Source organism: Alnus glutinosa, chromosome 8, assembly GCF_958979055.1.
Source record: "Alnus glutinosa chromosome 8, dhAlnGlut1.1, whole genome shotgun sequence".
Classification (NCBI taxonomy): domain Eukaryota; kingdom Viridiplantae; phylum Streptophyta; class Magnoliopsida; order Fagales; family Betulaceae; genus Alnus; species Alnus glutinosa.
The window spans coordinates 6,727,435-6,868,474 of record NC_084893.1 but is presented as its reverse complement, the minus strand read 5'-3'; the positions used below and the strand labels follow the sequence as shown (position 1 = coordinate 6,868,474).

General features: G+C 36.2%; 15 protein-coding genes, 2 long non-coding RNA genes and 1 pseudogene across 26 annotated transcripts; 13 read left to right on the top strand and 5 right to left on the bottom strand.

The window, feature by feature from the left end:
• Positions 1-3,228: 3,228 nt before the first annotated feature.
• Positions 3,229-5,247, top strand: LOC133875453 (phenylacetaldehyde oxime monooxygenase CYP71AN24-like). The gene is made up of 2 exons (XM_062313597.1): positions 3,229-4,420; positions 4,510-5,247. Exons 1-2 carry the CDS (start codon positions 3,491-3,493, stop codon positions 5,119-5,121), a joined length of 1,542 nt encoding a protein of 513 aa, XP_062169581.1. The 5' UTR covers positions 3,229-3,490; the 3' UTR covers positions 5,122-5,247.
• Positions 5,248-8,338: 3,091 nt separating this feature from the next.
• Positions 8,339-10,373, top strand: LOC133875655 (phenylacetaldehyde oxime monooxygenase CYP71AN24-like). Its single transcript, XM_062313855.1, has 2 exons — positions 8,339-9,544; positions 9,636-10,373. Exons 1-2 carry the CDS (start codon positions 8,615-8,617, stop codon positions 10,245-10,247), a joined length of 1,542 nt encoding a protein of 513 aa, XP_062169839.1. The 5' UTR covers positions 8,339-8,614; the 3' UTR covers positions 10,248-10,373.
• A 1,964-nt stretch (positions 10,374-12,337) lies between these two features.
• LOC133875671 (cytochrome P450 71A1-like) lies at positions 12,338-14,285 on the top strand (annotated as a pseudogene).
• Positions 14,286-15,344: 1,059 nt separating this feature from the next.
• LOC133874573 (cytochrome P450 71A1-like) lies at positions 15,345-17,167 on the top strand. The gene is made up of 2 exons (XM_062312426.1): positions 15,345-16,334; positions 16,416-17,167. The coding sequence occupies exons 1-2, from the start codon at positions 15,405-15,407 to the stop codon at positions 17,025-17,027; spliced, it is 1,542 nt and encodes a 513-aa protein (XP_062168410.1). The 5' UTR covers positions 15,345-15,404; the 3' UTR covers positions 17,028-17,167.
• Positions 17,168-23,651: 6,484 nt separating this feature from the next.
• Positions 23,652-30,716, top strand: LOC133875279 (quinolinate synthase, chloroplastic). The gene is made up of 7 exons (XM_062313358.1): positions 23,652-24,703; positions 27,139-27,423; positions 27,946-28,164; positions 28,300-28,479; positions 29,247-29,735; positions 30,100-30,261; positions 30,358-30,716. Exons 1-7 carry the CDS (start codon positions 23,924-23,926, stop codon positions 30,436-30,438), a joined length of 2,196 nt encoding a protein of 731 aa, XP_062169342.1. The 5' UTR covers positions 23,652-23,923; the 3' UTR covers positions 30,439-30,716.
• A 2,361-nt stretch (positions 30,717-33,077) lies between these two features.
• LOC133874532 (manganese-dependent ADP-ribose/CDP-alcohol diphosphatase) lies at positions 33,078-35,920 on the top strand. 5 transcript variants are annotated; one of them, XM_062312375.1, is made up of 3 exons: positions 33,078-33,336; positions 34,429-34,565; positions 34,683-35,920. In XM_062312375.1, the coding sequence occupies exon 3, from the start codon at positions 34,701-34,703 to the stop codon at positions 35,670-35,672; it is 972 nt and encodes a 323-aa protein (XP_062168359.1). In that variant the 5' UTR covers positions 33,078-33,336; positions 34,429-34,565; positions 34,683-34,700; the 3' UTR covers positions 35,673-35,920. The 5 variants fall into 5 exon arrangements, with proteins under 5 accessions (XP_062168359.1, XP_062168357.1, XP_062168362.1 ...); XM_062312373.1 differs by having other exon boundaries at positions 33,079-33,336; positions 34,429-34,570; XM_062312378.1 differs by having other exon boundaries at positions 33,079-33,362; positions 34,429-34,570.
• Positions 35,921-37,064: 1,144 nt separating this feature from the next.
• LOC133875487 (high-affinity nitrate transporter 3.1-like) lies at positions 37,065-38,383 on the bottom strand. The gene is made up of 2 exons (XM_062313635.1): positions 37,970-38,383; positions 37,065-37,723 (listed from the first exon to the last, which is right to left on the bottom strand). The coding sequence occupies exons 1-2, from the start codon at positions 38,100-38,102 to the stop codon at positions 37,239-37,241; spliced, it is 618 nt and encodes a 205-aa protein (XP_062169619.1). The 5' UTR covers positions 38,103-38,383; the 3' UTR covers positions 37,065-37,238.
• An 8,240-nt stretch (positions 38,384-46,623) lies between these two features.
• LOC133876019 (uncharacterized) lies at positions 46,624-52,819 on the top strand. Its single transcript, XM_062314322.1, has 9 exons — positions 46,624-47,223; positions 49,213-49,859; positions 50,030-50,223; positions 50,772-50,852; positions 50,984-51,070; positions 51,197-51,329; positions 51,432-51,503; positions 51,890-52,039; positions 52,218-52,819. The coding sequence occupies exons 1-9, from the start codon at positions 46,643-46,645 to the stop codon at positions 52,331-52,333; spliced, it is 2,061 nt and encodes a 686-aa protein (XP_062170306.1). The 5' UTR covers positions 46,624-46,642; the 3' UTR covers positions 52,334-52,819.
• Positions 52,820-55,507: 2,688 nt separating this feature from the next.
• Positions 55,508-56,440, bottom strand: LOC133876056 (uncharacterized). The gene has a single exon (XM_062314356.1). The coding sequence runs from the start codon at positions 56,438-56,440 to the stop codon at positions 55,508-55,510; it is 933 nt and encodes a 310-aa protein (XP_062170340.1).
• Positions 56,441-68,113: 11,673 nt separating this feature from the next.
• LOC133876055 (uncharacterized) lies at positions 68,114-69,406 on the bottom strand. The gene has a single exon (XM_062314354.1). The coding sequence runs from the start codon at positions 69,404-69,406 to the stop codon at positions 68,114-68,116; it is 1,293 nt and encodes a 430-aa protein (XP_062170338.1).
• A 3,141-nt stretch (positions 69,407-72,547) lies between these two features.
• Positions 72,548-76,892, top strand: LOC133874938 (probable serine/threonine-protein kinase WNK3). Of its 3 annotated transcripts, XM_062312884.1 has the most exons (8): positions 72,551-73,077; positions 73,270-73,307; positions 73,456-73,683; positions 73,780-74,003; positions 74,106-74,263; positions 74,952-75,135; positions 75,211-75,348; positions 75,464-76,892. In XM_062312884.1, the coding sequence occupies exons 1-8, from the start codon at positions 72,991-72,993 to the stop codon at positions 76,165-76,167; spliced, it is 1,761 nt and encodes a 586-aa protein (XP_062168868.1). In that variant the 5' UTR covers positions 72,551-72,990; the 3' UTR covers positions 76,168-76,892. The 3 variants fall into 3 exon arrangements, with proteins under 3 accessions (XP_062168865.1, XP_062168866.1, XP_062168868.1); XM_062312881.1 differs by having other exon boundaries at positions 72,548-73,077; positions 73,780-74,263; XM_062312882.1 differs by having other exon boundaries at positions 72,549-73,077; positions 74,952-75,348.
• Positions 76,893-78,905: 2,013 nt separating this feature from the next.
• Positions 78,906-80,706, top strand: LOC133874939 (elongation factor Tu, chloroplastic). The gene has a single exon (XM_062312885.1). The coding sequence runs from the start codon at positions 79,025-79,027 to the stop codon at positions 80,477-80,479; it is 1,455 nt and encodes a 484-aa protein (XP_062168869.1). The 5' UTR covers positions 78,906-79,024; the 3' UTR covers positions 80,480-80,706.
• A 2,491-nt stretch (positions 80,707-83,197) lies between these two features.
• Positions 83,198-87,584, bottom strand: LOC133874940 (protein DEHYDRATION-INDUCED 19 homolog 5-like). 2 transcript variants are annotated; one of them, XM_062312887.1, is made up of 5 exons: positions 87,337-87,584; positions 85,668-85,810; positions 85,318-85,395; positions 84,994-85,205; positions 83,198-83,630 (listed from the first exon to the last, which is right to left on the bottom strand). In XM_062312887.1, the coding sequence occupies exons 1-5, from the start codon at positions 87,416-87,418 to the stop codon at positions 83,528-83,530; spliced, it is 618 nt and encodes a 205-aa protein (XP_062168871.1). In that variant the 5' UTR covers positions 87,419-87,584; the 3' UTR covers positions 83,198-83,527. The 2 variants fall into 2 exon arrangements, with proteins under 2 accessions (XP_062168871.1, XP_062168870.1); XM_062312886.1 differs by lacking the exon at positions 87,337-87,584 and adding an exon at positions 86,286-86,708.
• A 14,570-nt stretch (positions 87,585-102,154) lies between these two features.
• On the top strand, positions 102,155-104,433 carry LOC133875486 (pentatricopeptide repeat-containing protein At3g48250, chloroplastic). Its single transcript, XM_062313633.1, has one exon. It carries the CDS (start codon positions 102,304-102,306, stop codon positions 104,182-104,184), a length of 1,881 nt encoding a protein of 626 aa, XP_062169617.1. The 5' UTR covers positions 102,155-102,303; the 3' UTR covers positions 104,185-104,433.
• Positions 104,434-104,909: 476 nt separating this feature from the next.
• Positions 104,910-118,340, bottom strand: LOC133875034 (pachytene checkpoint protein 2 homolog). Of its 3 annotated transcripts, none has more exons than XM_062313017.1 (14): positions 112,721-112,923; positions 112,533-112,596; positions 112,189-112,295; positions 111,847-111,914; positions 111,492-111,595; positions 111,312-111,416; positions 108,283-108,372; positions 108,086-108,161; positions 107,274-107,343; positions 107,117-107,187; positions 106,876-106,966; positions 105,870-105,997; positions 105,626-105,754; positions 104,910-105,543 (listed from the first exon to the last, which is right to left on the bottom strand). In XM_062313017.1, the coding sequence occupies exons 1-14, from the start codon at positions 112,860-112,862 to the stop codon at positions 105,403-105,405; spliced, it is 1,386 nt and encodes a 461-aa protein (XP_062169001.1). In that variant the 5' UTR covers positions 112,863-112,923; the 3' UTR covers positions 104,910-105,402. The 3 variants fall into 3 exon arrangements, with proteins under 3 accessions (XP_062169001.1, XP_062169002.1, XP_062169003.1); XM_062313018.1 differs by having other exon boundaries at positions 104,910-105,494; XM_062313019.1 differs by lacking the exons at positions 112,533-112,596; positions 112,721-112,923 and adding an exon at positions 118,207-118,340.
• Positions 114,198-114,884, top strand: LOC133875978 (uncharacterized). The gene has a single exon (XM_062314268.1). It carries the CDS (start codon positions 114,398-114,400, stop codon positions 114,836-114,838), a length of 441 nt encoding a protein of 146 aa, XP_062170252.1. The 5' UTR covers positions 114,198-114,397; the 3' UTR covers positions 114,839-114,884.
• Positions 118,341-119,107: 767 nt separating the features above from the next.
• Positions 119,108-122,545, top strand: LOC133875035 (uncharacterized). Its single transcript, XR_009901430.1, has 3 exons — positions 119,108-119,303; positions 120,836-120,920; positions 121,583-122,545. It is a non-coding gene; the product is annotated as an uncharacterized LOC133875035 (long non-coding RNA).
• Positions 122,546-133,550: 11,005 nt separating this feature from the next.
• LOC133874783 (uncharacterized) lies at positions 133,551-135,846 on the top strand. Its single transcript, XR_009901380.1, has 3 exons — positions 133,551-134,023; positions 134,997-135,108; positions 135,652-135,846. It is a non-coding gene; the product is annotated as an uncharacterized LOC133874783 (long non-coding RNA).
• Positions 135,847-141,040: the final 5,194 nt, after the last annotated feature.

The following is a 141,040-nucleotide window of genomic DNA, read 5'->3' as shown; positions in this document are numbered from 1 at the left end:
AAAAAAAACAACCAGCCCAATATTCATAAACAAAAAAAAAAAAAAAATTGCAGAAAAAAAATCTAACCTTCAAGAACAAAAATAAATCATCATATTTTAGCACCAATCCAAGGAAAACAATCTGTTGTTTCTAAAAAAAAAAAACAACCAGCCCAATATTCATAAACAAAAAAAAAAAAAAAAAATTGCAGAAAAAAAATCTAACCTTCAAGAACAAAAATAAATCACAAGCATCAATAACTTCAAAAACCCATGAATAATAAGTCAGAGAGAGACGGACCGTAGCGAGAAAGGGGAGAGAGACGGTGTCGGTTGGCCCGTTAGTGGGCGTCGCCGGATTTCGAGCTGGTGCCGTGGGTGGGCGTCGCCGGTGCGTTCGGTGAGGAAGTGGTTGGTGGTGGGCGGTGCTTTTTTGGACTGTGAGCGTGGCCTGTGTCAATGGGCGTCGCCGGATTGGAGGGGGAGACAAAGCAGCAGCAGCAGCAGCGTTGTTGAAAATTTTAGGGCATTTGGGGGAAGAAATGGGGGGAAAGGGGAAAGCTCACGCGTGCAGTGATTTTTTTTTCTGCATTTTTTTTTTAATATATAAATATATTATATATTATATATATTTTTATGCCACGTAGGACGAGAGTCGGACGAGCGTCTGACTCTCGTCCTACGGATAGACGAGCTCCTCTTAGAGAGTGAAAAGCATTACACCAAAAACGAACAATATAAACAAATAGAAAATTCCTTTAAACCCGTATGCTTAATTTTCAACCGTATGTAACAATAATCATAGGCAAACTTTGTTACAGAAAATCTACTGGATTCAACCCAAACGGAGAACCAACAAAAACTTAATGCTGAGTAAATTGGCATAAAGGCCGGCTTTGATAACCCATGTTAGCATAAACGTAATTATTATGCTAAACAAATACGCATCGGAAAGTAAAAGAAAAGATTTAGGGTTATCTCTAGTCATCTTTGTTCAAGCGTTTCAAAGAACTTCGGAAAACAAAATAATAAAAGGTATCCTTTGATCAATGCCTACTGAATATCGTACTGATGAAGTACACAAGCTCTTTATTTATAAGCTAGGTCAGAGACCTTCCAAATTGGTATACATCCTAATTGTTCCTCCCATCAAGGAATAATTTATTAATTAAATTGATATGATATCAATTCACAAATTAATGCCAATGACAATTAATTTGATTTGATTCCATTAGGCAATTTAACACAATTAAATTACCATACATTGTATATACAATTTATTATTAAATATAATAAATCATATTTACATGTGGCATATAGGCAATATATAGAAGATAAAATCTTACAAATAATGGATCCAATGATGATCTTGTGGCATAAATGGTGGCAAGAGCTACATATAAGCACTCTGTTAAATCTCCGATTCTCTCTCCTTCTCCTCTTGTCCCTACTGTATCTCCTTAAGCTCACTAGAGGTAATGGCAAACTCAACTTACCTCCATCTCCTCTGTTAGAATATATTGTTCATATTATGTTAGTTTATTTGCTTATAATAATATTTCTCATTTAAGTTTAATTTCTTTGTAGGGTTTATTCCCATTATGTTAGAATAATTATATTCTCTAAATTAGGTTTATCGATAATTACCTTATTTAAGTTTATGATTTCTTGCTCACTACTTATTATCTCTCTATAAATAGAAATGTAATAATGTTTAATATGTTTAATATAGTGTAATAATGTTAATAATATTTATCTTATCTTATCTCTCCCTTCCGCTCTCTTTTTCTTTCTCTTTCACATGATAATATTTTCTATCTTATATTTATTTATACATCCTTCTAAACTACCAATAATTGGCAACCTTTGCCAGCTGGGCACACGCCTCCGCCGATCTCTCCTTGCTCTCTCTGAGAAGTGAGAAGTACGGCCCCATAGGCCATAGTTCTCTTACACTTGGGCAATGCTTCATTACTAGTGGTTTCATCCTCTGAGATTGCTACAGTGATCATGAATAGCCATGACACAATTTTCTTAGCTAGCTAGGCCCCAAATAAGGGCAGCAAATATCCTCTTCCACTATTTCAAACAACACATAATTTGCAGATCCTCTCTCGGTCTGAAGTATGAAGGAGAAGAAGGCAGCATCACAGCATGAGTTTTGGACAATTGTCAAAGAAAGTAATGGAACTTCTAGGAGCATTTTGCTTTGAAGATCTCTTTCCACTGAAATCAATGGTCTTGGACTTGGATTTGGACATAACTACATAACGTTTTAAAACTCTCACACATAAACTACCAAATAGGCCGGCCCATCACCTCTAAATAAACTCATTCCAAATCATTTCATCGTTTTAATTTCAAAATCAAACCATTTAATGACCAAATCTTTATTCCTCAATTAATTAAATATTCACATTAACTACCAAAAAATATCCTTCGCCCAAATTAATCATTTTAGCACCTTTAAATTCCTTCTTAGCAAAATTAAAAGCCTAAAATAAAATCAAGCAGTACGTAATTGTTCCAATTATTTCAATGATTGAAATTGAAGCCTAAAACAAATTTTATATTTACCTAAATAACTGTAAAATATGTCTCTTCTCGAAAGATCACAAATCTAACTTATCATTAGTCCGACTTAACCCAAAAGTTTCGTAATTTAGAGAATAAATCATTAAAATTCACCGAAATTAGCGCTTTATTTTTAAAATTTCATAAATCCTTCTTTTGGGTTTAAAGGCAAATAAGATGTTAGTTTGAGGACCAAATGTAATTAACCCAGCAAACAAACAAAGAAAAAAACAAAGACAGCTGAGCAGTTTCCACCTTTTCTCCGTATAGAACCAAGGATCCCCTTGTCGCCTCCTGGCCTCTTCCTGTCTGCCACTCAAAGAAGACATTCTAAAAAGAAAGATGACAAGATTTCGTCGAAAATATATATTAGGCATGTGATCAAAAGATTCAGTCCCCTCAAGCCTCAAGATATTTTCCAATTTTCTTTACCCACACTCTTAAAACTCTTTGAAAATCAAATTTTTTTTCCCTCAATAATTATTATTTATTGTGCAAAAGGAAGAGATAAGAGCATCTTATGGGAATTATTGTCAGAAATCATGCATGAGACTACAAAGTCAAAATTTGATTTTATCCTCATGACTAGGACGGAAATTATTTGTACTAAATACTTACAAAAGAAAAATGTTACCCACCGTCACCTTGTCAGTATTCAGAAGGTCTTTAAGCCGTTTGCAAAGACAAGCTCCCAAAATCATTTGTCATCTTCATTGGATTCATTCTATCACAGTAAAGATCCCATACCGCCTCTACTTTTGCCTCTTGTGTTGCCTTCGTTGCTTCATTCTGCTTATGTTCAGGAGGAAAAATCTCACAAATATCTCACACAAAGGTGATATGATAAGATTTAGTAGCACACTTTTGAATTAGACATTGTTTTCTGAAGAGCTGGATTGTTAGTCACCTTGATCTAAAGACTTGAGAGATCTAGGAAATGGCTCTTCTACCATCGGTGCAACAATCATGGCAAGAGCTACACAAAATACCCTTCACTCCACTCCTCTCACTTGTTTTTCTCATCTCTTTTCTTTATGTTTTCAAGCGTATTAGAAGTGGCAAACCCAATTTACCTCCATCCCCACCAAAGCTACCGATCATCGGCAACCTACACCAGCTTGGTGCACTCCCACACCGCTCTCTTCAAGCCCTTTCTAAGAAGTATGGCTCTCTAATGTTCTTACACTTGGGCAATGCTCCAACCCTTGTTGTGTCGTCTGCAAATATGGCCAGAGAAATTATGAAAACACATGATGTCATTTTCTCAAACCGGCCCAAAACCACAGCTGCTAATATCATACTCTATGGGTGCCAAGACATAGCCTTCTCACCCTATGGCGAGTACTGGAGACAAGCTAGGAAAATTAGTGTCCTCGAACTTTTGAGCCTCAAAAGTGTGCAATCGTTCCAGTATGTAAGGGAAGAAGAAGTTGAAGAATTGATCAACAAGATACGTCGCTCGTGTCTCAAAGGGGTTTCTGTTAATTTGAGTGAGATGTTGATTGCAACCTCGAACAACATAGCCTCTAGATGTATGCTTGGACAGAAGTTTGAAGAAGAAAATGGTAAAAGCAGATTCGGACAACTATCAAGAAGAGTAATGGTGCTATTTGTAGCGTTTTGTTTTGGAGATTTTTTCCCTTCTTTGGGATGGATCGATGTTCTTACGGGATTGATTCCGAGTCTGAAAGCCACTTATAGAGAATTAGATGCTTTTTTTGATCAAGTGATTGAAGAACACGAGACAAAGAAAAGTGATGACCACCAGCCTAATAAGCTTGATTTCGTGAATATTCTCCTCCGACTTCAAAAGAATAGCATGCTCGACTTTGAGCTCACCAAAGACAACCTCAAAGCAATTCTAATGGTATCTCTCTCTCTCTCTCTCCCTCTCTCCCTCTCTCTAACACACACACACAAACCCATATCTAAAGTTTTGTGTTTCCACAATTTCAGGACATGTTTGTGGGAGGAACTGATACTACTTCAACAATTTTGGAATGGTCAATGGCGGAACTTGTAAAAAATCCAAGTATCATGAAGAGAGCACAAGAAGAGGTGAGAAGAGTGGTGAACAATAAGTCAAAGATAGACGTGAATGACATCAATAAAATGGATTACTTGAAGTGTATCTTCAAAGAAATTCTAAGACTACATCCACCACTTCCTCTTTCGATACCTCGGGAAACAATAACAAGTGTAAAAATTGGAGGTTATGATATTCCGGCAAAAACAAAAGTATTTGCTAATATATGGGCGATTCAAAGGGACCCTAAAGTATGGGAGAGGCCAGAAGAGTTCATTCCGGAGAGATTCGAAGACAGCCCGATTGACTACAAAGGCCAAGACTTTGAATTCATCCCATTTGGAGGTGGGAGAAGGGGATGCCCAGGAATGACATTTGGTGTTGCTTCATTTGAAAATGTGGTTGCAAATCTATTGTGTTGGTTTGATTGGAAGTTGAAGGGGGAGGACTTGGACATGACTGAAATTAACGCTCTCACTGCGTCGAAGAAAATTCCTCTTCATCTTGTACCAACACTGCACTCTCCTTCACCTATGCATTAAGAGATTCATGGTTTTTACTTCATTCTCTTGTTTTCTTTTAGAATCTGCTATTTTGCCTTTATGAAATTAGTGTAAGGTGATTTCAACGTTGATAATAAGAGAAGCTTCAATGCTAATTGAAACTTTTATGCTATTTGCACACAAATTATACACACACAATAATTTATGCGCGCGCACTGATAATATGCTATCAACATGATAGCTTAGAAGGAGCAAACATGGGAGAATTTGGATCGCGTAGAATCACATGTATGTCTTGAAATGACATGGGTGATGGGTTGACTACGTTGCGTATTTTGGAAATTTCAACAGAATTTATAGAAAAATCTTAATAGATGGGTGATATTAAAAGATTGATAAATGAAATTGAGAGTTTTTTTAAGTTTAAAAGGGTAATGGCAAGAACGACAATAATTCAGGGAGATCAAATGAAGTTATCTCTAATTTGAAAATAAACTATTCTTACCAAAATATAATAATTTTAAAGATGCTTTATAATCTATATAGCTGGTGAACCTTACCCGAAATATAATAATCTTAAAGATTTTTTATAATCTATACAGCTGGTGGAATTTGCATAAATTAAAAATAGATCATTCAACATTTACAAATGAGACCAGAGATGACACACATCTTCAAATATTAAATAAAGAAGATAATATGATATTAAATATTACAAGTATTTATCATCCATTGGTAAGCAAAATTTGACTTGCATTAGTTTAACCCTACATGCATGTGCATTTCATGAGCTTAATCCTAGTCATTATCATACATTATTTACAAAGATGCTAGCCACTTTAAAAATGGTCTATGAACAATTTTTTGTACACATGCGGACACTTTCTCAACTTAGTCATTGTCATATATTATTTACAAAGATGCTAGCCACTTTTGAAATGGCACATGAACAATTATTGGTACACATGCCGACACTTTCTCAAGACGGGACGAACCATAGCCTATCTTAACCTACAAAATAGCATAGGAGAAAACAATAAGTGAGTAGGAGTTAATAAACATAAATCTCATCTTCTTTAGCATCATATTCCTGGAAATTCAAACTCTTGTTGCCCCTTTCACTAAACCACCTATTTTTTTATTTTTTAAAGAACTTCATTTATAATCCTTAATCTTTCATCACTTTTGAAAACGGTACTCAAACTTTAAAAAGTGTCAATTTAGAGTATTCATATTTCAATTTTTTTTTTTAATTTCAACTGTCCGTTAGAATTTTTAATTAAATTCTGTCAAAATTCTCAAAATACCTTATCTTTTTCTTTTAGGAAAAAAAAGAAAAAAAATTGCTAGGATTTAGGTATTGGTAAGAATTTAACGGAATTTACAAAAATACCCATACCTGAATCTTTGAAAAATTTTATTAAAAGAAAAGAGTCACCCAACATCTCTCTCTCTCTCTTTTAGCCCCAAAAAAAAATGTATTGAACCCAGTACTTGCAAACTAAATCCTATCCAAATTATTACCCAAAAATAAAAAATAAAAATCCTATCCAAATATACTGCATATGAATATGCACATTTTTTAAAGAGGGAAGACTTTGATGCAGGGGTACGCTATCTATTCAGCCCAAGTTGATTATTTCATTATCTTCTTGGAAACAAAATCTCTAATTTAAATTTCAAATTTAGGATACCAGCAGATCCAAACATGGAGCAGCCAGCTAATATTTATACTTCAAGCTTGTTATATAGAATTTCTAGGATCGCATTGAGCCATTCGTGCATCTTCATATATATATATATATATATATATATAGTGAATAGTACATAACCTATTCAGAATTCACATGCCATATGCAGTACAGCATGGACTTGAAATTTGCAAAAACTTGTGTTCATCTTTAGGCTGAAACCTGCTGGATAATGCCAAATCGGTGGTATGGTCTAGACTCTTAATTAGTTCACAAGATTTTGGTGAGAAAAGAATGGATCCAATGATCTTGTTGCATAAATGGTGGCAAGAGCTGCATATAAGCACTGTGTTAAATCTCCTCCTGTTCTCTCTGCTTCTCCTCTTGTCCTTACTGTATCTCCTTAAGCTCACTAGAGGCAATGGCAAACTCAACTTACCTCCATCTCCTCCAAAACTACCTATAATTGGCAACCTTCACCAGCTAGGCACACGCCTCCACCGATCTCTCCATGCTCTTTCTGAGAAGTACAGCCCCATAGTTCTCTCTCGCTCTGGAGTATGAAGGAGAAGAAGGGAGCATCAGTTTTGGACAATTGTCAAAGAAAGTAATGGACCTTCTAGCTAGAAGCATTTTGCTTTGAAGAGATCTTTCCATTGAAATCAATTGTCGGACGACGCCTTATAAAGAGGAGTTCTTTAGTTCGGCTTTTTCTCCCCCTTTTGTACGGACATGTCCAAAAAAAAAAAAAAAATTGTCTTGGACTCGAATTTGGACATAACTATGCATCGTTGGGCTTCCATAAACTGTAAATGGGCTTTAGGTTTTAAAACTTTACTTTCTGCCCATTTCAAACTCTCTCACATAAAATACCAAATAGGCCCATCACCTCTAAATGAACTCATTCCAAATCATTTCATTCTTTTAATTTCAAAATCATTTAATGACCAAATCTTTATTCCTCAATTATTTCAAAATTCTTATGGGTGTCGAGGCAAATAAGAAGTTTGCTTGAGGACCAAATGTAACTAACCCAGCAATATATATATATAAATATAATAAACAAAGCAAAAAGATGCCAAAAAGAAAAAAGAAAAAAAAGGTTGTTTCCACCTTTTCTCCGTATAGAACCAAGATTCCTCGATCTTGTTGTCTCTCACTCAAAGAGAACAAAAAGACAAAATTTAACTCTTCTAATAAGAGAGACGTCAAGATTTCGTCTAAGGCATCTTACCAAAAGATTCAGTCCAATCAAGACTCAAGATATTTCCCCTTTTTTTTTTTAAGAATACTCTTATAATTCTTTGAAAATCAAATTTTTATTCCCATAATAATTATTTTTAATTATTATTATCTATTGTGCAAAAGGAAGAGATAAGAGCATGCATCTTATGGAATTAATGAATTATGGTCAGAAATAATGCATTTAGACTACAAGACAAAATAGATTTTATCATCATGACTGGGATGGAAATTATTTGTACTAAATATTTAAAAAGGAAAAATGCTACGCCCATCACCTTGTTAGTATTTAAAAGTTCTTTTAAGCCATTTACAAAGGCAAGCTCCCAAAATCATCTGTGGGGAGTTCAAATTCTTCTTTGTCACCATTGTCATCTTCATTGAATTCATTCTATCAAAGTATAGATTCCATACCTCTACTTTCATCTTGTGTTGCCTTTATTGCTTCTTTTTGCTTATATTTAGCAGGGAAAATCTCACAAATATCTCACACAAAGGTGATATGATAAGATTTAGTAGCACATTTTTGAATTAGACATTGTTTTATGAAGAGCTAGATTGTTAGTCCCCTTGTTCTAAAGATTTGAGAGATCTAGGAAATGGCTCTTCTACCATCGTTGACCCAATCATGGCAAGAGATACACAAAATACCCTTCACTCCACTCCTCTCACTTATTTTTCTCATATCTTTTCTTTATGTTTTCAAGCATATTAGAAGTGGCAAATCCAATTTACCTCCATCCCCACCAAAACTACCGATCATCGGCAACCTACACCAGCTTGGTGCACTCCCACACCGCTCTCTTCAAGTCCTTTCTAAGAAGTATGGCTCTCTAATGTTCTTACACTTGGGCAATGCCCCAACCCTTGTTGTCTCGTCTGCAGATATGGCCAGAGAAATTATGAAAACACATGATGTCATTTTCTCAAATCGGCCCAAAACCACAGCTGCTAATATCTTATTCTATGGGTGCCAAGACGTAGCATTCTCACCCTATGGTGAGTATTGGAGACAAGCTAAGAAAATTAGTGTCCTCGAACTTTTGAGCCTCAAAAGTGTGCAATCGTTCCAGTATGTAAGGGAAGAAGAAGTTGAAGCATTGATCAACAAGATACGTCGCTCATGTCTCAAAGGGGTTTCTGTTAATCTGAGTGAGATGTTGATTGCAACCTCGAACAACATAGCCTCTAGATGTCTACTTGGACAGAAGTTTGAAGAAGAAAATGGTAAAAGCAGATTCGGACAACTATCAAGAAGATTAATGGTGCTATTTGTAGCGTTCTGTTTTGGAGATTTTTTTCCTTCTTTGGGATGGATTGATGTTCTTACGGGATTAATTCCTAGTTTGAAAGCCACATTTAGAGAATTAGATACTTTTTTTGATCAAGTCATTGAAGAACATGAGACAAAGAAAAGTGATGACTACCGGCCTAATAAGCTTGATTTTGTGGATATTCTCCTTCGACTTCAAAAGAATAGCATGCTCGACTTTGAGCTCACCAAAGACAACCTCAAAGCAATTCTAATAGTATCTCTCTCTCTCCCTCTCTCTCCCTCTCTCTCTCTCTCACACACACACACAAACCAATATCTAAAGTTTTGTGTTTCCACAATTTCAGGATATGTTTGTAGGAGGAACTGATACTTCTTCAACAATTTTGGAATGGTCAATGGCAGAACTTGTAAAAAATCCAAGTATCATGAAGAGGGCTCAAGAAGAGGTGAGAAAAGTGGTGAACAAGAAGTCAAAAATAGACGTGAATGACATCAAGAAAATGGATTACTTGAAGTGTATCCTCAAAGAAACTCTAAGACTACATCCACCACTTCCTCTTTCGGTACCTCGGGAAACAATAACAAGTGTGAAAATTGGAGGTTATGATATTCCGGCAAAAACAAAAGTATTTGTTAATACATGGGCGATTCAAAGGGACCCTAAAGTATGGGAGAGGCCAGAAGAGTTCATTCCGGAGAGATTCGAAGATAGCCCGATGGACTACAAAGGCCAAGACTTTGAATTCATCCCATTTGGTGGTGGGAGAAGGGGATGCCCAGGAATGACATTTGGTGTTGCTGTAGTTGAAAATGTGGTTGCAAATCTATTGTGTTGGTATGATTGGAAGTTGCTGGGGGAGGACTTGGACATGACTGAAGTTAACGCTCTCACTACGTCGAAGAAAATTCCTCTTCATCTTGTTCCAACACTGCACTCTCCTTCACCTATGCATTAAGAGATTCATGGTTTTTACTTCATTCTCTTGTTTTCTTTTAGAATCTGCTATTTTGCCTTTATGAAATTAGTGTAAGGTGATTTCAACGTCGATAATAAGAGAAGCTTCAATGCTAATTGAAACTTTTATGCTATTTGCACACAAATTGTACGCACACAATAATTTATGCACGCGCACTGATAATATGCTATCAACATGATAGCTTAGAAGGAGCAAACATGGGAGAATTTGGATCACGTAGAATCACATGTATGTCTTGAAATGACATGGGTGATGGGTTGACTAAGTTGCGTATTTTGGAAATTACAACAGAATTTATAGAAAAATCTTAATAGATGGGTGAAATTAAAAGATTGATAAATGAAATTGAGAGTTTTTTTTAAGTTTATAAGGGTAATTGCAAGAACGACAATAATTCAGGGAGATTAAATGAAGTTATCTCTAATTTGAAAATAAACTGTTCTTACCAAAATATAATAATTTTAAAGATGCATTATAATCTATACAGCTGGTGAACCTTACCCGAAATATAATAATCTTAAAGATTTTTTATAATCTATACAGCTGGTGGAATTTGCATAAATTAAAAATAGATCATTCAACATTTACAAATGAGACCAGAGATGACACACATTTTCAAATATTAAATAAAGAAGATAATATGATATTAAATATTACAAGTATTTATCATCCATAGGTAAGCAAAATTTGACTTGCATTAGTTTATCCCTACATGCATGCGCATTTCATGAGCTTAATCCTAGTCATTATCATATATTATTTACAAAGATGCTAGCCACTTTAAAAATGGTCCATGAACAATTAATCAATTATTGGTACACATGCGGACACTTTCTCAAGACGGGACGAATCATAGCCTTTCTTAGCCTACTAAATAACACAGGAGCAAACAACCGGTGAGTAGGAATTAATAAGCATAAATCTCGTCCTGTTTAGTGTTGTATTCCTGGAAAGTCGAACTCATGTTTTCCCCTTCACTAAACCACTTAATTTTTTATTTATTTATTTTTTTTTAAGAACTTTACTTATAATCCTTAATCTTTCATCACTTTCGAAAAAATGTACCCAAACTTTAAAAAGTGTCAATTTAGGATATCTATTTTTCAAATTTTTTATTTTTTATTATTTTTTATTATTTTTTAATTTCAACCCTCCATTAGAATTTTCAGTTAAATCTTGTCAAAATTTTCAAAATATCCCTCACCTTTTTTTAGGAAAAAAAAAAAAAAAAAATCTAGGATTTGAGTGTTGGTCATAATTTAACAAAATTTGCAAAAAATACCCATACCTGAATCTTTGAAAAATTTTATTAAAAGAAAAGAGATCTGCTACTTCTCCAACTCCTATCCAATTCTCATCCAACATTTTTTCAAACCAACCATTAAATCTGTTTCTCCTCTTTTGGTTCGGCCATCTTAACAATCACCCAACAACAACTCCCTCTCTCTCTCTCTCTCTCTCTCTTCTTTTCTTTTCTTTTTAAGCCCAAAAAAAATGTATTGAACCCGGTACTTGCAAATAAAATCCTATCCAGATTATTCTCTTCAAAAAACAAAATCCTATCCAAATTATTAACACCCCCCCCCCCCCACACCAAAAAAAAAAAAAACAAAAAAAAAAAATCCTATCCAAATCTACTATGCACATTTATTTTAATTTTTTTTAAAGAGGGAAGACATTGTTGCGGAGGTACGCTATCTATTCAGCCTAAGCTGTCAGCACTAAGTCTACCATTTGATTATTTCATTATCTTCTTGGAAACTACATCTCTTCTTTAAATGTCAAAATTAGGATACCAGTTGATCCAAACATGGAGCAGCCAGCTAATATTTATACTTGAGGAGTGATTATTACACTCATGCTGCACAACTCTTTGTGTTTGGTGTGAGTACAGAAGTGCGTCATGAGTGTAACAATTATTTTTCTTTATACTTCTAGCTTGTTATATAGTATTTCTAGGATTGCATTGAGCTATTCGTGCATCTTCATAACTATATATATATATATATATATATATATATATATATATATATATATATCTATTAATATAGTGAATACTAAATAAACTATTCAGAATTCACATACCATATGCAGTAAAGCATGGACTTGAAATTTGCTAGAACTTTTGTTAATCTTTGGGCTGAAATCTGCTGGCCGATAATGACAAATCGGTGGTATGGTCTAGACTCTTAGTTCACAAGATTTTGGTGAGAAAAGAATGGATCCAATGATCTTGTTGCATAAATGGTGGCAAGAGCTGCATATAAGCACTCTGTTAAATCTCCTCCTGTTCTCTCTGCTTCTCCTCTTGTACTTGCTGTATCTCCTTAAGCTCACTAGAGGTAATGGCAAACTCAACTTACCTCCATCTCCTCCAAAACTACCAATAATTGGCAACCTTCACCAGCTAGGCACACGCCTCCACCGATCTCTCCATGCTCTCTCTGAGAAGTACGGCCCCATAGTTCTCTTACACTTGGGCAATGCTCCAGTACTAGTAGTTTCATCCTCTGAGATTGCTAGAGAGATCATGAATAGCCATGACACAGTTTTCTTAGCTAGGCCCCAAATAAGGGCAGCAAATATCCTCTTCCATGGATGCAGTGACATAGCATTTTGTCCCAATGGTGAGTATTGGAGACAAGTGAAGAAAATTTGTGTTAGGGAAATTTTAAGCCAAAGAAGGGTACAAGAATTTCAATTTGTGAGGGAAGATGAAGTTGCACAAATGGTCGAGAAAATACGACGTTCTTCTATGAATGGCGCAGCAATTGATCTAGGTGAGATGTTTGCTACTATTTCAAACAACATAATTTGCAGATCCTCTCTCGGTCTGAAGTATGAAGGAGAAGAAGGCAGCATGAGTTTTGGACAATTGTCAAAGAAAGTAATGGAACTTCTAGGAGCATTTTGTTTTGAAGATCTGTTTGGATGGATATTCTGACAGGATTTTCTGCAAAATTGAGAACGACTTCTAAAGCATTAGATGCAGTTCTTGATCAAATAATTGATGAACATATAAAGAGAGGTGATAGTGACCAATCTGATAAGAAAGACTTTTGTGGAAATTCTTCTTTGTCTTCAGAGGAGTGGCATGCTCGACATCAACCTCACTCAAGAAAACATCAAAGCACTCCTACTGCCGGCTACTGGTCTCTCTCTCTCTCACTCACTTACTCACACACACTTGACTAAAACTAAATCTTTATCTTTCCTTCTTACAGGACATGTTTGTGGGAGGAACTGACACCACTGCAACAACCATGGAATGGGCAATGGCAGAGCTTGTGAAAAATCCTAGTGTCATGAAGAATGCACAAGAAGAGGTAAGAAGAGTGGCAGGAGAAAAATCAAGGGTAGATGAAGCTGATATAGATCAAATGGACTACTTAAAGTGTATTGTCAAAGAAACTCTGAGATTACACGCTCCTGTTATGGTTACTCGAGGATCATCTGCATGTGCCAAACTGCAAGGCTATGACATTCCTCCCAGAACCATAATCTTGATTAATGCATGGGCAATTCAAAGGGATCCCAAATTATGGGACAGGGCAGATGAGTTTCTCCCGGAGAGATTTGTTGACAACCCGATTGATTTCAAAGGCCACCATGACCAATTCATTCCCTTTGGTATGGGGCGTAGGGGTTGCCCTGGGACATCATTTGCAATCACAGAAGCTGAATATGTGTTGGCCAACCTCTTGTACTGGTTTGACTGGGAGTTGCCTGATGGTGCAACAAGGGAGGACTTGGACATGAGTGAGGTTTATAGGTTAGTCATTCGTAAGAAAGCACCTCTTCGCCTTATACCACTACAGCATTCTCCTTGATAAGCAATCCATGGTCATCATCCTTATATTATGTTTTCTATATCTTCATCTGTCAATTGCAATAGAACTGTTTCCTTAATGTTAGCAAGAACCTTCCCTTTCTTGTTAATCTCCGATGTCATTTTTCATGCTAAATACTCACGCTAAAATGAAATGGACTACATTCTTGATGGGTGAGTAATACATGGGAGTGAGAGAATTTTATGTTATAACCATGTAAAGTGAGAGAATTCATCAATAAAGATTACATAAAATTTATTGCCACTTATCTGGCTGTCAAATAAAGAAAGACATTAAGGAAACAGTGATTTAGATTTATTGCCACTTCTTCCCAAAACAAAGAAAGACATTTGATTTAGATTTTAATGGAAATAAGCATGTAAAGTGAGAGAATTCATCAATAAAGAATACATAAAATTTATTGCCACTCATTTGGCTTTCAAAGATCTTGGTAATCTGCCATTTTTCTTGGGGATTCAAGCTGTACATGAGAGTCAAGGTTTACATTTAATACTCATTTTTATTTCCAAATAATCATCATTCCTGTGTAATAAAGGAACCTTAATTAGAGTGCAAAAACAGATGAATTTAGAGAGGGAGTTCATTATAGAAAGATCGAAATGTGAAGGTGGCTCAGGAAATAAGCAAAGATTAAAAACATCCGAGTTCTTGTTTGAATGAGTCTATAAAATGGCCACCGGCCTGGTTTAATTAAGTTTACTCGATCATCATAAAAACCAAACTATATATGGTAAAACGGCCACCTTTTGGCCTTCCATTGTCATTTGAGCTGTGAATTGGACTGCATATTTTGCACCCATTATAAAAGAATAAAAGTTCACAGTTCAGAGTTCAGGCCTTCAGGGACCATTTCTTTGGAAAACATATTCAATCAACCAAATCATTCAAGTTCGATCAAAGGAGATGGCTCGACTGCCCCCTACAATTTTTTAATGATTGTTTTTTTTAAGTGACCTGTGTCACATAATAAATTCTTAAAAACGTTTTTAAGAACTGCAATTACTCTATGGAGCGTTTAGTCAATTTTAAACAAGCAAAAAGTTCCCAAAAAAAAAAAAATGTAGGTTTCACCTTTTCTCCGTATAGAACCAAAGATTCCAAATAAGATGTCGCCGCCTCTTGCTGTCTCCCACTCAAAAATAACAAGCAAACAAAAAAAAAATATATCTTCTTCCAATATCTCATACAAAGGTGATGCGATAAGCTTTAGTATGTCTTCTTGTATTGTTTTCTGAAGAGCTGGATTGTTAGTCACCTTGATCTAAAGACTTGAGAGATCTAGGAAATGGCCCTTCTACCATTGTTGCAACAATCATGGCAAGAGCTACACAAAATACCCTTCACTACACTCCTCTCACTTGTTTTTCTCACCTCTTTTCTTTATGTTTTCAAGCGTATTAGAAGTGGCAAACCCAATTTACCTCCATCCCCACCAAAGCTACCGATCATCGGCAACCTACACCAGCTTGGTGCACTCCCACACCGCTCTCTTCAAGCCCTTTCTAAGAAGTATGGCGCTCTAATGTTCTTACACTTGGGCAATGCTCCAACCCTTGTTGTGTCGTCTGCAGATATGGCCAAAGAAATTATGAAAACACATGATGTCATTTTCTCAAATCGGCCAAAAACCACAGCTACTAATATCTTATTCTATGGGTGCCAAGACGTAGCCTTCTCACCCTATTGTGAGTATTGGAGACAAACTAGGAAAATTTGTGTCCTCGAACTTTTGAGCCTCAAAAGTGTGCAATCCTTCCAATATGTAAGGGAAGAAGAAGTTGAAGCATTGATCGACAAGATACGTCACTCGTGTCTCAAAGGGGTTTCTATTAATCTGAGTGAGATGTTGATTGCAACCTCAAACAACATAACCTCTAGATGTATACTTGGACAGAAGTTTGAAGAAGAAAATGGTGAGAGTAGGTTCGGACAACTATCAAGAAGAGTACTGGTGCTATTTGTAGCATTCTGTTTTGGAGATTTTTTCCCTTCTTTGGGATGGATTGATGTTCTTACGGGATTAATTCCAAGTTTAAAAGCCACTTCTAGAGAATTAGATGCTTTTTTTGATCAAGTGATTGAAGAACACGAGACAAAGAAAATTGATGACCACCAGCCTAATAAGCTTGATTTCGTGGATATTCTCCTCCGACTTCAAAAGAATAGCATGCTCGACTTTGAGCTCACCAAAGACAACCTCAAAGCAATTATACTAGTATCTCTCTCTCCCTTTCTCCCTCTTTCTCTCTCACACACACATATCCATATCTAATGTTTTGTGTTTCCACAATTTCAGGACATGTTTGTGGCAGGAACTGATACTACTTCAACAGTTTTGGAATGGTCAATGGCGGAACTTGTAAAAAATCCAAGTATCATGAAGAGAGCACAAGAAGAGGTGAGAAGAGTGGTGAACAAGAAGTCAAAGATAAACGTGAATGACATCAATAAAATGGATTACTTGAAGTGTATCCTCAAAGAAACTCTAAGACTACATCCACCACTTCCTCTTTCGGTACCTCGGGAAACAATAACAAGTGTGAAAATTGGAGGTTATGATATTCCGGCAAAAACAAAAGTATTTGCTAATACATGGGCGATTCAAAGGGACCCTAAAGTATGGGAGATGCCAGAAGAGTTCATTCCAGAGAGATTTGAAGACAGTCCGATTGACTACAAAGGTCAAGACTTTGAATTCATCCCATTTGGAGGTGGGAGAAGAGGATGCCCGGGAATAACATTTGGTGTTGCTTCAGTTGAAAATGTGGTTGCAAATCTCTTGTGTTGGTTTGATTGGAAGTTGCAGGGGGAGGACTTGGACATGACTGAAACTAACGCTCTCACTGCATGGAAGAAAATTCCTCTTCATCTTGTACAAATATTGCACTCTCCTTCATCTATACATTAAGAGATTCGTGGTTTTTTCTTCAATATTCTCTTCTTATGTTTTAGAATCTGTTGTTTTTCCTTTATGAAATTGTAAGTGTAAGGTGTTTCACGTTGACAATAAGAGAAGCTTCAATGCTAATTGAAACTTTCTTGCTTAAATCTTCTTGATTTGGTATATTAAAAGAATCAATCTCATTACCACATCATAGACCAATTAATTAATTCTTGGCGGTACTAAAAGTTCCTCCGGTAATTTTCCACTCATGCCCCTCAGTCGTTTCTCACTCTTTATCGACCCGGCCGGTGTAGCCTTTTTCTTTTGTACCTCCACTATCGGATATTAGTTGTTCTTGTTGGTTTATTTTAATTGACTATATTCTGTTGACAAAAACGCTGCCATATTAGGGACACTGTAATTTCAAAAGACTAGCATAAGATTTATTACAAAAATATTAATCAAGAATGGCATTAACCCCATCAACAAATACAAGCCATACACTTCCAAACAAAATATACACCACCAACGTGAGGGCTTCTTTTTTATCTTTCCGTTTTCAATTGCCATCATGGTGACTCATGAGCCATTTGGGATTGGGGCAATCACGCTGGCGATTTTTATCCAAGTTTAAATTTACAATTCAAAACAAGAAAACAATAAAGCATGGTGGTGGTGTTTGATAGGAGAATACACGTGACGGATATTAATTGTCTGTATTTGTTATCAGTAACTATTCATTATCTGTCATTTGCACATGCTGATACGGATGTGGATGGCTGTTTTAAAGTATATGAGTGCAGTTATTGTCCGCATTCGGAAACCATTTACATATAATATGTATTTTATATATTTTTATTTAATAAATTCACCAAAACCCATTTTGGTGTTTAATACTAAAATTATGTCGTTTTGAATTAAGTATAGGTTATGTTTAAAATGATTTGGTCGGTTGTGTTTTTTTCTATGTAATATTTAGGCAAAAAGGTTAAAGTAATGTGAAATCAATATATTTTTAAAAGATTAAGGCTTAAAAAAATAAAAACAAGCTCAAAACACTAAAAATCGGCCTAAATTATTTTTAAAATCGTCTAAAATAGACTCTAATATAGACACAAAGAATGCCTTAAAGACTAAAACAGGTCTAAAATGCTCATTATCTAAAACAGGTCCAAAATGATGTGGATGCAGATACAAATATCTAGAAGTGATATCTGCATCTTTCAAATGCAGTTGTAAATGTTGCAAATAACTGCACCAGTATGTACACCCCCTTAGACTGTTTGATAACTTTTAAGGTGGTACTGTTTTTCTAAAAAAAGAAAAAAAAAAAAAGGTTTATCAAAAAAGAAATGGTTAAATACATATTTACTCCCTGTACTTTACGACCTTTATTTTTTGCCCCCTCAGTTTCACTTTTTATCAATTTTGGTACCTGTGGTATATGAAAAGACGGAAATGGTACCTCCGTCTGATTTCTCGTCCAAAACTAACGTCCACCCACAGCATTTTTTGTCATGTTGTTGTCTGGATGTTGTTGGAAACGATGTGTAAAGAATTGGGTTATGGGCTTCAAATTTTTAGGTACCCAATGACGTGGGTGGACGTTAGTTTTGGACGGAAAAGTAGACGGAGGTACCATTTCCGTCTTTCCATATAACACAGGTATCAAATTTGATAAAAAGTGAAACTGAGAAGGTAAAAAATAAAGATCGTAAAGTACATGGGGCAAATATGTATTTAACCCAAAAAAAAAAACCTATATATATCTTGAAAGATTAATCCCATTTGTTTATTTTGACTAGAAACAAAGAAGCTGAGGTAACCAAATCAACCTTCGTATCTTCAATAATGACTTTCTGTCACTTAGTAAAAGTGGAAATTGGGTTACACACCCAACCGACCGACGGCTTTTCCAATGGAGAAATGATATATTAAAGTCTTTACTCGCTTTACTCACTGAAAGTGAAAATTATTATTAAATTTTAAATAGATTAATAATGATTTAATTATTACCGTCACATAAAAATATAAACACTCAAAAATACGTATATCATTTCTTTTTCCAATATGTTTTGCCAAATACAACAAAAAGTGCAAGAAAAAAAAAAATCATAAATGGGTACTAGGACGCAAGGGGCAGAGCTAGCCTAAAGCATGGAGGCTTGGGGATTTTTTCAAAAAAATTAAAATTAAAATTTAACTCCTAAAATTTTACTTTTTTTTTTTTTTTTAGTTTTACCTTCTTCTTCTTCTTCTTCTTCTTTTTTTCTTTTTTTCTTTTTTCTTTTTTTTTTTTTTTTTTTTTTTTTCAATTTTACTCCTAAATCTCAAATGTTGACTCCGCCACTGCTGGGACTTCTTTTGTGGATGATGAGATTGGGTGTCTTTCGGTAGTCTTCTGGTCAAAACAATGCAAATTCACTTCGAGAAAGAGGAAAAATGTCGGTGTATAAGATAAATAAAAAAGGAAAATGATACATGCACTTAAGGTGCACAACAAGTGCACTACTACAAGGCACAATAGAGTAAGTCTCATTGTATAAGGTCTACTCTATTATATTTTGTGATAGTACAATTGTTGTGCACCATGAGTATTTTGAACATTTTTTTTAAAAAAAAAAAAAAAAAAAAAAGGGAGGCACTGGGCACAAGTGGGCAATGTCCAACCAGAGCCTGCTACAAACTACCGACTTTGGACCCTTTTTACATCATAATTGAAGTCGAATAAAAATTATTAAAAAAATCAACATGATTTCTTATTTTTTAAAACTTAAATATTTTTCTTTTTTTTAAAAAAAAATCAAATATATGAGTGTATTTGGTAAGTAGTTGTGTTGTGAAATATTTGTTTGAATAGTAGTAAAAAGTGATTGATGTGATATAAAATTTAAAAATGTTTTATAGAAAAGTGAAAAAGTTTTGTTTTGTAGTGAATTTTTTTATTTGAATAATAAAAAAAAATGATTGATGCGATATAAAAAATGTAAAAAGGTTGGAATCTTTTTTATTTGATGGGTAAAAAGGCAATTATGGGTAATTGGCAATGACTTGCCAATCAGACCCTTTGAATCTGTGGGTAGCCGAGTCAGACTGACTACCCTATTGGAGTTGTCCGTCACCCACAGATTCAACGTGTCTCATAATTTCTTTTTCCTTTTTAAGTTTGAAAGAAAATAAAGAAAAATATGGTTTGTTTATTCCTTTAGAATTTCTTTGTAAGGAAATAATTATTCTTACGAGAACCCTTCTAAATAAAATAATAGTTATTTTAAAAAAGTAGTCATTTCATTTCAATAGTCTATTTGGTGAACCAAACGGACCCTAATAAGACTCAAAATAGCTGATACTAATTAAGTTTTGATATTTTCATTACGGAATATAAATCAATTATTTATGTATAGACTACATCTCTTTCGTCAAGATTGGAAGTTATAGATAAGTGGGTGTTGGAAGTCCAAGAAAGATCAGCCAAAGAAGCTCAGCACGAGAGGAAAGTGGTAGGTCGGTAGAAATGGAGGTAAAATCCCAAAACCTAACTTTTATTTTATTTTACTGATATAATAAGACTGTTAATTAGCTATTATATATATATATATATATTAAACAAAAGTTCATTCAAAGGTGAATTAATAATGTAACATCAACTTGCATTGTTGTAAAGTGAATAATTAAATCACAATATCTTCTTTAGTCTTAATAATTTATTTATTTTTGTAATTTTTTTTAGATGAGATTAAACGATAACATACAATCGGGTGTGCAGACTAACTAAAAAAATAGTACAAATTATCGAGAAACAAAAAGAATATAGAGTAAAATAATACTTCGTTTATTTTGACGTAAAATATTTTTTGTCGAAAAATATATTCAACGAAATCATTTTAAAAAAAAATGATTTTCATAAAAATATTTTTTGATATTTGACTCGTACAAAAAGTAACCAACAACAAAAAACGAGGGTGACAGGATTCCGATAGTGGCCAAAATTCGATGGCACTTGCTAAATTCTCCGAAATCAAGCAGGTGGATTCCGACCAGATCCTGGCAGATTCTGGCACACTGGCCAATCACTGGATTCCAGCAACAACTACCAAAATTAGGCACAATTACCAGATTTCAACAATACTAGCCGGAATTTGGCAATTGTGACATATTTCAACAAGTTTTGCCACTGGCCGGAATCTGGCCATAACAAATTCGTCGGGATCTGGCGACGATGCCATATGCCGACAACACTGTTCGGAATTTGGCTAGTGCTGTCGAATTCTGGTCAATGTCGCCCAAATTTATTTTATGCCCAAATAAATAGAGACTAAGAAAACGAAAAATAGAAACAGAAAAAAGAAAAAAAGCAAAAAAAAAAAAGTACACTATCCTCGACAATATTACAAAGCAGGTCCTATCCATAGCCACATGGGATCCTCGAGGTGGAGTAGGTGAGAAGGAATGTTGCCAGCAAAACTGGCTACAGCTGTTAAAGTGTCTCACATGGGCTACATTGCCAAGAATTATATGACATGAGCATTTTATAAGTTATAGACGCCCCTCCTCTCTCAATGCGTTTTTTGAAAGTGAGTAAGAGCCATAGACTTTTACAACAGCAGCCTTATAGGTGGAGTTGATGATGCGGCTGAAGGCACTCATATTAATTTCGATTCATAACCAGCTTTTGAAGAAGCCAAGGAGACTAAGAAAAATAGAACTAATAGAATAGGGCCCCCTAAAAGACTTGAAAGACAAAAATATAACAATAGCAATATATAGCATGGCCCGAATATGGATATGGATATGAATATGGCCCATATGGGGAAGCCTCCGAATGTCAAAAGGGTATTCCACATATAGAGACACTATCGTAAAGAAAGAAAAATAAAAAAATGTTATGAATGCATTTATGTATTTGGTGGAGGACTATTTAGTTTTATCTATTGGAATTCTATACATTCATGTTATCTTTTAGAATTTCATAACATTCATATAATACATTGATGTAGCATTTTAATTCATGTATTACTATTTCATATTCCTTAACCTCCCATTATGATTCCATGCCTATAAAAGAGAGTGTTGAGTTGTATGTAAAGATACACAATAATAGAGAATAATCATATATAGTTATTAAAAAACTTATTTTTCATATTATAATCTATTTATCTTGTCTTGTTATTTTCTTTAATTTTACAACAAAAAAGAGAAGAATGACGCATGTTTGGTGTCGTGTTTTAAACGATGTAAATAGTGAAAAGAATGACGTCAATCAGTTGATGTCCTTTTTTTCATTTCGTTTTTCATCGGTCGCAAATGTTGGGGTCGAGAAAAAATTTTAACGGCCTTTGTTACAAGAAACGACGGAAATTTTCTTCGTTTGTGTTCAAACGACATAAAATGGTTTACGTCATTTTGTTAAACGATATGATTTTTAACGTCGTTTGTACAAAAAACGACGTTAATTTTACGTCCTTTTAACACAACGGCATGAATTTTTAACGTTATTGTACAAAAGAAAGAAAGAAAAAAAAAAAAAGAAAATTTTTCATATTTTTCTTCCTCTCTCAGCAACCAAACAGAAAATCCAACACCAAAACTGACGAAATCAAACCAAAAAGTTCTGAACACCAACTGTACAATGGCACGAGATCTTGGATTTTCCCAAAATATTTCAAGACAGAAAAAAGCAAACCCTTGAAACGCCAAGGTAGTCAAGCATTGTCCAAAGCATCCAAAATTCAAAGAGAGTCTCAAGGAACAAGCTACGAAACACACGACTCAACAAGAATTCCCCAAGATTTAATCTCATTTCTAACACAAACGCACCTCCAAATCAACGAAATAGATCGAAAATTACCAGTCACCACAGGGTCATAGCAAGAACAAGAGTATCAAAAGTCAAAATTATTAAAAAAAAATCACCAGAAAGATCCTATAAGACTCACCGGTAGATCCCTCGTTGCTGCGCCAAAAGCCTTTTGAGATTGAGATTGAGGTCGAGGAGGAGTTTCTTCTAGCTGATGTCGGGGATTTCGAGCTCAAATACGAGGTTGGGCCCACATATCGAGGTCATGTCATGGCAATGTTTTTCAATGAGTAATATTTATTTTTTACAAGTGACAAATGAGGCCCATGGCAATAAGCCAGAAGCACTAATCTCATAAAGAAATTATACAAATCTACGTCCTACTTGTTTTTAAATTTATTATTGAATTTATGAGATTCAAAGTGAGTATTAAATTTCACAAATTCAATAATCAATTTAAAACTTGATTATATAGAAATGATAGAAAATGATTTGAAGATGAATACGTAACTTGTCTCAATCTCATAACCTTCAAAAGTCGAAAGGACCAATTTATCAGATTCTGAAATGTTTTGATACGCATGAAAACCCGGTGGACCATATTTTGCTTTTACAATTTTTTTTATTTTATTTTATTTTATTTTTTATTTTTTTATTTAAATTTTTGTTGACGTGATTAAAACTAAGTTCAATTTCCGTGTGAAAAATAAAAAGTGCATGGCCAGTATGCTTTTGCACTAAAAAGACAAAAAAAATAAAAATAAAATAAAAAAATAAATGGCGAGTGGTGCTCTTAAATGGAAAAGCAAAGTTGGACCAATGGCCATGAATGCAATCCACGATTCCACATCCCCCTTGGCCCTGAATCCGATCCTTTTCATTTTCAAGACGTCTCTCTTCTTCGCGCGTAGTTTCCTCCTGAGTCCTGCCCGCCTCTTCGGTCTTCTCCTCAGTTTTTTCCTCCTTTTTCTTTTAAAGGCTCTGCTTTTCTCTCCTCTCTTCCTCCATTCACTCCACACATCTCTGTTAGGCCCATACACCCTCTCTCTCTCCCCGACATAAACACAAACACAAACACAAACACAAACACAAACACGTAAAAGGGACAGACGAACGCAGAGCAATGGACTCCTCTGCAACCATGGCCATGAGATCCTCTTCTTCTTCCTTCTTCTCTACAAGCCCAAACCCTAACGCTAATTACAAATCTCTCCCTTTCAATTTACGCCTCCATTTCCACAGACCCCAATCTTCCTTGTTGTTCTACAAGTCCCTCAAATGCATTCAGTCTCCACCACCGGACTCGAACCCTGTGAAACCCAATCAACCACGAAACCCTAGCTCCCCGTTCGCCTGCTCCGCCGTTACCTTCTCTCCCTCGCAGACCTCCCACCTCGTCTCCTCGAAGCTCCGTTCCCTCGTCTCTGAGTTCCAGTCCCTCTCCGAGCCCATCGACCGCGTCAAGCGCTTGCTCCACTACGCGACAATCCTCCCTCCGATGGACGACGCGGCCCGGGTCGACTCCAACCGGGTCATGGGCTGCACGGCCCGGGTCTGGCTCCAGGCCCGATTGGACCAGAACGGGAAGGTACGGTTCGTCGCCGATAGTGATTCTGAGATCACAAAGGGGTTCTGCTCGTGCCTGGTTTGGGTTCTCGACGGTGCGGCCCCGGAGGAGGTGATGAAGGTGACGACCGAGGATTTGGCGGATTTGAATGTGGGAGTGCCCGGGAGAGAGAGGTCCAGAGTTAACACGTGGCACAATGTGCTGGTCACCATGCAGAAGAGGACCAGAGCGTTGGTGGCGGAGCGCGACGGAAAGGTTCCGCCTTTCGAGCCGTTCCCGTCGCTGGTGGTGACGGCGGACGGGGTAGAACCCAAGGGGAGCTATGCTGAGGCTCAGGTTTGTGGTAATTCGTGTCTGGTTTTATTTGCTTGCGGGTTTTTTGTGTGAAATGTGAATTATGTGATCGTAGAAAGTTGAATTTTGGTTGTGTTGTTCGGAATTATTTGTGGGTTATTGATAGACAATTGACTGATGACCGATGTTAGTTTCAAAAGGAATAGTATTGCTTTTTTTTTTTAATAGGATTGGGTTGTGATGGAAGTCAAGTGAAAAAAACGGGGCTTTTGCGACTAGAGTTTGCTAATAGCGTCCTTGATCTGCATAATTTCAGTTAGTTCATACTCATATATGCAGGGGCGGAGCTAAGAAATTTTGTTTTGGGGGGGTGGGGGGGGGGGAGGGGGGGTGGTCCGGATTTATGTATATATATTTCATTTATGTGTGTGCGTGTGCATTTATACAAAAATCAAATTAGCAAAAAAAAAAAAAAAAAAAAATCCTAAAATCAAAGAAACTATTCAAAAGCTTAATTTAACGGCATCACAAATACATAATAATATTAACTAATGGCTAAATAAATTAAGCACAATTAATAGGGTCTAAGAAAAATTGGTAAATTTTAGGGAATTAACATTATCTTGAGAGATTTCTTGAAAACAAACCAAACACAATCAGGTGTTAGTTGAATGCTACAAATAATAAAAACAAAAAATGAAATAGGAGAAGAAAAGGATAGAACACAATAAAAAAGAATTTATCTAATTTTATTTTATTTTCTAAAAGAAAAAATCAAGGTGTTGCATTTTAATTAGTACTTCGGTTGAAAAAGGTCTGCCTAGTTTTCTCCTTGCCAAATAAATTTTTGCACTACTACACTAATAAATTTCATCACACTAATTAACTTCAATATTATTATATAAATACTAAGTTTTTAAGTTTTAGTGTTACATACTAGTTTATAGAGAGTTCTATCATCTACGATTATATAGACCAACTTTCTACATAGTTCTTTTTGTTTTTTTTTTTTCTCAACTTGACTAGTTGACTGGAAGCTGGCCCTTTTTTGTTCGTTAGTTACTAGTTTCTTTATGAGTCTATGAAGAAGATAAAATGGTTCTAGTAGAGTAGTAATCTAGTTCCTTCCGATCTTCACGAATCTGGCCCTCACCTCACACCTCATGACTTCAACTTTTTACCTTCACACCCACTACCAGTCAAGTTTCAAGTCTTTCTCAGTTACTCTGACTCTCTTAGCCTCTCAATCTTTCTCTGCCCCTCTCACGAATCAGATCCTCTACGGCTCTGCCACATTTTCAAGTTTCAAGTTTCAAGCCTTCACACCATTTCATCTTGCCGGGGCCCTTATAAGGCCATAATATATATAGAAAAAAAATTTATAAGGCTTTCTAAAATCCTTGGGGTTGCCATGGACCCCCCAAGGTATGCTGTGGCTCCGCCCCGGCATATATGGTCTGTAGGTTATCTGGGACATCTTTTATATGCATAAAATCTATATTAGGTCAACAATTCTTACCTATTAAAAATATATATTACGTCAACAATTCTTAAAACCTGGGTAACATTTGGTGATGCTGGATCATAGTTTATTTTTATAATGAAACCTTTTTCTTTTGTTCTCTTTATTTCAATCATTTCCTGACAAAGTGATCAAAGTTGCCCCAGCATTTGGGTATCTGTTCATTCTATGGCCAGTTTTTTAATTACATAATCCCATTTCTTCGACCGCAATTATCTGGTTTTGTGTCCCCATGCACAATGCTGTTGAAGTTATTTTGTTTTATTTTATTGGCTATCAAGCTGAAGTATTTGTCTCAACTCAAATTAGAATGCAAAGATGCTTATCTGTCTGAAATGATGGGAACAGAGGACATTCTAGTTATCGCCTGCTATTTTGTGAGGATCTGATGTTCTCAGCTCAAATCTAAACCAAGACTTCTTAAAGAAGCTTGTAGTGTCACCATTTAGAAGTTCCAATGTCATGCCTAGCTGAGTTCCGTATTTGGTGATGCTAGACTCTTCCTTGGGATTTTAAGTAAGTGGAAAAAAAAAAATTAAAAAATTCATGTCATATGTGTCATCTGGGACTAGGAAATTAAAAAAAAAATCGTAATTTATATAATGAAGTATGTAACTTGCTTTTACTTATATATATAAAAGAAAGAATGTCTTACCTGATAAGGTTACCCCTTTATATGCATTGATGCACAAAATATCTCTCTCCTACCCCCCCCAATTTTTTTTTAGCTGATGGTCGTGGGAGACTGCTTATAGTCACGTCCACTTGCATGGCATAATGGTACCTTTCTTGTGATGAAGGAAGATCTTCATTTGAGCTTTATAATGCTGTGCTTGCCCTAAGAGGCAAAAGTAGAATCTTAATTGCTGATAGATATTTGTTTACTTACTTTGTGTTATATCTCATGATTCCTGGCAGTATTAAAGTTCTAAGTTCCTTTGTAGTTTAATTGCAGGCAAGATATTTGTTCCCTGATGAGTTTAGGGTTAAGGAACTTGTCAACATGCTAAAGGAGAAGAAAATTGGTGTTGTTGCACATTTTTACATGGATCCTGAAGTCCAAGGCATCTTGACTGCTGCTCAGAAACATTGGCCGCACATTCATATTTCTGATTCATTGGTAATGGCAGATGCGGCTGTCAAGATGGCAAAAGCTGGATGCCAATTCATTACAGTTTTGGGTGTAGATTTTATGTCAGAAAATGTGCGTGCAATCCTTGATCAGGCTGGCTTTGGAGATGTAAGTCTTTTTCCTCATTTCTTTTTATTTTGCAGTTTGTTATTTTTAGATAGGAAGTATGTAAGCAAAATATTTAATTGTTATGCATCTGGTTCCAATGATCGATCAGCATCATACTTATTAACTAGAATTTGGGATCAGACTCTAGGCTGTGCATGAGTTTGAGAGGTTTTGAGGCGTACTTGTGCATGGACAAGCCCAGGATTTTGACTATCAAAATGAGGGTGCTAATCATGCTATATGAATTGATGGCTTAATAGTGCTTAATTCATAAGCGATTTTGCTAATCTTTTTTATAGAACATTCTTCTTCTATACCTAGTCTGCTGCAAATCAAGGGCTCAAATATCTCTATATTTGATGATGAGCAGTTCTAATGGCAGAATGCTTGTTCCTTTTATGTCGTTACCTGTCAACTTTTGTGCCAGGATTAAATGAAGCATGTTTTAAACATAATAGATTTAGCTGTATTCTTGAAGAAGCAATTCATGATAATTTTTCGCTTTGTGGTATTTATGTGCAGGTTGGTGTATACAGGATGTCAAATGAACGCATTGGTTGTTCCTTGGCAGATGCAGCAGCTACCACTTCATATATGAATTATCTTGAGGCAGCCTCTAGGTCTCCGCCTGGTTTGCATGTCATCTACATTAATACTTCACTAGAGACAAAAGCATATGCTCATGAGCTTGTGCCAACAATTACCTGTACTTCTTCAAATGTTGTGCAAACCATTCTGCAGGTTGGTAGTAATACGAGTGTGTATTCATCCACCTCCCTGCATTTCTAATGCTTATACTAATGCATCAAGCGTCTCAAGGTTTCAACCCTTGTAGGAATCTAGTTCCTTTAATGCAAGTCACTTATATTTCTGCAGGCTTTCAATCAAGTGCCAGATTTAAATGTTTGGTATGGGCCTGATTCCTATATGGGTGCAAATATTAAAGAGTTGTTCCAGCAGATGAGCAAGATGACTGATGAAGAAATAGCTGAAATACATCCAGGACACTGTAGAGACTCTATTGCATCGTTATTACCTCGCCTGCACCATTATGAGGTAAATTTGTTTTTTGGGGAGTCAAGGTGGAATCGAGTTTATTTGCATTTATGGCATTATAACTTAGACATAGTAATACTTTGTATATTAACTGGGTGCTGACACTATTCCTCTGATGCATCCATGAAACCTGGATTTGCCTTTGTTTGGTTTCTTTTTTTATTCTTCTTCTTCGTCATAATCCCAAGGCTTTTGTATCTATTTTTTTAATACAGTATTTTTAACTTCCTAGTAATGCAAATTTATCCAATTCATGGCATGGTAACTATATAATGTTTGTTTGTTTGCCATTTCACTGTATAGAGATAGTACAATATAGGGGACGTAATATAATTGATGCATATAGAAAAAATGATTGGCCATCACATGAATATTTGTTAACAAAGGAATTTGTTCCCAGTTGATGATCTGCTTTGCTTTCTGGTGATTGAGCTTTAGTACATGGTAGTCTCTCTTGACCAACTTCACCTACATGAAGGAAAGCATACTGTGAATAAAAATAAATCTATAATTGCTAATAGCTAATAAGTACTATTGCCGGGCTCATAGTTTCAGAGCATAGGACTATTTCCAGTGATGTTACTCAATAATTGGTAAAACGTTGCTTCTAATTTGCCATCTCTGCTACTCTTTCATTGGCTAACATTTGTAAACATAGCTAGCAAAACAACAGTATATCATTATTCTTTGTTTAATCTTGCCTTTACAGATATGGACCCTAGGACTGCTTTTTTATTTTATATGCTGATTATATGTTCTCATATCAGGAAGGAACGTGCATTGTACATCACCTATTTGGACATGAAGTTGTAGAGAAGATAAATGAAATGTACTGTGATGCATTCCTTACTGCTCATTTTGAGGTCCCTGGAGAAATGTTTTCTTTGGCAATGGAAGCAAAGAGAAGAGGAATGGGCATTGTTGGTTCCACCCAAAGCATACTAGATTTTATAAAACAGAGGGTTCAGGAGGCTTTAGATAGAAATGTCAATGACCACCTCCAATTTGTATTAGGAACAGAAACCGGAATGGTGACTTCAATTGTTGCAGCAGTTCGCAATTTGTTAGGTTCTGGATCGCCCTCTGCAAAAATCAAGGTTGAAATAGTGTTTCCAGTTTCATCAGACTCAATGACAAGTACATCATCAAAATCGTCGGTTAAAATGGGTGACATTATCCTACCTGTTATACCTGGAGTGGCTAGTGGAGAGGGATGTTCTATCAATGGAGGCTGTGCATCCTGTCCATACATGAAGGTGAGCATGTAGTGCTTTTAACTGCATAGATTTCATTGTTTCTTTCTATTATCAGATTAGACTATCTGCTGCATGTCTCAATGTGCATGCAAGCATGTATATTGTTTGCCATTGCATTTTGGGCGGGCTGTACACCTCAAACTAGGCTATGCGGTTTACAATGATATACATTTTCTCAGAAAGACTAGGAATACGGGCAAAATGTTCTGTGCCTAAAACACAGTAACGCTTGGGGAAGGGCTTCAGGGTTTCTAGAATAAATGAGATTCAGAAGCCCACCCTTCAGCTCTTTCGTCTAATTATTTTCAAAGTGATGCTTGAAGTTTGGGCTTCTTCTCATCTTGTTTTAACTGTCATTTGCCAGATGAATTCTCTAAGCTCACTTCTAAAAGTTTGCCACCAACTACCCGACGAGAAAAATATTCTGACGGCATACGAAGCAGAGAGATTTAAATTCCAAACCCCTAATGGAAATTCAGTTGCAGATGTTGGGTGTGAACCGATCTTGCACATGAGACACTTCCAGGTACGTTATCATGAAATGAAGTCTTGTATCTTTATCATTATGTACAACGTACGTTCTGGGTTTTAGATTCACCTTCTTTGCATATTTTTTTTCTAGGCTACGAAGCAATTGCCGGAGACGCTTGTCCATCAGATCCATCATCCATATGGCAACGGGAAGTCAATGCCATTAAGTTGAGGAAAGCTGGCTTTCACAAGAACAAGAACAATAGCTAGTGCTTCCTTTTCACAGATGAGCCGTGAATGCAAGTTGGTTATAAATCTGCCCTTCCAGCGAAGTTTTCTTTGCCAGAATTTTGTTGTAAAAGATCTTAAATTGATCAAATTTATTTGTTCACAACATAGCTTAGTGTTTAGATTTTTATAGGAAGAATGAAATTGCAATTTTAATCTTTCCTATTCCAACTGTACAGCTGCCACAGTACGGTAACATGATTTATCTGCTCACTTCATTCTCCGCGTTCTTTCAGACCCACCATTTCAATTATGTTTTTACAGTTGTTTCAGATCAATCCATATAAATCTAAGTCTATATATGTGTGTAATCAATTTCAATTTAGGAGAGAGAGAGAGAGAGAGAGAGAGGGGTTATGCAATATAAAGGTGTGGATGTATTTTAGAATAAGAATCTCCTTTACTTGGCTATTTGAATAGCACGTCAATTCGAGGTGCAGGGCTCACTTATTTGGAATGGGTAGGAAATTCTGATCCTATTATCTTGAGGAAGCATCAAATAATCAATAAAGTTGACAGCAAGAGGGCCGGTTCTATGAAGGAGTGAACTGGCCTGTTGGACTACTAACATGGTAACAACGGATGGAATTGATTTAGGTGTTGTAAAACAATTATAATATTTAGGAAAAAATATTTATATTATCTCAAATTACTACTTAATTGTTAATGTTCTTTCTAAACTACTAATTATGTTAGTGTCTCACCTCAAACTACAAAAACATATCAATATTCTCTGTAAGATTAACAAAAAGATAAAAATGACAATGCATTTTTTCAATAAGACAAAAATGTCTATATAAATTAAAAAAAAAAAAAAAAAAAAAATTTGTATAATTTTTTGTTATTTTATATTTTTTTTAAATAATTTTTTAAAAAATAATAATTTTAAGAAGAGTATTTTTGTTATTAGGCGGACATTTTTCGATAGTTTATTTCTAAGTGTTCGTTGAAAAAGGGAAAAAACGACGCATGTGTTGTAATTCTTTTATAATTTCTTTTTTCAGCACCTAAGCTAAATTTTGATGCTCCTTATAGTCCTTGGGCTTGTTGCGTGCTGATTGGATCCCCAACAGAGGCCGTCATGGCCCCACGTCTCATCCTAGCATATCGTGCCGGCGAGTTCTTAGAATTGCGGCCTTCTTTGGTAAAATACCGTGTAAAACAAAATAATAGGTCTTTCATTTTGAAGTTAGTAAAAATAGTAAAAATTGATAAATGTGATATAAAGTAAATTTTTTTTTTTTTTTTTTTTTTTAATAGAAAAGTAAAAGTTTTTATATTGTAGTAGTTTTTTTTTATTTGAATAGTAATAAAAAATTATTGATATGATATAAATAGTAAAAAAAAGTCAAAATATTTTGATATTGATTGTTATTAAGAATTGAGAAATATACAACTAAAGTAAAATTTTTTTTTTTGTTGTTTGCCAAATAAGGCCGCAATCCAAAATAAAAGGAAAAATATATTTTACCCCTTAAAAAAAAAAAAACAGAAAAGGTTTTACCACTTTTTTTTATATTCTTTTTAATGTTTAAAAATTGACAATATACGGTATATACCTCAACCAAGTTTCTAAAATTTTTCAATAATTTTCAATGTAACCACTTCCGTAATTATTTGACTTCTCAAACTGGGTGTTCGTAAAACCCCCAATATTTTGTTTTTTTTTTTTTTTTTTTTTTTAAAAAAAATAGAGTTATTTTGAAAATTTAATGCGTACAGGTTACGCAATTTTGAAAAGTTTACATGAAAAAACACGTGTGGCGCACGTGAGTTATTTTTTGCCAAAAAAAGAAAAAAGAAAATAGTTAACAGATGTGTTGCATTGAGAATTTCCAAAACTTCGTTAGGATATATAGTCAATTTTTAAACATTTGAATTAAAAGTGAAAAAGGGGTAAAAAAAATGTAGGAATAATTGCACTATTGGTCCCTGTGGTATATGTGGTATACCATAATTATTTTTCACTCCCTATGGTTTAAAAAGTTCATGGGAGGTTCTCGTGATATGCAATAATTGCAAATCGATCCCTGTGTCAAATTCTATTAACTTTTTTAACAGATTTCGTCAAATGCCACGTCAGCGACACGTGTCGCCAATAAGATGGCGACACGTGTCTACCGTAATAAAAATATATAAATTTATTAAAAAATAAATAAAAATACTTATTTTTTTAAAATAAAAAATAAAAAAAATTCAAAAAAAAAAAACAAAACAAAAAAGACCGAAGGAGCCGGCCACCCCCTGCAGCCACTGGGGGTGGCCGGCCCCTTCAGTTTTTTTTTTTTGAATTTTTTTGAATTTTTTTTTAAAAAATAAGTATTTTTATTTTTTTAAAAAAATTTATATTTTTTTTATTACGGTGGACATATGTCGTCATCTTATTGACGACACGTGTCGCTGACGTGGCATTTGACGGAATCTGTTAAAAAATTTAACAGAATTTGACGCCGGGGATCGATTTGCAATTATTGCATATCACGAGGACCTCCCATGAACTTTTTAAACTATAAGGAATGAAAAATAATTATAGTATACCACAGGGACCAACGGTGCAATTATCCAAAAAAATGTATGGCAATTGAGTAATTGTGATTGGAAACAAAGAGTATTTGGGTAACTATGCCGACCGTAACCAACTACCTCACGCAGCTACCCCAACCAAAACGATGCCGACGGAATCCAGTTCGTACTTTTATCGGTACCGAAACGCAGTCTTGTGTATTCCGTGTTTCTCGAGGACTCTGAATTTTGATACGAAGAAAAACCCAAAACTACCTCTCTCTCTCTTCTCTCCAACAAACGCAGAAGACAGATCGGCGTTTCAGATCGTAGACGAACCGTACGTGCCTACAACTCTCTCTTCTGGTCAAACTTTTCTTTGCTACTTTTTCTCATCTGGGTCGTAGTTGCATTGTTTGGTTTCTGTCACCAATTTTGTTTTGTTATCTGCAAAGAGTGTGGGCTTTGTTTAGAACAAATTGTTGATGACCCATATGCATTTATGCTTATAAATTTATAATGATAGCTTGCTTGGATTTTACGGTTGGGAATTTATCTGTTGCTATGTTGGATAAAAGCTTAATTTGTTTGCTTATTTAAACCCAAAGAAAAAAGAAAGAATGTAATCGCTGGTTGTGGTTAGTCTTTGGCGGCGTGTGGTTTATGGGTGAGCAGAGTTGAACGCCGATTGGTTTCTTTGCCGATGAACAGTGGAAATATTGGGTTTGGCTGTGGGCACAATTGAAACAGAAAAAAGAACAAAAAAAAAAAAAGAAGAACTAATTCTCTTTGGTAAATCAGACTGGAATGGGATGGAAGAGTGGATTTGAAATTGGGTTACTTCAAGGGATGTGCTTAGAATAGTTAAAAGACTGAGGGATCCTAGTTAGAAACGGTCCTAAACACAGGGATGTATGGTATAATTTACCTTTATATAATCTGGGTTAGTAAGCAAGTTAATTTTTGTCTCTTTCCAATATAAACTTTGTGTTATGAAAGCAGATCATAAAAATGTAGTAAACTTTTTGTTATCATTTCTTAGCTTGATATGCGTTAAGTGTCCAGTTTCCTGCCATTTTATAAGCTTTTCGGATTAATTGGATATTCTTTCTTTTTTGAATTTTTTATATGTTTATTAGGTTTCTCATAGTTTCCAAGCTGGGTTTATAAGCGTGCTAATTATCAATCTTTCAAACCTCCCATTCATCTCTAATGTAATGTGTAAGCCATTCCCATCTCATTTAGTGTAAAGAATGAGGTAGCTTAGGTGAATCGCAGTTGCCTCTCATTTAATCCTGATTTTTTTTTCTTAATAGCCTAGCATATTATGCCAAAAAAAAGGCTGCCTTTTTCATTGATAAATAACATAATTAGCTCAATTCTAAACGTAGTTTTAGCAGAATCTGATTCTTCTTTTTCCCTTCTTCTATAGGTATGACCAGTGATTCTTTTTGAAGTGGCCAAGAATACCTCAAGCGCAAAATCTAGTTCTCTTATAACAATCCCTTCAACTTGGAACTCATTTGAATCACAACTAGCAGTTCATACTTTCTTTTTCTTTTCCTTCGGGTGAGGTTAGTGTGGAGGTGGTTCAATAATAACCAAAGCCTTCCTGAATGCTACATTGATCCTTACTTTTACACTAGATACATTTGCTAATAGCAATTCATTCACTTTGTTTGATAGGTTTCAAGTGCTAGCTCCATGGGTTCTGCAAACGGATTAGCAAGTGTACAAGAGAAGCAACCTCTCTTTTCTTTTGGGGTTATCTCTGACGTTCAGTATGCTGATATTCCTGATGGTCGCTCATTTATTGGGGTTCCTCGATATTATCGGCATAGTATTCTTGTTTTGCAGAGGGCAGTCCAGAACTGGAACCACCATCAGAAGCTTAAATTCACGATAAATTTTGGCGACATTGTTGATGGGTTTTGCCCCAAGGACCAATCTCTAGATTCCGTGAAGAAAGTTATTAATGAATTCAACAAATTCAATGGCCCTGTCTATCACATGATTGGTAATCACTGCCTCTACAATCTTCCGCGCAGCAAATTACTTCCCTTACTGAAGATTCCAAGTGTTGATGATAATGCCTATTTTGAGTTTTCACCAACTCCAGAATACAGATTCGTTGTACTGGATGGCTATGATATCAGTGCCATTGGCTGGCCTCAAGATCATCCAAAAACGTTAGAAGCGTTAAATTTTCTCCGTGAAAAGAACCCAAATTCTGAAAAGAACAGTCCGGCAGGACTAGTGGGCATGGAGAGAAGGTTCCTAATGTTCAATGGAGGAGTTGGGAAAGAACAATTGGAATGGTTAGATGGTGTGCTTCAGGAAGCATCGAAGCTAAATCAGAAAGTAGTGATTTGTTGCCATATTCCTCTAGATCCCGGTGCATCGTCAAAAGAAGCACTTCTTTGGAATTACAATGAAGTAATGGATGTGATACACAGATATGATTGTGTAAAGGTTTGCATAGCTGGACATGATCACAAAGGTGGGCACTCAATTGACTCCCATGGAGTGCACCACAGAGTCCTTGAAGCTGCCCTAGAATGCCCTCCAGGCACAGATGCATTTGGGTATGTGAATGTTTATGATGACAGGTTATCACTTGTTGGTACTGATAGAATGCAAAGCACTGACATTTGTTTCAACCCTCAAGCAGACTGATGAGAAAATAACAGCATTAAAGAACCCTGTTAGTCATTTGTTAATAATGATGTGTAGAGTATATTACCTCCAGAGAACCATATATGTAGATGCATTTAAAGGGTTCAAGATTTCACTGCATTCCCAGTCAGCAAGTACTTGGTGCTCCAGTTCTTTCTTCTGCTGTAGCATCTGCTTTCTGCTAGATTTACTTCAATTGTAAGATCCTTTGTACTCGTATGTGATACTAGTGTTCTTATCTCGATCAATCCTACCTGTGGAACACCAGCCATGAATATTGCTTTCAGCAATGCTAAAATAAATTTCATGCTCACAAAACCATGTTCTATTTTATTTTATATTTTTGGTCGTGCGGAAAGAGCCATGTGATGCAAGACGTGCTATAATAACATTGAATATCAGTAGACTCTGGCAAGTTGGTGAACACATTGTAGCTTAAGCAAAGGTAAGAAGTAACTTTTCTTTAGTTTCAATTTGTTTATTCTTAGAATACCATAAACGAACGTGCCATAATATGCCCCTTGAGTACTTTTTCCTCAAATCCGATTGAGCCATAATCTGACTTAGACATAGTTCCGTTACAATATTAGTGGAATTCAAGGCATCTAATATTAATCAGGTTTGGAGATTCTCATTGCTGGAGTCGAACCCTCGCCTTAATACTTGTCCAATCACTTGAAGATCACCTTGAGCCTTAAGGTCATTGAACCACTATCACTGATGGTGAGATATATCCTATTTATAATTAATACACTCCTGGCATGGTAGTGAAAGTCACTATTGGATTTCAAATGGAACACCATTCAATGGATTCAATAGTAATTTTCACTATCACGTAAGAAAGTATACACTTGAAAGTACACGTAGTATTTTTTTTTTTCTTTAGGCAGTTTACATACCATTTTAAGATTTTAAGTTTTGTGTTAAATACTGCATAGCAGACGATTGCTATCCATCTTTGAATTTAGAAAACAATAGAAATCGACCTTTTTATCAGTCTTTTGTCAATCACTTTCAGAGGAGAAATTGTACATTTGAGTTTTATCAACGAATTAATATAAGAAGCCATTCTCCTCTTCGTATCTCTCACACTATTCGTTATGTCAGAGAGAATGATGGAATACTATTATACGTACAGCCACTAACGGAAATCTTACAGTAACATGTCGATTTGACAAAGATGACTGAACATTCAGTATTTGCCTACCAATGATGTCATAACATCCACCACCACGATACCATCAATTTTTCAGCATTTGTGATTTTGTGATCATATGCTGACATGTATCATTAAGTTATGTAAGAGTTATTATAGGTTTATTAATTTTTCATCCAAATAAGCAAGACAGAACATGTTGTAGCCACCATGTTGGCCAAACATGTCCATATGAGTAGAAAAGCAAAGCCTTTTTCTTTCACATTTTTGACACTAAGCAAATAATGTTTGAAACTACGCAATTATTACAAACCACCACCCATAGTTTCATCATTTTTAAGGAAAACCCAAATACTACACCGTAGAAAGTAGAAACTAATGCTGTTTGTTTAATTTCTCTTTCAATTCTATTAAGACCGTTTTGCCCTTCTCTTCTCAGCGACAAAGAATCCAGCCAAGGACAGAACCGAGAAACCGCTGAAGCAAATCGCGGCAATATCGAGTGACATGTGGCGTCCAGTGATTGACTGGATCTCGAACAAGTTGGTGGTCTTGTGGGCGTTAGTTGTTTGCCCATAAGCCACCACAACGTCTTCAGAGTTGTAAGCATAGGCGCGTACGAAGTACGTGGCTGAGGGCACGTCACGCTCCACGGTCAACTCGAAGCTCTGGACCGTTTTGTTCGACGCATCGTACGGTTTAGCGACGATCTGGAACTGGCAGGTCTTGTCCTTGGCCATATTGTCCACCGTCTTCCTCCAAGCGCGGTCAACCTGGCTGATGGGCGCGTAGCACAGCTTCACTTTTATGGTCTTGTAGGCAGAGTCAGTCCCAGCTGCTAGGGTTTGGTTCACACCCCATGTTACAGTAATTTTATCTTCACCAGCTACCAGAACTGCAAATTTTTTCAATAAAATTCAATTCTACATCATCTACAGGGATACAGTTTTTTTTTTCATGAATGAAAGCGGCAAAATTTAGGAAACCCAGATGGAAAATTTGCAGGCTCTGTTTGGTTGAATAATCTTCTGGGAAAATCTTCATGTAGGTATCAGAGTTTTCAGCCAAAAATTAGCTAATAAGCACCAGATCGGTGTTATTCTTGAAATTAGAAGTGAAGAACAAGAAGAAAAATTTGTACCTTGTCCTTGATTGGGTGAAGCGGTGACCACGAGGGTTCTTGGCAGAGAAGAGAAGAGAACAATTCCATAACAAGTTCCTGCCAAGCAAAAGAAGAGAAGAAGTGAAGCTAAGAGAAACCCACGTTCTGCCATTTACACTTGGCTCTGAATTCTCTCCTACAATCAATCTGCAAAACCAAAGAATCTGAAGTACTTTGATGGTACTTTCGATACCCTTTTATACTAATAGAACAGCAGCAATCTTTAGTGTTTTTTTTCCTTTCTGAAATAAGCAGGAAAAATTCAAAGGCCCAAAGAATTTGATGGCTAGAATTGGCAGAAGAAAATGACCCCTGAGCATGTCCAAGGGCCAGGGTTCAGAAAGGGTTTTTTTGACATATAACTAGAGAAGGATTTGAGATGGATGCGTGTGTTGTTCATTTTCTGCATTGACTTTGTTTTATTTATTTGTTTTCAAAGGCGTGGAAATTTTTTTATGGATTAAATTAAAAGATCGATATGCATGATATCCCTAGTTTCATTCCTTGTTGCCTCTGTTCATATGGGTGTAAGCGATTTGAGAGCTAACCGTGAGCTTATTTAAAATGGGCTCGATTACATTCGACTCTATTTAAATTGATTATTAAATTAGTCGTTCGTAAATATAAAATTAAGTTCGATTATTAAACAATACAAATTAATATAAACTCAACTCGTGTGTGTCTATATATATATATATATATATATCATTTGATTGCGTCATTCAAGATTTAAGATTATACAAATTATTATATCCTATGTATAATCATATGAGATAAGTATTATCAGTAAATAGTTAGAAATCATGATAATTATAACTTATAATGATCATACTTATTATAGGTAATCTCATAAGTCATATGAATATAATTCATAATTTATAAAATATTATATATACACACACACAAAAATTAAACACGAGTATAAATTATAGCTATATAATGCCATATAAGTATAAAAATTTATATTAATACAATGATTAAGCTTCTAGATACTTAGATACAATTGAAAATATAACTACACCCCAAACAACACCTAAAATGAAGGTTAAATAAGTGCATGCCAATATAATGCAGAATTTGATTGCAGACGAGCGTCTCTGTGATTATTTACAAGTTTATCTCGTACGTATATACGCTCTTCTATCGAGGTTGCAGACGAGCTTCTCTTTTGATTGCTCGTTCGGACAAGCTGCAGACGAAGCAATTTGTCCTTCATAAAAACACTTAGTTCAAAAATCACAATTACACCAAGCAAATTCCTGAGGCACAAATTACACGCATAAATAAATTTATCATTGAATTAAGCCAATAAAAAACTAACAATAATTAGATATATAGATTGCATACATAACCATGAATTCACATTAATCATATAATATAATGAGAATTTCGAAACTTAATTATATTATTTATATACAATGATAATGTGATTCATATAATCTAAAATTAAGTTATTAGGATTATAATCACTAATGTGTTAATTATAATCACAAATTACATATTATCATTAGAATTTAGATCATATGATTATATGGGATCCGGCTTCGGTGCTGTACTTTAAAACGTTGACGTTTTTGCTTCAAAAAAATGAAACTGTGACGTTTTAAGCCAGAAGAAAATTAAACCAGACTTGCCGTTTAACTCTATCTAAGAAAAATCTTCTGCTCTCTCACGTCTCTCTCTCTCTCTCTCTCTCTCTCTCTCTCAATTTTTCTTCCTATGAGATTATGGGTTCTGACATGGATTGAGATTAAATTGATTATTTGTTGTTTTTGTTATACCCATTAGTTGGTTTAACAGAAATTTGGTAAATCCTAGAAATTGAAATTGATTGGTTGAAGTTTGCTGAAATTTTGGGTTGAAGGAAGTTTGATTGTAATTTCTGATTGGGTTATTGAAGTAGCCGATAGTGGTAAATTTAAGGTTGATTTTGTTGGTACGGTTCTCGGTTGGTTCGGCTGAGGATGCCAAATGGCCTGTTGGTCTGCTATGGCCGAATGGAAGAAGAGGGGATTTGAGAGTTTTGGTTTTGTTAATTTTCTGGTTTGGCTGATTGGGAATGCTATTCTTGCGGAGATGATTGTTGATAAATATTAAATATTGATTTACAGTAAAGCTCTGCATAAATTTGGTGGAACAGTTATTGCAGTAATCAAATCCAGAAGAAAACCAGAAAGTTCTTGCCTTTGACTGAGGTGAAGAAGATCAACGGAAGGGGATGATCCTGAAACAGCAAAATGGGTCCCACCTGCCATGGTTTACAGTAATCAAACCCAAAAGAAAAGCAGAAAGTTCTTGCCTTTGACTGAGGTGAAGAAGATCAACGGAAGGGGATGATCCTGAAACAGCAAAATGGGTCCCACCTGCCATGGTTTACAGTAATCAAACCCAGAAGAAAACCAAAAAGTTCTTGCCTTTGCTAAGGTGAAGGAAATCAACGGAAGGGGATGGTCCAGAAAGAGTGAAATGGGTCCCACCTGCAATGGTTGCCAAGGACGGAGCAGCAATGGGATTGGTGGCTTTGAGAGCCCCACCACCACCGGCTGGAGTAGTGGAGGTGGTGATGGGTGTGGGGATTTCCACCGCTTGCAGTACTTCTGGCCAGCCACTATGTCCCTCGAGCACCGCCATTTCTAGCCATCGGTCCTCCGGCAACGCCCGAGCTCCGGGTCCATGGCAGCATGTCCCCAGTACCCTAATTGCAACACTGATGCAGATTCAAGAGAGAGAGACGAAAGGGAGAGAGAAACGTGAGAGAGAAGAGTTAATTTTCTTAAATGGCGTCAAACAGTAAGTTTGGTTTAATTTTCTTCATGGCTTAAAACGTCACCGTTTTGTTTTTTTAAGTAAAAACGTCACCGTTTTAAAGTACAGCACTGAAGTCGGATCCGATTATATGTATTATCATTAGAATTTAGATCACATGATCCTATGATCTAACATTATGTCATATAATTGATAAATGCTTTACTTTCCAAATTTTTTCTCAAAATTGGTTCCTAAGTAAAATGATGACACATTTTTCAAAATAGTAGATTTCATCCATGATTGACACATCATTTGGGAATAAACTTTTGGAAGAAAAAAAAAAAATTGGTAAGTGTAGAATTTCTCTAGTCATTAGATCATGTGATCCAAGTATTAATTACCATTAGACTAAAAAAAAAAACTATTATTATTAAATACATAAGATGATATGACTATATAATAATTAATATTTTTAATGCTATTAACTTAAAATATGTTAATTAGTATTTATATTGACTATTGTTACAATAAGTATTAAAAACAAAACCTATATGTAACCAAAATTATGATTTTATGAGCACATCATGTCAACTATATGATGACAATATATTAATATCTATATATCTAATCTAATTTAAGTATAGTTGGTTTAGGAAAAAAAGATATGAATAATTTTTTTCTTATATGCTACAATGGTTTGTTTGGAATATCTAGTGATTAGTGAGTTCTTTTTTTATATATAAGTATGACTAGTGGGTTTTTAATACTTGTCATTTCACAAAAAAAAAAAAAAAAAAGAAAAAAAAAAGAGAGAGGAAGAAGAAGTTACTTCTTATTAAATTTGATGGAAGGTAGTATATAGCAATTTTATAACGTAACATATGACTTAAATGCCAGATGTGAGTGAAGGGAATTTTTTTTTCCAAAATTTATCACACATTCACGCTGCCATGAATGACAGCCCAACACTCACACTTACCGAGCATAAAAAAAAGGCGCTTAAAATTTAATCTAGGTTGTTTGATGATTTTACCATCAATCCTAACCGTTCCTTTTTTCATATTGGGATACAGCTGTAACGCATGACCTTTAATTAAAATTATATTGTGTTTTAAATTTACATGAGTACATTCTTATAGATATAATCAAATAATTTATATTAAATCGTGAATCAGTGATTAAAATTTGGAAATAACTTCTATTCGGTGGTGGCAAAATCCACCACCTTTTTGCCCACCAATAGCAAGCTGACAAATCAGCATGAAACAAAAAAAACACAAAAATGTAAGTGTAGGCAAAAACACCAGATCATCCTCCTTCCTTCCAAAAATCCTCCTCCCAGCCACTGCCCCACACGGCCAAGCCGGACCTCGAGCTCGGCGGCAACTCCACGGCCGGATTGGCAACTACACGGCGTCGGAACTCGAACGGATCGGCAACAAACGGATCGGCAACCTGGGGGTGGCCTGGCTGGTGTTCCGACCTCGAGCTCGGCGGCAACTCCACGGCCGGTTCGGCAACTCCATGGCGTCGGAACTCGAACGGACCGGCAACGAACGGAACTCGAACGGATAGGCAACCTGGGGGTGGCTTGGTTGGTGTTCCGACCCGGTGTTCCGACCTAGAGCTCGGCAGCAACGGCCGGATCGGCAACTCCACGGCGTCAGAACTCGAATGGATCGGCAACGAACGGATCGGAAACCTGGGGGTGACCTGGCTGGTTTTCCGACCCGGTCGGTGGCAGCGGGTCCATTACGGGCATTGGCGGCGTGGTCTGGCCTGGGCGGTGCAGCGGCGTCCGGCCTGGCTGTGGCGGAATGTCGGCTTGGGTAGGGGCGAAATCCTGTGTTTCAACAACAATTAAAATTTTTGAGTTTTTTTGGTTGAGATGACGTGTCGAAATGTAATTAGTGGGAAGAAAACAAGGGTTTTTTGCCTTGGCATGATAGAAGGGGCTCTCTTAAAATTTATGGTTAAGATCACAATGCACAACTGATTTTAGCTACAGACGAGCATATTATATAAAATTTCAAAAAAAAAAAAAAAATTCACAATTTTGAATGGCACATGGAACGATGCACTGAAAACAAAAAGAAGAAAACCTAATAAATAAAATGGTTTTTTAGAAGTGTTCTCAGCCAGGCGATGAAAAATTGTCTTCAATTGTAGCCGTTGATTTTTAATCTTGGTTATAGTTGTAATGCATTGCTTACACAAGAATTTATACGGTGTTTTTCACGTACGGTCTTACATCTCATTTAACGACTACGATTAAATCATCAAATATATATATATATATATATATATATATATATATATATATATATATATTTATTTATTTATTTATTTTATCTATGCTTGGAATCGATGCATCAGTGACGTTGAGCAAGTTTCACCAAAGACGCATGTATAGGGGATTGTTTTCCTTAAAACTTTTCGCTCTATCAGATTTAACCTCTCAACTTCTCTAACTTCTTCCCTTCTACATACTTCCATCAAACTTGCCTACCCTTCTTCTTCTTTAGTTATTCCTCTCATTGTCCCCTGCGCTTCAAGAAAGCTTAGACAAAAAATAAAAAATATTTACCCATTCCCTATATATGATACACTTAACAATAATCTTACCGTCTTGTACTTTTCGATCATGGAGATGGAGCTCCTAACCAAGTTTCCTCACATGCACATGGATCAGCGACCTGCGAAAAGGGCGCATCTAGGTTGGGACGTTCTTCCTCAGGTTCCAAAGGCCAAAGGCCAAAGGGATAATCTTTCCCCTACAATCCTTCAGATCTCTTAGAGGTTTTCTTATATTTGTTTAAATTTGATTTGTAAGTTTAGTTGATTATAATTGTATAAATTTCTTTTGTAATTTTTTTTTGAGAAATTATCCTAGGATGAGAACAAGAAACAGAAGGTAAGAAGAAGAGAACACTGATGCAAGTAAAGGACTACATTTCTGCAGATTTCATTACATTATTTTGGTTACAAAATACATCAATATATAGGCTAATAAAGGAGAGCACATCCACATAACATGGCATAAAATCTGGAGAGAATCAGGGAAAATATTAGAGAGGAAAACAAGGAAGAGTGGCTCTTATAGGGCTGCTGTGTCTTGGAGGATTTTCTGCATAATTTGAAGATTCTTTTCCTGAATATATTTTATCCTCTAACAATTTTTGCATGTATATTTTTCTTACCGCTCCCAAAATTCGCATACATGCATGTATATGATCATACGCGTAAGTATCCAGGTGATGAGAAAGGCAGGGCATAAGACATTAGACACACAATTAATATTGCCTTGTCTTTTCATCCCTCCATTGGGCAAATACTTAATGCATGCATCGCTAACAAGCATGCATGGTCCCGACAACCTAAAACTTCCCGGCCATGACTAGCAATAATCACCTCATAGATATAGCTAAGTGGGTGCCGTATTGGTTAGACACATGCATGCATGGCTCACAGCTTACTTTTTAAGCATTCAATTTGGCACGTACGTACTCTTAACATTAAAGAGGAAAAGGAAATAAGGAAAAAATAGTAGGGTCGATCTCTTTTAATTAGAACTTCCATTAATTAATATATAATATTAGACATGATGATTAATCCTTATTATTCAATCTTGTTTTACTAAATATATAGCAACTATGAATTTGTTTCTTTATCTTCCCCTTTTTTATTGCTATGCATCTTCTTTTTCTTTCTTTTCGTAAACTTGAAAGAAAAATGAAAGCGGAAATAAAATAAAATAGCTAGTGATACAAGAAATTTTAAATGGTTAGGTCGATATATGAACTACATCGATCTACAAGATAAAGCGCAAAGGGCTACATTGTTGCTTTTATTACTTGATAGAAGCTGTAAAATAAAATGACCTATTTATAATTAAATGAGGTAATTAACGAATACATCTAAATAATTACATGACTAATATGTAACGAATGAGGATTATAAGAGTAAATAATACATTAACACCTATGTCAATATTAGCAATTCAGTATAGACGGTTGACGGACCAAGAGTGATCAGGAGGTAATGTAATGGATTATGGTTGGTCCTGCTTTAGGTGGCAATGCTCGCTAGCTAGCTAGCTATGGCCTATGCCTATGCCTCTTCCTCTTCGACTACTCCTCCACTCTATAAAAAGGCTGCAGTGACTTGTGTTGAGGCCACAAACACCAAATATGGCGAAACAAAATGCTATATTGCTCCTTGTGATCCTTTTCGTCGGCGGCCAATTCACTACAGGTAGTAGTAGTAGAGCCGCATTAACAATTCCTCAAGTCTTATGTGCGGTAGCGGATGTGGCTCTAAACATCACGGCCTGTGCGCCTATTATCAAGACGAGTAATATCAGCGCCGGCTCAGTTCCTAAATGTTGTGGGGAACTCGGAGTCATCAAACTCATGGGGGCCATCCTCGGAAACCAATCAACGTCTAACTGCGTCCAGCAGGCGGCACTGTCTGCAAGTGTAAGCAGTACTTCAGTTCTTGAACGCCCCAACCATGCCGATGTTGACGTGGATATCTCTGCCCAACTCCAGTACATGTGCGGTGTCAACCTCGGCTTTAGCATTGATGTCGATGCCTAATATATCCGGCCACTAAGAATAACCGCCGTCTATATAGTATATCGGTGGTATTAATTGGCAGCAAAAATACAAGCTAGCTATATATATAATTATATATAGTTTTTTGAAGCACTATAAATAAATATTGGGTTTTGCCGCTCCAATAAAAGGATGCCCGTTGGAATATCCCTGCTACTATAAATAAGACTGTTGTAGCAATCGAATGGCCGTTTGTAGCTGCATCAACGAATTATATATAGTGAGCAACAATTAAGAAATAAAGTGCTTTTGGAAATCAATGACTGTTTTTTTCTTCAAGTAACCTATTTGAAGTACCTTATTAATATGAAAATGTCGTCCTTCTTAAAGCAAGTGTGTTTCTCTGTTTCGGTGTCTGTGTGAGTGTTTTGTCGGTGTCAGGGTATGTGTCTCAGTGTCTGTCTGTTTCTATGCGTGGTAGAGAGAGAGAGAGAGGACAGTGTGTTTGCAATGAAATAAACGGCACATACCCTCCCATCCACCTAAAGTTTCCCGATCAAAAACTAATCTTCATATGCCAAATGTAACGTTATGAATCACGCTACATAAGCTTTTGGGGGTGGAAGGTACAGGTGTACAAACCGGGCAGTCAGTAACTAGCTACTAACTGCAAATAATTTGAGTCTATTATTCGATTACGGTTAATTACCGGTTATAAAGATTAATCGACAAAATTGATTAATAACTGAATAATCGATAACTAGATTTATATATATATAAATCGACGTCTTTTTCCACAAAAACGTTTTGTAAGAAAATAGTTTTAACCAATCAATTTTAAACCATAGAAGCTCTCTCACATCTTCTGACCAAATTGTAAGTTAGTAATTCAGGCAATAAATTAAAATGATAGGGGTATCTATCCACTAAAAAAACACTTGGAAGAATAAAAGACATAGAAAAACCAAAAGACATAATTAAAGTATTATTCTACCAGCCGAGACACCCAACACTAAATTTGTCAAAACTGTTACAAAAATTTCAAATTGCAGCATTCGAAAATAGAGACAATGAAGTATACGAGAAATTAAAATGGGGTGCTGGCTATTTAGTTTATTCTAGAGTCATTGTAAAATTAATTTTTAAAATACCCTAAAAATATTGGTGATCGACTCACTATATGTTATTATGTGTACTTCACTAGCTATATATATATATTCATGTTCAGTTTTTGCTAAGTCATTTGATTGCTTATGGAACACTCAATGAGTTAATGTTAAGTTGCGTATATAGCCCAATTGCCATCCTTGTTATGTGGAGGCACACAAAAACACAAAAAAAGACACCAATGGAAATGCCGGCAAAATTATCACTCTCTCTCTCTCTCCACCTGATATTATCGATGTCCGAATCTCTCAACATATATACTTCAACTCTCTCTTGTGTTCTCAGCCAAAATCTCTCTCTCTCTCTCTCTCGATCTCTGTGCGTGTGTTGCGTGGTTGAGGGCTGTGCCATGGGCGACAGGATCAGATTCAGGAGAGACACTTCAAGAGAAAGCAAAGGGTCTGTAACCCTGCAAAAGAAACTGGTGGAGAGTACTCGGCGCAAAGCAGAACCTGCTCCGGACCTGACAGATTTCATGAACGACTTGTTCTTTGGGGCGGCGAATGCGGATAAAAAGGTCTATAACTTGACAGGCGATCAGGGTGTCCTGGACGAGGAGGATGAGGATTTTGATAGCAGCACTAGAAGCAATAGCAGCAGGATGACTCAACAATGGCTTGAAGAGGCCAGGCGCATGGTTGCTTCATCTCCAACACGCTGTGACTCCCCATCTAAGCTTATCGGCTCACCGAGATTCGCCGCCGCTCAAGGATCGCCGGCATTCCTGGATCGGAGAGATCCTGTCTCTAGGTCTGCCAGAAGGTAATAACCGATATGCATGCATGCATGATGAGGCTCTGGACCTTTCATTAACGCAATTATTTTCCTTTCATGTGTACCAAACATGTTACAAAACCCAAAACCCAAAAAAAAAAAAAAAAAAAAAAAAAGGCGGAAGATTCAATCCAGTTTTGAACATATTTAGAAGATAAACAAACATGAACACCAAACTGGGTTTGGCTGATTAATTGCCAAACAACTATCACCATATGATTTTAATTAAACACTCGTATTTACAGAACTTGTGTTGTTTCTCCAAACCATAATAAATGTGGAAAATGAATCTATCTTGAGGTACCCAATTTTTTTACAAATTGATTTGTATATGTTCTTAACATGTGAGAAGAACGGTCACTTTCACACTACTCCTACTTAATTTCATGTTGGAATTCGAGAAAACCCTAGCCGCCGGGTTTCTCTTCAGCTCTTGGTTGAGGGGGGCCGGGGGGCTTGCCCCCCAAACCCCTGCTTTGCTTTTTCGGATTTGTTATTTGTTTTTTGTCATTGTTTTGTTTCGGCCCGGCATTGAGCCGTGGGCTGCTGATTTTCTTCCCTCTCAATGGCTCTTTGTGAAACCAAAAGATGAAAGTGATTTTCTTTAATCCTTATGAGGATTTGGAGTTTGTGGGCTTCGATCTACTATTTGGTTGATCTAGGTAAGGTGCCAAGCTCGGTTTTCAAACCCTTTTTTGAAGCTAGATCTATGATTTTCCATCATTCTATACATGTCACGCGCCCCTCCAGGATGTTCGTCGTCGTCCTCTGCCTCTGCTGCAACCAGGCATGTTTTCCCCGACTGTCCGTACACCAGAGCGTGGTGAGCACGCACCAGCAAGTGCTCCTCCATCGCTGGCGCGTGTTGGCTTTTCATCTCCTCCAATTTACGGTCGATGGATCCTGAGAGATTTGGTGGTTCATCTGATAGTGAGGGGTTCTCTGGTGAGGGCGCGTAGTATACATGCGCCGTTAACAACGACTCCCAATACTGGGAGTCGACCAGTATTGTTTTAGTTTGTGTTTTTGGTTTTTTAATTTATGTTTTGTTGTTAACCTCTGCAACCTGCTATATATGATCGATCTTAAATCTAAACTGTAATAGTTGTTTTTAGATCAGATCTTGCTCTCTTATATCCTCACAGTAGAACTCATTGTACAGAGAGGTGTCATTATGTGTCCATATGCTATGGCAGTTGCCCTCCAAGTCAGAAATTAGTCATGTACTTTGTTTCTAGTAGTCTTTGTACCCCTAATTACAACTTTTGGCCTTTTGAGTCTCAGATTATAAAAAAAAAAAAAAAACAAGTGAAAATAACATACACAAGTACATGCTTTTTTAATAACTTAAAAGACACATCATTTTTAAAAACTGGTTTGGAGGAGTTTGTAGTTTCACAAAATCACAAGAAGTCTCCGAGTACTTTACATATATAAGCTTTTCTTGTTTTCATATTTGTCTATTTTTTATTCTATTATTAATTAGAATCTTCTTAACTTTTTGAAGATAATTCTACAATTCTTAAATCATAATTATTAAAAATAATAATTAGAATTTTTTGCGTTGAAATGACTAAATTTGAATCCCTTAATTAAAAATATGAAAGATATTATATACCACTTTTTTATCTCACCATACTAACATAAAAGGTCTAATTAATCTTTGATTTTGTATATATATATATATATAAGAATTGGTTCAAATTAAGGTTAATTGGGCCTACCATATCAGTATTGTGGATTAAAAATATAATTCTATACCATTAGTCAATTGAAAATAGAATTTTAAGACCCCCAACATTATCTTATATATTTTTATATATGAGAAAACCCTTTTTTTTAAAACAATATTTCCCTTCTTTTAATTCATTTTTTTTCCTCTTAATGAATTAAATCCCCCCCCCCCCCCCCCCCCCCCCCCCCCCCATCCCCAACCCCAACGCCACCAACTCAACGGCTATATTATTGTTGAAACAGGAACAGAGCAGTGGAGAGCTTCAGCGGAGAAATCCTCTCCAAATCAGCAAAACACAATCGCAAAAACTCAGAAACCACCCTCTCCACCACCACCACAACACCAGACTTATCCCCAGCTTCGGCGGTCCATAAATGGTTCTCCAACATCCTCAAGCCCACCAATCCCTCACACACCCCAGACCCCACTCCCGATCCAACGGCCCTTACTCTGCCACCTTCTCGCCAGCCCATCAACCGCAAGTCCCGCTTCCAGACCGACCCCTCTTCTCCTCACCCGCCGGGAATCCCAGTCCCCCCCTCTCGCCGAACCTTCAAGAGCTCAACGCCATTGCCAGATACCCATCTCCTCTCCCCGCCGAAAAGCCTCACCGAATCGACATGTTCTTTGCCGGAAAATCCGGTTCTGTCGCCGCCCAGGAAACTCGTGGAGTCCGCGCACCGAAGGTCGATATCTTCGTCGACGTGTTCAATGGACAAGATTGCGCCGAAGCACAACGCTAGGCATGGAGGGTTGAAGGAAGAGAAAGGAGCTTCTGGTGACAATAGTCTTAATGGGTTTTTGAAGCAGCAGAGGATCAAGCTTGAGAAAGTCTTAAATAGGGAGATTGAGGCCAAGACCAAAATTGTGCTCTCTAGGCCTTCAAACAGTTAAGTATAGAGAAAGTGATTTTTTTTTATTTTTTATTTTTTAAAGATTAATGGGAAAACTAATGGGTTTTATAGGTTTTTATATTGAAATGACAGTGATTACTTTTTGACGCAAGTTAACGGGTTTTAGTTTGGTTGCGTTTGAATGTGAGGTTTTGTGGGAATGCAGGTACCAGTTCAATGGTGGCGGCGATATGTTACACGTGGCTATTGGAGAATAGGATGAGTAAGAATAAGGGAGAGGGGTTTGTGGTGGTGCCTGTGATGAATGTGACTAGAGGGAGCATGTGGAAGCATAAACAGGCTGCTTGGCTGTTTCATCATGCTGATGTAGATGCAACCTCAATGCTTTTTTCTGATGAGGTAATTCTTTAGTGTTTGTTAGTTTAAAATCTTAATCAAAGATCATTGTTAGATGTTTTCCATTTAGATGCTAGAATGGTTGTTTAAACGTATACGCAATTTGTTAAACTCCGATCCGAGAAACAAAATAGGCAACACAGAATTTGGAGTTTGTGTATTTCTACATTGGTTAGATTGTGAGTCATGGGAAACTAGTCTTAAAAGCTTGTTTCTCCTTGGATCCATCCAAAAGCATATCTGGTTTTTTAAGTCGCCAATTTGCACTGAAAATGGAATAGTAAGTGGGTTCGGAAGATTTATCAAGTCATAATAACTTTATTGAGAGCAGTAACTGGTGAAGTTTATTGTGCAATGGGATTAAGTTCTGTTTTCTGCACTGTGGATTGTTAATATCCTTTTTTGAAGAATTCTTTCCTTTAACACTCATTCTTTTTGTAGCATTAGTTCAAGGCAATGAAAATTTCTCATGCTTGAGTATTATTGTTTAAATTAGTTGAGAGGATGTGATTTGAACAGTTTGCTGACTCGTTGTTGCAAATTGGTGTCAGGTGGACTTGGAGACTCTAATGATGGCTGAGAAATTAAGTATCCTTGTGGTTGGGCAAGATGTCCTCAGAACTAATGGCGAGGTTGGTACCATCTAGTTATAGATGGGTTTAAATTTAAGTATTTAAGCAAGTATGATCTGTACGGAAATGCACTATATAAGGCATAGATTGAATTTATCTATTAAACTTTCTGTATTTTGTTGTCTTTATAGGTTAGATCCCAGTGCACCATTCTTACAGATAATTACTGTGAAGATGCTTATGATCTGCTTCAAACACCTGCGCTGAAGAAACTTTTGGTAAATTACAGTAACCATCCTGCAGAACAATAAGCCTTTTTTCCTTAATTTTCTGCTCTGAAATGCTTATAACAGATTGGCTTGTTCTGGTTATAATTCTGATCACTGGCTTTTAATGTGCTTCAGCTTGCAGGTATCCTATTAGACACACAGAATTTGAATGCATCTGATAAATTATCTATGACAAGAGACTCAGAGGCAATTCAGTTGCTATTGGTTGGCTCAGCCCCCAATTACAGATATGCTCTTTTTGATCAACGTATGTTTTTATTTTATGCCTCTTCTAACTTGTTGATAAGAAAATGTGAAGCCATTTGTTTTGTCTTGATTCAAAGTAGCTGATTCTGTTGTTCCCTTTCAGTAATGCAAGATCAAAGAGATGCATCTTTTCTTGAAGCTCTGAGGCACAACTATGGGAAGCCTCCTACAGAGAGTAAGCGACCTATCCTCACATTTTCTATGTATCTAATTGTATGATTATGTTAATTATAGCCATTGAATCCCCTTGGTCAATCTTGTCTCTTTGGTTGTCTGGTCTGAGGACTCTGAATTTTATAAGTCACACATGAACTTCCAATGGTCAGAATAATTGTACTATAACTTTTTCCCTGCTTTGTCATTAAATCACTGCATAATTATACTGTAATTTTATTTTATGCATGAGATTTTAAGATTATTGTGTATCTGTTCAAACTTAACATGTTATTTTACCTAACTTCATTCCAGTACTTTTGACAATTGGCAGTCTTCTTTCTGCAGTACAAACAGACTTTGGGTTTCTTAGATTTTCTCTTTTTGCTAATTTCCTGGTCATTACAGGTGACTGTGATAGCATGGCACATGTGGAGCATAAGGTTATAGAGAGGAAGTCAACCTCAATATCTCAGCACAAAGACATCATACATAATCTGGACAAGAATCCTAGCAATGTGAGAAGTTCAAATACTAACAGGGCTTCACCAAAATCAGGTTAAATCTCATTCTACATACCTTTTATGCATTTGTTGTTTTCTAAACACTAGAGAATTTAAATATTCGTCTGTTAAACTGAATATTAGTAACTCTTTAGACCATATTCTTACTTATTCTCAAAAATAAAATCCATTCTTCAAACCCTGAAGCTGTTGACACCATTTCTCTGTTCCAGCCAAGCCTAGTTCATCACCTGCGCAACCTCCTCAAGCACAAACAGCATCTGAAGACTCTCGTGAAAAGCCTAAGTTCTTCCTGGCAAAGTGGTTTGGTTTTGGATCAAAAAAATGAAAAGAAATAGTATGCTCAACAAACTGATAAATTGGTCCCTCAAATTGTTACTTAATAATCTGAGTGCTTGGATGTCCTTTGGCTGCATTATATCCTGAGGAGGAGTGCCACAAAAAATGTCTCAAGAAGAATATTGTATAAAGTCCTCAAGCACAAACAGCATCTGAAGACTCTCGTGAAAAGCCTAAGTTCTTCCTGGCAAAGTGGTTTGGTTTTGGATCAAAAAAATGAAAAGAAATAGTATGCTCAACAAACTGATAAATTGGTCCCTCAAATTGTTACTTAATAATCTGAGTGCTTGGATGTCCTTTGGCTGCATTATATCCTGAGGAGGAGTGCCACAAAAAATGTCTCAAGAAGAATATTGTATAAAGTCTTAGTTGCTATGCCTATTCTATTATTGTTTTTGTATCAGACAATAATGCTCAAAAGCTGCCAACGGTTTTCCATTGGTAACATCAGCTCACGCTATTATATAACTCTGTTTTCTACACCATTCTTTGTTGTTGTTCATGTGGGTATTGATGATGTATATGTTTCTTGTCAGCCCATCCACAAGAAGTTAGTTTTGTTTCTAACCCTTGAAAATAGTCCAGGGATCAATTGATCCCAAGTATTCCATGAAACTAATTAAACAAGGCTTTTTGCCTGACACCTTAAACTTAAAGTCACTTGTAAATGAATCTTCTTTGCTGACATGGTGTATGAACTGAGATGGCCTCTAAATGTTCATGTTGGTCCAATTCAAGTTGAGATGTCTTTCTTAGAAGTCAATAATCTGTTTTAAATCAACTTTGATGGTGACCTTAAACCTTTTTGTGTGGGTGTCATATTTGGTTTATGGTTATATTCTAAACAATTAATCTTTTATATGCTTTGAAATGCGAATTTGGCTTCGGTGTTGTAAAAATAAAATTTTAAAAAAAAAAAAAAAAAAAAAAAAACCCGAAACGATGACATATTTTCTATAATTTTTTAAATGGTACGTTCAGATTTATAAAAGTTCTCAATGAGAAAGAGAGAAATTGTGAAATTCAATCTGAACGATTAAAAAAAATACATGAGATATGCTCTAGTTGTATTTATTTATTTCACTTGAAGCCAAATCATTAAAATGCAATAGAACAATAAGAATCTTTCCAATTTTTTCTTATTTTTTTAATACGTCATGGTTTCTATAAACTTTACAACACTTTCCTTTCTTCAATCTCTATTAATTAAATATAAGGATTAGTTGTAATTATCCATCATAAATTATGTTATTTAATTTGCAACATTCCCCTAAATTATAAACTTTTGCAGTCAACGCCTATTTCAAGATTAATTTGCAAGGTCTACCCATTATCCAAATCAATATTAAAATTAAAGGAAAAATGCAAATTCACCTGTAGTTTACCTGATTTGTAATTAGTTTCGTGTGGTATCAAAATCAATTCAGAGATTCCTAAAGTATGCCAAAAAAATAATTTACTTCCTACAGTTAAATACCGACCACTAACTTAACAGATTCTGTTAATTAGTTCATGTCACACTAATATAATTTGTTAAGTCAATGGATGGAATTTGACTGTAACGAGTAAATTATTTGTTTTCGCATACCTTAAAGATCTCTGAGTTCATTTTGATACCACAAAAAGCTAATTGTATATCAAATAAACCACATTGACAAATTTTACATTTTTCTCTAAAATGAACATATTGGAATGGACATTGCAAATTAATCTTTTTTTTCTAAATAAATGGGGATTGCAAATTAATCTTTGATTAGGGTATTAATCGCAAAAAAATTATAATTCATTAGACGTTATAAATAACCCCATTGTTTAGTGTACATAGTTAAATTCAAGAGCTCAATGTCATTTTGATAATTTTATATATAACTAATTGCCAACCAATATTAGAAGCTCACCTACAATATCGATCTTGCAATAAATCTTGATAATTTATAAGAGTATTTGAATATACAAGATTTATTAATGAAACCATAAACTAGCATGATTTCCAAGAACATCGTTCATCCCAAAACATTGAGTGACGGACCAATCGAGTTTAGAAGCTAAAATAAGAAAGAAAAGAAACAAAGAAGTGAAAGAAAAAGAGTAATATATTCATGTCAACAAAGCTTTTCTTCCCCTATCATTGAAAGTGTATCAAAGATTAATTGTCCATAAGAGATAGTTCAATCGGCTGAGGACCACGCCTCATGAAGCGAAGGTCACTAGTTCAAACGTTTGGCAAAATCACAGTTTAACCTTTAAATTGCAAGTTAGGCTTTAAAATTTTGCGTTTTTAAAAAAACACTCATTTACTTGCGATTTGAAATAGCAGATTTTCTGCGCTTTCAAATCAAATCTGCTATTTCAAATCGCAATTTTTTGAAAACGCAATTCCTAAACGATTCATTTTCTGCGATTTGGTTTAAAATTGCACTTTTTGTATATGGAATCACAGTCTCAAACGCACCCTTATTCTCATGCTACGATACAACCCTAACCAACACGCAACATTTAAGGTTAGGAATTTTTTACACGACCTGCAAACCCAATACAAAATAATTAAGCAAATTAGAGTTTAAGAATATAACCCATTTAATCTTATACCCATACTTGAGCACGACCCGAACAGGAATGGCCACTCTAAATAACATGTTACATATTTCATTTTAAGAGATTAAGTTAAAAGAAGAGTGTCATATTCATGTGCGGTGGACAAACAGAAGGTCTTGCAGATGTAGTGGTTGTTTCATCATCAGCACACCTTTCTCTGTAACATGCATCAGCTATTTTTGGCAGATACAGACATTCAGTATCTATGAAGCATATAAAATATATTGGTAGATGGGAATTTGATGGTAACATTGCTCACTTATCAAGATCAGATCAGATCAGAAAAGAGGAAAGAGAAGTTGTATAAAAATAGATAGAGAGAGATGCCTCTGGATGGGGAATTATTGGCCATGCATGTATCATATGTATGCGATACAATCTGGCTTGTCCACTTGTTCATCCCAAGCTAGCTGTAGCTAACTCCCATCCTCTTTCTTCGGCCCCACAAACCTTTCTCAACCCAATCCAATCCAATCCCTGAAGACCCATTCCCTTTTCCAACCTTATTCTTCTGCCTTTCATGATTATACAAGTTAAAGCCAATGGGGCTACTGAGATATTCGCTTCATCATTCAACCTTCCAGGCATAAAGAAACAAGCAAAACTCAGATGACCCACTTGCACTAAACCCTTCAAATGACACAGAACTCTCTGTCTGAGATGACAATGGCGAAGACAGAGGTGGTGACGATGAAGATGATAGCGATGACAGAGATATAGATGACTGAATTGGCCTAAAAATAAACAAGGCATGCCTTAAACCAGGACTAAAGAGCCAGTCATGCACATCCCAATATACCTCCACTCTCATTCTGTTGACATGTATAGACTCATTACCTCTAAATTTCCACTGAAGATGCTTGACATGAATCACCAAAAGCCCATCAATTCTAATCTCCATCTCTGGCTCAACCCCATTCAAACAATTTCCACTGCTTTTGTTCTTGCACTCAATTGAGACTTCATGAAAGCTACCTTTCTCGTGGAATTTGATTCTTGTAGAAAACCTTTTCTTACCAAATATGTGCTCCTTTTTTGAAACCAAGATGGGATCAATAAGAGCCGGCCTACAGCCAGTCTTCTTGTACGCATCTTTCTTTAGATCCCCAAGGAGAAGCACAACCTCTTCATCGCAAACAACTGCAACATAATACTCTGAGCTCGGCTCTGTTTCGCCATTGAACTTTGCAGCCTTAAGATCCCAGAAGATATCAACAGCTTTACCTTCCAAAATAAATCGCTTGGAGCCTTGTTTTCTCCAGAAGTACCATGGCTTCAGCTCAACTTTGCAGGTATACTGGCTTTCTCTGTTCGGGCTTTCCACCGATACTGACAGGCCATGGAGTAACAGATTCTTGCACCAAGTAATGGTGATTGAGCGGCACTGATCGGCGATCTTTGTTCGGTATACGGACATGAAAAGACTCTGCCCTGACCTTGTTACCGCCGTGTGGTCATCGGCGGCGGAGAAGCAAGCAGGAATTCCAATAGTGTCTTGCATGGTCTTTGAAAATTGATCGATTTTCCACGAACTAGTTTAGTTAATGGGCAAAGCCCAGTTTGGAGGAAGAAGATGTAACCAACAAGATGATGAGGAAGGGTGAATTGTAGAAAGCTGAATTATGAAGGATCCTAGTCACAAGATGATGAATGACTCACAGATGCTGCCAGAGGTGTTCTTGGCAGCATTAATAAAATAATATATTTCCGAACTGGCATATGGTGATATAGACTGGCAGTGAGTGAGAGTGAGTGAAGAACAACCTTTTTATATTCAATTATCTGCAAAGTTGCCTGGAGTTTCTTTTATTTTATTTCCCATTTCTTTGCTTCACTTTATCTCCATTAGATTTTCTCTTTTCAAACAACCACCTTTTTTGAACCCGAGGTGGTTTTGCTTCTGCTATACATAAAATACTTACTTCCAGGTATAGTTAAAAGCGGAGAAGCCATTTTTCACCAGATTTGGGGTATAGATTTCTGCAAACAGATCATGAGGTGGGGTAAAGGATGACCAGTCAAAACTTTTTTTAAAGAAAAAAAAAAAAAAAAGAAAGAGAGAGAGAGATCAGAGTTGGTGTTCCAATGCAGGTCTTCATATTTTTCTATGATTTGATAGTTTTTTTAGAGAGGAGGTTTACTTTTTTTTACTTTTTTTCTTCAAAGAAGTGTACGAGAGGAATCTATGGTTTGAGTTGCAGATCTTGTCCAACTCTCAGAGCCAGTTTGGGTTGACAAAGAGGTTGGAGGCACCAACTCTCATCAGTTTTGCAGGAAAACTGTGAAAAACCCAAAAAGATGAAATGAGGCATGATAACCATAAAAATGGCTTTTCAGTCCCAAAGACCAAAATAACATGTAAGTATGTTTGGGAAGAACAACAAAATAACATTTTATATATCTTACTTTTTTTAATTTTATCTCGGAAAGACAAACCATCCAAACATCTTTTTTCTACTTTATTTATCTCGAAATTCGAGTACTAAATTATAGTTAAATTCAGACGTGTCACATTATTTTGGTTGCAAAATAATGGAGATTTAACCGTTCACATCCCAATTTATGGATTAGGATTCTCGATTTTCAAATTATGGAATTTAGGTCGGTTCTAGGCATTGAAACGCTTAAAAAATGCCATCCTATTACAAATGTGACATGTTACTGATAAAAATTGAGTATATTTTTATCAAATTCTTACTCTCTACGTGGTAAAAAAAAATTTGAGCATGAAAGTGACATGGTACCAAACAGGATGTCGGTAAATCTTCCATCACAATTTTTATTCTTTCACCATCCATTTAAATATTCTTTTTTTATAATAAAAATAGTTTTTTTTTTTTTTTATTTACTGTGTTTATTAATTTGATTTGGACATTAAATGAATCGCCAACCACTTCTACCCTACCACTTGAATGGTTAATCCGCTGACGTACATTAAATTAGATAACCCATATATAGTTTGGATCAACCTTGTCAAGGAATTGGTCACGTGGCGGAAAAGGAAGGAAAACAGCGGGCGGGTGCATATGGGCCATTCTTAACCTCGGCCCACCATCCTACTCAGTGGTGAGTTTTTAGCACCAGGACAAGGCCCATCTACAGCCCATCTCCTTACTAGCTTTATCGGGATCGGGATCGGGATCTCCTGTTATTAACTTGTTTGAATTTCACAAAAAAAATTTGAATATTTTAAGAGACGAGAGTTGCAAAGCTCACATGTCACCGCCTAGCCACATTAGTTTTAATTCAATTAGCAGTTATCCACTTGTAATTTATTATTATTATTATTATTATTATTATTAGTTGATTTGAGTGTGTAACTTTGGAGATTGCTAATTAGTTTTATGCCATGTGTTATGAATTAAATCATTAAATTATGAAATTCATATTAGCTCTTATGATCTTCTTTTTTTAAGGGGCTTTGATCCAATTTTTAGCTATCCTCAACGATTGTTTTGGGTGGAATTTGATAATGTTGGTCGGTAGATAATAGATACATGATTATGTAACACATGACATGTGTAATGTATGTGTTCACCCAAACATAAAGGAGATAAAGTTGATGGACAAGAAGAAAGTGAGGAGGGCCAAGCTAGCAATAACAGCTAGCTCCATAGCTAGTGGGGTGGTTGGCTCTCTGATTTTGTTAATCCGTCTTGGTTTCAGGAATCAGGATGTTCTTGAAATGTTAAGGTGATCATTGAAACAGAGATAAGGCACCGGCCAAATTTGCCAAATTTGTTAAAATTATGGCCCTTTTCCCGATTTGAATATACATGCATAGAAAAATATAATTAAGCCTCTTGAATTATCATTTCTTTTTCATTTGAGTCACTTACCTATTAAATGTGTAACACTCCAATCCTATATCCATATTGAAAAAAAATGAATAATTCAAATAGAATGAATGATTTATAAAAGATATTAATGGATGTCTAGTATAACATTTGGATATAAAAAAAAAAAAAAAAATAGTTGTGTGTTGTCTTTCTTTCTAATAATTTGGGGGTGTTTCAGCCACCCCTATATATATATATATATATACTTTTCAATAATTAGGAAAAAACTTCACTTAACGAACTTTCAATTCTTTGAACTTTATGGGAAATATTGCAAAAGTGATGGAAGTTCAAGGAGGTTAAGTGAAGTTTTTTTCTAATTATTATAAAGTGACAATAATAGTTTTTCAATGTTAAAAAAGTGAGGGTATTTGGGAAAGAATTTCGTGACGCTAACAGACGGAATGTTTTGTCAAACGATGGTAATTTGACGTATCTTAACTGTCTTACTTGATAGTTTGAAGGCACATATGAAAAATGAGTAGTAGTTCGAGGGACTTAAGTCTATTTTTCGATATATACATATAAATTAAGTTTGATCATTATTAAAATTAGACTTGATCCCTCATATATGCTTTAGCCTCTTCCAAATAAGAAATCATAATTCCGTCTCTAGCTATGGACCAAGGTTAAGTAATGTTGTGAATCTTATTGTCGGTTTCTTGAATGCATACAAGTCATAACGTGATTATTGGTGAATTTAATGTTACACAATTAAGTGTTCTTTAATATGGACCGCGTGACATGTACTTCTTGTTGTGGGGTTTGTTGTATGGATTATGATTCTCTATAATTATTTGTTAAAATTTAAAAGAATTTAGACAAATAATTGTGAGAGACCACTTATAAAACCTACCTAACTAGAAAAGTGGTTGAGTAGCTCAATTTTTATTTGTTCAAGTGGATCCTATGAGTGGTTTCTCACAACTTACCTACTTGAATTCTCTTAAATTTCAAACAAATATTGTAAAAAGATCCTTATCCCTGCTGCACTAGTGAATAGTGATGGTTCTTAGCAAAGGAGGTAATTATTTATTTAATTTCTTCGTTAAGGTGGGGATAAATGATTAGTAGCTTGAAATGTTGAACTTGCCTTGTGCACCAAAAGTTTGTGGTGGTGTACTTGTCATGTCACCTGTTCAGCATTTATTTCAATAGTTTTAGTCCACATTTATGAAAACTTCAATAGTTTTAGACCACATTTATGAAGTTTTCATAAATGAATTAGATTAGAATAAACTATTTTCATGGAAACGAATTTCTCATTTTGAGCTAAATAGCTTCTGCAAAGAGGATGTGGATCACCTCTTATTAGACTGCTCAAATAAAATAAAAATTTGAACAATTTAAGAGAGAGAGAGAGTTATGTGACTTATTTGTATTCGACAAACTAGAATGTAAAACCCATTTGTCTGAAAGTATATGAATTTCACAGCCATTTCTATTAACCTAACAACATGCAATCTCAATTCCTGCTAAGATGTGAAAGGTTTAAAACTTGTGTTTCAACTTTATTCTATATAATATCACAGGTCTTTGGCTTATTGGCTCTATAATATTTGGTTATCACTTGTAATGAAGAAGATGCATGATTTTCTTGATGCAATTTAAGAGAGAGAATTGTGAGACCTACTTGCTTTGAACAGCTTAAGATATAAGACTTGTCTGCCGAAGAGCAAATGAATTTCACAGCGATCACTCTTAGGCTACTTGATTCAAACAACCTAATAACAGAAAATCTCAATTCTTACGAAGACAAAATTTGAGTTGGCTCAACCCGGCCACATCCACCATTCTAATGCTTAATAGGGTTACATTTTGATTATGTTGACTTGATTATAATTTATACATGCAATTATATTACATGATATATATTCATAGGAAAAATATGATAGGTGTGGTAGACTAGAAAAGATTTGATTATAGATCGACAACTATAGTAAATACCTACCTTATATATATATCTATGTGTGTGTATAAAGGCTAATATAAGAAAGAAAGAAAAACGTTTAACATATTCTTATAATCTCTAAAATTAAGCTGATAAAAATAAATAAATTTAATCATTTAATTCATCTTTAAATTTACAAAAGAATTTGATTACTTAACTTTTCCAACCAAGAAGGTGATTATCATACCTGGAACCAACACACCTGGCTCTTTTCTATTCAATAAATGTACGACATGGTAGTCGCTGTCGTTGAACCCAAACATACCATAGGCTTTGTTTGTTAACTTTTTTTATTTTTCCTTTTGTTTTTTGTTTTCAAAATAAAAATATTAATAAAAAATATATAAAATATTTACAAAACATTTAAAACTACTTTAATGTTTATATCACATAAAAAAAATAAAAAATAAAATAAAAATAAAAATAAATAAAAAGTGAAGTTTATCCAAAATAATTGAAACAAGTGACTCATATTCTCTTGGGTATAAAGAGTAATACAAGAGTACCAAATGGCCAGTTGTCGAAGCAGAGCGAAGCCAATGGTACTTGGTATTTTGAAGTTTTTCATATCTATCTGTACATTAGAGTTTTGCTATAAATACGTTATGCCGTAACCCTAAGTTATATTATTAAATATAACCGCACTCTTGCGGACGTGAATAAATTGTCGAACCAAATAAATCTTGTCTTATTTTTCTTTTACTTTCTCCCTTTTCAATTTTTTATTTTTTATTTTTTATCATAGTTACACACTATAACAACATTTATCACAAGTACTGGGGTAAAAAAATTATAATTATATAATTCTAAATGGCCTAGAGCTATCACATGGCACTATTCAATAGACAGTTTGACGTGCAAATTGTTCTCTCTTTTTTTCCTGCTTTCTTTTCTTCTTCTTCTTTTTGTTTTTTTAATGTTTTATATGGCATCAAATCATGCTTAAAAAACGAAGTAGGGATAGTAATTTGGGTTAATGGGTCAGTTTCGTGTCGTGTCAAATCATTGATACATAATTATGTGAGTAGACATAAACACTACTCATTTAAGTAATCATTTGAAACTCCTCACTCTTAATACCGGGCTGGTGCCGTAAGCTCATTACTGTTACAGTAAATAAGACGATTGTTAAAAATCCTCGTCTTTTCAGCTGAGTTAATTTCTCTTGTCACTTATTATTTTTCATTTTTTAATTTCATTTTCCCAGGTTCGACGAAGCCAACTTCATTCGTCTCTTTCCTGTCCCTCTTTCCCTGTTCCTCTTGTGTTTAGCGCCGGAGGTTTGTGGAGGAAGTCAAGGTTGAGAAGAAGGCGGTCGTCGAGGAAAAGCTGGTTCCGGTGGATCTAGAAGCTGAGGAGAAACCAGGCGCGAACGGGTTGAGTTCGGAGAAAGTCAAGGTCAAGAAGAAGCCGATCGTCCAGGAAAAAGCCGGTTCTAGTGGATCTAGAAGCAAAGGAGAAACCAGCACGCGGATGGGTTGGGTCCAGAGAACAGGTTCAGCCCGATGGGTTGGTTGATTTTGAACGGGTTGGGTCCGAACAGGTTGGTTGATTTTAAAACTAATAAAAAATAATATTTATTTAAAGTAGATAATATTTAGAGAGTTTGATATTTAGAGAATTTTGAAAAGTAACTAGCTAAAATAACAAAAGTGAATTTTTTAGCTAAAATTTGCTTAAACTTTAACTAGTTCTCTAGGAATGCTCTAACACACTATGACTCGAATAACTCATTTAATAAATAAATTGTATTGAATTGACATGAACACAACCTATTTCAAACATGTTTAATTATAAATAGGTTGAGTTAAAACAAATATTTTATCTTTCCTAATTAACACGGTTTCATATTATATAAACATAAGTTATATCAATTATACACATTCACAACTAAATTCATGTTAAAACCAATTTGATAATCAATATATATTACCTTAATTATATACTTGGGGTTTCAAAGGGTAAAAATATAATATAATTTTATGAATTATGCTTGTTAATTGCGAGTTAAGCGGGTTCGCACATAATTGACTTGTTTATTAATCGTGTTTAATCGGGTCGATCCGTTTTGACCCAAGCTTTATTTTATTTACACTAAATCATAACCTTCTAATTTTATATCCTGTTCATGCATGTTAGATTCGCTAGTTATGTCAAACATTGCCGGCCTTGCGCAAGTTTGTTCTAAGTTCAATTATTTGGGAAATATCCAGCATCTGCTCACTTTAATTCTTTATTCTACATAAGTCTTTTGCAAAATTATTCAAACTTATCCCCCAACAATTCCTTTTGTGGAGAAAACTATGACTGTGACTGAATATCTTATGTGAAGGGAAGGGAAATCGCTTTCAAAATGCTAATGGTAACTCTAATAACAAGGTTAACCCACTTTCCTCTTAAAAATAAGATTAATTAATTACTTGATTGGTCTCTGTGAATTAGATTATTATCAAATCATTATTTCTGTGATTGGCTTTTATTTTTTTATTTATTTGTTTGTTGTCTTCTTGGATCTGCAGAGCCGTGAAAACAGAAGCAACTCAAGCAAGGTTGCATGGGCACAAAAAAAGGGCAACCTGCCATGCGTCTCTTGCTGAACAAGCTAGGTATATATATAATACATTTTATTATTCTTATACCTAATTATTACAACTTAAAACTTCTTTTTCTCCTGGTGTCTAAGAGCACTAGTAGCAGATTCCCTATAATGGTTCCCTTCCCTATATATAGGGAAAATTTGATAAAAAACACAAAAAAGTGACCCACAATAGCTACCCCAATTTTAACCATTTTGGTTGGGTAGCACTGTAGCTTCCCAATCAAATTTTTTAATCGAAAAAAAATCGGCCATATCTCTGCCTTTCACGCAACCCCATTTCTGCTTTCATTTCCCTCCATCTGAATTTCATTCCCGCGCCATACCCATTAAACAACTCATCCATCACGCCTCTACCCTCATTCTTCACTAGCTTTATTTTTTTCGATGAAAAATTCTTCACTAGCTTTCTGCACGGCGGGAGCGAGGAAGACAAGCTGCAGGTCTTGCGGTAGTTGATGTGTGGTTGGAGCAGCGCCGGTGAACACCCAGACCCGTTCTTTTCTTTCCCATTCTTTGTTTCTACTTATTTGTTTGTGTTCCTTCTTTAAATTTTAACCAACTTCTTGTTGTGCGTTGCTTTGGGTTTTTTTCTTTGTTAGTTGAAGTCAAGTTTGCGGTTGATTCTTGCATTCTTTTGTCGATGGGTTGATTCTCGCATCTCTCTTCCAGCTTGACGGTTCTTTCGTGTATTTTCGAGCTGTTTCATGAGGTACACTTCCTATTTTCATGATAATCACGAGAAAATGTTGAAAAATAATGTGGGTTATTCTTATTGTCTCCAATATTTTCGTTGTACATGTCGTAAATCATGGGATGGGCATTTTGGAGTTTCTATCTCTAGAACATTACCGGATTCTTCATGGAAATTTTTCTGTTGACATATGGGAAATTCTTGATCTGGGTCTTTCAAAATTTTAATTGTTATGGATTTTTGTTTTAGCCATAGAAACATATATATGAGAACAGAAGTTTTGGCAAATACCCATTCCTAGCACTTGCTCACTTAGTTCATTTATGGAGTTTGTAATCTCTGTTAAGTTTGTTATAGAGTGTTTTTAGTTCCCTGGTTTTTTGTTTTGTAGTACAGGGTGTGTTTTGTTGTTCTGTATTGAACCTGGTATCCATGGATTCTTATGTTTGTTTATGGAAAGTTTTGTTATGGGTTTTGGAGCATTTGTTGTCACAAGATCTTCCATAGAGACTGTTGCTTGCTGGATAATATGGTTTGCTAGGTGTTTTGCCAGCTCTGGTTTTGTTCTCTGTTTTGAGAATTTGGTCATCCTCCATATGATTGGGACGATGTGGTATGGCTGAGAGTGTGTGATTGGAAAAAGAAGTCTTTGGCTGCCAATATCTGTAGACTTGTGTTGAGCTCCACAATTTATAATATGTGGAGAAATAGAAATGAGACCAAGCATGGAAATCAGAAACAGAGAAGCAGATCTTGAAAAAGAAAAAAAAAATTGGGAGGTGAGAACCAGAGTTTTGGGGAAAGATGGGTTTAAAAGGAACGTTGAGAATGTAGATATGTGTCGTAATTAGAGCATTATTAGAGAGGAGATGTCGGTATAAGTGGTAAACCGGTCCCAGTGAGATTTTTACGAGATGCTTTCTGCAGAATTACTGTTTACCCGAGTAAAAATTGATCTTGAGGGTCCAGTAGTTAAGTTTATTTTTCTGCAGTTTATTGTTGATGAGAAGTGAAGGAGTTTTGATATAGTAAACTTTAGTTTAGTTATGCAGTTTATGGTTCTGCAGAATTGCTGCAGTTGAATGTTTACCCGAGTAAAAATTGATCTTGAGGGTCCAGTAGTTAAGTTTATTTTTCTGCAGTTTATTGTTGATGAGAAGTGAAGGAGTTTTGATTCTGTAAACTTTAGTTTAGTTATGCAGTTTATGGTTCTGCAGAATTGCTGCAGTTGAAAAGTGAAGGAGTTGTTTTTCTGGTTTTTAAATGTTGTTTTGTATATTTGGTTGCTTCTTGTTTGGGTCTTGTGGAGAAGTTGTAAAGAGGTTCTGATACTGGCTGTTGTATCTTTGTAGTTCAGTTGTAAATACTGGTTGATTTAATCTTTGGCTTAAATACTGGTTGATTAAATCTTCATGTTTTTGCTTTTTTAACTTCCTGTTGTTTGGTAGCCTACTCTCATGGATTCACAAGACGAAAACCAAAGCTTCATTACGCTCTTACAATCAGGGTTGCAAAACTACCAAGAAATTCCATCCCAACCTAAAATAAAATCTACTAAGAAGACAAACTTCTCTATTGAAGAAGACATTCTACTAGTAAAGGCTTGGATTAGTACTAGCATTGATCCAATTCAAGGGACTGATCAAAAAGGCAACAAATTTTGGAATAAAATTTGGATGAACTATCATGAGAACAAGAAAGAAGACACGGTGGAACGTTCCGCTCATTCTCTATCAAATCGATGGTCATCAATCCAAAAGTTTACAAACAAATTTTGTGGGTACTTGGCACAAGTTGAAACAAAGAATCCAAGTGGTGCTACTGAGCAAGATAAGGTAAAAATGAATTGTTACTAGTAGAGTAAATTAACCTTATATTTAGTTTGAAGATTCTAATTATTTTTCTTTTCTTTTTTTCAGATTAATTTGGCAAAGGATATGTACCGGGATGAATACTCTATCGGATTTCAATTTGAACATTGTTGGAAGTTGTTGAAGAACTTGCCAAAATGGAAGCAGTTGAAGCCAACAATGCTGAGAAAGAAATCCATAAGTCCTTCTCTTCAACCTGTGATCAATCTAAGTGTTGACAATGATGAAGAAGACGTTATTGTAGACTTGGAGAGACCTATAGGCAAGAAGGCCGCGAAAGATAGAGAGAAAAAAAGAAAGAGCAAAGATTGTGGAGATAAAGAGATTATAACGGAGGTTCTGACTCAATTAACGGAAGTGAAGAAAAGATCGTATGAGGAGAGAATGAAAAATATTGATACGGCAAAGGAAGAGATTGTTCGTATTGAGAAACAAAAGCTTGAGGTTGAACTTAGGAAAGAGGCAAGAGAACAAAAGAAAGAGGAAAGAGAAATTATGATGATGGATACAAGCTGCTTGTCACCAATTCAGCTTGAATATATTCAATCTCTCCAAATGGAAATCATGCAGAAGCGTAGGACTAACTAGTCATTGGTAATTGGCTTTTGTTTATGCTATTGGCTTTTTGTTTATGTCATTGGCTTTTTGTTTATACCTTTGGTTTTTTGTTAGTTAGAAAAGACAAAAGGGAAATCTCTTAGATGGTTAAGTGTTTTTTTGTTTATGCCATCACACAAGGAGATTGAAGCTTCTGCAGTTGATTGAATCTGTGAATCATAGGTCAAATTTGGCTTAGTATTTGTTGGGAGGAATTCATTCAACTTTAATTAGGGGTAGCTTTGTTTTATGGTTTGTGGTCAATTAAGATGATGCTTACATGTAGCACCTGTACGTGTTTTCCTTTAATCAAGTCAAGTGGGGCCTTATGATGTAGCACATGTATGGTTTGTTAATTATGTTCTATCTGATGTCCTTTTCTTCTTGTGCAATTGCCTTTAATCAAGTCAAGTGGGGCCTTATGAGTTACTTATTCTTTTTGGCTGACTTAACTATATATATATATATATATATAAAAAGTTGAATATAAATAGGCTTGCTTGAAGCATTTGGTTCCATAATCCGTAACCCAGGGGCCATGTTCAAGGTTCCCCGATTGCAATCAGCATTGCCTTTGCTTTGTTTCAAACTTTGGCATAAATCTGCTCCCCTCTACTTGGACCAAGCAACTGCATCAATCTCTTGTTGGGCACTTCTGTATAATTCTAGCCTTTTCCCAAGGTTGCCCCGGCGCTGCATGATTGCTGGATCCTCATCCAACAATTTAGACAACTGTTTTGACTGCAAAAAGAAGAGAAAAAAAAAAATTGTTGTAGATAGGAAATTAGGACAATTTTTTTTTCTCAAGAGGGGTAAACTCACTTGAAGAAAATTGGACACTTGAAGTTCAAAGGCACTTGCGCACACACCCAGTCACTTGAAGAAAATTTGACCTCTCTTGAAGAAAATTTGACCCCTCTTCAAGTGAGCCCACACTTGCACACACACCCAGTCACAGAGAGAGACAGTTGGACACTTGAAGAAAATTGAGTGCGTTGGATTTCCACCCTTCTCAATATCTTGGGGAAGCTTGCGAAAATATTCAACAGTTAGATAACCACATTCCATGTCAACTAACTGCAAGGCTGCTTTCTTGCTTTCATCCCTCATCCTGTCCAATGACTCAGTAGCTGCATTTCCGACTTCCACTCTCAATTATTTTGGGATTGAATAAAATAATCTGAAGCAATATGATGACAATATGACCATAAATATATATACCCCTTCCATAGAAGTCACTCATGGGAAATAGGAGGATATTGGTATCTGCAAGTCCTCTTAAGCTTTTGTTGACCGACAACAGTGCTTATAAAAGGGCATGTCATGTTCAGAATTTATAGAGTGCAAAAACATGAGCATCAGTGTGTGCAACAGAGGGTGCATTGTTCAACTCGATGGTTATTGAATCAAAGTTACTCTTTTTTGCAATGACGAATAACCAATTCAATCAACAAAAATTAAGGGAAGGCATGGAAATTTTTATAGTTCTCAAACTGAACTCATAGATGGATGATACCATATTTTCCAAACTAAATAACATGATACCAAATTTTCCAAACTACATAACATGATACCAAATTTTCCAAACTACATAACATGACACCAAATTTTAGAGAGAACAATTTCTTACGATTGACTATGTATTTGCCATAAATGCTCAATGAGGTCTAATTGAAGTTGCAAATGTGTTTCTTGATCTCTAATACGATGACGATTTTGCATGAACTCCACAACTTCATTTGTAACTTCGTGTGACGGTGGTTCGAGTGGAACGTCATTGATTTGCTCATAATTGAATTCATCTGCTCCAAGATACATATCTCGTTCATCCTCAACGATCATGTTATGCAATATTATGCACGCCATCATAATATCTTTAAGAAGTTCAGGTTGGTATAACCGTGCAGGTCCACGCACAATTGCAAATCGTGCTTGAAGCACTCCAAACGCTCGCTCTACGTCCTTTCTTGCCGACTCTTGAGCTGCAGCAAAATTTTTTCTCTTGTTTCCTTGTGGAGCATGAATTGTTTTTACGAATGTTGCCCACGAAGGATATATACCATCGGCAAGATAGTATCCCATTGTATAATCGTGACCATTGATTGAGTAGTTGACCGGAGGAGCACGCCCTTCAGCTAGATTGGCAAATACATCAGATCGTTCTAACACATTTATATCATTATGAGACCCTGGTAACCCAAAAAATGCGTGCCATATCCAAAGATCATGGGACGCTACGGCTTCCAAAATAATTGTAGGTTCACGTATATGACCAGAATACATACCTTTCCAAGCATTTGGACAATTCTTCCACTTCCAATGCATGCAATCGATGCTTCCCAGCATTCCTGGAAATCCACGACTTTCGCCAATTGCTAGCAATCTAGCAATGTCTTCTGAGTTTGGCGACCTCAAGTACTCGGCAGAAAAAATTGAAACTACCGCTTTAACAAAATGTATAAAGCTATCCATTGCTGTCCTTTCTCCAATCCGTAAGTATTCATCCATCAAATCTGCAGTTACTCCATAAGCGAGCATCCTAATTGCAGCAGTCATCTTTTGTAGAGAAGAATGTCCGAGCTTTCCAGCAGCATTTCTTTCTTGAACAAAATATCTGTCATGAGATATTATTGCGTCGTGAATGCGCATAAAAAGGTCACGGCGCATACGAAACCTCCTTCGAAATTTGTTGGGAGGATATACCGCCGATTCCGCAAAATAATCGCGGAATAGGTTTTCTTGGCCTTGCAAAGAATTACGCCAAATAGTATTGCGACGTCGACCAGAAACACGTCGTGATCTTGATCCTCCTTCGCCATCCAATCGTTCTTTTACCATAGCAAAAGTTGAAATTATTTCCAACTCATCATCGGAGGAAGAATCATATTGAAGGCTATCAAGTTCAAGAATATGATCCATAGAGGGAAAGGATATTGAAATGGATTAAAATAAGTGAGACAATGAATCTATTTAAATTGAAAGAACACAAGCTTGGTTGTAAAATGGATGGAAAACAATAAGGCAATTGGTCTATTTAAATTTGTTCTTGAACACTCAGGTTCGATTGTGTTTCATGTTTCAACTACAAACTATAAATGTAAATTTAATTCACAACCACCATTGCCAACTGCCGACTAGTTTAATAGCTATAAATGTAGGAAGCGTATACACACGTTTTCACTTTTTACAGCTGTGGAGTACGCACAATTGATAGCAGTTGGCAACAAGACGCTGGTGCAATTTAATGACTATTAATGTTGTAATTAAGGATTTCTAGCTATCTGCGTACCAGCTTCAAGGGAAGGGAAAAAGTGAAAAACCATGTTTTGGATCAGAGGTTGGGCTTTGGTTCTCGCGTGGACTAGGAGCTTGTGGCTATTGAATTTGTTGATTTCTTGCTTGCATGTTCCTGTTCGTCAATTGAGGCTTACGGAATATCTCAGCAAAGCTACCCACCATGCAACTTTCACTTGTGTTGGGTATCATCCACAATACATCAACCCACCTTCTAGAACCTTCCCTTGAAATTTTTTTTTTCATTCCCAGCTGTTTTGATCAAACCATTTAAATGGTCATTTAATAGTTTTATGAACATAAAAACAAAGATATGAAGGGTTGGTTGGGAGTTAGTTGGGAGTTGGTTGGTACAAAAAAGTAGGAAAGAGAAAAAAAGAATAAAGTAAGAGTAAAAAAAAGTATTTAATTGATATAGGGAAAGTTAAGGGAATCTATTGTGGGGTGTTTTTTTATAGGGAAGCAAAAAGTAGTTTTGTTCCCTAAATTTAGGGAAAATGGTTGGGAATCTGCTGCTAGTGCTCTAAGGGCATTCACCTTCCGCTCAATATTTTTTAGGGAAAAGTACATGACCCTCTCAAACTACCACTCAATTGTCAATATATCCCATAAACTATCAATTGTGTCAATCTCCCCCCTTAAACTACCAGAAAATGTGAATGTCCCCTCTAAGATCAACAAAAAGACAAAAATGACCTTAATTTTTTTTGAATAAGACAAAAATGTCCTCGTAAATTCAAAAAAATTAAAACTAAAACTAAAAAACTTAAAAAAAAAAAAAATTTAAATAAAATTGAATAAAAAACGAAAAAAAAGAACTAATTTTTAAATTTTTTTTTAAAAAAAGTAAACAAAAAATAACTGATTTTTTTTTTAAAAAAAAAACAAATGAAAAAAATAAAAAGAAAAACCAGTTTTTATTAAATTAAAAAACGAAAAATAACAAATTTTTTTAAAGAAAAAAAACGATAAAACAAAAAATAACTGAAATTTATTTATTTTAAAAAAAATAAAACAAATGAAAAAAAACCAGTTTTTATTAAATTAAAAAACGAAAAAGAACATTTTTTTTTTAAGAAAAAAAAAACGAAAAAACAAAAAATAACTGAAATTTATTTATTTGTTTTTTTAAAAAAAAAAAGAAAAAAAAAAGAAAAAAAAACAGTTTTTATTTAATTAAAAAAACCAAAAAGAACAATTTTTTTTTAAAAAACAAAAGAAAGAAAAAAAAAACTGAAAATTATTATTTAAAAAAATAATAAAAAACAGTTTTAATTTTTAATTTTTTTTTGGAATAATTTTTTGTTATTTTATATTTTTTTAATATTTTTTTTTAGTTTTTATTTTATTTTAATAATTTTATGAAGGGCATTTTTATCATTAGAGGGACATTGACATTTTCTGGTAGTTTAAGGGGGGAGATTGACACAATTGGTAGTTTGGGGGGTACATTGACAATGATGTGGTAGTTTGAGGGGGTTATGTGTACTTTTCCCTATTTTTTAATTAAATTTTAGCAAAAGATTTATTTATTTTTTTTTCTATTTAATCTACTTATTTGTTCAAAATATCTACATCATACTATCTATTTTAATTATCCACTTACATTCAGAGATGGCGCCAAAAGTTCCTATAGGCAGGAGTCAGTGGCCAAAAAAATTTTTTAGTAGGGACCAATAAGCTAAATTTTTATTTTTTAAAAACTTTTTTTTTCAACCTTATAATTTTTTTTTTTTTAAGAAATTGGAGGGGCAGCCCCCCTCCCTCCGTCCCAGCTTACATTACTCAACTTAAATATTTTAATTTGTTCCTTTCCACCAATCCTAATTTTTTGAAAATTATTCTTTTCAAAAGAAAAAATCCGTCACTTTTTGGGGCTCATATTTTCTAAAATTCATCATTTTCTAGTTGCCATTTTTGAAAATTCATCCTCTACAAACGGTCATATTTTTTAAATATATTTTATGTTACCAAGTTCCGCTTGCACTTGAACTCCCTTCCAAGCTAGTTGGTTGTTAATTCATTCCTTCCTTTAATTTCATGTATTAAACGTAATTAAAACTAAAAGAGAGGAGGAAAGAGCAATAAAAAAAATTTAAAACTCTGAATATTTTATTGTTTTTTTTTTATTTTTTATTATTGTTTTCAAGTAACATGACTAGTCAGATTCATCTAGTTTTCTGTCCATTTTTACAAAAGCACCGTCTTTTGAGGCTACAACTTTAAAGAAATTTTATATTTTCAAATTATGTGAATTTCGATCGCGCTTTTTACATCGAACAACATAAAAAATACTACATATTTAAGATATGATATATTATCGAGGCAAAAAAAAAAAAAAAAAAATTCAAAATGCTTTTTGTTCTCTTTTGAAGAGACGATTCTTCTTTACTAAAGCAAAATATAATTTTTTTCTCAAAACTTTTATACAACATAAATTATAAGAATCTAATAAAAATATACTAAATTCGCATTGTTAACATGTCACATTTTTAATCTGTAGTATTTTTTATGACGCTTGATGCATAAAACGATCTAAATTCATATAATTTAAAATTTTAAAATTTTAAAGAAATTGTAAGACATCTTGATCCATCTTTATAAATGCTCGCTATAAATTGGTTATTGGGCAAATTTTTATTTTAAATTAGATTTTAAGAATTTTTTTTATTTTTTATTTTTCATTATTCTATCATAATATATAAATAAAGATCCACGAAAAACTTTATCCTCAATAAAGATCCACCATCATATCTGCGACAACTAGATGTTGCCATGTTGGTAACCTCCTCCTCCCTTCTGGGTTCTCTCACACGTATGCCCAAAGTTGACCTTTTTTATTCCCAAAATATGTATGAAAATGAGAAACACAAAAGAGAACTGAGTCAGTCAGACACACTTATAGATGGCTGATTCTCTCGCAGCCATTAAACCGCTTCGCTTTGACGAAATACTTCTCTTTCACACGCTTCTTCTTCTTCTCTTCTTCTTCTTCTTCTTCTCCGGATTTTATTGCCAGACGCTATAAGTTTTTGTGGGTTTTGGGTATTCTTTGAATATCCGCATCCGGTTCTCTTTCGCGGGCTCGGATTGGGCTCTTTAATTTTTTTGTGGGGGATTGGATTTGATCTGTCTGAGATTTTGGAGAGAACTAAGATCTGGGTTTTCCATTTTGTTGGTTGTGTCCGTGCTTGGGTTGGAAACGAGCAATGCCACAGGATTCGTCGTCCGAACAAGACCCGGACGACTCCGACACCGAGTTTGTTGAGGTTGATCCCTCTGGTCGATACGGTCGGGTCAGTTCAATGAAGAAGAAAAAAATTTCAATTTTTGTCGTTGAATTATGAATTTCTGTTTATAATTTAATATGTTATTCAATTTGTCCAAATCTGTTAGCTGCTCTTTTTCTGTTTGATTAAAAGCTAAAGCATATTGTTATGCTTATTAATGGGTTTTGTTTTTTATTTAACTTAACGCTGGTTTTGCAGTATAAAGAGGTTCTAGGAAAAGGTGCTTTCAAGAAAGTGTATCCTTTTATTCTATTTGCTATGTTAACTCTGAATCTATACTATGAAAGAAAAAGAAAAGTGCAACTAGTTGCACTATTGTTAATATGATTTTGGGACCGGAATTGCTATATTTGTGTGTCCTTGATCGAAATGTGGGAATTTCAGATATCGAGCTTTTGATGAATTGGAAGGAATTGAAGTTGCTTGGAATCAGGTTAAGGTGTCAGATCTATTACGAAACTCCGAAGGTTTGGAGCGTCTGTATTCGGAAGTTCATTTACTCAAGACTTTGAAGCACAAGAACATAATCAAGTTTTACAATTCGTGGGTCGACACCAAAAATGAGAGTGTTAACTTCATTACCGAGATTTTCACTTCTGGAACATTGCGGCAGTGAGTTCCTATGTACTCTGCTGGGAAGTTAGTATCCCTTTTTTTCATTTGTTTTATTTGGTTTTGCTAAGCATTTTGTCTCTGAATGTTGTGTAGATACCGGAAGAAACATAAACATGTTGATTTGAGAGCATTGAAGAAATGGTCTAGGCAGATTCTAGAGGGCCTTCTGTACCTTCACAGTCATGACCCACCAGTTATTCATCGAGATTTGAAGTGTGATAACATATTTGTCAATGGGAATCAAGGCGAGGTGAAAATTGGTGACTTAGGCCTGGCTGCCATTCTTCGCCAGGCTCATTCAGCTCATAGTGTCATTGGTGAGGATTGCAATATTATCATTATTATTTTCCTTTTGAGATTAGACCTAGTGTGGAAACTGTGTTATAGTTGCAACAGCATAATTCTTTTTGTGACTTCAGGTACTCCAGAGTTCATGGCACCGGAGCTTTATGAAGAGGAGTACAATGAGCTTGTAGACATTTATGCCTTTGGCATGTGCTTGCTAGAGTTGGTGACATTTGAGTACCCATATGTCGAATGTGCCAATGCTGCTCAAATATACAAGAAAGTGACATCAGTAAGGCCTTAACGTCTCTGGTTCATTTCAATTATTATTGCAGTTGTAATGTTTTTTTCAAAAATTTATTTAGTTTCTTACGTTTTTTTTTTGACTTGGTCATGCTTTTGTAGCCCTTGAAAACATTAGTCATTTTGAAAATGCTTAATATATTATGATCATGGAATCCCTTGGACTCTGTAGTGCTCTAGAAAGTCCAAATTTTGCTAGATATATATATCAGTACAAGTTCTAATTTTGAAGCAAGATAAATGACTTCCCCATGTTTACAGTGTTTCTCATGCTAATTAGTTAGAGGGATTGACTGCTATTCTCCTTCCTCTTAGCCAGTGTATGACACATTTGACATTGAATGGTTCATTCCATGAGAAAATTGTCTGGTTGAAAGAGAAAAAAGATATAGTAAGGGTCATCTGATCAAATCTTCTCAGCACTTCATTTTGACATTTGTATTTTTTATTTTTATTTTTGGGCCTGGAATGTTTGTCAAATTTTGTAGTATCAAGTACTGTAAAAGATCTTAAGATAAAAATTAAAAAAAAAAAAAAAAAAAAAAAAAAAAAAAAAAAAAATTTTTTTTTTGGGAATTCCTTAAAATCCAAATCCTAGGTCCGTCGAATTCCAGTTCTAGAAACTTCATTAACTTTACATTTTGTATCTAGATTGTCATATCAGTTTTTCTTTGTAGGGAATAAAGCCGGCATCATTAGCAAAAGTTACAAACCCTGCAGTTAGAGCATTTATAGAAAAATGTATTGCAGAAGTCTCTGAACGCTTGCCTGCCAAGGAACTTTTAATGGATCCTTTTCTCCAACCAGATCAGGATCATGAAAGTGTAGGTCGTTCTCTACGTCCCAAAACCCATCATTCAGGTAAGTTTCTGTATTTTCAACAGAGATCAAAGGATTTTATGGTTTTGTTCTCACATTTTAACATGTCAAACACAGAAGGCAGATCTGATCAGATTGATGTTGGTAAAAGTGCTAAAGATGTATCTTCTGAGACAAATAGAGATTTCACAGTTCAAGGTCAAAGGAAAGATGTTAACACAGTTTTTCTGAAACTACGAATAGCGGACTCCTCAGGTTGTCTATTCTTCTCTTTTCACTTGTTAGTTTTTCTAATTGTACGTTAACCAAAGAAAAAGAGATTTTCATTAGCATTCACGTGTTAAATTATAAAATTTCCACTTTGGCCCAGGTCATTATCGCAATATCCACTTCCCATTTGATATTGAGGCAGACACTGCTATTGCTGTTGCTAGTGAAATGGTAGAGGAGTTGGACCTTACAGATCAAGATGTTTCAGCAATTGCTGAAATGATTGACTTAAAAATTCATTCACCCATTCCAGATTGGACACCAAGAGAACTCCCTGGAGATAGTTCTGGTGGAGAGGTTTCAAGTCCTGATTGCTGTGCCTCTGAAGCCAAGGATGATGCTTCTCCCTCTACGAATGAGCCTGTCCCCTCTGGTAGTTTTTCACTGGAAAGATTGTCTTCGGGTCGTAAGTTTTGGTCTGACTCGCCCAAGGCACTTGGTGGAGCCTCTCCAAAATCTGGCCTTTCAGTTGTCACGGTAGCTAGCTTGACTGGAGACAATGAAAACTCTCCTGATCATGAAGACACAAATAATCCTGATGTTGATGATATACATGAACAACCTGAGAATGAGTGTGTTTCTGATGATGATGATGATGATAATAGTGAAGAGAAGGAAGCAGGATCGGAAGCTGTCAAGATAATTGCCGAGAAACTTGAGAATCTGTTAATGAAGCAGCAACAGGAGCTAAATGAGTTAAAAAGGAAGCATGAATTGGCCATATCTGATCTTTTGAAGGGAGTTCCTCCAGAGATCCATCAAAAGGTTTTAAATGCTTGTAAGCAGAAAATTCTGGACCATTAAATGCACAGTGAGACACCTCTAAACTTAGCATGTTACAGCTGTGGCCCTTTACAAATTGGAAGCGGTGTTGTTTCACTTCTCAAACTTGCCATTGGTCAGTAATTTAGATAATTCATTAATTTTCCCTGAAAGAAAAACAGATTTACTCATCCAGGAATGGCTGAAGTTATTCTGGAAAGGTCCGCGATCTTTCACTTGATGAGATATTCTTGTAAAGCTCAAAGATCTTTCACATGTTGATAGAGTTGGGAAGCATGAGTGCGTGGATGCAAATCATGCTGCCGAATGCATCTTAATTGAGATTTTACGGGGATGCCGAATAAAATATGGGCGTTGATGCTGTATGGGGAGAGAATGCAGCAAAGTTATAAGCTTGAGAGTCATGCTTGTTAAGGAAATCTACTTTGTAGAGTGAATGATGATGAGTTCAACACAAATGATTGATTGAGCAGAATCTTCATTTCACATACATCAAGTGATGCTACTGAGGTTACGCAGGTCAGATAAGTCGTGCATGTGTATATTATAAGTCTGCATATGCTTAAAGATAACTACACATCATCCTACAAATAGGTTAATAGGGGTGATCAATATTTTATGGATTGTATACTTGTAAATATGATTCATTTACTTTGTTTCAATGACATTACTCTGGCTGCTTCAGAATTGTGCCCGTTTAGTTAATTAGATCATTTAGAAGTGTTGGGTTTCTTGTTCATGATTCACTGGAGTGTCAAAGTAATGTTGTGGGAATGCTTGCCCCTGATTTGTTTGCTCATTGTCAGTGTATATGGCTTCTGATAAAGATTGTGCCTTTGGCATGCTTGCGTAGATCCCACTAATATTGTGGAATTAATGGATGTAACATAGTTTTCATAATTGAGATGAGCTTTTCCATCTGAACATGAAACTAACAGTGGTAAAAAAAAAAAACTCTAAAAAATTACTCTTGTAAAAAAATCATTTTTTTAACTCAATCCAAAAAGCTTTTAGCTTGCTGATCTGGACACCGCCGGTGTCACAAAAACTATGAGTACCTGAATCATAGATGTGGAACAGAGCCCGACTTCGTGGGCGATTGTGGGACGCAAATCACCACGTCAGTTCACCTTCTACGACCACAAACCACTGGGGATGCTTGAACCACAAAGGAATATGAGCCCCAAATGGCTATTGACCATCATGACTATCGAGAAAATAAAATAAAATTTGTGATACTTTTGGTCGGTAGAGCAAGATTATCATTCTTTTCCTCCACACTTGGAAAGTATTGCGAAAGAGACTTTGCATTTGCCAAGGTACAGGATCGTAATTGTGAACACTTGTAGGATGAGTGCGCGATTTTTAAACTAAATCGAAGAAAATGTATTATTTGAGAGAGTGTTTCATTTTTGTTAAAATGAAAATAAAAAAAATTACGAGTTTTTTGTATTTTTAAGTTGAAGACAAGGAGTAAGTTTTTAAAAACGTACAATTTTAAATAATAGCCTATACTTTCAAAGGTCAAATTATAATTTTATCAATCGCTTAATTGTATTTTAAAAAATTACATATTAAAATCATACGTTTTTAAATTAACATAAATAAACCCATAACAGATTTGAAGAAAATATGTTATATAAACTGAACTCATAAAGGTCAATTCCCCCATTTATCCTGTCAAAAGCTAATCCCTAGAGAAGATTTTACATCACTGCAAGGTCCTTAGTCAAACTAATTTCATAAAGGGGTACTTACACTTTTGCCTCCTACGGACTTTATTCTTCCCTGTTTAGTAATTTCCCTCCTCCATCCCTTATGGGAGAATTATATTTTTGAGTGCGAGTAAAAAGTGATTGATGTGATATAAAGTAGAAAAAATTTATATGAAAAAACAGAAAAAATTTAGATTGTAGTGGATTTTTTTATTTAAATAATAATAATAAATTGTTGATGTGATATAAAAAATAAAAAAGATTACGAATGTTTTGAGTTGATGTTTTTTAGAAAATGTAAAAATAAGGGGAAGGGGGGGAGAGGGGATTATTAAACGGGACTACAAGTTTCATCTAATTTATTTTGTATCGTAAATAGTATTTTGTTTATTTCTAAAGATAGAAGTGGTACCTTCGTTCAACTTCCGTTCAAAAATTGATGGAAGTCCACTTTAAGAAACTGACAAGTGTCTTATGCCTAATTAAAAAAACTAAAAATAAAAAAAAATAAAAAAATAAAAGCTTTAAAAAATTTAGAAAAAAAAATTGAAAAAAAAAAATTAAAGCTTTTAATTTTTTAATTTTTTTTTGAAGTTTTTATTATTTTTAGTTTTTAGTTTTCAATTTTATTTAAGTATAGGACTGATGTTAGTTTTTTAGAAGTATTAACGTAAACTTCCGTTAATTTTTTTTTATGAAAGTTGGGCAAGTATACCATCTTTATCTTTTTTTTTCTTTTTTAAAAACCTATCTTTATCTTTAGCCATAAACAAAGTATCGTACATGAATTTAACCCTTTCATAAAAGATATTTTTGGTCATTTCATTTTGATAATTTTCACTAATCTCACACTTCACTTAAAGCTCAACTTCCTTCTCCAAGAAAAGAGGAAAAAACCATGTATACACGTGGCGCAAGGTAACATGAGTTGCACAGAAATTCCATATCCCCATCCCTACTAGTCCCTCCAAAAAAAAAAAAAAAAAAAGGACCAAAACAGAGCAAGAAATGGATAAACCCCACCCCCCCCTTGTTCCTATAGAGATTAGAGATGATATGCGGCCCTCTTTCGTCTTCCAATAGATAACACTCCCCCCCCGGCTCCCTTCTTCACTCTTCTCCCCCAAAATCCCAAACCCACCACTCTCCCAAAACAACAACCAATGGCAATCTCGTCGGCGGCAACGGCCTCAGCCTCCACAAAGCTCACCTACCCATATGCCTCCCCACCTTCCCCCGCCCCCTCCTTCACTTTCTACCAAAAACCCATTTCCAAAACAACCACAAAATCCCACCTGTCATCCTCTTTCCTCCTCAGCCCCTCCACCATCCTCCACCCCACAACGCGCCACCACCCCCAGCGCCGCGGCGGCTCGATCACCGTGAGAGCCGCGCGCGGCAAGTTCGAGCGCAAGAAGCCTCACGTCAACATCGGCACCATCGGCCACGTCGACCACGGCAAGACCACCCTCACCGCCGCGCTCACCATGGCCTTGGCCGGAATGGGTAACAGCGCACCCAAGAAGTACGACGAGATCGACGCCGCGCCGGAGGAACGCGCCCGTGGGATCACCATCAACACCGCGACGGTCGAGTACGAGACCGAGAACCGCCACTACGCGCACGTGGACTGCCCCGGCCACGCTGACTACGTGAAGAACATGATCACCGGAGCCGCCCAGATGGACGGCGCGATCCTCGTCGTCTCCGGCGCCGACGGGCCGATGCCGCAGACCAAGGAGCACATACTGTTGGCCAAGCAAGTGGGTGTGCCCAACATGGTCGTGTTCCTGAACAAACAGGACCAGGTCGACGACGAGGAGCTCTTGCAGCTCGTGGAATTGGAGGTGCGTGAGTTGCTTTCCTCGTATGAGTTCCCAGGTGACGATGTGCCTATTACTTCTGGTTCCGCTTTGTTAGCTTTAGAGGCTTTGATGGCTAATCCTAGTCTTAAACGTGGTGACAACCAATGGGTAGATAAGATTTATGAGCTTATGGATTCTGTGGATAGTTACATACCAATCCCACAAAGACAAACTGATCTCCCATTTTTGCTTGCTATTGAGGATGTGTTTTCGATCACCGGTCGTGGGACCGTTGCCACTGGCCGTGTTGAAAGGGGTACCGTTAAGGTTGGAGAAACAGTGGACATTGTGGGTTTGAAGGATACTAGGAGCACCACTGTGACTGGGGTGGAGATGTTTCAGAAGATTCTTGATGATGCTATGGCTGGGGACAATGTGGGGTTGTTGCTTAGAGGTATTCAGAAGGCTGATATACAGAGAGGGATGGTTTTGGCGAAGCCGGGCACAATTACCCCTCATACGAAGTTCTCTGCGATTGTTTATGTGTTGAAGAAGGAGGAGGGTGGTAGGCATTCGCCCTTTTTCTCAGGGTATAGGCCGCAGTTCTACATGAGGACTACGGATGTGACGGGCAGGGTGGCTTCGATTATGAACGATAAGGATGAGGAGTCTAAGATGGTCATGCCCGGTGACCGTGTGAAGATGATTGTTGAACTCATTATGCCTGTGGCTTGTGAGCAAGGGATGAGGTTTGCTATCAGAGAAGGAGGGAAAACTGTTGGAGCTGGTGTTATTCAGTCCATCATTGAGTGATACTAATAAGCTTTGGCATCCTTGGTAGGAAATGCTTTTCACTTTTTTGAGGAGTGGCAAAATGACGTCTGTTCTCATATTTATGCAATTACTTTTGCCATTTTGCGCAACTTTGATCTATCCAATGTTATATATCTTGTAGTTTGTACTTCTTTTACTTTGCGCTGATGTCTAGCTTAGTTGGATAATATTTTTTTGATGAATCAATGTTACTTTCACTCTCTCTAGTTCTGGAATTTTGTGAGCTACTCCAGGTAAATTTCTAGAACTATTGCTTGCATGGAAACATCAGATGTTTATTCAGATTACTGACATGTATTACTTCCCTTAAGCAAGCTGATACTGTTTTACCGTTGTTATTTTCTATGTTCATGGAACAATAATTAACAGTCTAAATACTCCCCATATATTGGAATCCTCTAGTATTGTTTCTTTCATCTGCATTTGTATCCATATAGGGGAGGGAAGCAGATACAATGCATAACATAATTTTCAGAATCAGCATTTAATTTCCAGATGCTTAGTGCCACCCTTCTCTTAGTTGAGGTTGATCTTCAACCTTGATTAAGGGGAGGCAAAATGGCGTGTTGGTTTTGTTTGATATAGATTGAGGAGGATCTATCTTGAATTTTTTGATTGAGCCCTTTAGAAAAAGTTGCTTCTCGTTAGGGCGAAGCAATTTTTCTCCATTATTATTTTCCTTTGACTTGGTGTTGGAAGCTGCATTTGGTTTTATAGCATGGTCCTAGGACTTCCTTTTGCGGCACTTCTTCTTTGACTACAAGAAGTAGTGAATTGACAAACACAGTTCTTAGGAAAGATACCCCTTTGAGGCTAGCAAGCTGATAAGCCACACCTGAGATGTTTCTGGATAGTCATGCTCTATACATGCAAAGTGTCATTGTTGCATGTAAGCTCTGGTTTGTTGTTTCTCTTCAATCTATAAGATCATCTGCTTGGAACATGTTTTGCATTTGCTCTTGAAGTGCTACTTCTAGCTAGCAGAATGTCTCTTTGTCATGTCAACTATGTGAAAGTGTCATCTATCTCTCCCCACATTGGTAAGTATGTTTTACCCTTAATGAAGTAATAATGCTCATGATTATGCGTGCAGGCTAGTCCACTATTTGAAAGTATTTTCTTGTTTGTAATTTTGCTACGGGAAACTGGTGGCAAAAAACAATAAAGCCTTTCAAGAATTTGCTTTGTGGTTCCATATTGCAGTAGTCACATTTTGATTGGTCATAAGAAAAACTGCCCCTTCTGTATAGTTATAACTCAGACAATACTGTGATAATGAAAATGCTTTTGGTTGGGGGGGGCTCCGAGTGGCAGTTTGAAGAGGCTCTCGCAAAGCAGTGGTTTGGAGAAGGATAGATGTATATAGCTCTACCGATTTGAGGTATCAAAGAGAGGGGAGCATCTCCAACAAGCTCTCCATTTTAAAGTTTTCACCGAAGTTTGGAAAACATCTCAAAAAGTACAGATTTTCACTCCAAATTTGGCTTACAACTTCTTTTAGCTATTGAGATTTTCCCACCCTCTTCTCATCTCTTCATTTTTCCTATTTCTCTGTGTGCATATATAGAAGCTCATTAAGGTTTTCAAACGGGCCACCCACTTCATATTTGGCACCATGGATTCCCAAAAAATCTCTTCTTTTTTTTTTTGCTCTCTTTTTGGAGATTTGGGTGTTCTGTGTTTTAAATTTTTAGCTGAGATCTCTTTGCAATTTGGTTTAATTTTGGGTTTTTTTTTTTTTTTTTTTGGGGTGTTAAATCTTTTTAAAATGATTTGCAAAATATCACCCTCTATAGCAGTTAGTTTCAACCAACTAAAACTAATAAAAAATAATATTTAGTTAAAAGTAGAGAAATATATGAAGAGCTTGATATTTAGTTCTTGTGAAAAGTAGTTTGCTAAAATAATAAAAACAGATTTTTTAACTAAACTTTAAAGAGCTAATTGGTGATGCTCACCAAACTACTGGTGTTCCTTAGTGGTTGGAAGGCTTTACCTCGTTCCTGGAGTACTTTACTCGACAGTGATCGAGATTGATAATTGCCAATGTATTTGTTGCCAGGTTTAAAGGAATAAATACCTTGTTGTGGTTCGTAACAATTTAATTAATTACTATGAAAAAGAATACGTAAAGTTTCGATGATTGCGAGAAGGCGAGTTCAAATTCTATTTCGAGTGGATCTTTGTCAATGATTTTATTAATATCTCCAATTTTGTAGGATTTTATGCTTGCTTTTCTCTTGATTTGCCGAATGTTTTCTCATAATAAGAATCTCTACAAAAAGAGGGTTTTTTTTATAAAATTGTTTTACTTTTCATTAAGAAAGGAAAAAAGAATGAGACCGTAGCTGGACTCACTTGGAGTGGTGTGCAAGCCTGCACACTGCACAGTACAATGTCGTTTGTTCATTGGATAAGGCTGTCCCAGGGTGAATCAAACAATGCCAAACTTCAGGTTGAAGGTGTCTTCTTGTCATAAATGAAGACATGTGGGAAGTAATCGCACCAGATGCTTATAAAAAAAAAAAAAAAAAAAAAAAAAAATTATAGTAAAGACAACAGTATTCCAAAGTTTTGGTCGGCAGGAACATGGAAAACTTTCTAAATTTACTTTGAAATATTTATTAGGCAGAGGCAACGCTAAAGAGTGAGCTTTTTGAAGTATCAAACATATAGCCATCATCCTACTCAAATCTCTTACCAACTATCAAAAGATTTAATTAGCTTTATAACTGAAATGTTTGGTTCTACTCATTAGGAGATAGATAGGTTGGTACTCCCAGTCGAGGATTTACTATCACACTGCCTTCGACCAAGAAGTAATGCTGTATTAGTTGGCCATTTCCAGATCGACCAAGTTTCTAGGCTACCTAATATAGAAACTATTTTTTGCATCCTCCTACTATCATGCACCATAAAAACCCAGTGCCAGTTGAAAACGAGCCGTCAGACGATCAAATGAGCGGAGCAACAACCCTTTTGCATCTTCTGGAAAAGTTTGAGCTTCGCAAGGCATGAGAATGGGTCTCAGAAAATGGTTGACATGATCAACTGTTGGACGAAAGCCGCTTTCTGCCTTCTCTCTTCGTTATCCTGTTCATGGCCTTCATCCAGTGAAGATGGCTCCATGCTACAACAAACAAGAAGTATGATCAGCAACATCCTAGCATCAGTCAAGAAAGAACATAAAAGGACAAAATTAGGCATGAAACAGGCTCCTTAATGCTCCAGTTTTTGGAATTGGTGATTGGCCAAAAAAACAAGAACTTCATTCAAACAAGTGGGCAATTGCATTCTTCAATCAAACGATAGGCATTGCACTGTGTTTATTCAAGCCATAATATTGACAGAATGAAAAGTTAAGGGCGCCACTTCCTAAACACGGGCTCGGCGAATAAAATAAGGCCTACAAGTAGAGAAGAAGAAATACACAAAATTATTGATAGTGTTTCATAGTGCTGCACCAAAACACACACACACATTAAACGAGAGAGGAAAGGACTTTTTATGTTATTCTCTATGAAGAGTTTCTTCCTTTTGTAAAAGTTTCCCCACCCCACCCTAGTTTCTAATATGCTTCATGATAGCCCTCTGCCAGAAAGATAAAAATCTATAACCTTGGAACTAATTTGGAGATACTTATCCTGACTGAACCTATAATAATATATGAAAAGGAAAAGTTTTATATTCAGGTCACTGCTATTAATCTTTCACAACCATGTTGGAAACAGCAATAAACAAAAAAGGAAAGGAAACCTAGTTATTTTGGTAATTCAAGAAGTTATCATGTGCAAGCATTAAAAATAGAGAAATGCTGCGCTTGTCCCAAGTGCACCCTCCCTGATGTGACAGTAAAAAATCATCATTAGATTTTGGATCCAATAATGATTTTCACTACCACGTCAAGAAGTGTGAGAGGGGGAGTGTATGTCATTTCTCTTAAAAATTAACAAAACTGAATCCATAGTTTGGACTTTGCAACAAAGCTAGAGCTGCAGTAATCTCCTTTATATTTGTTAAAGGGCAATCAAGGGTTCCATAAAATAATGTAAATAGATTACATATCTCCATCATGACATAAGTTTCCTATCTTCTCATTCATTAAAAAGAAAAATCCTGTCATGTCTACCATATCCTCAAACAGCTACATCATACATGCAACACTTGATAAGCACTTTTTCTTTTCTGTTCAACAGGCAGTTTAGAAACACATAAAATACTAATTTTAAAAGCAGTTGCAATTTTAAAACAACTACATCAGCAGAAAAATTTCCATAAAGTGTATCATAAGAAGGATTATCTCATCTAATGAATTGCAGACTAGTCTCAATTTCAGTGACCAGGGAAGTTAAATCACTTACATCCCTGATGTGTTCAATCATCATTGCTGAAGTTCACCATTATGCCTTAAAATTTTAATAGTTTTTACATTGCAATTCCTAATAGAACTGATCAGCCCTACATACCATTACTTTGACCAGAAAGGAGTATACCTTTTCACAGCAGATGTGTCAGAGGCATCATCTCTGAAGCTTTCATCTTGCTGGATACATTTAGGGTCCAAAAACTGCATGTTGTTGATAAACAGTGAGAGAAGTGGATCAGGTGCAGATTCATGTTTGTTTCCCACAGCATTTGCTGGAAACCTTTTGCCAAGCATTGCTGAATTACCAGTCAAGCCAGATTTCCCAGATTTTTTCCTCCGCTGCAAAGAAGAGATATTTTTTATTTTCTGGCAAATACAAAGCTTAATATATGCTTTAAAGAGATTGTGCTCCATATCTATAACATGAAAATCCATGATTGGTGAACAATACCTTTAGCGAGCTTGCATGCTGCACTATAAAATGCCCACTCACATCTTTCCCAAGATTGGCCGCACACAAAGGACAAACCTGAGATAGCAACACCGAAGCATTTGAATATTAAAGACAAAACTAAATGAAACACACAACATTTTGTAACACCCACAAACATTTTTCCCTAGTTTTTCAATGTTATAGATGTTAAATGGCTTCAACTGTTTTCAAGTGAAATTGGGATAAATAACAAGATGCACTGTATCAAGTAAATATATCAATTTTAAACTTCAGATTAGTTGGAAGCAGAATCCAGGTATTCATACAGCCCGCACAAGAAAATGAAATAGATAAAGAAAAGCACATACTGCATTTTTCAAGTCAAAGCAGTGATCTTCTTGCAAATGGTTACAGAGCATAGGCAAATCAATGTCCACATAACAGAAGGGGCATGGAAAACAAGCTCTTGCATCATCCTCCCCGTCTGAATCATCGAATATTAAGTGACTATCTGTTTTGGGAGTGGGATATGGAAAAGGAATTGTTAGACACAGCATTTAGCAGTCTAGCAACAAGAAGTGACCTCTACAGGAACATATCTAAAAGATAACAAAAGCCATAATTCATTAATTCCACAGACAGATGATTACCAATTGAACAATGGATGCGAGAGAAAAACATATACAAATAAACAGATAATGAAAATGGATAAAGAAATAGAGAAAGAGAGAATGGACTCTTTTGGCTTATTCTTCATGATTTAAACTGGAAACAATTTCTTTGAATGCGCACAACATATCTCTTTACCAAGAAACCGATTTATATGCAAGCAAAACTTTGCATGCGCTTAGTTTTTTTGTCATCAATACTCTATTATGAAGGGTTGACAAATAACAAGCAACCAACTTTCCTTCCAGAACTCGGCACCACGTTCTGCAAAAATCCGTTTATTTCTCCAAAACTTAAAAATTGTTTTGCTCTCACACCTTCATCCACCTGATCATCGTACTGATCTTCCTGCTGATTTTCAAATCTGCTGGAACCAGAACCCTCGGATGAAGGATTTTCCTCGGTCTTCAACATAAACAATTTGACCCCAAGCTGATCCATAGACCTCAGAAGTGCTAACAAATCATTATTCATCTCCTCTAGCTGTTTTTTGTGCTTTTGATCCTTCTCACTGCGTTCATCCTTGGAAGAATCTAGCATTCTAAATCACTTTGGGGGAATATCTAGCCTCCAACCTAATAAAACTAAATCGAAGCCTCTGATTCAAGGCCTTACATATTCACTCGCCCAGCCTAATTTTCTTGATTACACAAGATGCTAGTGCTTAATAAGGTAACTAAATACAAACAGAAGTATTGAGATTCTTCAATTATTAATAATTGAGAGTAAAATCTCATGTAATTAGGCTTATTGTCTCACAAGTAAAAACAGGTAAGAGCATAACGTACGGAATCATAGATTCATAGTATAATTAAAAATAGGTCCATCACAAAACAGGTAAGGGCATAATTAACTATGGGGGAATGACTAAACAATTGATAATTCAAGAAAAATAGGTCCTTGCATTCATAATTTAATAAAAAAATATAAAAGTCTTATCAGATTCGTTTTATTCCAAGAATTTATAAAGCATAACGGACGGAAAATTTTCCTGGCAGCATGGGTAGATATTAAAAATCTTATTTTTTTCGTTAAATCCATGACCAATGAAACAATCCAAAGCCCAAAAAACACAACCATTTTGATTTTTTTTTTTTTTAAAAAAAATTATTAATAATATTTTAAGCTCAATCCCTGACAACTCTCATCAGGCAGGCAGTACCTTGGTAAAAGATAAGAACTTGACAAACCTTTGCTAAAACCCACAAGATTCTCCAACCCATCACAAAATACTGGACCCCAAAACTTTGGAAGAACTTTCACATCCAAGAAAACAATGAAAACATTACACAGATATTGAAAACGTTTCCAAACACAAAATATATCAAACCAAGAAGTAAGAAGAATCGAGAAAAGAAATAAACAAACCAGCTGTGTGAATGCGCGCAGCTTGGACAGTTGAGAAACGCTTGGAAGGATGGACCTTGTAAGCCATGAAGTCAACGTCCATGGGAGTCACAGTCAGCGTTTACCGGTTGGACTCCGGTGGTGTGGCAGAGAGAAATGGCGACAAATGGGTTGGTGTGAGCGAGCCTTTCCTGATGAGAAGAGCAAAGCAAGACCAGACCAGAGAGAACTTTCAGTCTCATCAGTTTGACGGATGTGGTGGTGTTTGCTTACTTCATATACTGCCTCTCTCTCTCTCTCTCTCTAACATCGTGAAAGGCTTTTTCTGACACACAAAAGCTACTTGGCTGATGGCTGACACGTGGGGTAGTACAAAATTATATTAAATTATTCTAAAAAGTCGGTCGTCTTCACATCAAACATAATTTTTCTTAAATAATAAGGTTGTTTTCAGAGAGATATTTGTTTTTATAACCTCACAATATTTGTAGTTTTTTACCAAAAAAAAACCTCATCGATCAGAAAGTTTTAGTCTTGTTGTTTATACAATTTATGACACATTAAATAAGCATATGGGTTCCAAGTCGATCGGCTTGAGATAAGTGTTGCACCAGCTGCAATATATTTTCTCTAACTTGTTCATATTAAATGTCTGTATCCTTTAGGGGTTACATGTGGGGTGGATATTAAATATTTGTATCCGTTATTCAAACATGCGGATGCGGTTAACAAAAATTATTTTAATACCTAAAAAAAACTTGTCACTAAAAATGAGAAGTATAGACATGACCAGAGTGTGTAACTGTGTATGGACATGTTTGATAAGAGATTTACTAGTTTTTAGAGTATTTTTTATTGTGTTTAATTTTTAGATAGATGACTATGTTTTGTGTTATTTACGGCTGGTCTTGTTATGCAGCAGGTGTTGTTAATAGTTTGGTTGGCTGTATTGCTTTTTTCATGTAAAATTTGGACAAAAAAAAAAAAAGTGATGTGAAATTAATATATTTTCAAAACATTAAGGCTTAAAAAAAAATAAGTTCAAAGTACTAAAAATCGGCCCAAATTATTTTCAAAGTAATTTAAATTAGGTTGTAATAGAGACTCAAAAAATGCTAGAAAGAGTAAAATAAGTTCATTACTTAATATGTATATAGTGGATAATAATCGCAATAACCGTGTTGATGAAGTTAATAAAAATATGATGCGAATGTGGAGGTGGATATCTTAAAGTGATATCTGTATTTTGTAGATGCAGTTTTGGATATTACAAATAATCGCATCCGCATGTACACCCCTATTACCCTTCACTCACAACAATGGCCAACTATTTTTGGTCCAATCTTTTTTTACAAAAGAAAAAAAAAATAATAAAAAAAAGGTTCATTGTTTTACGAGTTGACCAATCAAATCTGACCTGAATAATATCTTTTGGCCCATAGTTAACCCAATGTCACAACACATTGTTAGCTTAGTTATTTGATTGTCGTATCCCTATCACTGCAAACCACCTGCCGGCAATGTTATGACAATAATTGTTAACTACGCTCGTTTAGCAGTAGCAGCAGCAGCAAAAAAGGAATGTTATTCCGTAGTGGTGGACATAAGCTTTTAAGGCCAAACTACCCAAAAATTATTGTGTACACATTTTATTCTTCTGTTTTCGCTATACTAATTTATTTACCTCTTATTACAATTTTTTACCATGGCAAAAAAAAAAAATAATAATAATTGTGAACCATGTGGCCTAGTGGCATTAGCTACCACGTCAATAATTTCAAAAACCTGTCCAGTAGCGACTTTGCAACCCGTGATTCCAAGTATTTGCACATTTAGAAAAAAAAAATTTAAATAAATAAATAATAATAATAATTATTCCTTTTACATGACAACTTTTTTCTTGGGATAAAGTTTACCACTATGGTGCATTTCTAGTACCCAGAAATTAAAAAAATAATAAAAAAAAAATAAATGTATACGACTTTCCGTCATCCCCAAGGAAATGGAAATCCTTCACGTGCCCATTTGCTTTAATTAGGTCTGCTTTTTGCAGCAAACCAGGTGATAATGATCGACGGTGTAATTACAAAAATCCAAATGCTTTCTTTCTTAATCACGCATTAATCAAGACTTAACTTGTACGTCCAGTATTTAATAGATTCATCAGAACTAGCCCATTTTTTGATAATTCAAATCAGGCAATTTTTTCAAGACTCGTGGCCTACAAGTCATGGCCATGGGGAAGTAATTAATTAATTAATTAATGAAAAAGTTTTTAATTTAGAATAAACAAAAAAAAAAAGAGAAAAAGCAGGGAATAAACAAAAAGAAGTAATAAAGACAACCAATCCCAGTCATGGTCTGGTAGACATAAAAGATCTTTTGTCAAATGATGGTGGTGACCAGGTAATGGGGCGGTGCATTACACATAGACAAAGTCCCAAAGAACAATTTTTCAACATTGCATGTGGTGGGGCATTCCCCTTAAAAGAAATTGGAAAAGGTTGAATCATCTTGGTTTTGATCATTCAAATGGTGTTATATATATATATATACCATCATTTAATTTTAGTGATTAACAAATGATTTTATTTTGGCATTTAGAACTTTAGCTAATTAAAAAAAATAAAAAGTATAGAAGAAAAGAAACAAGCTAGTGAAAATACGTTGGGCTCTGGCCTCTGAGCATGATTATCTCAATTTCAAGCGAAATAGATATAATCTATTGTACGATTCAGATTTCACAGATCTCTTGGTGTACATGTTGTAATATAATTAAAATTTAAAATAATATAAGACTACGTACACTATTGATACAACAAACAAAATTTTGATCATAAAATGAATAATGGGGAAGATCATGTTTCCTTACTTCATGGGTTTTCATGTAATTAACAAGAGGGATTAACATTTTTAATACTTAGCTTAATTTCATCCCGAGGCTTAGTTACAAGATTGTTTACCTAGTGGATACTAATTAATTACGAAAACTTGAGGCCTAATGCCTGATTCCGGCGGGGAGTACTGATTGGGTCAAATTTCATGCCTATGGTTTAAGAGAAATGCTATATGTAAGATTTGTCAATGTAATGTGATTTTTATAATTATTATTCGATTATATAAGAATGACTAGCTAGGATCCTCGCAATTTGGGGATCCTGGAAATTCCATTTGTCCTTTGCTTTTGGGCATGGAGATGTGGGGTGGGGTGGGGTGGGTAGGGGGGGAGTTTGTGGTAGGACCAGGGGTGAACAAACCCCATTTTTTTTTTTTTATATATATATATATATAATAATAAACCACATAATCGAGTTTGTAGGCAGTTGAAAAAAATTGTTAACCGTTCATATAAAAATAATAATATACAAAACGATATCGTTTTAGTGTGTTTGATATAGAGTTTTTGTTTTGAGTTTAATAATAATATTCTTGAGTTCTTTTTTTTTGTTTTTTTAAGCCTTCTACTTATTGAACATGCCCATAACCATCTAAAATATGCCATAAAAAGATGTTCAAGGAAGGCACAAAACACTAAAATATGCCAATTTTTAAAAAGCGGTTATGCAGTACGGTTATAAATTTCAATAACCACTAACCGGCAGTTATTTTAAAATTACTAGCTGCCAAAGGCAGAGCGGTTGCGATTACGAAAATTAGATAACCGTCTAAGGGTGCGTTTGGGATTGCGATTTCGTAGAAAAAAAAAATGCGATTTTAAAACAAATCGCAGAAAATGAACCGTTTGAAAAACTGCGTTTTTAAAAAATTGCGATTTGAAAACGTAGAAAAAAGCTTATTCAAATCGCAGGCAATGAAGTATTTTTTTGAAAACGCAGTATTTTAAAATGCTAACGTACGATTTTAAAGGCCAAACTGCGATTTTACCAAACGCTTAACTGCGTTTTTAAAAATCACTTTTATAAATCACACATTTTAAAATCGTAAACCCAAACGGACCTTAAGTTGGTTGCAATTGGATGTTAGAGGTATTAATCACAAATAACTCTTAATTTGTAGGGCCTCTCTTTGCTACGATAAGGGTTCCCTACCAAACAAGTTTCTCTCTCTCTCTCTCTCTCTCTCTAGAAGTTTCTCATACGTTCTCTCTCTTAACCTACTTAACACGTACACGCTCATCTTTGGATTGTTCAATCACTCAAATAGTTTTTTTTTTCTTTTGTTGTTACAATATGAACAATTCCTTTTAAATGAAGGACGTAAATAAAATATATTGCTTAGGGTAATATTTTGCTTTGTGTACGTGTACCAATCGACTGAGAGTTTTCCATATTTGTGGGTGCATGCCGCATTGTGAGCGCCACACCATATACCTCTCCGTAGCAAACTCAGGCTGGCCCAATGGGCCTCCATTACTTAAAGGCATTTATTGAGTCACTAGGCGTGCGAAGTTTTCAACATCTCACAGATAGATAGACCTCACTCAAAAAAGTAGTCTAAACCGTGTTTAGATTTTGGATTACCCAGGGGAGGAATTATAATTATTTTAGTAAGGGGTAAAAAAGAAAAAAATTATTTCTAAAGGGTTTATCTCATGAATATATGATGGGAACCTTTCAAGGTAAGTTCTTTAATTTGGACAAACTTTGAACCCATGCAAAATACTCCTTCTATACAAATCGAACAAGACTTGTTAACCATGTCAGTTTTTATCACAAAGCATTCTGCATTCACCAATAAAGCTAATTCTTCCCTCTTCAGTTTTTTTGCGTAATCGATCAATATTCGTACTTTAATATATATATATATAAGAGAAATGATACACTTTTACTTTTTTTTTTTTTTTTTTTTATTCAAACATGGGAAAGGGGGAGGGGATCAAACTACAATCCAACTGAACACAACGGAAAAAGCAGCAAAATACAAACACAAACAAGTAACAGTAGGCAATAGTAATCATTTATGATTTCAAAAAAACCATAAACGAACCGGGCCTTTCCTGGGGCAGCATTTGGCGGTTTTAAATGGCAAAAGGACTCAAAGAGATCCAACCAAGAAAAACAACAACCACCGGAAGATGGATGTTGCTGAAGAACCACTGCCAAAGACCGGAGGGGATCTGTTGGTGAAGAACGAAACCCAATTACAATAATCTCCTCTAATAGATCAGCTTTCAAAGAAACTGTGAGATTATAACCCAAACCACATAACAAAAGCAACAAAACACAAACAAAAGTACAGAAAGAACCCACAAAAGTAGGAAAACAACAGAAATACAACAAAACAGTAGCAGCAGCAGCGGAGGAGAAGCTCGCACGGAGATGGACGACCTGCTACACGTCGGCGCGTGAAACCCACGCGCCAGCAAGTAAGATCTACTCGCAGGCGCATGTGGGATACGCTCCGGCGTGTGCAAGCCGGATGGAGACGAGATCGGTTTCGAATAGAAGCAATGAAGCCGAGGAGCACGGTAGTATGGCGCGTTTGAGGGTGGGACTTCCAGAAATTGACAGATTTGAGTTTGAAAAACCCAAATCCAAAAATTTCAAGAAGAAGTCGGATCTGCCAAAAGGGAACAGTTGAGGGAAGCAAAATCCGACAAGACGGTGGAGGAGGAGCCGATGATGCTATTATTAAAAGGGAAAACCTCAAAAGAGATAGATAAGGCCTCAAAAGATGCAGGTAGGACCTTCAAGAAGGCAGGTGGAGCCTCGGAGGAGGCTGGAAGGGGAGGGGGAGGTAGGAAATGGAAGAGAGGGGGAAAGGGGAGGAGGGGGTCGTGAAGTGCACAACCTCCTCCTCGGTAGCCATGACCAACAGGCAACAAAGAAGCTTGCTTTAGGAACAGGAGAGAGAACGGAGAAATTTGCTTAAACAATCAAGCGTCATCTATAATTGAGAAATGATACACTTACATCTAATTAGGGATGTAAACAAAGCAAGCTACCCGTGAACTCACTCGGGTTCGGCTTAGCTTGTGCGCGACTCGATTATTAAATGAACTATTCTTAGATACGAAAGTATACTCGATTATTAAACGATACAAACCCGTATAAAACTCGCCTCGCTCGTTTATATGATACTAAATCTTAGAATTTGGGTGAGATTTAGAATTTAGTTGATATATTGATAGAGCATAGTGTGTATCTTCATTATACATATAATGTAAATTATGTAATAAACATTTGATTCATCATTTATATCAACAAGATAATAACACTTATTTTGTATGACTAGTGACTAAGTATGATCTAATCATGTAAATTATATAATATGATCTAACAATTCATATGAATTTGATATAAAGATTCATAAGTGATATAATTAAGTATATATATAAGGTTATAACTATAAATTATAGTCACATAATGTCACATAATTCCTAAATTCTAACTCATAAGTATACAATTCATAGTAATGTAAACTATAAAGATTAGGAACTAGTGGCAACTGGATCACTTTACTACAAAAGATCGGTATTTCTTTTTTCGGGCTAAGTTGAGCTTAATTTTAATTTTTAAAACTCGTCATATGAGCTTGAGCTCGTGATAAATGAGCTTGAGAGCGGCTCGAGCTCGTGATAAATTTAAAATAAGCCAAGCTTGAGCATGCACTACTCGCCGGAACTCGGCTTGTTTACTTCCCTATATCTAATTAAGTTTCAAATTCATTATTGAATTTGTGAGGCCCAATATAAATATCATAAATATAATTTTAAAATGAGATGTACAAAAGATACTATATAGAATATGTAATATACAAAAGATAATATTATTTCTCCGTAAAGAGATTTAGACTGGCAGATCATAAAATCATGCTTCTCACCTTCTGTGAGCTTTAGAACCATGCTATATATGGATTTGAAATGTTGAAGGCATGCAAAGTGATGAAATCATTCAAGAAAGGTCCATACGAAAGAAAGAAAAAATTGTGACTTTAATCAATGGTTATCATTAAGATAATAGGGAAAAGTGAAGAATGATTTACTGTCAACAAAGTTATACTCTGTTTTGAACATATGATGAGAGATCTCATAGCTAGCTAGAACCTGCCCCCCAGGGATCAGTAGGCACGACAAATACCCATAGTCAACGTAAACTCGATCGTCATGATTAAAGGAAAAGCAAGAGAGAAAAAAGAATAAAAAAATGCCTTATATATATATAGTAGCTAGAACTAGATACAGTAAAATGTCACTGATTTAGGTCTTCAAAATCCGATCCATCTAATTTGAGTGTTTGGTGGTGTAGAGAAAGTAGCTGACAGGGGTTCAAACGCTAAAGATAGGAATCACCCCCATTCCCCAACATAATTTGGAATCAATAAGTAGCAAGCAAATAGCTGGCCTCCTCCATAGCTTCAGTGTTGCTAGCTGGTGCAGACATATAGAGCAGTTCAAGAAGATATTTCTAGATTGCCATGAACATTTATTTGAAATAATTAAAAAAAAATGCCAATGAAAGAATCTTGAAATCTTTTTCCCTTTTTTTTTTTTCTAAGGGAAAACCCACGAGGCAAGACTGCTTTTATGTATTCACCCCTAAATTATAGACAAACTCCGGGCTTGTGCAAGGTGCCTCTATACAGAAAACTTAGCTTTGCGGCGGCTATGGTTTCGAAGAATTGTTTACACTTAAAAAGATTCGAATCTTAAACCGATGAAGATGACATCAAATTTAAGGCATTTACTACTTGAGCAACCCCTCGGAGTTATGAAGAAAATATAGAAGCTTTTCAATATTATTCATGCATGATCAATCTTATACTCGCTCGTCAAATGCTTGATTTCCAAATCTTTCAAAAAAATAGATAGGCAACAGATATATGCGGCGCGGAATGGGAATACTGATGAGATTAGATAAAGTGAAGATGAAATTTAGACAATAGATCTAGTATAACACGAAAATATTATTACATCAATCACTTGATCAACACGTTAATTACTTGTAGCTCTAATACATCAACACTGCCATTATTCACTAGGATCGATGGATCTACTCTTTGGCAACATGCACAAGAACACGTTACAAAGACATGCATGATATCTTTGGTAGAGTCAAAAACCAAAACATATATATAGAAGTTAATTAAAAGTAGATAATTGAAGTGGTGATTTCGGACCAGGAGCGCTTGATTCCCCTCCTTCTTTCCATGATTCTTGGAGTGGACGGACCTCTGTTAGTTTCATGAGATGGCAGCTCCTCCAAAACCCATAAATCTCATGAAATGGCAGAGAAGCCTACACTGCTTCCGCTGGAGTATCAAAACAATAACGTAGTTTAGAACAGCAAGCATGGTGGCCGAGAAGAGGAAAAATGTGTTTGTAATTATAAATTTGTTGTTTGTGAGAGATGGATGGAGAGGGAGAGTCGCAGGCTCATAGGCTTACTTATATGTGTAGATATATAGGATTCGTAAGAATATATATGCAATATGAAAAGAAATGCAGTAGTGGAAATAAGAAAGCTTTTTAGGAGCAGGCAGCAGCTGAACATTGTGGCGCACGCATACTGTAGATGCCCAAATCTTATATTCCCGCATGCATACGTTTATCTTTAATGTACAGGCTACGGAGGGCACGTTTCCACAGGAAAAGGAAAGGGAGGAAAGAAATGGACAGTTAATTTGTGGGTGTAAATGTTTTGAAGGCAAAGCATGGTGCCCTAAAGCGGCCGGGGCTCCTTCAAAAGGCTCTTTACCTAACCCTAAGGTGTTCAATTTTTGGCTCCATCTTCATGCTTTTCTCTTTTGGTCGGTTCCTTCTGCAAAACTTCCTTTTCACAATAAATTTCTTGGGGGTAATACAACTGCCGACAAGTTTTAACACGACTTACAAATCTGATTAAAGTTTGATATAAAATTAGCAAGTTAAAGTTAAAATGTTAAACTCATTTAATTAAATAAATCGAGCTAAGATTGACCCATATAATCTTATACGCATGCATCGACACGACACGACCCGAACCCAAATTAAGGTTAAAGGGTCTAATTAAATAGGTCTGGTTGAAGGTTGATCTATATAGTCTTATAACTATTGATCCTCAATAATAGTCATACTTCGATATGACCCGAACCCGACACGTGACATTTAGGGTTGGTAATTTTTTACACGATTCGCAAACTCGATACGACCCAATACAAAACTAGTGGGTTAGGGTTGAAAGCTATGATTCATTTAATTAAATTGTTAGTGTTAAAATTGATCTATATAATTTTATACTAATGTCTCGATAAAACCCGACCCTTGGTAATCCTATATCACCTACTTAAATCCACTCAAAGCAAATACATTTGTTGAGTAGTATATATGTGGCTTTCTCCATGATTTGAATGCAATATGGAATATATATATACATCATCAACATGTTCAAAAGATGAAGGGATCTACAGTTTAGCACTCACTTTTAACTTGTATTTGTTTCAAAAGATTAAGTATTAATTATATCGTATTTATTCACTTGGCATTAGCAATCACCGCCAACTTGGTCCTGATCAATCCCACTTAAATTGCGCTGTTTCTAATGATTGCAAGCATTATCACACTGTAAAATACAGAAAGCACTCTTAGTCTCTTATATGATTGTGTTAACAAGATTGCATCCAAAAGGAAGAGATCCTAGACAGGATCCTTAAGGATTTAAGGATTTAATTGTTCCATCTCTGTCTCAAAAGTGTAAGATACACCTAAAGATAAGATAGGATAGATCCTCGGCTTAACTTGCTCGCTGTCTGCTTTAATCGAATGGCATCGGCCACTCCATCAGTATGGACCACCATGCAGTCTCGATCAATCAATCAGTCACCGTGTTAGCTAGTTTCCCAGTGAAGGGCCGACCGGCCACCTTAGTCAAGTCGATCGCGTAATTTCTAGTGAAACTTCCACAAGCACAGTACGTCGGACCGACCTGCCTTTCTGTCCTAGAAGGACGCTGACACGTGTACATAGATGGGGGAGACCTGCCCTTACACGCCGTTGATTAAAGGGGGATGGTGGGACCAGATCACTTTATTAACGGACGAAACTTCGCGTGGAAGACAATCAAGGTGGGACCATCTCTGCTGTTGGGTTTTGGTACAGTACTTGGAGAGCTGACTCGGCAACTAAATATGGTCATTGGCCATTGCCATGAAATTTAAGTGCTTTTGCTTTTTGTTTGTTGGTGTTCCTACTTCATACTTCATATTCGCAAAAGGGTAAAGGAGAAGTCACGCATGATGCACCCAAGTCAACACGGGGTCCCTACTCGTTTGAACTTTTGAAGAAAAAAGTTTCAAGATTTATTTTTGGTTGCGATTTCAAGAAAATTTTGATTTTGAATTTGAATTTTTTTTCTTTTCTTTAATGCCATTATATTGGATCCGGCTTCGGTGCTGTACTTTAAAACGGTGACGTTTTCACTTCAAAAAAATAAAACTGTGATGTTTTAAGCCAGAAGAAAATTAAACCAAACTTGCCGTTTGACGCCGTCTAAGAAAAATCTTCTGCTCTCTCACGTCTCTCTCCTTTTAATCTCTCTCTCTCTCTCTCTCAAATCTTCCTCTCCCTTTCTCGTCACTCTCTCTCTCTCTCAAATTTTCTTCCTATGAGATTCTGGGTTCTGACATGGATTGAGATTAAATTGATTATTTGTTGTTTTTATTATACCCATTAGTTGGTTTAACAGAAATTTGGTAAATTCTAGAAATTGAAATTGATTGGTTGAAGTTTGCTGAAATTCTGGGTTGAAGGAAGCTTGATTGTAATTTCTAATTGGGTTATTGAAGTAGCCGATAGTGGTAAATTTTATGGTTAATTTTGTTGGTACGGTTCTCTGTTGGTTCGGCTGAGGATGCCAAATGGCCAGTTGGTCTGCTATGGCCGAATGGAAGAATAGGGGATTTGGGAGTTTTGGTTTTGTTTAATTTTTTAGTTTGGCTGATTGGGAATGCTATTCTTGCGGAGATGATTGTTGATAAATATTGATTTTTAATAAATATTGAGTTATTACAGTAATCAAACCCAGAAGAAAACCAGAAAGTTCTTGCCTTTGACTAAGGTGAAGAAGATCAACAGAAGGGGATGATCCTGAAACAGCGAAATGGGTCCCACCTGCCATGGTTTACAATAATCAAACCCAGAAGAAAACCAGAAAGTTCTTGCCTTTGCTGAGGTGAAGGAAATTAACGAAAGGGGATGGTCCTGAAAGAGTGAAATGGGTCCCACCTGCCATGGTTGCCAAGGACGGAGCAGCAATGGGATTGGCGGCTTTGAGAGCCCCGCCACCACCGGCTGGAGTAGTGGAGGTGGTGATGGGTGTGGGGATTTCCACCGCTCGCAGTACTTCTGGTCAGCCACTACGTCCCTCGAGCACCACCATTTCTAGCCGTCGGTCCTTCGGCAACGCTCGGGCTCCAGGTCCATGGCAGCACGTCCCTAGTACCCTGATTGCAACACTGATGCAGATTCGAGAGAGAGAGAAAGAGAGAGAGAGAGAGAGAGAGAGAGAGAGAGAGAGAGAGAGAGAGAGAGGAAAGGGAGAGAAACGTGAGAGAGAAGAGTTAATTTTCTTAAACGGCGCCAAATAGTAAATTTGGTTTAATTTTCTTCATGGCTTAAAACGTTACCGTTTTGTTTTTTTAAGTAAAAACATCACCGTTTTAAAGTACAGCACAAAAGCCGGATCCCATTATTTTAGCCCATCAATCTCTTTAATGATAGATATCTCTTTCATAGAATACCAAAAAAAAAAAAGTATTTCTTTCACATAAAAATTTTTAGTTTCCATCTTTTGTCCATCTCTTTTTATCTCCATACTAAATTGGGTAAATTAATCCACCATTGAATATGTGAGACCACATAAAACCAATATTTGATCCCACAAATTTAATGATGAATTTACAAAAGTGATGGTAAAACAAAGGCAAGAGATGGATGTGTAACATCTCTCTTTTTCATATTAGTCTTAATATATATATATATATATATATATATATATAGGAATTTACCATTAATATTTGGTTGTAATCAATTTTTTAGGATTTTATTACATTTTCAAGTATATCTCACCTACCATATTTTCTCTCTATATGTATAGACCATTTAATATATATGTACCATCAAGCCATTCAATAAAGATGTAGTCTTATCGGGCTCCTTTCAGCGATGGACATAGGCTTTTAAAGCTGAATCACCCAAATTTTTGTATTATCTTTCCCTATCTCTGCTTTCGCCTCTCTCATAAATTTTAATTTAGGAGCCGAAATCAAGTTCCAAAGCTTCTCATGCACTCCACGCATTTGGAGGCACACGCGCAAGCCACATGTGCACCAGATTCTTGGGTTACCCATTCTGATAAACGACCCAATTTGGACAAGTTATTTAGCCATATCATCAGCCCATTCGTCAACCAAGCTTATCGGTCCATCTCGGCTCAGCCTATTGGTGTAACACTCTGCATAATTACGTGACAATTATTTTAAAATAATTATCGATTTACAACTCCCTAGAACTTTTTTTTAAATATTTTAAAAGTTACTAAGTGTAGAAATTTCTCTTAAAAGTATAAACACATTTGCAGCCAAGCTCAAGTATTCCACAAAAGGTGTTAAAAGACTTTAAAATTTTTATGGTTCTTCGAGAACCGAACATTCGATGCTACCATCCATCATTCGATGGAACTTTAGACAACAAATGTTCGATGAACTTTTGATGACGGTATATTTTGTGTGGACTAGAATTGCACCTCGATCTATGCATTTTGAATCAATATAAATTACTTATTAAAAAAAAAAAAAAAAAAAATTGAAATGTAATGTAATATTGCCCGTAAAAAAAGATTGACTAATTAGTCGATCCATTATACAAAATGATAAGGAAAATTAAAATTAAAATTAAGTCTATGGAATAAACTTGGAGTGGATACATGTTTTAAATCATAATCTTAATTGACGATGTTTAATTTCCCCAGAATTAAAGAGATTATTAAAGAAGAACAAAAAGTGCTTTCCTTTTGCTCCTTCTTGGTGTTAAATCTTTGATCAATTTCAGTAATAATGTGTCACGAGATAATGTATTCGAAAACCGCTTGGCTGGTAGAAGCGGTGCCGACATCCCATAAGCTCTTTAATTTGCCTCTAGCTCTCCCAATCCTCACCTACTCAACCGGTCACCCGTCCCATCACATGTATACATGCATATCCCACTCACACAACACTAAACACATGCATTCCGGCCGCTCTACTCTTACTTGAAATTAAACGGTTGTAAGCCGCATATGAATAACACGGAGGAGGAGAGCAAAGGCATTTTGATTTTTGACTAGGGTTGGTATGGGTTAAATTGGTGACAGTAGAAAACTGTTACAATCAGTTAAGTTAATTAATTTATTAACTCTATACATACGGTCAGTTAAAAATTTTAATTATTTCGGTTAAGTCGGTTACATGCCAGTTGATTAATCGTAGCTTTTTATATTGGGTCAAGACTATTTTTTATGGGCTAAAATGGGTTATTTTTTTGGGCTAAACAAGTGCTCTAAGGTTCAAATAAAAGATATAAAAATAAATAAATAAAATGGTTCGATTGAATCAGTTTGGTTTGGTTCAGTTAAATGCCTAAAAAAAATCTCTATTAATTGCTTTTTGAATTGAACTGAACCGACGTTGAAACAATAGTTTTATTCTGCTTATAGACTGCTAAAAGTCGATTTTCGATCGGTGAAGCTCTAATGATTGTCTGTATGCGGCAGTCACGCAGAATGCCCACACCTCATTTTGGATCGAAGGCATTTGGCTCAAATGTATACATTCCGCTCTAGAATCGGCGGTTTTGGAGAATATTATGTAATATCTTCAAAAACCCACCACTCTCAAAATTAAGAGTGGGTAAACTATGCTTTAATAAATACTTGTCAAAACAATCAAAATATTGTGTAAAACCATCTTGTTGTTTTATTGACACGAATAAAGTCGTAGCCTTTTTGTCATACAAATAAATTGAATGATATCTAATTCTATGCACGTTCTGTGTTTGACATAATTCCTGAACCAAGTCTCTTCAGTCGGAAAACCATCATCAAATGCTATTTTTAGGATTTATTAACTAAAAAGTTAAAACCACAAAGAATTCCACTTGATCATATGAAGATATCGCCCCACCTCCATACCAACTACTTTATGTAATTACATCTTATGTACTTAATTATTTTACATGCATGTTTGCTACTATATACAGTATACATACGTATGTTTCAAGAGAAATGTGTTATTTGTCCAACTTCTGTCCGATTTCAGTAACCTTTTTAGAAACCAATCATTCTGATTTACATGTAGAAAAATAGATCCAATGATTAGTTTTAAAAAATGGTTGTATGAGATTTGGACGGAAGTTAGAGAAGTAGCGGGTCTTTTCTTAAAATCAACAATTGGATATGTATGACTTATATATAGAAAAACAGATCTAATCAATGGTTTGAAAAAAATATTGAGCGAGAATTTGACAGGAATTAGAGAAACAGCAAGTCTCATGTTTCAAATGCTTTGTTATTAGGATAGTTAAATGCCTAGTGATGACCTCAAAAAGTTTTAATCATAATAATTTTCTTTTTTCATGCAATTGGAAAAGAGAAATGTTAGAGTTCTTTCTAGCGTCTTTTTGGGGTCATTCTATACTGACATGACACTTTGTTTTTAATAAAATAATAATAAAAAGCTACAGCTTGATTTATCTCTCCTGTTTTTATTAAAAAAATAGGGTGTCATATCAATATAAAAGGACCCCAGAAAGACATTAGAAGGAATTCTAGCATTTCTAGTTAGAAATTTTGGTTTTGTTTTTAGGCTTGACAATATAGTTAGGGCCCAACTTTATGAACTGTGCAGCATCTTGGGCCATAATTGACATTAGAGTCTTAGCCCATGTTGGGGCAACCAGACCTTTGGAAAACCAGAGCTTAAACCCTCGAGAAATCCCCTGAATGCTCAAAGCTTTCGCCTCTGCGTCAAGTCTGAATTTCTGAAACATCTCTCTGAGAGCCTCCTTCCTAAGCAGCCATGAACCGAGCAAAGGCAACCCTTACATCACTCAGACTCCTCAACTCGCTCCTCTCGACTCGGACTCCTGCAACTCGGCCTCTCGCCACCCAGGTGACTCGGTTCTCTCACTCTATTGCAAATCAATTTTTCTACAATTCTCATTTCCTCAGTACCCATCAAAAGTTATTCTTTTCGTCGAAACCAGACTCGGTCGTCGAGCTCGTTCTGGCCAACGATTGGTCCGGCGAGTTAGAGCGCGAGTTGGAAAAATCGAACGCAGCACTTACCCATGAAACAGTTGTTTACATTTTGAAGAAACTTTATAAAGACCCAGAAAAGGCTTCGGATTTTTTCAACTGGGTCAGTGAGAAATCTGGGTTTAGACCCAGTTCTTCGGTGTATAGCATAATGCTTAGGATAGCGGTTCATAAAGAGTCAATGAAGCAGTTTTGGATTACGCTAAGGAAAATGAAAGAGCAAGGGTTTTATGTTGATGAGGAAACATATTTGTCAATTCTGGGGCAGTTAAAGAAGGCGAAGATGGCTAGCGATGTTGCGGCGTTGAGCCACTTTTATAATAGAATGCTCGAAGAGAATGCAATGGATAATGTTGTGAAGAAGGTGGTTAATATTGTATTGGAGACAGAGTGGAGTGTTGAGGTAGAGAACCAATTGGGGGAGCTCAAGATTGTGCTATCCGATAATTTCGTGCTACGGGGATTGAAGGAGCTTCGTAATCACCCTTCGAAAGCTTTGAATTTTTTTCATTGGGTCGGCCGGTGTAATGGTTATGAACACAATACGGTGACTTATAATGGGATTGCTAGGGTTGTTGGTAGGGACGATTCAATTGAGATATTTTGGAGTGTTGTTGAGGAGATGAAAAGTGCAGGTCACGAGATGGATATTGACACTTACATAAAGATATCAAGGCAGTTTCAGAAGAACAAGATGATGGTGGATGCAGTGAAGCTTTATGAGTTTATGATGGATAGTCCATTTAAGCCCTCAGTCCAGGATTGTGGGATGCTTTTAAGGAGCATATCAGCCTGTGAAAACCCTGATTTGGATTTGGTGTTTAGAGTTGCAAAGAAATATGAGTCAACAGGGAATACTCGCTCTAAGGCTGTATATGATGGGATTCATAGGTCTTTGACGAGTGCCGGGAGGTTTGATGAGGCGGAGAATGTTATGAAGGCTATGAGAAATGCAGGGTATCAGCCTGATAATATTACATACAGCCAAGTGGTTTTTGGACTTTGTAAGGCGAGGAGGCTTCAAGAAGCTTGTAAGGTGCTGGATGAGATGGAAGCACAAGGTTGCCTTCCTGATATTAAGACTTGGACCATTTTGATTCAAGGGCATTGTGCAGCTGATGACGTTGACAATGCACTCATGTGTTTTGCAAAGATGATGGAGAAGGACTGTGATTTTGATGCTGATCTGTTGGATGTCTTAGTAAATGGTTTCCTTAGTCAGAACAGAATAGATGGGGCATACAAATTTCTTGTGGAGATGGTGAATAAGGTTCATGTAAGACCTTGGCAAGCTACACATAAAAATCTGATTGAAAAGCTTTTAAGCGTGAGGAAACTTGAGGAAGCACTGAACCTTCTTCATTTAATGAAGAAGCAAGACCACCCACCTTTCCCAGAACCCTTTGTTCAATATATTTCAAAGTTTGGGACCGTTGAGGATGCTGCAGAATTTTTAAAGGCATTGAGTGTGAAAGAATATCCGTCCTCTACCGCATACCTTCATGTTTTCAAAGCATTCTTTCAAGAGGGTAGACATTCTGAGGCCAAAGATCTGCTTTTCAAGTGCCCTCATCATATTCGTAAGCATGGTGAAATTGGCAAACTTTTTGGTTCTGCAGGGAACAGCAATGCTACTTCATGAGCCAGTCCAATCTTCTATTGTACAATCTAACTTGTTCTACACTGTTAGGTGAAGTTAAGTATGCCTGTTTTACTTCTTTTTTGTAATCCTAGGGGTACTGAGCTATCCATTTATTGAACAATCAGATTTTGTATGGTGCATGGTCCAATACTTGTGGTAGTCATCATTTTGTATCCATTACGGTGCTTATACACAAACTCAAGCATTGATAGAGTTTCTGCATCTAACTAGACCACTCATTTCAGACAAGTGAGCAAATTTCGATGCAGCATTCTCTATGATTTCTTTTTTTCTTTTTTCTTTTTTCTTTTTCCCTGGCGTCTGAAATAATTCAAGTCACAGTAGCAAATATTGGCTATGAACTTCCTATGTTTTACCTGGGATGAATGACTAAAAAATTTATGCACCGAGACTGACAATGAATTTCCACACACAAGTTACGTTTGGTATGTGAAATGATTATTTCACTAGAAAAATAAGTAGTTTTTATTGAAAATAGAAGAATATGGAATAAAATAGTCTTGTAGTAGCCATTAGCCCATGAGAAAAACTATTTCTCAATTTAAGAAATAGTTATTCTCTTATGGGTAATAGGGATGGCTATTCTAAGTATTAGATGCTTATCATATATTCCACCTTCCATTTCTAATAAAAACTTTTTTTTTTTTTTTAAATGGAATAGTCATTCTTCGTACCAAATGTAACCTAAAAGTATGGAGACGAACTTCAAATAATTGCAAGCTTTCCAATTCAGATTCAAAAATCTCTTTTCCAAGAGAGGACTCAGTTGTTTAGGGTACTTAATTCTCATTTCACATGCAAGTTCATGACTAAGATGTCAGGCCTTTCTACATGAGAAAACAGAAAACAGAGGGAAGGCATAAGCCACTTAGCTGTTCATTTGGCTTAGGTATCATACTTTCATTAGGACTGGGTTCAGGATAGATGGGTAGGAAGAAAAGTATCCTGCTTATGTAACAACTTCGCCTGCAAGGACTCGTCTGGTGGGGTCTAAACATCCATAGAACGATGACTTCAGATTCTTGATGGATCGAAATCATTTATCTTGATATGAGTAAACATATCTCACATTGTGAAGATCATCAGCAGCAGCACAAATGGAGACCAAAAATGGCAACTCAATGCAGTGGATACAACCATTCTTTCATGCTTGGCATTAAATACATTATCTTTTACATGGAGTTAAAACTCATTAACTCAGTCATGTAGCTCGGAGATCTCCCTTTTTGCTGTATCTATCATTGTACACAAGAACCTGCTAGGGTCACAATCATAAGGATCGGAGATAGCTGCATGCGCCAAAAATGGAAGCTTTCTCAAAGCTCGTCCACTCAATCCCTATGAGGGAAAGCGAGAGAGAGAATCAAAAATTGAAAAAGAAGGATAAAATTCAGTAGGCATTGAACAATATTTCCCTTACCTCACAAGCTTCTGCAACTTCAAGCAATTGCTTACACAGGTGAAATGGTGTCTGAACCTCCTGCGTCCCAGGCATATTCAACTTCTCTTTCATACTGGTATAATTGGGAAGTATGAGGTGATCACAATCCTACAGAATTCCCAGTGTTTGTTAGTCACGATACTTGGCATTTGGTGAAGAGAAGACAATATTGAAGGTTGAAAAAAATTGTTCCTTTGACAAGATGAGAGAGAATTATCTGCACCTGAAAATTTGATAGTATTGCCTTTCGCATAAGTTCCTGCAAGCAGGACCTTAAAATTTCATAACGAGCTTGAAGTGTAGGAGGACCGACATATGCTTTGATATCAGCTCGATCAACAAAAGCGATATCTGCAATCCAATGATGGGTAAATACATACACTTAAAAAAGTGTTGAGAGATTATTTTACTTTTTTTTTAGAAAAAAGGGTTGTGATTAAGTCAAATGGAATTCATCCAAATCGAAACAGAACTAAAAGGGGAACGAGAAATCTTCACCGCTTATCAAATGACATTTTCCAGGAGAGAACTAAAGGAGGATTTATTCATGGTAAACAAAATGATGAGGGAAAAAAAGGGGGAAAATATATTTTGCCCTACCAAACCAAACTATTACCCTTTTGGCATTTAGACCACCAAACTTTAAAATATTAAACTTAACCCCTCCAAATTCTATTCTGCTACAAATAATACTCCCCCGTTAGTATTTTAGTGTTAAAATGAATAGAAAATCTCTAATGTGCGCCACAAGTGCCTTTTATTTATTTTTTTTCCGCATTTAACTTCCCAAAATAACCTTAAAAGTTATTAAAAAAAAAATAAAACTGAAAAAAGAAAACTAAGGGGTGCTTCAGCCACCCCTCTTATTTTTTCAGTTTTGATTATTTTTTAACGATTTTTAAGGGCATTTTGAGAAGTTAAAGTCAAAAGAAGTCACTAGTAGCACATGTGAGGGATGTTCCGTCCATTTTAATACCTTGAGAGAATAAAGTGTAATCCCCCTCAAAAACACAGAAAAAGAAAAAAATAACTCCACTGAAAATATTTAAAATTTAGGGAGAAGATTGAAAATCACATGAAAATTCAAAGGATAAGTGAAGTTATCCCGAATAAATATGATATACTATTTTGCAAAGCCAATCCATGACAAATACCACCAAGTTAAAGAAGTGCGGAACCCCTAAAAGAGCTTCAAGTTGCGATGCAAGCCTTTTACAATGGGAACTTACCTATTGCAGCAGTTATATTGGAAGTAGTCAGAATTATCACATTTGGCGATGATTTCAATTTATCCATCTGAGTTAGTAAAGCATTCACAACCTGAGATGCCATTCCAAGATGCATTAAAATATTAAAAGATAGCCATTGTGCTTATTCGAAAATCCTACTTTTTTCTTTTTATAGCTACATGCAGTGAAAAGTTATAAATTAGTCTAGAAAAAGAAAAGGAGGTAGGGCAAAGTGCAATACCCTAATAGAATCTGAAGGTTCAGAACCAGACAAAGCTGCTTTTCTAGCAGCAGCGAGACTTTCAACTTCATCTGAAGCAACACCACAATAATAATTACGTGCTAAAAGAAAGGAAGAAGAAAATTAAATACGATATCACTGAAACAATAAATCTCACCAATCAAAACAAATACCAGATTGTTTTCTTCCTCCACCATTTCTTGAATTTTTTGGAAAAGTTTTGCAACCTAAAAATGAGAATACATCTTAATGAAAATTTGAGTCTCGTATTAAAATCCAACTCTCATATTCAACTTTCTTCTACTGGAAACTTCGACCAAAATTTATGTGCAAAAATATAAAGATATAGACATGTCTAAAGGAAATGAGAAGTTAGACTACATAGATACATAACAGGACGCAAGTTGACAACTGCACATAACACAGCACAGAGGAAACAACACAGGATTGGATTCGCACTAATTCTATATGCCTCTTATAACATATGACTGAATGCATTAGAGGTTTTATTTGGTTTGTTAAGAAGTAGCAGCAGATATTTCCTTTAACTGGCAAAATGATCGCAGCAACATGGTTTCGACTTTGAAGGAACTCTAGAAAAGACAGGTTTGTCATCATGTTGGACAACCAGCATCAGGAACAACTTCAATAGGGTGTTTCCCTTTTTTCTTTTTCCAAATAAACTTTGAAAAATGTCAAAGGACTTTTTTTGGAAAAAATAAAACAAAAAACCTAAACGGCAATGTTGCCAATCCTTAAGAGCAAAATTCAAGCCAGGAAAAGACGTACATTAATTGAACTCTAGGTCAAACTAAGTTGTGACAAATTGTTGTCTAAAATTTAGGTATTAAGTTGTGCCAAAATATTTTGATACGCAAATACATGAAAAATTAAAGGACCATAAAAGGAACGTGGAATAATCAAGTAACCAGAAGTGTTTTTCAGGAATTACACTGTGTGACTACATACCAGCTTGCCGCTTTCAGAGAACCATTTGCTAAACAAAGAATGTGCGTTAACTTCAACCAATTGGCACTGCGGGTATCTGATTTAAGAAGGAAAAAAGGTAAAGTAGAAAATAAGATGAGTCAAGAATATATGTCTGGTGCACTTAATGCAGTCCAATGAAAAGAAATAATATTTATCAGATTGATACATCAACAAACCTGGAGTTCAATCGTATAGATAACTTTTGGGCTAATGCTTTACATAAAGATGTCTTTCCTGTTCCTGGAGGTCCATGTAAAAGAACAATGCTGCAAGCATATAAGAAAATTCAAAAAAGTACTAATTGTACTTCTTGCACATACCTGTGGTTAAAATAATTTAATACCATATGTAGGTCTTTCCTATATAATGACACAGAAATTAACAAATAACAAAGATTGCAGGAGGAAACACAATCATGCATGCATTGGAACTTTAACAACTGTGTACCAAATGAAAACCATGAGGTCAATCTTTGAAGAAGTCTGTCCTTTGTATGATTTGATATCATAATATTCATGCAATTAGATTGATTAGTAGAGCCAGATGGACTAACCCCACTTCTCTCTCTATTTTCTAGAGAGAAAAGCTACTCCATCTATTTAAGGAGATATTTTATTTTGGAAAACGTGTCCCCTCTATGAGACCTCCTTGCCTCTTCTGTGAGTGCCTTCCGTCTCCAAAGTGAGACCTTCCCCCACCTCCCCTATGAGTGCTCGGGGAGGAGGGAAGAGCTCCACCTCTTTTCCCCTCCCATCCCTGCTGCTCATTTCTCCCTACCCTCTCCTACCCTGCGTGTGTCTCACGCACCACCACAACCGCATATGGTTCTGATGCGCTTCCCCCACGGCCCATGCACCATCTTCTTCGCACATCTCTCCATCCAAACGGCAAATCTGTGGCTTTTGTGTTGTTGACCCTCTTTTCGAGCCTCTCCATAGCTAGTACCTTCTTTTTTATCTATGGAGTTTGTACATAATAGATGTCCCATGCTCACCAACTGCAGGAAAACTCCTTTACCAGACAGCAGAGCGGAGTTCCTCCAACAACTTTAGCTCTCAGTTGATTTCAATGCAATCCTCCCCGCTGTGGCAACCAAGACCCCTTACTGCCACCATTGTTGTGCCTACCAGTAGCCAATAGTTTGGTTTGTCACAAAAACCACTTTTTTTTTTTTTTTTGATAAGTGAAAGTTTATTGAAATGAAAGCATAAGGCGCTCCTACGTACACAAGTATTATACACAGGAGAGCCAAAGCTGACCCAAAAAAACCCCAACAAAAACTCAGCAAAAAGCCCAAAAGACAAAACCTAGAAACCAAAATAACACCCAAAAGACAACCCCCAAAAGAACCCAAGCAAGGGACCCAAAAAAACCAAGAAAAACCTAAAAACCGGGAGAGCACCAGAGAACAACCCACAAAAACCCCCAAGGCACCTATTGGCCTTGTCTTTCCTACACCAAAAAAACCACCATTTTTAGTAGCCCTTTTCTTGGCTAGTGGGCAAAGCTATTTGGCTAGGTCCTTTATTTGGCCAATTTCTAGTTTTTTATTGTTGTTATTTGCCATTGTATCAAATGTACTAGAGAGTTTGTTGGGGTCTCCCACCCCGTGTATTTTGCTTTTTGTTTAGTTAATGAAATTTAATATTGCCCTTAAAAAATTTAAAAAAAGAAAAAAAGATTGATTACTAGAGCCATTATACAAAATCATAAGGAAAAGTCTATGGAACAAACTTGGATTGGGTACATGTTTTAAAAAATAATGGGTCTGTTTGGTAACCACCCCCCTCTTCCCCCTCTCCTTCTTTTCACTTTTCTAAAAAAAAGTCAAACTTCAAAACATTCTAACTTGTTTCACTTTTTATTACTATTCAAATAAAAAAAACTTACTACAAAACAAAACTATTTTACTTTTTCATACAAATTCTTTCTACTTTATATCACATCAATCACTTCTTACTACTACTCAAAAAAATAATCCACCTCAACAATCTCCCAATAATGTTAAACCACAATATATATATATATATATAACTCATATTATAACTCATTAATGGGAGGCATTTCTATGTAGCTCTCCGACCTGATCAGTAATTTTACATACCCTAATAGGTCCCCATCCATTGTGAGTCCTTTTCTCATCTGAGAAATAAGGGAAATTGTGAAAGCACAACTAGAAATTCTACTATTTCCCACTTATTGTAAGGGTTTCTCACTTGATAAATATTTTTAGACCAGGCCAATGAACTACAAGTAGATAAGAGTATATTTATCTATATATATGAATCTAATGTTCTTGTTTGATTAGAACTAACTATTTATATTAAAACAAGACATGTTTTCACTTCGAAGCACACTAAATTGTACTACCAAACATCTATATCCTTCCTCGCTGCAAGCCAAACAAATAAAACAAGGACATAAATTTACGCAGGCCAAGCATAAACAGAGCCACCATCAGTAAGCTAACGTATCCAATTTGCAAAGTATTCTCCAAGATTTTTAGTTGAATTACCAGAGTTACAAATTTCCTTTGTCTTATTGTGTAAGTTGTTCCACTTTTCAGGGCTTGATCTGAAAATTTCGTCATATACTAAACAAATCCTAAAATTAATGCTATAACCATACAATGCACAAATAAATACATCATGGGAAATGCCCAAGCTCTTCAAATCATAAAACAGATCAATCTCCAGAAACTCACAACAACCTCTAACAACTATTGCATCCAACACATATCTAGAAGAATTGATCCATTTGCAAAACCCCATTTCCATGTTAACCAACATATCTCTACCGTGAATCATGCAGCAATGGTAATGACAGCCAAGGCACTAAATGGTGCAATATATGCCGTGAATCATGAAGAAGCAGCAATGACAGCCAAGGAAATAAATTGTAGAAAATGAAAGTTTGGTTAAACTTGTCAAAGCAATATCTTGCAGCATATAGAAAAGGAAAACAAGCAGAAAAGGAATTCAGACAACAAAGGGATTTCACATTTTGTATCTCTTATTCTGTATTCCTTATTCCTTATTTTGTATTTCACATTAATGTACACCTAATGTATTTATTGGAATGTGCACTTTGAAAGTATTCAAGAAATCTTCTTTTGTAATACAAGATTTTACATTCCACTCAATACAAACATTAGAAGCTTAGCATATTCCGAGTGCTGATAATTTATCAATCATATGTTCCTTACCGGTTCCATGACACAAGGAAAGGATCAACACCCTTTTCAGAAAAGAGCAATGCACTTGCAGCATACCGTAACAACCTTTGCTTGAGACCAGATTCAAATATTAAGCTGCAAAAGCAATTAACTTCATTGTACATCAATCAATTTTAAACTATCAATAAAAATTAAAACCTGCAAACAAACCTTTCCCACATGCCATCAAATTCCTTCGCAGGAAGAATCCATTCATTGAAGGTAGAAAGTTGGCCATCTCCGCTTAAGTCTTCACACGGTCCCTCTTCACTAAGCTGACAAAGATCCACCCAAACAACAATCAGAGTTTGAACGCTACAAGTCAAGGAAAGCAAATACCATTCCAACATTCTATCCTAACCAAACTCTTACCACTTCATCATCTGAAAATTTTTAAAATTAAATACGCCACATACGTCTAGTCAAAAAAGGATGTAAAAAAAATATACCAAATTCTAAAAATTAAAAAAAATAAAAATAAAAATAAAAGTCCTGCCTATTAGATACCATTAGTAGTGCAATTCACCTGAAAGACATGCACAACAGGCTTCACTTGCCAAAACAAAAGAACTTCATGGTTCCACACCCATTCATCTACAAAGATAAACAATTTAAGCATCAGAACTAGTGAAAACCAGAAACATCTCTCTTTCCACATAATTTCCCAAAAACCGAAGATAAAATTACATTTGGAAAGTTTGGCATTTCATTCTCCTTATTTTCTCAGGTCAAAATACTCAAATCAGCAAAAGATATAGTATTCAATCAAAACTGTGGAACATAGATAACACTCACTTTTACTTGTCCTCTCTCACAAGAGTCTCAGTAAGCAATAAAACCATTGAACTTAAGGACGACGAGAACTTACCCGTATCACCAATAAAGATTCTTTCCACATTTTCTGTGAGAAACGGATCATCAAGCGGCACCGAAATGGGCCCGTCAACATAGCTTAAACTCCTATTTTCAAGCATTCTGAAAATGAAACGAAAAAAAAAGGCAGTTTTAATTTTTCACTCATCAACAAATAGAAATATTCCACTTGACATTCAATAAGGCAATTCTACAAACACAGAAGCCCAACATTTTCAACATAATCATTAAAAATTAAATTTAAAACATCAAAATTGCTAAAATTTCTCTATTCGTAATTGCTTAGGTATACCTATCAGTATCTACGCGTATATGTATATGTAGGGTTTAATCTCTTACCTCTCAATGGACGTACGGACATCGTCGATCCGAGCTGTGCTCGAGGGTTTCAAGCACACTTCAACTAAAATCCCCAGCCCCCAAAAAAAACAAAACCAAAATTTTAAAACCTCGGGTTCTGAGATTGGACTTAGAGCAAAATTGAACGCTGAAAAAACAATGAGGTTGAGGATTAAACCGGTACGTACCCGAGACGAGGACCTTGTATTCGGAGAGTACAGGAGGAGGAGGAGGAGGAAGAAGAGCCGAGGCCTCGACGACTCCGTTTTGTTGGTCGGAGATATCGGCGTATCGAGGGGTTTGAAGCGTGACCTCCATGGGAGTGCTCATGCTACACCTGTGGAACGCGTTCTCAATGAAGATTTGGGGAATGGGAGGTTTTCGAATTTTCCTTGGGAATGGGCGGGAAAAAGAAGGAAAAGTGACGGTGCACTTTTTATGCTTGTGCCAAGCCCAGCGCTACTGTTGCTGGGCCTGGGCTGGGCCCAACTTGGTATCATTATGCCGTCATTCCTCATTGATAACTTTCCTTTTCTAAAGCAGAATAAAATTACACATACCCTTTCAATTTATTATGAGGGCATAATAGTCATTTTAATATCATGTGTGAGTCACATGATGGGCTTGCTGTCTGACTTAAGGGGAAAAGTGATTTCGTTACAACCCCTCCTACACAAATGATGCGCTTGCTATTTGACTTAAGGGGAAAAGTGATTCCCTTACAACCCCTCCCACACAACTCTTCTCACGTTGTGTGGAACTCATGCATGTAAGTCTTACACAATGTGAGAGAAAATTGTGTGAGAGTTATTAAGAAATCATTTTTCAGCTGAAGGGTAAGTGTAATTTTCCTTTAAGTAAATTAATTATTTTTGCATAAGCATGAGTAGTTAGGACAATGTAAGATAGGGTTGACCCGCCTGACACCTTGCTCGTTTGATGAGCAAGCGAACCCCTCACATAGGCCTCAATAGGCCCCCATTCCCCCCTCCCCCGTCCCCCAAATGAGGCCCCCAAGCCACATAGGCATTAAAAATAATAACAAAAACAAAAAAAGTTAAAGAGAGTGGTTGGGCACCCGTTAAGGGAGTGGCCGATGACCCCTCATCCTCTGAGGTGAGTGATCAACCACCTTCTTTTGTTAACACTAAGGGGGAGGCCAATTGTGGAGGTCCAACTATCCCTCATCTTCGTATGAGTAGTTGAACACGAAAAAGAAAAAGAAAAAAAAAACATTAAGAGGTGATAGTCATTTCAAGGGGGTGGTTGGAGTGGGCCGACCATCTCTTCACCCCGAGGGAGGCCACTCCTTCAAGTTAGTTGGGCTATCTCTTAACTTCTTTTAATTTTTAATCTTTTTATTCATTTTGAATACCTTTGCGGCTCAATTTAGACCATTCATTTTAAATGTCTACGTTGTTCAATTTCAAATAATAGTAAAAGACTCTCATCCATGATAAACAATTCGAATTCAACACAAACAGTAAGCTGTTCAAGTTTATAAAAATAAAAATAAAAAAATAAAAATTTATCTTTACCATAATAGCATACTTTTGTCCATTTTAAAGGCCCCAAGAACTCCCAATGTGCTATAAGTTTAACTTCATTATTGAGAAAAAAATTGGCATCTATAAGTAGAGACAAAAAAACAAATTGATGTCAATCCTAGACACAGGCCTATCCAAATTGCCATTTAGTAGTTTTCAGCTCATAGACAGAGAGAAAAGATAAAAACCATCTGGTGACTGAAAAGATATGGATGGGAGCAGCCTATCTCTCTCTATAGCCTCTCAATTTAAGGCTCTAATTCACCCAAGGTAACTACATGGCCCCAACAAGCCTGTCTTAGCAAGAGAAAAAGGACCATGAAGAAGAAGCTAGAGCTTGAAGACGAGCCAGACCTCGAAATCCTCAAGGCTGTGGCTCAGGCATGGCACAGCCACACCGGCAGCTCTAAACCAATGAATGAATTTGATGCCTCCCGGAGAAATTTCAAAGGCAACCCTTCTCGGTTCAAGCTACAAGCAACGAGCAAATCATCTGCTAAGGACGTCAACAGCAAGGTTGCAACTTGGGACTTCGGGCAGTCGTTATGTGACTCTTACGAGATTGTGACCTTGTCCAAAAGGTTAGAGGTAGGGCTACTGGAGTCAGATAATATTCCATTTACTGGGTTAGATAGTCAAAGCCGTGTCCATAGGAGGCGCAAGGAGAGCAAGCATAGCCTTAGAAATTTGTTGAATAAGATTTCTTCAAGGAGATATAATGAGTCTGCTATTCCACCGGAAAAGGATAATTTGTTTTGATCCATTATATGTATATGATTAGTGTAGCCTTAATTACTTTCTGTTATGTGGATTCCAAGTATAATTAGAACACAGAGCTAGCAAACAAATGTTAATTGCTTTCTCTCTCATTTCTTCTTGCTTGAAGATATGTTTGACAGCCTGCATGTTGTTCGATCTTGGAGTCCAAAGCTCGTCGATCTCCAGCTAATTCAATGGTTTTGGTATTATGGCTAAATTGCAATATTAAACTTAATTATGTCAGATTCAATGCCTTTTCTCAGAGTAAGTTCTAGTAACTTAATTACATATAAACTATAGTCTTAGACGATTAGGTGGGTGAGTGATCCCTCCCGACTATATTTTCTAATCTATTTGTAATCCCCCCCTCTTGATCATCAATATAGGCCATCATTCGATTCAATAAGTGCCTTACAATTTTTGATACGACCCGCGAATCGAACACGAAATTAAAGGGTTAGGATTAAAAAGTCTAACCCGTTTAATTAAATGAGTTGGGTTAGAGTTAACCTTTATAGTTTTATACCTATGTTTCGACACGACACTACCCCGAACCCAACACAAAACTAAAGAGTTAGGATTGAGAGGTCTAACTCATTTACTTAAATGAGTCGGGTTATAGTTGATATTTATAGTCTAATACCTATTCTTCGACACAATACAACACGACCCAAACCCAATACACGACATAATAGCAGACAATTTTGATATGACCCATGAACCAAACATGAAATTAAATGATTAAAATTGAGCAGTTTGACCGGTTTAATTAAATAGGTCAGGTTAGAGTTGATCTATATAGTCTTATACTTATGCTTCGACACGACCCGAATCCAACACGCGACATAATGGCAGACAATTTTGATATTGCCCTCGAATCCAATACAAAATTTGAGAGTTAGCTACTTAGCTAGGATCGTTGAGGGTTTGACCCATTTAATTAAATAGGTCGGGTTAGAATTGATCTATATAGTCTTATATCCATGTCTTGACACGATCCTGTTGGAAAATAAAGGGAAGACAGAAAATAGAGAAAGGAAGAAGGAGAAGAGGAGAACACAAGGTAAGTAAAGGACTACATCTTGCTGATTTTTCATTACATATTTTGGTTACAAGATACGCCAATATATAGACTTAATGGTAAAGACCAAAGTACAAAGGGAGAAGATGAATGCAGGTATGGGTTGAAAGATTGTGAGTATGGCTCTCTAATGACAAGAGATCAAAGAATGGGTTGAGCTGTTGCTATGTTGATTCCTGATGACTTGCTGCTCTTTACATCCATGGATAACTTGTGGCAGTGGTGCTCATCTAACTAGTGCGGTGCTGATCTCTATTTGGAAGATTTTAGGAGTGGCTTGCGTGGCGTGGGTGGCTTGCTAACTTGCTGCAGATTTATTCTCTAACATCCCCCAGTAAATTGATGGATGGAACTTCCTTTATTTTGTTTTTTTGCTTCTCATTATCTTTCTTCTTCTTTTTTTTTTTTTTTTTTGGATTGGTTTGGGTTTTCAAACTGTATCTCAAAGCCAGACTTAGGGCTAACTATGGGCCAAGAAAAGAGCCTACAAAGGGCTTGGGTTTTTGAACATTTACCTCAAGCTAGAAATTGGGCCAACAATGGGTCAAAGAGAAAAGAGCCAGCAAAGGGCTTAAATGGGCTTGGGCCTTTGAATATTTGTCTCAAGCTTGAAATTGGAACAACAATGGGCCAAAGAGAAAGGAGCCAACAAAGGGCTTAAATGAGCTTGGGCCTTGAAACATGTGCCTCAAGCTTGAAATTTGACCAACAATGGGCCAAAGAGAAATGAGCCACCAAAGGGCTTAAATGGGCTTAGGCCTTTGAACATTTGCCTCAAGCAAGAAAATTGAGAAATTGGGCCAACAATGGACCAAGATTTTTTTTTTTTGTGCTTTTCTTTTCTTTTCTTTCTTCTTCTTCTTTTTTCAATGTTCAACTAAATGTAAAGATTACAACCAAAACACTTTTCTGTCAATGAAAATAAAGAAAAGAAAAGAAAACAAGTAAAAATGTAACCAAATTAATATAAAACGCACAAAGAGAAGTGCAAATCAGTGGTTGAAGGTTCGCCCCCCTGGGGACATGTGTAGACTGTAGATTAGCTGGGATTGACTAGACAATCAAGAGTCCATCTTCACCTTATTTTGCCAAGCGCCCGAGAGAGACTCACAAAAGGTGTAGAAGCTATCAAGGTTTTTATTGATTGCTGATCATGATTTGGGTGGAGACATGGGACGTGCAGAAAATGTGGAGAGTGAGACATGTTTCTAGAAATAAAGAGAACAAGGTTCTGACGTATGTCCTAGAAGGCAAGTGAGATGGGAAACGTGGCAGAACAAAGCTGAGAGAAGGTGATGGAGACTGTGAGGAAGAGCTGGGCTGGTGCGATTAGCAGAGGAATGGCTGGTCTGCAAAGATCTGCAGTGAAACGAATTTTTTTTTTTTTGAGGAAAAAAAAAACGTGCAATATGGAGATAGAGAAAAATCTGAAACTGGAAGATCGTTTAATTTCTGAGTGTTGGAGAGAAAGATTTGGAAGGTGAATGGAGAGCTTGGTGGGTATTTGAAGAAATCCCTCAAACAGAGCATAAAATTGGAAAGGAAGCATCTAGAAAAATGGGATTGGGAAGAGAGCACAGGAATGGGCATTACCAAGGAACCAATTTCAAGGGAACAGCAACAGCAGATGAAACACAAGTATATAAGAGATCAGAGGCTGCAGTGATACTGCAAGAAAAACAGGTACAAGAAAGCATGCTTCAAACAGAAAAGAGATATACAAGCAAGCTTCTGGCAAACAACAATTAAAACCATTAACAAAGGTATGAGAATGGTCTTGGATTAAAACAACCATATGTTTTCCAGAAACCTGAGCAACAAGAAGAAAAGAATCAAGGAGAAGAGAGGGAGCAGCAGAGTGCAAAGCAAAAGTTGCTGGCAGTACGGAGGACTGGTGCGGTTTTGGATAAAATCGGAGAAGGATTGGTGAACGCGCGGCTGGGTTGGGTTGGTTAAAGTTTGATGTTTGTTAGATGGAGGCTGAGATGGGCTAGGTAGTATCGGGTATGGGCCTGTTAAAGTTTGAGATGGCCTGGTTGATATCTGATGGGGTTAGATAAAGGCTGCGAAAAGAAACTCGGTTTAAAAAAAGGGTTGGATGAGTGAGGGTCGGATTTTCTGGTATTTCTTGTATGTATTGTTTGTGATGGTGGAGTGACTGAATGACTGAGTCCACTAAGGAAAGGTTAGTTCCGTAAATGCATATAGAAAACACATAAGAGGCATTTAATGTGGGATGATACTGTGTGGGAGACCTGAGGTATCCGTGGCAAAAAGGGGTCCTTACCTTTGTCTGGAGCCGACATGGATGTGATGATTCTGGCATGTGGAGACGTGGCCGAGTGTGATTCACCCAGCTGAGAGAATGATGACACCGGATGAGTTGAGAAGTGGGCAGTAGATTTTGGGGTTGATTTCTTGTTCTTTGCTTTGCTTTGGTTTTTTTTTTTTCGAAAGGCGAAAGATGTGTTTGCTGTTTGATTAGGCAAAACAGATGCTGAGATGAGTTTGCCTTTTGAAGATGGGAAAGTATTTGAGAGGTGATGTGAGAATCTAACAGAGGAGGAAGATGAGAATGGTGGGTCCAGTGAGAGTGATGTGGAGGAGCACGTGGAAGTGGAGAGGCAGAGAAAGAAATGCTACGTGAAGATGACATGGCTCCACATTTTATTAAAGTAAATTGGGACAAGAGTGTGGATGAAGACAAGGATAAGTGTGGTAAGTATTTGGATGTGGGAGGAATGGACTGCTTCGAAATGGGTAACTTTGATGATAGTGATGATGAAGAGCTTGAAATATATGGTGGAGTTTTTTTGGTGAAACAGAGCAAGGAAAGAGTTCGTTGAACTGAGGCGGAAAGCAGATGGAGAACGCAGGTACAGGAGGACATGAGGGACGCGCGGGTGTGGCTAAGGTGTTTGACAAAATGGTGGAGAGAAGAGTTTCTGAGTGAAGGATGAACTGGTTCTGTGGTTGTCATGAGAAGGATCGAAGATACAAGGCGTTGGCGTATTCTTGCTCTGATACCATGTTGGAAAATAAAGGGAAGACAGAAAATAGAGAAAGGTAGAAGGAGAAGAGGAGAACACAAGGTAAGTTTAGAGCATCCTCATTGGCCTCTCCACTTTAAACATTTCACCAAATTTTGAAGAAAAATCTCAAAAAGCACAATACATTGAACTCTTTATAATTTCTCTAAACTAATTTTTGTCAGAATCTCTCACCAAATTTAACCCTCACTTTCCTCGTGCTATTCAGTAAAATATTATATCCTTCTCACTTCCCGCCTTCCTCACTTTTCCTCCGCGCCTTCCGTCTTCCGCGTCATCTCTCTGTGGCCCAATTTCTTCATCACTGATTCACTGTCACGACGAGTTCTTCACGGTAATTTCCCTCTCTCACTCTGTCTCTCCTCAAAGCTGAGTTCTTCATGGTTCTACTCTCTCTCTCTCTCTCCCACTGTCTCTCCTTCTCTCTCGCTCTCTCTGCTATACAACACCTAGAGAGAGAGAGTCCATAGACGTCTGGGTGACTCTCTCTCCCTCTCCCTCTCCCTCTCTTGCACTTGAAGACGTGGGTGACTCTCTCTCTCTCTCCCTCTCTTGCACTTGAAGACGTCTAGGTGACGATTTCTTGTTGCCCATCTCAATTTTTTTACAAAGATTTGGTTTTTTTCATATGGGTATTGATTTTAGCTCCAAAGATCTAATTTTTTTCATCTAGGTATGATGATTGTCTGCAACTTGGAACTTAATACTTGTTGTATTGCCATAGATGTGAATAAATGATGAACTACTGCATTGGGTTTTTTCATCTATGATTTGGGTTTATGTTGTTCTAGTTTTAGCTTAAATTTGCTCACTTTATCAATTTAAGGTTGAATAATTAAGACTCTTACTTATCAAAAAAAAGATATCTGTAAGTTTTGATTGAGAACCATTTTACGGTGTAACCCACAATAGAAAGGGAATCTCCAAATTATTTTGCAACATGCCAACTTGTATGAATATGTGATACTATGGGAGTATGGGGGTACCATATAACAGGGAGTTCGGCATTCATCAGAATGTATGAATATGTGTTAATAATTGCACAAGGAAGGAATGCTAAACATTTTATTTTATTATTTTTGAATTCCGCCGTTTCCATTGTTCTTTTCCTTATCCAAAGGTTTTTAAGGAGAAATGATTCTCTCATCTTCTAATGGCTACATTTAAACATTGCATCTGTGGAATATTTGCCAATTAAGTATCTATGCTGGTTGAAATGTAATTCTAGTCATCACAATGGAAGTATACCTTTTAAGAACAAATGATGACAAAACACTTTGCATCTGATTTGAAGAAATTGGGTAAGAATTTTTTATTGGAATGTCAATGAAATTCTGGTACTTTTGTGTGGCCACAATGTCTCAAAGGAATAATTAATGCTTAAATGTAAATGCTGTAAAGTAACTTTCTTTTTATTCAATGGCTTACATGCATAAAGATATTTTGATACTCCAGGATTTTTATGAGTTTTGGTAGTAATAGGTTCTATAGGATGTTTGTCACCTTTTAGAAAAGTTTGAAACCTTTGTCTCATAATGGTCACTCAATTATGACAATGCATGAATATATTCTGATAGAGAAGGGGCTGGGTGGCTCCATTGTGGGTTGCTTTTAGCATTTTGCATGATGTAAGATTACAACAGAACTAGCTGAGCATTATGGAATGTAGATATTAATTAACTGAAAGATGACTTTTTCCTTTGGAAGTCAAGTGTAACAGTTGTAGTAAAATGGGCGAAAAGTTTTCTTAGGCTTGTTTAGAAGAGAACATTTAGGAATATCAGCATGTGGTTTCTGTAGGTGTTACATTATGAAGAGCTAATTGTAATTAATTCGTGCAAGTCTACTTTGTTTTCTTGTTGACAGAGGATTGGGTTGGGGTGCTTGAATTTGGAAATGATGCAGATGAAGTTAGAATTAGTTAAAGTCACATGCTCTAATTGATTTATCAGTAAGTTAATTTATATTGTTTTTCATAGATGCAAGTATTTTTTAGATGTAATCGAGAAAGTAAATTTTTCTTCTTAACATAATTTTTTTTCTCCTTTTCCTTTTGTGTGTTTTATGTTGTATCATTGAACATTAACATGTTGTGCTGTTGTTGAGTGTTGAGGTAGATATAGAGCTTGGCCTTTTGGGTGCAAGTCTGCTAGGTTCCTTGACTGCCTAGGTCTTATTTTAAGCCATTAGGATGTGCAGGCTAGGTGAAAGTATTGACTTAAGAATGGTTTGGTAACAATTTGATTGCATTGCGGCCTGCCAATTATCTTATTCTGATAACCCAAAAAAAATAAAAATAAAAATAAAAAATAAAATCTCTGGTTCAGCACAGTCGATATCTGCAGTGCAGCCTTCAATATCAATCCGCATAATCTTTTAGCTCCATTGGAAAAGCCAAAAAAAGCCATTAGAGGCAGGGTTGTCAGCAAACTTGATTTTTTTTTAATTGATTTTATTTGGCAGCAGATTTGTTCCTTACTTTCATCTGTATCTCATGAAGTAATTTTGACATTTAGATGCTTATGTTGAACCATGGGAACTTCATATCTTTGTTTCTGGTTTTATTAACACTTTTTCCTTACCATGTTTGCCAATCAAATTTTTATCCTATAGGTTGAGGAAGCAAGAGCTTGTCACATTTGCACAATCAGCTGAAGATGTGTTGCGAGCTGTGGAGGAGTCTGCAAAAAGAGAACTTAATTGGTAGTTTAATGCAGTCTTCTCTGGAGGCTGTCACTGACCAACCATCAAAGCCTCCTCGTGAAAGAGTTAAGATAGTTACTTCTGTTCAGGATAAGGATGGGCTCAAGCATTTTCGCATGTACATGGTATATCTTTGCGCTGGGATTTTGGACTTATTTACGGCTGAGAAAATGGGTCTGCAGAAAAATGGGTATTCAGACAAATGGGTATTTGGAGCAACTTTTCATGGTAGTTAAAGTGGTTGCTTTTAAAATCAATAAAAAATAATATATGTTTAAAATAGAGAAATAATTAGAGAATTTGATGTAGGAACCTTTTAAAAAGTGATAGTTAAAATTAAAAAAATAGAATATTTCACCAAAATTTAGAGAAAGTTTAAAGAGCTCAATGAAGATTCTCTTTTTTCATTACATATTTTGGTTACAAGATACACCAATATATAGACTTAAGAAAGGGTAAAGACCAAAGTACAAAGGGAGAAGATAAATGCAGGTATGGGTTGAAAGATTGTGAGTATGGCTCTCTGATGACAAGAGATCAAAGAATGGGTTGAGCTGTTGATATGTTGATTCCTGATGACTTGCTGCTCTTTACATCCATGGATAACTTGTGGCAGTGGTGCTCATCTGACTGGTGCGGTGCTGATCTCTATTTGGAAGATTTTAGGAGTGGCTTGCGTGGCGTGGGTGGCTTGCTGACTTGCTGCAGATTTATTCTCCAACAACAGATCCTAACCCGATACGCAAACACAAACTATCACCCCTAGTTTTGAGTAGAGTTTTATATGTTAAGTTATTTGCTAGTGTTTTTGATTTAAGAATAGAAAACAAGGTCGTTATCAAACACAACAATAAAGAATTTGTATATGATCAATACTCGAAAGAAATAAATCCATAACAACGAACAATATGATAATATATATATAGATATAGATATCATTTCTTAATTAATTCATTTATTATATTAACTGCATATCTTAATATGCCATTGAAGAACAACAAAAGAAAGTTTGGGGACGCTAGAGACAGGCATATTATTTAATAAGTTTGGCCTGCCAATCAACCTTAATTGGCTTACATCGATCGATGCTTGGAAGCTGCCTAGTCTTTCCACTTGCAAAGCTCAAAGCCCTTGCGCTTCTGCTTGATGAAGGCATCAGCTTCCATGTCGACACTTTCTTTGAATTCGTAAACTTCGCCGCCTCTCCTATTCTTACCGCCTGCTTCTTCATCAACTCGATCACACTCGATCACCTCAATCTTTTCTTGGAACCGCACAGGGTTTTGATGCTTGTGATGGTGTTTGTAGTGGTCAGATCCGCCATGGTCTTCATCGTAGGCGACCTTGTTGTTGAAGGCTTTATGCACGTTGGGGTACTGGGGAACCTCGGGGAGCATAGTGGGAATCCTTTCCATTTTGTGAATATGAGAATGGTAATCGTAGGAAGTGGTGTCCCAGCCATGCTGGTTCTTGCCAGTGTAGATGTCACTGCTTCTTCTCATTGTGTTAATTTGCTGGCTTCGTTCACGACTATGGGTGATGGACAAGGCAATTAATTTATACTTCAAAAAAAAAAAATCTCTCTTGATTCTTTAATGATAAGGTGGTGATGATGAATCTAGTTCTCCATCTTTTTTCAGTATCAAATTAAACGTCAGCTGATTTCAGCCATAATTTTGGGATGGATCGAATAGGAATGGGTTCTTTGAAAGTAACATGCATGAGCATGACTGAGGCATGCATAATGGGTCTCTTTAGAACAATTTCTTAGTGGTGCCGAATGCTGGACCAAATTCTACCAAATTGATCGGTCTCTGTTTCCCTATCTCACACTAACACCATGCAGCGACGCGGGGGGGGGGGGGGGTGGGTGGGTGTGGGGGCCTATACTTTCTTATTTGAGACTTGTTTTTAATCTCCCTAGCAAAACAAAAGGAAAACGACATTGGGCCACAAATACAAAGTTGAAGAAGAAGAAGAAGAAGAAGAAGAAGGGCCGCAAGCTGAGGTAGAGATCCAAGTAGAAGCAGAGTAGCAGGGGGCTCGATCCAGCTCTTACGACGTCGTCTCTGGGTCTTGCAAAGAGAAAGCGGAAACAAAGCAAGAGGTAGATCGAGTGCCCACAGCTGATTGGCTTGCTTGGTTCTATCTCTGATTGATCCCCCACAAGTAGAACTGGAACTTCGATTTTATCTCCTGCGTAACAGCGTAAGGATAAGAAGAGATGAAGGAAACTGAAGCTAGAGGCTTAGAACCTAGAAGCTGCATCAAGCTAGAAGAACTTAGAAGCTTTGTGCTTAAGGAAGAGACGAACCTAGAAGCTGCAGCTGCGTCGGGATAAGGCTATGTGGCATCCGGATATTGATTTCTCAAATACTGCAGATCAGCTGGAGGCCACTTGAGTGTTCATGCATTTTGTTTAATAGACTGCGTCGTTTTAAGCGGATAATTTTTAATTTAAGTGATATTATAATTTGAATATTATGGTTATTAAATATTGAAAATATTGTTTATTATAATTCATAAGTCTAAACAATTAATTAAAGAATTTGACATGTAAAAATTATTGTATTCTATTATTCTTTATGTGCGTTTGTTAAGTTAGCTGTAGTCTATTATTCTTTACGTGCGTTTGTTAATTGCTAACTTACAAATATTTTCAACCATTAATATTGTTAAAACTAAGTTACGGATCCTTTAATGGTGTACATCGAAAAAGAAGTTACATATTGCAACAATTACCATAGATTCAATCATAAACATTTTTTAGATTAAAAAAAAATGACGAGTTCCATTTTGATATATGTTTTGGCTGAAATTTGATTTATTATGAAATACTTATTTTGTATATTTTCTTTTGTTTATTTATTTTGTCAAAACTAAATTGAAACTAATTTCGGTTTTATATATTTATTTCATCTTCAATCGTAAAGTATTTCTTATTCAAGATTTAACCCATACTCCTATTTTAACAAATTTGTAATTTAGGCCTTAATGGCTTGGCCATTGCCAAAAAACCTTTTGGCTCCGTCCCTGACACCATGTGTTGATTTTGATTACGTTTGTAGACAAAGATAAATTACCAAACTCTAAAATAGTACCCGAGAAGCCCATTCCGAACTGGTCGGCTGGATGAGAATGCTTTTTTGGAGTTTTTAGGATTCATCGCAAAGTCTCGTCCGAACGAGTTAGTGATCTCATCCGAATGAGATTGCGCGGCTGATTTTTTTTTTTAGAAGGGTTGCGACTCTTTAATTTCTCTATTTAAGTGTAATAAGGACAGTTTAGGCCGCCAATAATATGTAATTTTCATTAGTTTTCAATTACATAATCTATTTACTGGGTTAGATAGTACTCCAAGCCGTGTCCATAGGAGGCGCAAGGAGAGCAGGCGTAGCCTTATAAATTTGTTTAATCAGATTTCTTCAAGGAGTCTGATACACCACGGGAAAAGGATAATTTGTTTTGATCCATTAATTATGATTAGTGTAGCCTTAATTACTTTCTGTTATGTAGATTCCAAATATAAGAGCGCAGAGCAAACAAATGTTAATTGCTTTCTCTCTCATTTCTAGCTTCTTGCTTGAAGATATGTTTGACACCCTGCATGTTGTTATTGGAGTCCAAAGCTCATCGATCTCCAGCCCCCCCTCCCCCCTTTCTCTTGATCATTAATATAGGCCATCATTCGATTATGCATAAATGGCTATTTTCAGTAGTGTATATAGTTAGGTTTGATAATTTTTAACACGACCTGCGAACCCGGCATGAAAACGACATGAAAATGCAGGGTTTGGATTTAGCATTATCGGGTTCGGGTCATAATCAAGTCAACCCGATTATGACTCGTTTATAATCGTGTTTGGCGGGTCAACCTGAACACGATTATGACCCGGTTCCATTAAAAAAAACAAAATAGAAAGTGAATTAGTGAAGAACGAAGAAGTGGAGAACCCTAGCTGCACACCTTTTGAGTTTTGGCCCTTTTCATCACTTTCAGTCTTTTCGGAAATCGTCCTTCCGTCTAACCCGCCAATGATCGGCTCTTGTTTGACCGGAATTCGGGTCCTCAACCGCCGGCATCATTTTTGACTCCACCAGCCAACGACCCAACCCTCCGATCGGACTCACTCTCTCAACTAATCTCTCTCACACGATCTGACAGTGTTTCTCTCATGATTTCCCCCCTCTCAGCTACACTCAGATAGCTACTCTTTCACTCTTTTCATCAATTTCAAATTTATCGTTTGGCATTCACTTCTCATTTTTGCCTTCACTCGTTCACCATTCACACAGTCGGTAGCCACGATGCCTCACCGACTTCAGCCTTCACACGACACCCTTCACACTTCAGTTCACCAATTCACGGCCATGGCTTGGATGCGATGGGCTTCACGCTCGTCTTCTTCAAACGAAGACGATCCTTCTTCTTCTTCGGATGAAGCTTCTTCAGTTCTTCTTTTTTAGAGTTCAGAGAATCAAATGAAGTAAAAGGGTTACCCGAGTCGTGTTCGGGTAACTCGGTTGGCAATGAGGTCGTGTTTGGGTTTAAGGATTCAACTCGATTAATAATCGGATTGGGTTCGTGTTGGACCCGATTGTATAATCAGATTAGTCAAGTTGACACGAACCCGACCCGCCAACCCCAATTGCCAAGCCTATATATAGTTCAATTCAGTCAGTAAGTGTGCCATAGTCGAAGTATATATGTGACAATTCTTTTCCATGGTATGTTTGTTAACGCGTTTTGGGGTTTTTTATTTTTAATTAGTTTGAAAACGTGACCTAATATGACATAAAGGTGAAAACAATTTTTTTTGTTTTTAGTAGGCTTGACACGAACTCAACACGAAATTAAAAGGTTACAATTGAAAAGTCTGATCCGTTTAATTACATGAGTTAGGTTATGGTTGACTTCTATAGTTTTATACCTATACTTTGATACAACACTACCCGAACCCAACACAAAATTAAAAAGTTAAGATTGATCAGTCTAACCTGTTTAATTAAAGGGGTCGGGTTACGGTTGACCTTTATAATTTTATACCTATGCTTCAATACGATCCAAACCCAACATGCGACATAATGACAAACGATTTTGATATGACCTACGAATCAAACATGAAATAAAAAGGTTAGGATTGAGCAGTCTAACCTGCTTAATTAAATAGGTCAGGTTAAGGTTGACTTATATAGTCTTATGCTTATGCTTCGACACAAATTGAATCCAACATGCAACATAATAACAGGAAATTTTGACATAATCCTTAAACCCAATACAAAATTTGAGAATTAGCTAAGGTCCTTGAGGGATTTGACACATTGAATTAAATGGGTCGAGTTAGAGAACCTATATAATTTTATACCAATCTCTCGACACCCAAATCTGACATGCAAACACGAACTGCTGGCCCGCCCCTTAGTTTTGATATGGTTTTGTATTTTAAGTTATTTATTAATGTTTTTTATTTGAGAATAGAAAACAAAGTTGTTATCAAACACAACAGTAAAGAATTTGCATATGAACAATACTCGAAAGAAATAAATCAATAACAACGAGCAATATGATAATATATAGATATAATTTCTTAATTAATTCATTTATTATATTAACTGTATATTTTAATGGTCCGTTTGGGTGTTGAATTTTTTCAAATCCAAATATAATTATAATTTATTGCACGAATTACGAAGTTTAACTTTGTGAGATAAAATTTATAAAAGTTTAAAAAAAAATTAAATAAAATATAATTTATTTTTTTAAAAAAGTAAAATATTATTCAACTTTTTATTCGAACTAAACACACCTATATGAAGAACAACAAAAGAAAGTTTGGGGACACTAGAGACAGGCATATTATTTAATATGTTTGGCCTGCCAATCAACCTTAATTGGCTTACATCGATCGATACTTGGAAGCTGCCTAGTCTTTCCACTTGCAAAGCTCAAAGCCCTTGCGCTTCTGCTTGATGTAGGCATCAGCTTCCTCGTTGACACTTTCTTCGAATTCGTAAACTTTGCCGCCGCTCCTATTCTTACCGCCTACTTCTTCATCAACTCGCTCATACTCGATCACCTCAATCTTTTCTTGGAACTGCACAGGGTTTTGATGCTCGTGATGGTGTTTGTAGTGGTCAAATCCGCCATGGTCTTCTTCGTAGGCGACCTTGTTGTTGAAGGCCTTATGCACATTTGGGTACTGGGGAATCTCGGGGAGCCTAGTAGGAATCCTTTCCATTCTGTGAATATGAGCATGGTAATCGTGGGAAGTGGTGTCCCAGCCATGCTGGTTCTTGCCAGTGTGGATGTCACTGCTTCTTGTCATTGTGTTAATTTGCTGGCTTGGTTCTCGACTATGGGTGATGGACAAGGCAATTAATTTATACTTCAAAAAAAAAAAAAATCTCTCTTGATTCTTTAATGATAAGGTGGTGATGATGAATCTAATTCTCCATCTTTTTCCAGTATCAAATTAACGTCAGCTGATTTCAGTCATAATTTTGGGATGGATCGAATAGGAATGGATTCTTTGAAAGTAACATGCATGAGCATGACTGAGGCATAATGGGTCTTGTTAGAACAATCTCTTAGTGGGGCCGAATGCTGGACCAAATTGTACCAAATTGAACAGTTTCTCTGTTTCCCTATCTCACACTAACATCGATCATTTGTTGGTTTTGACTACATTCGTAGACAAAGATAAATTACCAAATTCTAAAATGGTACCCTAGAAGCTCATTCCGAACTGGTTGATCGGCCGGATGAGAATTTTTTTTGGAGTTTTTAGGATTCATCGCAAAGTTTCGTCCGAACGAGTTAGTGATCTCATCCGAATGAGATCGCGCGGCTGATTTTTTTTTTTAGAAGGGTTGCGACTCTTTAATTTCTCTATTTAAGCATAATAAGGATGGTTTAGGCTGCCAATAATATGTAATTTTCATTAGTTTTCAATTAGATAATCCATTTACTGTGTTAGATAGTACTCCAAGCCGTGTCCATAGGAGGCGCAAGGGGAGTAGGCGTAGCCTTAGAAATTTGTTTAATCAGATTTCTTCAAAGAGATATAATGAGTCTGATATACCACGGGAAAAGGATAATTTGTTTTGACCCATTAATTATGATTAGTGTAGCCTTAATTACTTTCTGTTGTGTGGATTCCAAATATAAGAACACAGAGCAAACAAATGTTAAATGCTTTCTCTCTCTCATTTCTAGCTTCTTGCTTGAAGATATGTTTGACACCCTGCATGTTGTTCTTGGAGTCCAAAGCTCATCGATCTCCAGCTAATTCAATGAATTTGGTATTATGGCTAAATTGCAATATTAAACTTAATTATGTAAGATTCAATGCCTTTTCTCAGAGTAAGTTCTAGTCCAACTATATTTTCTAATCTATTCATAATGTCCCCCCCCCCCCCCTCTCTCTCTCTCTCTCTCTCTCTCTTGATCATCAATATAGGCCATTATTCGATTCATTTTGCATAAATGGCTATTTTCAGTAGTGTATATAGTTAGACTTGGCAATTTTTGACACGACCCGCGAACCCGGCACGAAAACGATCAACATGGAAATATAGGGTTTGGGTTTGGCATTACTGGGTCGTGTTTGGCACGATTATGACCTGGTTTCATTAAAAAAAAAGAAAAAGAAAAAAGAAAGTGAATTAGTGAAGAACGGAGAAGTGGAGAACCCTAGCTACACGCCTTTTGAGTTTTGTCCCTTTTCATCACTTTTAGTCTTTTCGGAAATCGTCCTTCCGTCGAACCCACCGATGATTGGCACCTGTTTGGTCTCCCTGCCTCTCGAGTCTACTCAGCTCTTCGGGTCATAAGGGTTTGGTCTCTCTTCATCAGCGATCTCTGGCTTTGAAGGCGTCGTTCCACCAGAGATCGACTGGAATTCGGGTCCTCAACCACTCGCGCCGTTTTTTACTCCATCGGCCAACAACCTAGCCCTCCGATTGGACTCACTCTTTCAACTAATCTCTCTCACACGATCTCACAGTGTTTCTCTCTTGATTTCCCCCCTCTCTCAACTACACTCGGACAGCTACTCTTTCACTCTTTTCATTAATTTCAAATTTATTGTTTGGCGTTCACGTCTCATTTCTGCCTTCACTCGTTCATTGTTCACGTAGCCGGCAGCCACGATGCCTCACTCGCTTCAGCCTTCACGCGGTGCCCTTCACGCTTCAATTCACCAGTTCACGGCCATGGCTTGGATGTGATGGGCTTCACGCTCGTCTTCTTCAGACGAAGACGATCCTTCTTCTTCTTCAGACGAAGCTTCTTCAGTTCTTTTTCTTTAGAGTTCAGCGAATTAAAGGAAGTAAACGGGTTACCCATGTCGTGTTCGGGTAACTTGGTTGGCAATCGGGTCGTGTTCAGGTTTAAGGATTCAACCTGATTATATAATAATTGGGCCGGGTTCGTGTTGGACTCGATTGTGTAATTAAGTCAATCGGGTTGACACGAACCCGACTCGCCAACCCGAATTGCCAAGCCTATACATAGTTCAATTCAGTCTGTAAGTGTGCCATAATCGAAGTATATATGTGACAATTCTTTTCCATAGTATGTTCGTTAATGTGTTTTGGGGTTTTTTTTTTAGTTAGTTTGAAAACGTGTTCTAATATGACATAAAGGTGAAAACAATTTTTGTGTTTTTAGTAGGCCTCACACGAATTCAACACGAAATTAAAGGGTTACAATTGAAAAGTCTGACTCGTTTAATTACATAAATTGGGTTAGGATTGACCTCTATAGTTTTATACCTATGCTTCAACATAACACTACCCGAATCCAGCACAAAATTAAAGGGTTAGGGTTGAGCAGTCTAACCCATTTAATTAAATGGGTCGGGTTATGGTTGACTTTTATAATCTTATACTTATGCTTCGATACAACACGACCCAAACCCAACACGCAACATAATGGCAAACAATTTTGATATGATCCACGAACCAAACATGAAATAAAAGGGTTAGGATTGAGCAGTCTGACCTGCTTAATTAAATAAGTCAGGTCAAGGTTGGCTTATATAGTCTTATGCTTATGCTTCGACACAAATTGAATCCAACACACGACATAATGGCAGGTAATTTTGACATGATCCTCGAACCCAATACAAAATTTGAGAGTTAGCTAAGGTCTTTGAGGGGTTTGACCCGTTTAATTAAATGGATCGAGTTAGAGTTGACCTATATAGTTTTAGGGATAATTGCATCGTTGGTCCCTATGGTATACCATAATTATTTTTCACTCCCTATGGTTTAAAAAGTTCATGGGAGATCCTCGTGATATACAATAATTACAAATCGATCCCTGGCGTCAAATTCTGTTAAATTTTTTAACAGATTCCGTCAAATGCCACGTCAGCGACACGTGTCCACCGTAAAATAAAAAAATATAAATTTATTAAAAAAATTTTATCGGGCCACCCCCGGCCACTAGGGGTGGCCGAGCGCCACCCCTGCGGCCACCCCCAGTGGCTGGGGGCGGTTTGGGGGTGGCCAGCTCCTTCAGGTTTTTTTTTTTTTTGTTTTTTTTTTAAAAAAAGAAAATAAGTATTTTTATTTATTTTTTTATTACGGTGGACACGTGTCTCCATCTTATTGGCGACACGTGTCGCTGACGTGGCATTTGACGGAATCTGTTAAAAAATTTAACAGAATTTGACGCCAGGGATCGATTTGTAATTATTGCATATCACGAGGACCTCCCATGAACTTTTTAAACCATAGGGAGTGAAAAATAATTATGGTATACCACAGGGACCAACGGTGCAATTATCCCATAGTTTTATACCCATGTCTCAAAACCCGAATCTGACGTGCAAACACGAACTGTCACCTCTATTTTGAGTAGGATTTTATATTTTAAGTTATTTTTTAATGTTTTTGATTTGAGAATAGAAAACGAAATCGTTATCAAACACAACAATAAAGAATTTGCAGATGAACAATACTCGAAAGAAATAAATCAATAACAACAAACAATATGATAATTTATAGATATCATTTCTTAATTAATTCATTTATTATATTAACTGCATATCACAACAAAAGAAAGTTTGGTGACACTAGAGACAGGCGTATTATTTAATATGTTTGGCCTGCCAATCAACCTTAATTGGCTTACATCGATGCTTGGAAGCTGCATAGGCTTTCCGCTTGCAAAGCTCAAAGCCCTTGTGCTTCTGCTTGATGTAGGCATCAGCTTCCACATTGACACTTTCTTCGAATTCGTAAACTTCCCCACCGCTCCTATTCTTACCGCCTGCTTCTTCATCGACTCGCTCATACCCGATCACCTCAATCTTTTCTTGGAACTGCACAGGGTTTTGATGCTTGGGACGGTATTTGTAGTGGTCAGATCCACCATGGTCTTCTTCGTAAGCGACCTTGTTGTTGAAGGCCTTATACACGTTTGGGTACTGGGGAATCTCGGGGAGCCTCGTAGGAATCCTTTCCATTCTGTGAATATGAGTATGGTAATCGTGGGAAGTGGTGTCCCAGCCATGCTGGTTCTCGCCAGTGTGGATGTCACTGCTTCTTCTCATTGTGTTAATTTGCTGGCTTGGTTCACGACTACGGGTGATGGACAAGGCAATTAATTTATACTTCAAAAAATAAAAAATAAAAAAAATCTCTCTTGATTCTTTAATGATAAGGTGGTGATGATGAATCTAATTCTCCATCTTTCTTCAGTATCAAATTAAACATCAGCTGATTTCAGTCATAATTTTGGGATGGATCGAATAGGAATGGATTCTTTGAAAGTAACATGCATGAGCATGACTGAGGCATAATGGGTCTTGTTAGAACAATTTATTAGTAGTGCCGAATGCTAGCTGGACCAAATTGTACCAAATTGAACAGTTTCTCTGTTTCCCTATCTCACACTAACATCGATCATTTGTTGGTTTTGATTACATTTGTAGACAGATAAATTACCAAATTCTAAAATGGTACCCGAGAAGCTCATTCCGAACTGGTTGATCAGTCGGATGAGAATGTTTTTTTTGGAGTTTTTAGGATTCATCGCAAAGTCTCGTTCGAACGAGTTAGTGATCTCATCCGAATAAGATTGTGCGTGGCTGATTTTTTTTAGAAGGGTTGCGACTTTTTAATTTCTCTATTTAAGCGTAATAAGGACGGTTTAGGCCGCTAATAATTTGTAATTTTCATTAGTATTCAATTAGAAACACTCTCTAGCTAAGAGTGATTTTTATCTATTGTTCCTCAAATCCATAATTTGTTATTGGTTTTGGGAAGATTTGAATCTACTATTGTTTGTTTTTGTGATCCACAACACCCACGCTGCATTATTATTCTGAAATTTGATTGATAAAGATATCAGCACCCACGTCATGCTTCATCTATATATTGATGAATATTCCAATTAAGTAAAACAACCCAAGATTTGGATGGGCATGTTCTTTAACGGTGGATAAAAAGATTGGAAATAAATTTGCCATGTGTTCTTGAATCATATCATATATATATATATAGGAAAATGTTAGATTTACAACACCAATACAACAACTGTACAACAATCCTTCACATGAGGGTGGGTTCTACATACTGGGGCTCACTCTCATGTGAGGGGTTGTTATACAGTTGTTGTATTTGTGTTGTATAAGAATCAAATCCCATATATATAGGAAAATATTAGATTTACAACACCAATATAACAACTGCACAACAACCCCTCACATGAAGGTGGGTCCCACACACTAGGGCCCACCCTCATATAAGAGGTTGTTGTGCAGTTGTTATGATGGTGTAGTGTAAGAATCAAATCCCTATATATATATATGATGAGAAATGATTTTCCACACATTTTTCACAATAACCGCACAACAAGATAACGTGGCCGGCTGATTTTAATTTTTTTTTTTTCATTTTCTTTTTTCTGCTTGAAAACCGGTTGGTCCCCCCACCCCCTCTCTCTCTGAAATTTCTCGTCCGTACAGTCCCATCCCCCTCGGCGTCCGCGTCCCTCCAACCGGCAGTCCCCCTCTCTCTCAACTGCAGCATCCGTACAGTCCCCCGTGCAGTCCCCGTCCCTCTCGGCGGCTTCCTTCTCGGCGTCCGGCGTCGCTCTCCGGCAGTCCCCCTCGATCTCTCTCTCTCTCTGCATCGTCCGGAGCTCAGTCGCCGGTAGTCCACGTCCATCTCGGCGGCTTCCTTCTCGGCGCCCGGCGTCCCTCTCCGGCAGTCCCCCTCTCTCTCTCTCTCTCTCTCTCTCTCTGTGCATCGTCCGGAGCTCAGTCGCCGGTAGTCCCCGTCCCTGTCGACGGTCAGCCTCATCCGTCGTCCGGCGTCCCCTTCCGGCTAAAAAAACAGGTTCTCTCTCTCTGGCCGGATCTGTTGCTATATGTTGTTCTCTTCGCATATACGAGCATTTCGTAACATGTTTCTGCTTTTCTTTCTTGCTTATTATTTTTCTGAGTTTCTCCATTTGATTTTATTTTCTATATGCTTGTCAATTTTGAACATTTCTTTTTCATACTGCCTATAAATTAATATGTAACAAAAACAGGAGAGCGTGTTATCTTTGTCAAAACTATCTTGCTATATGGGTATATTGGGAGGTAGTATGTGAGGCTTCCGTTCTTCATTCATCCCCTTTCATGTTCTTAAAGTAATCCCCTTGGATTTTTGGGAACTTCAAATTTTTCTAAGTGTTCGTTTTCAGTGGCAAACCTTGGATTCAGGCTGTACTTAGACTAGACCACTCTAGAACTTAATGATATTTAACAGTATAACAAAACCATAAGAATGGTATCCTGAAATCTTAATTATATTTGTTGATCAGGCATCCTTGGTGTGCCCGACACATTAGTTATTCTACCTTTCATTTATTTACTACCAGATAGGTGTAGTTTAAATTTGGCATTGCAATTCATTTGTGCATCAACAATATCAATGAGTCTGAAATTTTACAGAAGCAGGCTGGTGTCCAGGGTTTTACTTTTACTTTTTTATTTTTGTGGTCTTGAAAATGGTGTTGAACGCCCCTTCATCAGAAAACCATTCTAGAATCGAGGGTTGGAAGCATATTTGCTTAACCAAGTTGATATTCCTTTGCCATGCCTGGAGATAGTAACACTGTTTTCCATTTCCTACGTATCCCTAAAAATGCAATTTGTAATCCATGATTCTTCTTTGTCCAAAACAAAATGACAACTTGTTTCCTCTTTTTTTCTCAGAATTGTATTGTGCAATTTTTTTTTAATTCCTCCTGAAATCATTAAAATTATATAGTTGACTGTCATAGCGTTTCTAATATTATTTTAGTTTTTTTTATTACTTTCAGATCTTCTACTTGAATGCACCCCGATTTGGGCTCAAGCGGATTTTTTTGGAGGATTTTTTATTTGGGGTCACACTTATACCATGGACACAATTTCGGTTGCGGTTCACTTCTGGTAAGTATGACAGCGTTTGTTTCCTTGGTCATAGCTCACATATGGATCATCCTTTCATGTTTTTAACTGAAATCATCTATTCATATTAAGCTGTCTCAGAGAGGGAAAAGGGTTCATGTGCATCTACAGGAAGACCATAACTATAATATACTGCATTCTGTCAAATGAGGAAGTTGAGATGGGCTTTAATATTGCAATGTTCTAGGTGTTGATTGTGCAGTGTTGGTGCATACGAATTTATTTTATGAATGGAATTTAAATTTATTAGATGTTCTTAAGTGTGTTACAAGGTAAAACTTTTAAGTATTTGCTATAATTGCATCTAAGCCAAACTAGAGTGCGACTCAAGCATATGCTTAGGCCAATGACCCAAATAGTAAGCATCTATGATCTTGTAAAGTCTTGGTGCAGCCATTTAGATTTGAGTCTACCATGTGTGATGGCCTAGATGACACATATATATGTATGCTTTAGTCTACAATTGCAATATTTGGTTTTTTTTTTTTTACTAATTGTCGTGGTTCTATTTTGTGCACTTTGTAGATTGATTTGGATTGGCTACAAGCTTGCTGATTTTATCTACCAGGGTCACTTAGAAGGTCACGAAAAGTATAAAAGAAAAGTACATAATACATAGTTATTTGTATTGCTTTAACATTTTTACCTATTATGGTCACTTTATGTGGTTGATTTCCTTATGGTTGTGTCAAGACAATAATGTCTTTCCTTGTAACAATGATATCATTTGGAGTTGGGCAATATCATTTATTTTTTGTACTTCTAAAATAAATAATTATTTAGAAATTCTTTTGATTAGATTGTTTCAAGGTTTTGGCTTTTACAGATGATACAATGGTTAAATTTCATCATTTATCTCTTTTTCTTGTTGGGTTTGGCACTCTTTTTCTTGTTGGGGTTGGAATTTGCCAAACGGACTTTGCTAGCTGCAATTTTAATGTACATTCATATTAACTTGAAAAAGACTCGTGCTTTTGCATTAACTTGATGCATAAAATTTACAAAAAGTCGTTCCATTTGTCCCGCCAATCATGTAATTATCAAATTACATTCTATGCGTAATTAACAACCAACATACAGACCTGAAATCTCTTGATGTACAGGAAACAAGAACCAATAGCACAGAGTCCATGTTGCAACCTTGGCATCTTATCAATACACAAAAAAAGAAAAAAAAAAAATACAATTTGGTATCTTTCAAGTGATTGCTCTTTCGTTTGAATCAAACCGGCACTTGTTTTAAAACATTTTGTTATATCGGTGTTACCATTGTTCAAAGAATTGTTGTTTGAATCATGAATTGATATACAATTAAAATACAGAGAACTCTGCATCACTGAGGGCACCGTTCCTATCATGGTCACAAAGAATAAATATCCGCTTCAAGGCTCGAACACATCTGGGCCTCAAAGTCTGTGTTTCCTGATCAAATAGTGGACCTATTGGATGAAGCACAGCTTTTTATGCATAGTAGAAAACTTCAGGGATCTACAAAATTAAAACATTTCAACATTAAACTCCAAAAACTAGAACGAGAATGCAAGAATCAAACATTGCTTCAGATAATCAGAGTCATCCAACTAAATGCGGGATATATTAAACCAAAATCAGATCCTAGTAATCACTAGCTTGAACTGAGTCCCTGATACACAAAGTAAAAGTTCAATCAAAACAAATCAATTACTATACAAAATCCACGTAAGGAGGCGCACCAAAAGGGAAAATAATACACAGGCATAACTGCATACAGTACAAGACTGCCATGCATAGCACATATAGAACCTATCAGATGCCGCTACAGTGTCCAAGCCAGGATCTTATCCTTGGGGGGGGGGGGGGGGGGGGGGGGGGGCAGTGCACATAATTAAAATAACATAATCAATATAAATTATTGCTACTTTGATCTCAAACCAGATTTCGCAGAAGAAGAAAAAATCAATTTATAAAGATCAGACTAGTTCAGAATGTTTTGATATCTTCAATACCGAATCTTTAGGTCAAATTCTCAAGTTCAATCTTTTTTGAAAAGAACAACAGAAAGAAAGTAGCCAATTGTTCTTATTTAATATGGCTTCTATTTGATTTAAGAAGCCGGTCCATGTTCAAACCTATTGTAAGCATGTAACTCTTAAGCCATGGGCATTAGAAAAAAAAAAATCAAGAAATTCAGAAAATAGTATTTGGCATCATTTTAGTATAGATTATAATTATATCCATGAGCAACTGAAATACCAATTGCTTAGTAGAAAACTGATGTTTCCACAGGCATTTTTGCTACACACAACAAATTATAGTTGCCTGAAGACCCCAATCGTTTTACCTTCTCCAAAAATATTTTACCAATTTGCCCCATCCCCACTTTTATATTTCTTGTGTACTTAAGCCTAGACTCTGCTTGTTTCAAAGTAATACAGAGCAGTTGGGGATCAACCCAACTCGGGTCTATAGACTCAGCTTCATCCAGATTGGCATACAAAAAAAATTCTGGCATAAAAAAATAAAAAAATTGGGCATTGGCTGCCTCCACTGTGTGAAGCAGCCAAAAAAATTCACCCCTTTTTTTTTTGTAGCAACAGATCCGGCCAGAGAGAGAGAGAACCTTATTTTTAGCGTCGCCGGAGACAGATCCAGCCTCCAAATCTACTGGAGAGGGGATGCCGGACGACGGAGGCCTACCGCCAAGAGAGAAGCCGCCGAGAGGGATGGGGACTACCTGAGATACGGTCAATGCAGAGCCGAAGAGAGACAGGAAATCTCCCGGAGAGAGAGAGAGAGAGAGAGAGAGAGAGAGAGAGAGAGAGAGAGAGAGAGAGAGAGAGAGAGAGAGAGAAAATCTGCCGGAAAGGGAGAGGAAATCTGTCGGAGAACGGAGGAGAAATTTCAGAGAGAGAGGGGGGGCTACGTTGGAGGGGGAAATCTGCCGGAGAGAGAGGAAATCTGCCGGAGCGGGACGTCGAGAGGGACGGGGACTGTACGGAGAGAAATTTCACAGAGAGAGAGAGAGAGTGGGGGGTTGCGTTGGAGGGGAAATGAAATATCATTTCCCTCCAACCGGTTTTCAAGCAACAAAAAGAAAAAACCGTCGCTGGAGTACCTTCGTTTTTAGCGTGGCCGGAGACAGATCTGGCCGCCAAATCCGCCGGAGACAGAACGCCGGTGAAGGAGGGTGGAGGGTGGCTGACCGCCGAGAGGGACGGGGACGACCGGCACCAGAGCGAGCGGGAGAGAGAGAGAGGGGGGCAGCGGTTTTTGACGGAGGCAGAACTCCGGTGAAGCGGTGTCGGGAAGGGGATGACCTGGACGACGGACGGAGGAGGCAGATCTAGCCACAGAGAGAGAGAGAGGGGTTGCGGACGGAGGTGGAGAACTTCGGTGAGAAATTCGACTGTACGGAGAAGAAATTTGAGAGAGAGGGGGGGGGGGGCTGCGTTGGAGGGAAAATGAAATATCATTTCCCTCCGACCGGTTTTCAAGCCACACAAAAAGAAAATGAAAAAAAAAAATTTAAAACCAACATGACACGTCAGTTTGTTATGATGTTGTTGTGAAAAAAGAGTGTAAGAATCATTTCTCATAGAAAAATGTTAGATTTACAACACCAATACAACAACTGCACAACAACCCTTCACATGAAGGTATGTCCCACAAACTGGGGCCCACCTTCATGTGAGATGATATATAATAGAAGAATCACTAAGAAGATTGCATGCTTCCAAGTGTTCATTTTAAATTAAACGTGAGTTTAAATTTGTGTTAAAATATGATAGTAAACTCAATCCCTATTTCCATTCTAAATAAAAACTGAATCCCTATTTTTTTTCTTAAAAAATAAAAAATAAAAAAATAAAAATTGAACCCTATTTTGGTGTTAAACATAGGTAGCCAACTCATTATGCATTGGTTATTTTTTTCCTACCAACTAACTAAAACTAAAACATAGTATTTCATAATAACTGTAACTGTTTATTGCACTCTCAAAATCACAACCCTTTACAAAATCTTTCTCTGTACAAAATTCAAAACTATCTACTGCCCCTTGGAGTTCGTCTTCAAATCTGATCAACCAAAAGGTTCTCTCTCTGTAGATTTGTGGGAATCATATGTACGTATTTTATGTTTTTTTTTAATATGTGTTTTGTTGTGTTCTTGCGAATGATGTTCTGCTTTTCTTTGCAATGTTTAATATTATGTATCAACTTTTCCACCTATTTTAATATATATATATATATATATATGTATAATTACAAAGTAAATTTATGGAGCGTAGAGTTCTTGGAGTATTCACTCACTTCTTTGAAAAAAAAAAACTTCTGAACTTTTAAAACTGTCAAATGTGCGTTCAAACTTCAAATGAAACTATGCAAATGAAAAATATTTACTGCACTCTCAGCCCTTTACCTTAAAGCACAACGATTATGATTGTGTTTCTCGAAAAAGAAAAAAAAATTATGATTGTGTGATCATTTCTTTTTTACTTTTACAAAATCGTTCTATACAAAAAAATACATCAAAATTTTTTTGTTTCAATGAAAACAAACGCTACTTGAGAATTTAGTTTCACTTATCACCTCTAACACTATTTTGTAGGAAATGAATCCCTCTCAAACTCCAGTAAAAACTCAGGTATTGTATTATTATTAATTTGTTATTATCACTCTCATTATTCAAAAGCCAGAAGCGAAAGGCTTACAAAATTCTTCAAATTATTACTTTGCCATATTAAATGTAAGGATTCCTTTCTAGATTTTATTTTCTTTGTAAGAAAACAGAGGTTAATAAATGCCTTTATGCAATATTTGATTAGTATTTTCTGTTAATTTTTTTTTTTTTTTTTTTAATTTTCTCCTTATTTTTTCCTTCTAGTTTATATATTATTTTTTCTTTCGTAAATTTTACAGTAAATTTAGTAAAACTATGGTGAGAGAGAAAGATTCACATCGTTGTATTTTGCACAAGATATGACAATTTTTTAGTTTACATTGTTATTTATTAATTTTTTAAAATCATTTTTTCTGGAACATGTAATACACATTGTTTACGTACTTAATTGATGGACGGCATTGCTTTCAAGGTTTCATTAGAATGAGAAAAATTATACATAAAATACAGTTATTTTTTGTAATATTAGTATGTTTGATTCCTTTTTTTTTTTGTCTTTATTTTTTGTCAAAATAAATAATGCTCTTACTTTCTTATTCTCTCATATAAGTTGTTTTTGATTTAGCCTATAGCAAAAATTTGGGGTACACATACACTCCATAATTTTTGTTTGCTTTCTTAGTATCGAGAAAATATACACAAAATAATTATTTTCCATTATTTGAGTAATTTCTCTTCTTCTTTTTGTCCCTTTTTTTGTCTTTATTTTTTATGGTCATGTTAGTTTGTTATCGTTTTTTTATTTTTTATTTTTGTTATAATTTATATATTATTTTTATTTATGTTCTAAAAGTAGTTTATAGATATTTTTATTTTTTTGACATTATATATGCAAAGGACGATCGTAAGAAAAATCTCTATTTGACAGAACTTATTCCTATAGGTATGAATTTCATTGAAATCAAAGAAAGTAAAAAAATTTTAAAAAAAAATTAGTTTTTTTTTCCTATTATGAGTATATTTCGTTTGTTGTTGGTTGTCTGTTTTCATTCTTTTTTTTTTTCTTTTTTTTTTTTTCCTTATTTGATGTTGTAATTTATATACAAAAAATACAGCTATTTTATATTATAGGAGTATTTTTTTTCAATTTCTGTTTATTGTCCGTTTTCATCTTTTGTCCTTATTTTTTGTTCTAATTTATATATTAATTTTATTTCTATTCTAAAAGTAGTTTTTTTTTTTTTTAACGTTATATATGCAAAGGATCGTCGGGAAAAAGAATCTCTGTTAGACATAACTTCTTCCTATGCTTATG

Excerpts from the sequence above, each read along its gene's own strand:
- LOC133875034 (XM_062313017.1), bottom strand. The coding sequence starts at position 112,862 with ATGAGCACTCCCATGGAGGTCACGCTTCAAACCCCTCGATACGCCGAT. Across the intron at positions 112,296-112,532 it reads GTCCGTACGTCCATTGAGAG|AATGCTTGAAAATAGGAGTT; the intron begins GTAAGAGATTAA and ends TTTCATTTTCAG. Across the intron at positions 105,755-105,869 it reads CAATACTATCAAATTTTCAG|GATTGTGATCACCTCATACT; the intron begins GTGCAGATAATT and ends GGAATTCTGTAG.
- LOC133874938 (XM_062312881.1), top strand. The coding sequence starts at position 72,991 with ATGCCACAGGATTCGTCGTCCGAACAAGACCCGGACGACTCCGACACC. Across the intron at positions 73,078-73,269 it reads CCTCTGGTCGATACGGTCGG|TATAAAGAGGTTCTAGGAAA; the intron begins GTCAGTTCAATG and ends CTGGTTTTGCAG. Across the intron at positions 74,264-74,951 it reads TATACAAGAAAGTGACATCA|GGAATAAAGCCGGCATCATT; the intron begins GTAAGGCCTTAA and ends TTTTCTTTGTAG.
- LOC133875487 (XM_062313635.1), bottom strand. The coding sequence starts at position 38,102 with ATGGCAGAACGTGGGTTTCTCTTAGCTTCACTTCTTCTCTTCTTTTGC. Across the intron at positions 37,724-37,969 it reads TTCACCCAATCAAGGACAAG|TTCTGGTAGCTGGTGAAGAT; the intron begins GTACAAATTTTT and ends AAAAATTTGCAG.
- LOC133874532 (XM_062312375.1), top strand. The coding sequence starts at position 34,701 with ATGGGTTCTGCAAACGGATTAGCAAGTGTACAAGAGAAGCAACCTCTC.
- LOC133876055 (XM_062314354.1), bottom strand. The coding sequence starts at position 69,406 with ATGGATCATATTCTTGAACTTGATAGCCTTCAATATGATTCTTCCTCC.
- LOC133875655 (XM_062313855.1), top strand. The coding sequence starts at position 8,615 with ATGGCTCTTCTACCATCGTTGACCCAATCATGGCAAGAGATACACAAA. Across the intron at positions 9,545-9,635 it reads ACCTCAAAGCAATTCTAATA|GATATGTTTGTAGGAGGAAC; the intron begins GTATCTCTCTCT and ends CCACAATTTCAG.
- LOC133874940 (XM_062312886.1), bottom strand. The coding sequence starts at position 86,508 with ATGCTAGATTCTTCCAAGGATGAACGCAGTGAGAAGGATCAAAAGCAC. Across the intron at positions 85,396-85,667 it reads GCTTTGACTTGAAAAATGCA|GTTTGTCCTTTGTGTGCGGC; the intron begins GTATGTGCTTTT and ends TTGCTATCTCAG. Across the intron at positions 85,206-85,317 it reads AGCATGCAAGCTCGCTAAAG|CGGAGGAAAAAATCTGGGAA; the intron begins GTATTGTTCACC and ends TCTTCTTTGCAG.
- LOC133875978 (XM_062314268.1), top strand. The coding sequence starts at position 114,398 with ATGAAGAAGAAGCTAGAGCTTGAAGACGAGCCAGACCTCGAAATCCTC.
- LOC133875453 (XM_062313597.1), top strand. The coding sequence starts at position 3,491 with ATGGCTCTTCTACCATCGGTGCAACAATCATGGCAAGAGCTACACAAA. Across the intron at positions 4,421-4,509 it reads ACCTCAAAGCAATTCTAATG|GACATGTTTGTGGGAGGAAC; the intron begins GTATCTCTCTCT and ends CCACAATTTCAG.
- LOC133875486 (XM_062313633.1), top strand. The coding sequence starts at position 102,304 with ATGAACCGAGCAAAGGCAACCCTTACATCACTCAGACTCCTCAACTCG.
- LOC133874573 (XM_062312426.1), top strand. The coding sequence starts at position 15,405 with ATGGCCCTTCTACCATTGTTGCAACAATCATGGCAAGAGCTACACAAA. Across the intron at positions 16,335-16,415 it reads ACCTCAAAGCAATTATACTA|GACATGTTTGTGGCAGGAAC; the intron begins GTATCTCTCTCT and ends CCACAATTTCAG.
- LOC133875279 (XM_062313358.1), top strand. The coding sequence starts at position 23,924 with ATGGACTCCTCTGCAACCATGGCCATGAGATCCTCTTCTTCTTCCTTC. Across the intron at positions 27,424-27,945 it reads ATCAGGCTGGCTTTGGAGAT|GTTGGTGTATACAGGATGTC; the intron begins GTAAGTCTTTTT and ends ATTTATGTGCAG. Across the intron at positions 29,736-30,099 it reads CATCCTGTCCATACATGAAG|ATGAATTCTCTAAGCTCACT; the intron begins GTGAGCATGTAG and ends GTCATTTGCCAG.
- LOC133876056 (XM_062314356.1), bottom strand. The coding sequence starts at position 56,440 with ATGCAAGACACTATTGGAATTCCTGCTTGCTTCTCCGCCGCCGATGAC.
- LOC133876019 (XM_062314322.1), top strand. The coding sequence starts at position 46,643 with ATGGAAATGCCGGCAAAATTATCACTCTCTCTCTCTCTCCACCTGATA. Across the intron at positions 50,224-50,771 it reads CAATGCTTTTTTCTGATGAG|GTGGACTTGGAGACTCTAAT; the intron begins GTAATTCTTTAG and ends AATTGGTGTCAG. Across the intron at positions 52,040-52,217 it reads CAGGGCTTCACCAAAATCAG|CCAAGCCTAGTTCATCACCT; the intron begins GTTAAATCTCAT and ends TCTCTGTTCCAG.
- LOC133874939 (XM_062312885.1), top strand. The coding sequence starts at position 79,025 with ATGGCAATCTCGTCGGCGGCAACGGCCTCAGCCTCCACAAAGCTCACC.